The sequence below is a fragment of the Vespa mandarinia genome, chromosome 8 (assembly GCF_050613455.1).
Source record: "Vespa mandarinia isolate Hongniang chromosome 8, ASM5061345v1, whole genome shotgun sequence".
NCBI classification, from domain to species: Eukaryota; Metazoa; Arthropoda; class Insecta; order Hymenoptera; family Vespidae; genus Vespa; species Vespa mandarinia.
In genome coordinates this window covers 9,040,301-9,162,452 of record NC_140817.1, presented here as the reverse complement: position 1 = coordinate 9,162,452, position 122,152 = coordinate 9,040,301, and the positions used below count along the sequence as shown (strand labels likewise).

Below are 122,152 nucleotides of genomic sequence, written 5' to 3'. Positions count from 1 at the left end.
GCATTATTAATGAATGGAAAACTGTAAAAGTTATAAAAATTAATATTTATGTATGACCTTGTACGTCTATGTAAACACGTAAGCTTTTTTATGGAAAATTAGGTTAAAAATTTGAAAACAAGAAGAGTGCAGCGGATACATCGGTTTTGTTTTATTAGCAAAAAATAGTAACAAATTACTTAGCAATTCTAGTTTTTCATGATCTATTCTGTTCTTGTAAGTATTGATGTTTTATTGATAAACAAATGTATCATTTTTATTCGTCATACTAGAATCTTTAATATAGCTTGGCAAAATAAAATACTTGAATTTTTTATTTTAGGAACATGTATACACATAGACAGATAAGATCATAAAAGTATATATTATAAATTAAGATGAATTAAACATATTTTTCATCTATAATTTTCCATTTTATATAGAATTAATTGTTTATAATAAAAGCTGCCAATATGTAATTATATCTGCACAATTTCATTACTCATATCATAGTTATTTCACAAAAAAATTCAATTAAATTATTGGTTATATTTTGATTTAGTAACTTTAAACATTATATATATGCTTAAACATTGTTAATAATATATTGTTAGGCAAACCATTTTAAATTATTCAAAAATCAAACGGACTGTATATCATGAAATAAGTAACATGTCGTATGATTCTTATAAAATCTATTATTTTCTTGATTGTTTCATGATCTAATTTATAATTGTAATTAAAAAAATTAACTTAAATTTACAATTGTCACATTTAGATTTATATATAATAAAATTTACATTATTCACTATAATTGCAAGCAAGACTAAAATGTAAGATATTTGTTATAGTAAAACTCAACGTGTTACAATTTTATCATAACTAATAATTTAAAAATGGAAACTGATATGTTTACAATGGTAACAATAAAATTATGTAATAATATTTGCGAATATTAGCAAAATAGATTGCATGCAATTACATGTATATAATCACACTTCAGTGTCTTTCTATTTAAAGATCTTTAAAGCATGATCTAAGATGTAGCAGTTATATTCTTATTACTTTCTTTATAAATAATATAGTAAGATGCGATAAGGATATTTTTGCAATATCTATAGTTAAAAATTCTCAGTACTTACAAGAATATAGATAAACTATAAAATTTGCGGTAGGCTCGTAACTACATAACTATATGTATAACAAATTACAATTTTTTGCTAATAATTCAAAACCTGTAAGTTTTAATCATGTTATACCGACAATCTGATATCTTTCACTCTGCATCCCACGAAAAATATCAACTTTGAGGAATATCACATATTTCCCACTCCCAAACAAAATTAACATGTATGTGAGAGACCTATCAAAATTACCAGAGCAGATTTGTGTTGCAAATTTGTTTTTAATGACAATAAAATAAGAAACAGTATAATAATAATCGTAATAATAATAATAATAATATTAATTTTATAATTATAAATTGTTGTGTAACACTAATTTGTTGATTTATTTGATAAATTTCTTTTTCACCTCTTACCACCAATTTAATAATTATTTAATAATTATTATAATATTAATCATATTTCTTATTCTTACTCTGCCATCGATATTGATTCTCTCGTTCGCTCTCAATTATGTTTTGCACCTCAGACGAATAAAAATATCGTGTTTTACATTGTCAAGAGGAGAGTCTGTTAGTATTGTATATTACTTATACCGCGATGCAAGGAATAACCCTCCAGTGCCACCAACTTTTTTATCTAATAAAAGGAACACACGCTCTCAAGTCGTATTTGTTTCCTTATTTTTCTTTTGCGATGGAGTCTATTTTCCAATTTAGGTCATACTTTCCCAGCTCTGATGTCCACATCTCTATTCATATGTACGCGCGTGTACCGTCATATGCAGAACCTTTTGCATAAATGAGTGTATGTTACATTAGCTAACATTCGGGAATAGTCCATTATGCCGGTTTGGTTTCCTTGTATCATATCCTTGGTTTATATCCTTACTTCGTGATTACGGATGAACATTTTATTCCACCACTTTCAGCACCTTACCGATGGCAATTGTTTTATCTATAATCATATCCATATTATATAATAATTTGTTATTTCAGAGCGTTTGGAATTAAATAACTAGAATTTAATTAATTCTACACAGATTTTCTACATAAAATCCTACTTTTATTGTGCAAATAATCTCGTTATTATATCGCATAAATCAACAAATAAAATATTTTCTCCACTTACTTTCATCTCTAAGAGTAAACCGTCCCATTTGCGGAAATAATTTGAATCTTTCGAGACATATAACTCCTGCACATTCGATTCTCATAATTGCCACTTGGTCTTGCTTAACGAACCTTGGTCTCGTTTTACTTTTATCGCCAGTCTTCTTATCTACCAAGCAGATCAATGCCTTCACCGTCACTTCTTCTGCAGCACAATGAATGTGCATCACTGCGCTATATCCAGCACAAATAATGCTCTTATGCTCCAAAATAACAACTTGAGCATCAAAAACTTTTCCAGTTTTAATGGGGTTGTTACTGTCGCATAAAACAAATCCGGGACTCACATCTTCTTCTTCGATACCTTTCAGTTTAATTTTAACGTTTTCTCCGGGTCCAACCGACGTTACTTCTTCGTCATCTGACCATAATTGATCAACAGTTACTGCCGTCTAAAATCCATAAAATATGATTCATGTAAAAAAGACAAGAAGAGACATTTTCAAACGTAGTAATAAATAAAGAACATTTCTTACCCTATTCGGCATAACTAATAATGACTGACCCTTTTTGGCTTCCCCAGCTTCAACCTTTCCCATAACAACCGTACCCATATCTTTATATTTATCAACAATTGGCATAATAAACGGTCCATTGCTTTTACGATTTAATGAAGGTAAAGAATCAATAAAAGGTATGAATGGAGGTCCACTATACCAATTACATAGATGTTCAGGTATAGGATCTTTGAGACCAATGCCAAGTTGACCAGATACTGGCATAAATGTAAGATCCTTTGCAGGATTAAACCCTAATTTACGAAGATATGGCAGTATCTTATCTCTAAAATAATAGGTTTTTAAATCGTCTTTAATAATATAACGAGATTATTTTTACTTAATAAATTAACGATGATATACCTGCATTCATTATATCTTCCTTCGTCCCATTCTACCGTTGGGTCATCCATTTTATTTACTAACACTACCAAATGTTTAACCCCTGCAGTTTTAGCCAGCATAGCATGTTCCCGCGTTTGGCCACCTCTATCAAAGCCTGTTTCGAATTCACCTTTTCTCGCAGATATAACTAAAACCGCAAGGTCAGCTTGCGCTGCTCCGCCAATCATATTGGGTACAAAGCTTTTATGTCCAGGAGCATCCAGTATCGTAAAATGCTTTCTTTCTGTTTCAAAATACGCTCTACCCACTTCTACCGTTTTTCCCTTCTCTCTTTCTTCTTGGTTTGTATCCAAAGCCCAACTTAAGTACCATGTTTCTCTGCTTCTTTCCTTTGCTTCTCTTTCATACTTCTCTAAGGTACGCTTATCCACCATTCCTGTAAGTGCCATAATTTGGCCACCAATTGTTGATTTCCCTGCATCTAGAATCAACAATATGCACTTTTATTATATAAGAAGTAACTTATAGAATATCTAATTCCTAATAATAATAATAATAATTCACATTACATACCTACGTGACCTATAAAAACAACATTGACATGTTCTTTTTTGCTTTTAGTATCTTCTGCAACCTTAATAGGTTTTTTTTTAGGTACTTTAACAACCATTTCTTCATCCTCCTCATTGTCAGCCTAAATGGAAAAATAAAGTTATTGATAAAATAATGATAAAAATAATTATTTTTAAACTACAGTCTATGGTATATTAGGATTAGACAGATATTTGTACATTATAGAACAACATCAGGATACATTTATTTTTTACCTCTTCATTTTCAGGAGTTAACAAAGGATCACCATCTACAGCTGCTTCTTCCCAAGAATCTGCAGGTTGATGTTCAGGACTCGTATTTATTGGATCCGTAACATTTGGAGGTGGTGCCCCTCCTCCAGCAGGTGGTTCTTCCACTCTACTGCCAATTGGATCAGGTAGAATCGTAGGAGTAGAATTTCCTGTGTAGAAGAATAATTTTTCATTATATTGTTTTCTTCTAATTAAAACAATTTATATCATCAATCATCACTATTTACGGACACTTGCATTTACACCTTACTAATAGGGATCAGACGTTTGCTCTCTAAAGTCTTGTTCTGCTGCTGCCTAGGTCTGCAGTAAAGAATAAGACAAACAGCCAGTGCAGCAAGCTGATGGGTAGGTATGTTGATAGGAAAGGGAATACTTCTTCCAATGGCCAGCACCACGGTAGATGGAAGTACTGTTTAGAGAACAAATGTCCCTACCCTACTTAATAATAACATTTATTCATTACATAATTATGAAGGAGTCGATATTTATACTTTAGGAACTTGTTAATTATATGAACAATATAAATTATCTATCGTTCCACGATAACAATGAAGAATATAAATGCTATAAGTCTTTTTTGGAAATAGATAGTATGAATTATACAAATCTTTGAAAAATTACCAATAGCACATATAAGAAAGAATGTATAAACTTCGTATAATATGAAAATCTAAAATAAAGTTATATTTTACGTATAAATCGACAATCATCACAATCAAAATATTTAATATACAAATATACATCATACATTCAATTCTAGTGAAATGTAACTAAAAATGAAAATAAATAAACAAATAACAAAAAAAATTAAAACAAATTAAAACCAAATCCAGAGTATACTGTGAACAACATTATATATACTTACAATGTTGTAAAACATTCAAATTTTAAGGTAGAGTGTAAACGTGTAAAAAGTAATGTGGATTTGACTTTATAAGCTTTAAACATGCAAGGTACTACGGAATGATAGAAAGTTACTACAATGATAACAGGGGATATAATAGGGGGGTTAGTCATTAATACGCGGTAAAAGTAGCATCTTAAGTTAACATGAAATTGTTTGCATATGTTCGAAAATAATGTCCTAGATTGATCCAGATAAAATATATTAAATAATAATTAATATTAGACTAACCATGATGTATTTCAGAAGGAATAGAAGTGGTTACAGTATTCAACACAGCAGTGACAGCACAAGGACTGTCGGCCGTGGAGCTATTCTGCGTTGAAGAATTTATGCAGAAGGAAGGCACGAATTCCGCAGCATTCACATTCAAAGTTGAAAATTTGCTTTCGATGGACTTATCCTGAGCGGGCACGATGTCTCCGTTATCCGCCTGCTGTTCCCATGAATCTGGTGCTATACTGTTCGCCATATTTATCAATGTTTCGGCACACCCAAGTAGTGTTATCCAACGTATGACACAAAGCACGCGATACTATTCGTAGGATTCCGATTCAATCGCAAATGCAATCGGGTAAGGTTTAAAAAAATAGTTATTTGTAGTATCCGAACGCACTGTACACGCGTATCGGTACTCCGCGTGCGACCCCCGTGGTCGGTTTCGTTGCTGTACTTCGCCGGAACTACAATAATCAAAATATCAACTTCCCCTTCCACTTGCCTATATCTATATTTTCAAATAAAATATGAATTATTCATATCAGATGTTAGGTAATCTAAAGAAATAAGTTTATATATTATTTCAGAATAACAAACGACGACCTAATTTTAAAACCTGATTTTACAAAAATGTTTCTAGCATGGTAAATCCAATACATGTTGTGATTTACTCTCGCACCATTCACAATGTTGCGCAAGAGTGAAACTTCACTGCATATTAAACATTTTCATTGGAGGAAATTATGTATTCATTCTAACTACGCCAATCAAAAGATTTCAATTTAAGGAGAAATTTAATGGTATGCTTTTGATTTGATGTGACTGATAGTTGGACGATTTGTGATTGGTTATTTAGAATTTTAATTCTTCATTGTCACATGTAAATAAAATCCATTGTCATATGTAAATAAAATCCGAATTAATTTGCAATTAATTGAAATTATTTATGACAAATATAAATATTAAAATTAAATATAATTCCATATCTATTAAGAAAGAGAATATTAAGAAAATTATTTAATAAATTAATTATTAATTCCTGACATTCCAAATCTTTTACATTTGTCAATTTGACTTATAGAAAAGATTTCAGATAATAAGATCTATATAATCAATATTATAATTTATAATCATTCTATAATAATTAATTAAAATACAAATTCAAATATTTCTTAATTTTTTTTTCATCGAGTGAGTTTTATAAATTTACCCGCGATATTTGAATTATAGAATAATTCTATTTTCTCCCTCTCACAGAAGAAATATCAACCATCGATAAAATTAAATTTTGATGAATTTCAGTAAATTTTATTTATTTATTAATTTTATTTTAAATTAATTTCATTACATTTATAAAAAAAAATTCGTAACAATTAATTCTGTTAACTTTGTAAAAAAAATGAATTTAAATTCTAAAAAATAGAAGGTAGCATCAACTTTATTCTGGAATGCATTATAAATGGAAGTTTATTGTTTTATACACGTGAATATTAAAATAAGTCACAACCGCATTTACATTATACAGAAAATCTATGTATGTGTATACTTATACATTTTTTTAATATACTTCATTATTTTCCAAAGTAGGAAGACAATGATTTTTAAATGGTTGTACATTACTTATCTTTTCTTAAAATTAAAACAAAACATCCGAAATATCTCTAGTCAATAGAAGAAAAAGTATTACATATAAATAATCATTATGTTCATAGAAAGAACTTGGAAAATGAATATTTTTAAATTATACAGGATGTTCCATTTAATTTATATATTTGTGTTAATTTATCGTTTTTGATAACATGAAAAATCTAAAAATAATATTTTTATTGAATACTAAATTTGTTAAGTATATATGTTAAATTATAAATATATATATATTAAAAATATACAAAATATAGTTTAAGAAAAAAGATGAGATCCTAAAAAATATCTTAAAAATGATTCTAATAATTAGAATATTTAATTCCTTTAAGACAGATGATCTCTTTTATTTTAAATTACCAACATTAACAAGAAATATTTTAATATTCACATAAAGTGGAACACCTTGTATACATACTATTTCAGATATACATTTTATCTATTTTATAAATATTTAATTATTCTGTGTTTAAAAATTCATAATTATTGTATTTTTTAACTATAAAAAAAGAATTTCATACTATCATTGTTGCTAAAAATACATTATTAATATTTGTTGAACTGTTATAATGATATATATAATAATGGCATTTATATTTCATAAAATAACATTGTCACTTTTGACACCAGTGATCTTAAAGATATGTTTGCTTATTTAAAAATATTTTATTATTAATTTCAATATTTAACAATCTTAATTTATTTTGTGACAAAAAACAAGAATTTCTTCTGTGGCTGTATTAACATGATGAAATCCTATTTTCTATAAAGGTTTCCAATTTTGTACAAAACATTTACCTAAAAAGCTCATAACTTTGTATTATAACATTTGTATACTGTTAAATTTTTTCTTTTTATATACAATGTAAAATTGTAAACTATGTGTATAAAATTCGCATAGAATTGCCAACATTAACGTGCATAATATCTATTTAATATTATCTACATTTAATATTATCTTTTTTTTGTTACAAAAAGAAGTGTATAAAAACTAAGAAATAAAATGTTGAAAGTGCTTCTAAAATATTTTGCTTCTTCAACAGCAAAGAAGCTCTTACCTTATCTATACAAAAGGGTATGTATGTATGCATTAAAACTACATTTGGACCCTGCTTGCTATACTTCTACTTATTTTTTATAAATGTAAGTATTGCTCCCTTGAAGACATTTATGGCAAATATTTAAAGAAAGAGAATTAGTATATCAACATTATTACAGTATCTTCTGTATTATAGCAATGCCTATTTTAATACGTTAATTTTAAACTTGGAATTTTATATGTTATATCTTTCATATATAATTTTCATCATTCGTATTGATGATAACGATTTGTCACGTTTCTTGTAAAACTTTATCATTGCACTCTTGTTCTGGTCTTATAAATTCAAGGTCACTTCCATCATCAGAACTGGATGCATTATCTTCATCAAAATATGGTTTTGTAATTCTTAATTTTTCTTCATATTTCAAAATAGAATCTAAAATATAAATCCAAGATCTTTAAGTAATAAAATGTATTAAATATAGAATAAAAGAATAATTACTAATTTATATTTTTCAAGAAAAATATTGAAATCAAAGCATTAACTTACCATTCAATGGTCTTCTGAATATTTCAATTTCCTTCTCATCATTTTCAAAGAAGCTTGTTCCATCTTTAAGTAAACTAAATGCATAAGCCCTTCTATAGTTTTTTTCTGAATTTTGTGTAGATTGACATATTGCACAAATACAAATGCCACAAACAACAATAGCTAAACATACAGTACCTACAAATATAGATAATTTAATGTTACATTCTTTTAAATTAATATATTACTACATATTTCTTCTCCTAAAAGTTACTAAGGTTTCTCTTAAATATAGGTATATTATATGTAATTATATATCACTTTCCTACCAGCAATTATAATGAAGACCAATCTTGGCAATCCAAAAATACTTTCGTCGCGTCTTAACTTAAAAGTTAAATTTATAAACTTATTTATGTCCGGTACAGAAACTAATCTTGTTTGTTGTATATATCCAGATGCAGTAGCAGTAATATTGTGACTTCCAGGAGGTAATAAAATCCAATATGCTCCTATTGTTCCACTTCTGATTTGATGTACAGAATCATCATAAGATAAAATAGCATTATCAATAGGTTCATTATTTTCATTAATAATGTATCCTTGAACACCTTTCGATACTTCTTTTATCATAGCTAGTAAACTATCTTTATTATCTTGCCATACACTCATTGAATCATCTGTATTACAACAAGCAATATAAACGTCCATTATTAAAGTACTTGTATTCAAATATATGTAATCTAATAAGGAATCTCCTCTTATTCCAGCCATTCCTTTGCCACCATGTATTATAGCATTATTCTTGATGTTTAATTTTGTATCACATTCTGCACTATTATGTAGGCTATACCTTGTATAAGTAGATGCTAAGGCTTTTAGTACTTGGTCATCTTCACTTTCATAAATTTCTTTGCCTATTCTACTGTATTGACTTCCATATGGTATTTCAACATGCCGAGATCCAATATTTAAATTTACTATTAAAAGAGCATTAATCTGTTTGAACCAATCAATAATCATAGCTGCTTCATTGCTTAATTCATGATGTATAGGGAATGATAATTCATTACTAATATATGGGGTACAAGAATCGTTCTTGATTAAATCTGGATATAAATCAGGAACAATAAATATTGATAGCTTGTCTAAATAACTTGTAATAATTTCGTTGTTCTTATAATTATCTAAAAGATAAGAAGCAAATTGTAAAAGTACTTTAGATGTTACTGGTTTTCCATAAGAGATTCCAGCTGAGAAAATTATAGAAGGTCGTCCTGCTCGTTTTTCTTTTGCTTTGGCACTAATTTCTAAAGATAAAATCTGATTGCTTTTTCTCGTTTTACCAATATCATGTAATGTTGATAATTGTGGATATTTTATATTTAAATTGTCCAAAATATGATTTATAACGCTTAACTGTTTACTTAGCTTATTTTGTTTGTACTCTACTTCTCCTGGTTTTATCTTTCTCATTTGAATATTTATATCTGTTATACTTTGTTCATCAACATGAACTTTTAAAGTTTTAGACGCATAATCCGTACAGAAAAATGTTAATACATAATCTCCAGGAATAAGTATTATTTTAAAATAAGCCATATTTCTTGATAACTGATAGGTTTTTGTACCAATCTTAACAACAGCTTCTCTAATCGGTATTCCATGATCATCCGTAATAATTGCTCGAATACCACTTGTAAGATCTTGAATAAGTTGCATTAATGGCTTCAAAGTTCCTCTCCAAATCGTTGATATAGTATCTGCAGCTGGATATTTGCAGCATGATAAATTGATATTAATCTGTAAATAATTAGTATCAAAAGAACTTTTAATTACATAATAATATAATTCGTGGAAATCATCTCTATTTAAATTTGTAAATATAGTAATTTTATCATCAAATAACTTATACTTACAACGGGTATATTATATTCCCTTTGAATATATTCAGCTATATTTATTTCTTTGTTAGTTTTAATACCACAAGCTTCTTTATGCATAGTTTGATCATAATTCTCAGCCAATGTTTTATACACATTTAATTCATCTTTTGCATAACTAAAATTTTTTAACTTAATACATTAAGAATTATACTTATTATTAAATTAAATCATTATATGCTATAATTTTTGTTTAGTACCTGATACTAAAGGAACCACCTCCTAATGCAATAATTACATCATAAGCTTCATTTAATAACATTTTTCTAAATGCATTTGTAATAATATCCATTTCTTTAGTTTTATTAGTATTCTGTGTAAGTAATTTTTCTCCTATTTCATCTTTAACTGTAGGATTACAATCATTTGGAACATTGTCAAATCCTGGATCTACACCAGGTATAAAATGTAAAACTGAATTATTTAATATTCTCTTGATTGGTGGATTGCCAATTTGATTACCCATAAGAATATGGGTTGCTAGACGTAGTAAAATTTCTCTTCCTACTGGTTGTGATGCAAATAAACCTCCAATCAAAGCAATATGAAATTTATTTTCTTCTGGTGCTCCCATCTATGAAATCAATAATTGTATATTATGATAATGACCTTTATTATAATTATAGAATAAATATACTAAGAAACATACTCACATTTTGTGTAATTTTTAAAGAATGAATTGCCATATTAACTAATGAATCTCCAGCTCTAAATTCAGCAACATTTGGTTGATGATTTTCCAATTGACTAAATCTAGCACTTAACTCTGAATTTTTTAAATAGCCATTTTGTAAATTTGCAAATATACCAAAATCATATGCAGATGACCTACATCATAAATACATATATCACAAATAACGTTCAATAAAATTATTGTAAACAAAATATTTCTATTAAGCTACAATGAACTTACCAATCTTGAGGATTATCTCGCATTAGAGTAAAATCTAGAGTTACTTCTGAACCTTCAAGATCATCACTTTCAAGTACAGTTATATTTTGTGTAATAGTTTCATATCCAGGAGCACTTACTGTAATATTGTAATTGCCTGGTACTAAAAGACGCCAGTAATCACCACCTTCTGCAGTATATATATCATGTTTAATTCCATCTACAGATATCTTTGCATGGGATATAGCACCACCGATGGGAGAACGAACTAAACCATGTACACCTTTACGTGACTGCAATTATATAGAAAAATATTAATTAATTCAATTTATTGCAATAATAATAATATCATAATCTTACCATTTCAATAAATTTTAAAAGAGATTCCTTGTTTTGTAACCAAAATTTAGGTAATTCGCTAGCATTTGGAAACTTTGTACATCCCACTTCTAAAGTTAATTCGAAGTCATTACTATGAAGATAATTATAATCTTGCATGCCACCTGATACAGGATACCATGCTGCACCATTAGTAATTCCATCTGGAAATCGCTCCTCTAGTAGACTTTTTATACCAGATATTTTACTTGTTACAGGTGGACAAGGTTCACCAAGATGCATTTGTGGATGAGCTTTTGAATACGTCAGTGCCAACATTTTGAATACATCATTGTCAGGGCTTGGATTTGGAAGATTAGATTCAGGTTCTGGTCCATTATCATATGGATAATTAGCAACTAAAGCACCTCCATGAAGATTTGCAGAGAGTACAAATGGAATACTTGCAATCCAATTCATTACTGCTCTAGTTTCTGGTTCCTGTTCCTTATTATACTAAAATTGATATTTTATATTTATTGTTGATTTACATAAAATAAATAACATATTTAAAAAAAACATGTATGTAAAAGCCATGATATCAATTTGATAAATAATGAAACTTACATCATTGGTTACATAGAGATCAGGAAAATTTCTATTGAGATCCACACCTTTTGCATTAGCTCTTCCTTTTAGACCATATATATCACCTACTTTTGATATCTCATATCCATCAGGATTCATACTTGGTAATATATGTAATCTAATTGTATTAACTATTCGAGTTATTCTTTTATCTCTTCCATAATTTTCACACAAATATTTCAGTAGCAATAATAAAAGTTCTCTTCCAACTACTTCATTTCCATGCATGTTTCCAATATATTTTACTTCAGGTTTACTCAAACTATGTTTTCCAGGATCCTTTGTAATTTCCATAACATAAAGTTGTCGATTTTCGACTGAACGACCAATACTATGAAGACGTGTAATATTTGGATAGTTTTCATTGAGTTCCTTTAAATATTTTTCCATTGCAAAATAATTATGATGTTTAAATTCTGTATGATGTAAAAAGCCATATTCGTCAGTTGTTCTTGTAATTTCTTTTACTTTCTCCAAGTTTCCTGTAGCTGTGTATAAATATAGAACATATATATGCATAACTATAGTACATATAGAATTATATATACACAAATTATGTATATATAAAATTATATATAGACAAATTATAAGCGTTTTTTATTTTAAATTATAATTAGATATTTCTCACAGCATTATCAAGTACCAAATTAATAGAAGAGTCTTAAAATATGAATATACTTTAATATGGTTTAGAGTATCAAATCACTTAAAAAATATTTAGCATCGTATTAAGAAAATTATAAAAAATTGTGTGTATATGATATAAAACACAAGGTATAGAGAATATAATCTGAAAAATGAATATATATATATATATATATATATATATATATATATATATATATATATATATGCATATACATAAACATAACATAATTTAAGGTAGAATTGTTTAAGGTAAAATTGTAAGGAATAGGCGCTGGTATTAATATTGAAAAATTGACTCATTATTTAAGACAAATACAATAGTTTATTTTTACTCTGCACATTGAATCATATGTAGCAATACAAATCAAACTATGACTTTTAAAATACATTCGGCTTTAGATATTTATGAAATTCATATGAAAAAATTGTATGATATATTAACTGTGATGTTACGATCATCTTAAAATATAATATATTAATTACTGAATTTAATTTTATATGCTTGAATAAACAGATTTCTCTTATGAAATAACATAAAATATGTATGCATATATATAAATATGTTTCATTTCTACTACTTCTACCATTCAGTAAAGTTAATCAGTGATAATAAAATAAAAGCAGGATATTATAAATTGTTCACTTGCTACATAACATAACAATATATTTTTATATAAAATATAAGAACAAAGCTTGGAAGTACTATAGATCTATAGATTGAAAAGATTTAACGTATCTAATAATCGTATCTAATAATCGTGCATTATAACAAAAATGAGACATAATATATTTTGCATTATATATATAATAAATTATATAAGTTCAAATATAATCAAAATTTTACACTATATAAATATATATAAACTATATTAAAAATATTTTTACTTTTCTATTCTATTTTTCTATTTGTTTTAACAAATCCTTTTCTCCATACCTTGTGTGCTTATATCTTTTGAATTTTATGATATAAGTAATCATGTTATATATTCTACTAAATGTTTATATTTGTTCTTTTGAATTAATCTTGATTCAATAAAAATCATGAACGAGTATATAAACTTAAATGCGATATAAATTGAAGGCTGTAAAATAAAAAGCATATAAAAATAATAATAAATTGTAAATTTCAATAAAAATTTAACATAATAATTAGCAAATTAATCATAAAATACTTTTATTAAATTTGATAGAAACTATTGTAATGTAATTGTTTAAATTCTAGTATCAAAGATAAAAGTATTTCTGTATGCAACTATTTTAACATAGCTAAAAATTTATGAATAATAAGTATAATGTGGGTCGTTATATAATTTGATTATACAAAATATAAAACTCGTAACACATAAAAAGGTGATTACATTAAAACATATCCAATTGCAAAATATGTAAACAAATAAGAAAAAAATAAAATGAAATAAATTTTTCCTTAAGTTACAAAAATGTTAATACTCATCATCGTCATAAGACAAAATGATTTTATAAAGTGCAGGGAAACGACTAAGAAGTGGTAAGATTTGTGGATAATCTGTTTCACGTTTACCTTGTTCACCAAATGATCGTCGTTTTAATGTAAAGTTAACGACCGTTGGATCATTCTGTCTTACAGTTACATTTACTAGTTCACTTGGTCTATATCTGCAATTAGAAAAAATGAAAAACATAAGTATTAGATTTTCAACTGTTAGTAATGAGATATGTAGAAATTATATGTTTAAAAATTGAATTATATTGTATAATTACAGACATTAGACCTATAATACAATTTCATACAAAAATTATTATTATAATAATTGATATGATCTTAGATAATATTATATTCTTTATCATTTTATCATATTGTAATATGATCTTACCCCCAAGCAGTTGCATAAACAGAATAAGTGCCAGGTAGAAGTAAACGCCAGTATTCTCCACGATTTGTAGTTGTGACATTATGATCGATTCCGTGAACTACAATGCTAGCATCTTCAACAGGTTGGTCTTCTGTATCCCTTACCAGACCTAAAATATAAATCGTGATTTCTAGATTCTTTTATAAATAAAAATTATGCCATTATAAACCTTTTATTCCAATATGAGCTTGTTCCAAATATTTAATAAGAGATTCTTTATTTAACTGCCAATGGCCTGGGATTGATGAAGCAGGAGGATATTTGCAACAACTTAATTCAAATGTTATTTCAAATGCATTAGAACGAGCATAATTATAGTCTTGCATACCCCCAACAACCTCATACCTAATAAAATAAAAAATAGAATAGTGAAAAAACCTCTTAAAAATATTAAGACAGTATAGTCCATTAATGATTACCAATATGCTCCATTTGTAACACCTCCTGGAAATATTTCTGGTGGACATGCATTGCCTGCTGCCATTCGAGGATGATTATCTGCATACGTATGAGCCAAATATTTAAATAACTCATTATCTGGACTTACACTTTCAATGCAACAAGATTTAGGAATACTGTAAATCATATTATATAGAATTAATTACATCTATATGTATCTTGATTAATATTAACTAACAATAGAATTTAAAAAAATAATTAAGTCAATTGTTATGTGTGTGTAATTAAAATTTTATATATATATTATATATTATATATTATATATTATATATTATATATATATAATATATAAAAGCATTTAAAATTATATTATAATAGTTAAATTGTTGTTACCCAGAATCATACGGATAGCTGGCAACTACAGCACCCCCATGTAAATTACCAGATAAAACAAATGGTTCATTAGCAATCCATGTCATCATAGCAATTGTCTCTTCTTGTCGTCCTTGTAATATATTACTACCTGTTCTAATCTTATTATCAAATTGGTCTGGAAAATCTCGATTTAAATCTACGTAATTTGCATTTTCTCTACCTGAAAAATCTTCTTTAGAATCACATTTTCCTTCCTAAAACATAAATAGTTAAAAAATTCAAGATTTATAATGTTACAAAATATGCAATGCCTTTATAATACATTAGTTAAAATACCTGCGATTTTTCAAAACCATCAGGATTTAGAGAAGGCATAAGGAAAATATCCGTTCTATTAACTAGTCGTGTAATTCTTTCATCTTTGCCATAGTTATGCAAAAGATATTGAGAAAGGTATACCAGCAATTCCCTGCCCACAGATTCATCACCGTGCATATTAGCGACATACTTCACCATTGGCTTACCAAGTGTTCTTTCCTGTACATTTTCTGAAATTTCCAGGACTAATAATTCTCTCTCTTCAACCGATTTTCCTATCGAAAAAACACGAGCCAAATTCGGATATGATTTTGCCAAGTTATTGAACAACGCCAGCAGTTCATCATAGTGAGTATAACGTAGATTTACGAAATCTTCGTCTGGTCCATTCGTAAGATTTAATACAAGACCATTGAGCGACACGGCAAAAGTGGCAGTAATAATAAAAAGTACGATACCGCGTAAGTCCATCTCTTGACTTTAAATTTATGCAAAACTATAAAAGTTACTCCACCATTTCAATAAGACATTCTGCACTAAGATTCTGTATATACCACTGATGACGTCCACACGTTGATAATATGGGCGGAGAAAGTCATGGAAAGTCGAAATACTCAAGAGTGGGGGATTGCGGGAATAATCTCAAGTTGCTGTCGTCACGCTTTCCTACTTTTTGAATCGATCGATTCAAGTATCGAGTAAATCGAACGCAAACTTTTACGTCATACTTCAGATGGTATATAATGATAATATCAGTATAAATATTTGTTAATTTATTGATCGTTGTCTACAATTGGAGTTTCAGTGAAATAATTATACAAGGGATCATTCATTATGGAAAATATTAAGAAAGAAGATAAACAGTAAGAGTATTAAATTTACGTTATTAATAATTATTTATAATCATTATATTATTATTAATAATATTGTAAATCATAATTATGAAAGATTTTTCTAAAGAAATTATGTTAGAAAAATGTACACTATATTTTAATACCTTACGATTCAGATTATGCGCGAAAACTTTTGTGTGTAGTCGTCTGTAATATAATCTGCATATAGAATATAATGTCTGCATTTTTCTTTATATCACATTATATATATATTGTAACATATTTATAGGTCGCCGGTATTTAATGCACAATATATAAAACCCTATTTATATATCTCCGGTATTTTACAAGCAGTCAAGAAAAAACATATTTTTATATCTCCGGACGATAATATGTTAATATATTTTTAATCAAATAAGAATCCGAAAATACTAACGTATATAAATGTAACAATTACAGATATGGTTTAATCATACCTAAAAAACAACTCTCTGCACCAAAAGCAATAAATGTATTTGGGGATGAGGATACTTCTGATGAAGATGATGGCACTGATTGGGTTAGGAAAGCTCTTAAAGCAGAAAGTGAAAAAAACAAAATGAAAAAGCAAACTAAGCTTAACATGCAAAAAGCATTAAAAGAAGATCCAACTATCTATCAATATGATGAGGTATATGATAATATAGGAGCAAAAAATCAAGTTAAGACAATAAAAGTTCAAGAAAAGAAACCAAGATATATACAAAATTTCTTAAAAGCTGCAGAACGAAGAAAAAAAGAACAAGAACATAGGATAGAAAGAATGGTACAGAAAGAAAGAGAGGCTGAAGGAACAATGTATGCAGATAAAGAAAGTTTTGTAACATCTGCATATAGAGCAAAATTAGAAGAATTCAAAAAAATGGAGGAGGAAGAAGCTAAAATGAGTAGATTGGAAAGTATTGGTGATGTGACAAAACAACAAGATATGTCTGGATTTTATAGACATTTATATAAACAAACTGTTGAAAATATAGAAGAAGTTGAAAAAATTCCAAAAAATGCAGAAAATAGTAATGTCACTTTAGAAGCAGAAAATGTAATTAATAATGAATTTTCTACAGTAGCAAATGAAAAACATGAAAAAAAATGTAATGTAAAAAAAAGTAAAAAAAGTAGGCAATATAGACAAAGGGTTATTGAAACGTATGAAAGTGATAATGAATTACAAAAAGAAACTGAATCTTGTAACACAAATAAAAGTATAATTAATATAAAAGACAAAAGTATCAGTAGCTCCGATATTAAAGAGCCAGATAAAAAGAAACAAAAATGTGAAATACGAGATATTCAAACTAATACTCTGTCTAATTTAATACTTTCAGATGAAAATAAAGACGATATAAAAGATTCTGAAAAAATATCACAGGATATTGATGATAAAAAATTCAAAAATAAAGAAAATAAAGAGAACCAAGTTGAAAGCGCCCAAAAGAAAGAAAGATCTTCAATTTGGTTAAAGAGAACAGTTGGTCCTATATTTGAAGCAGCTTTACAACGATATTATGCTAGAAAAGCAATACGGAATACTGGAACACAATAAGACATTATTGTTATTTTGATATCTTTATAAGTTCATATATATTTTAAAAAATTTATTGATAAATTTATATTCAATAAATTAATGCTACATAGAACATAAATAAGTTCAAAATAAATCATTTCTACTTAGAAAAATTTCTTATATTCACTTGTATAAAATCTACAATTATGTTTGCTTAATGCATGTTTGTATATTTTTACACTGCCAAATAAAATGTCTTAATAAACGTAACAAATCGTAGATAATAAGTTGATTTCCATATTATATGAAACATTCCAATTCATTTCATTATGTATTATCTTCATCCATATATGCATTTTACAGGAAAAAGTGTGAACCTCACATATACACACACTATAGAAATACTTTTATAAATACAAAATTTAATTTCTTTCATGATTTTCTTCGCATCTGGAAATACTGAATTACACATTTCATCTTAAAGCAGTAAATTAATTATATACCTCATTATTATTAACTAACTGAAATATTTTGAGGTAACATATGACCAGTATCTCCAAGACAATGCATTGTTACTCTTCCATTAGGATATATACACAACCAAGTAATGCTTCCATGATTTAAAGACATACGCATCCAAGCTTCTGGAGGAAATTGTAAAGCTCTAAAAAATAAAAAAATATATATGTACAAACTATAATTTAGAACTCGAATTATAGTGATATATTATGCAACTCGAATCTTTAATTCTGTAAGCCTCTTTCAGTTTAAAATATTTTATTTCAGATACATTTATTTTTTTAGTTTTTAATCCTAGTTGTGCCTGTGAGGTATAGGACATCCCAGACCAACTTTGAGCTCAATTAAAACAATTTGCACATTGCATGATTTATGAATATTTTTTATGACAGAATTGGAAATGCGTTTTCAAATCTACTGATTATTATTACAGAGGCTTCAAAGAATATAGTATTTTTTGGAGTAAAAATTATTCATTCTATATAAATAAGAGCTGTTCAAAGTGCCTGGAGTGTAGTGCACAACTTGAAATTATTTTAAAGTGAAGAAATTATTAAAAACTTCCTTAATTCATGTTTTTCTCAACACTCATGGTGTTTTGAGTTACATAAAAATTGTGATATAAAATTCAATATATATATTTGTTATAATATAATATATTGTATACCAAGAAGGATTCATTAAAACTAATGGATCAAAAGAACAGAATGTAATATAAAAAATGATCATAATATTTACCTGCAAACAAAATATCTAATAACATTTGCATGACAAACAAGAATAGTAACAGTATCTTTTTCTTGCTTAGGGTCTGCTCGATGGAAATATTTTCTAAATGCTGCTTCTATTCTAGGTCCATCTTGGTAAAACTAAAATTTGTCATAAAATTTAATTAATAGTTACATTGCAAATTACTAATTATTAAAAAATTAAAATAATAATATATCACTAATGTAATTTATACACACATATCGTTCTGACATCCAATTGCCTATTGGTGGTTCAGGTGGAATAGGTGCACCTTCAGTTAAAAGGCTATCATCTTCAGTTGGTACATTTGGAAGACTTTTTTCTATTATTTTAGAAGTTTCTTGAGCTCTTGTCATTGTTGATCTAACTATTAGAGAATAAGATACGTCTAATTCTGCTAATCTTTTTCCAGTTGTTTCAGCTTGATGTCGACCTATATAAATATAAATATAAATGTACACTATATTTGTATATATATCTAACTATATTATAAAATAATTATATATGATTTAAGCAGATATTAAAATTGCTTATTTAAGATTAAAATTATATAAATAATTTTTAATAACTAACCAAGTTCAGTAAGAACTTTTTCAGAATCTATTTTTCCCGCAGTATTATATTGTCCATGTCTAATAAGTACCAAATGCCTCATATGTTTGGCTCTTTTTGCTGCAAATTCTTCATTATATTTATTTTCATCTATTTCATTATTTATTTTCAAAGGCTTCACCAAACTTTTTGGATCTCGCCTGTAACATAAAAAAATATGTGTTTCCATCCATTATTATAAACAATAAAAAAAACTTTTTTTTAGATATAAACAATGTAAAAACCCAAAGAACCTGTCCCAGTTATGATCCCATTTTACAGAAGGCGTGAAATTTGTTGTCCAAGAGTTTTGTACACAAGAAGATTCACAATCACCATAGGCATTGTAATAAAATAATGCTGCACCACTTAAAGCACCTAAACCTACAACGGTCCATTTTTGAAATCGTAAAAAGACTGACATTTTTTAAAATAATACAATGAAAATGTTTGAAATTTAATAATTTTGCTAGGGGGAAGCGCACGTATGTACACCAATATATACACTAGTCAATAAATTATTCAAAAGTTCACTATAAATCTAGAGAGTTTTATTGTAATTCGCAAAAATGGTTGCAAAAATATAAACATAAAGCTATTTACAATATCCAATAATAAGCCATCTTTTTTGAAATTCAAGATTAAATAAGTATTCTGATTGGATAACAGTACCATAAGTGTTAGTAACGCGTTAGTAATTTCGGGAGATTTTTCTAAAATCCCTAAGATATACTCTCATATTCAAGTATGAATATTTCTATATTCATGTATGTATATTCTAATTCCATTTAAATTTTCTAAGAGCCAAAGTATTTTATATCTTATATTACTTTTTTAAAATACAAAATTCAATTAGTTTTATTATATATTAGATAAAAATAATTATATATTATACTACATATAAATTGTAACATTTCAAAATTATATACATCATATAATTTATATTTCCAATTTAATATTTTTAGCTTATATCATTTTATTACAATAAATGAATATAAAATTTTTATTTAATAATGAGAATCCATAAGAAGATTACCAGCTTGGTCTTTAAGTCTTATTCTGCCATTAGAATAACGTGTCTCTTGTATACCATCTGGATAAACCAATTTAATTGTACCATCAGGATATTCTCGTCTCTAGGAAAAGAAAATGTTTATAGTTGTTTAATTTTATTTTTAGCGGAATTCGCTAAATTATTAATGTTAAATAGAAGGATTAATTCATTGTAAGCTTTTGTTTTAATTACTTTATGATCTTTTGTATGTATTTCTCGTTGTCCATTGGGTAGAATAACAACTTTTTCTCCATTTGCAAAGGTTTCTGCAATTGTTCCATCTGGCAATTTCCATTTTTCATATCCATCTACTTTAATTATTTGTATCGAACCATCTGGAAATGATATTTCAACCATGCCATTTTGTGAACGCTTTTCCACTTGACCACTGTATAAAATATTAATATAACTTATAACAATAATCCCTTTATTTCTTATAATTGTAAGTTTTTATAAATATGTATTTCAACTTACTTCGGAAATTCTAAAATTTCAAGACCATCGGGCATTGTTGTATGCCATGTCCGTGTTGAAGCATAAAAATATTTTACTTTTCCATCTTTTTGTGTTTCACGAACATCACCATTGTAATATAACATTTTTGTTATACTTTTGTCAGGAAAAATTTTTTTAACATTACCATTGGGATACCACAGTTCAGTACATCCATTAGGATGTTCAATACATTGTACTTGTTCATTAGTTTTAAACTCTTTTGGAGAAATAGTTCTCTTGTATGCATGTAATAATTCTTTAGATGAGATAGAAGTTAATGGTAATTTTTGAGAAATTTTTATTATATCATCATCGTTTTCATAATTTAGAGTAACTTTATCTTTTTCATCCATACACGTATCTTTATCAATTTGTGACTTACTATTTCCATTTTCTTTTTTATTTTGATTCTTTCTACTACCATTTGCTTCACATTTTAATTTATTCAATTCTGATGCTTTTATTACATTTGAAACTTCAATGGAACTTGATGTAGCATTCTTCAATAAATTTTCATACAGATTACGTTTCTTAATAATATTTTGCATACATTGTTCATACTCTTTAGAAATGTTGATATTACTTTTATTACTATTACGATTATGATCTTCATTACTATGACTATCTATTTCATAATCACTTTTTACATATTCATGTTCTAAATTTATGGCATCTAACATTGTTTTCGACATTTTATCATCATCTTCTAATGAAGAATCATTTTTTATGACTTCTTTCATTTCTTCACTAAGCTGTTTATTAATTTGATGTAAAGCTTTTGTATTTGAAAATGTACCTATACTTTTTGTAGTTTTAGGATTATATGTTTTTGTTTTTATTAAGCGTTCTACTTCTTCCTTTAATTTTATATTTTCCATTTTTAATATTCTCATTTGACTTCTATGTCTAGCTTGTGCTGCATTCCATTTACTTTCTTTGCTCCTAAGTTCAATTTGTAATTTTTCTAACTGCTCTTTTAAGTCCTGAATTTGTTGTCTTTCCAGTTTATTTTGATGAGCCTTTTCTTGAGAATCACGTAATCTTGATTCAAGTACGGTTTTTTCACGTATCAATTTTCTTTTTTCCTCTTCTAAGCAATCTATTCTCTTTTTATTGTCTTCTAAAATTAATTTTTTTTCTTTTATTTCTTTCAGAAAACATCGATAATCTTCTTGCAATTTATGACGTTGTGAAGACAAAGCTGCATTTTCTTTGCGAAAAATATCAATTTCTTTTTCTAATTCTAATAAACGATTTTTTAAAAGTTCAGATTTGAAAATTGTTTCTTGCGTTTTTTTTATCTCATGTTGATCTATTTCCTCTTTCATAATCTTATTTGTATATGTATTGGTAAAATCACAAGCTTCATTTGCAACTTCATTTGTCTTGAATGTTCTGGATTTTATTAATTGTACATTTGTATCAGAGGAATCAGATAATTCACTGCAATCACTCCAAGCTCTTTCATCGTTATAATCTTTTTGTGACAGAGATTCAGTACTAGATATGCTGGAATTGTCAGTTAAGCCAATAGTTTTATACTCATTATATTCAGAAAATCTGACATGTAAACCTACATCTATTTCGTTAGAATATACAGAATTTTGAATGTCGCAGTTTATTTCATCGTGTATATGTTCTATATGATTTTGAATGAACATTTGATCAGATTTTTCATTTTTTAATACATTAGATGTATTTTGTTTTTTTAATATTTGATTATTCTCTAGAATTTCATTTGGGTTTTTTATAGGTATGGTTTCCCAGAAAGAATTAACATCAGATTCAGTCTTTTGATTTGATGGTATTGATTGAGTATCAGTCAATTGAAGTCTTCTAGGACTAATTTTATGAACAATATCTTGTTGTATTGGATTATTTATATTATCTTCTGTATCCCGAATTTTTTGCCTTATTTTGAAAGGCGTTGATTGTTGTAGAAATGCAACTACAGTACTTGAGGTTGAACACAAACTAGAATTTTCTGCTTTTTCTTCTAAAAGTTCAAATATTCTTATTTCTTCCATTTCTCTTTGTGTTTTCAAATCAATATCAGAACTATTTATTTCAATAATATTTGAATTTATACTTGATTCGATATTTGCTAATACAGCTTCGTTTTTTTCAGAATAAATTTTTTTTGGAGGAGGAACGTTCTTTAAATTTAACTGTTGTTGTACCACATTAATAGCAGCAATGCACTTCCTTGAAGGCACATTTTTAGATAACTTAGGCTTATTTTTTGTATTATCATTTTTATTATTTTTAGGATTAATTTGTTTCTTAGCAATTTGTTTAATTGATACAGGAATAGCGCAAGATTTTACATTAACTGGAATGTTTTTTGAAGTTTGAATCATTCTGAATCTAGCTAGGCCTTGTCCTTTTTTTAAAAATGGTCTTTTAATTTGATTTTGTATTTTATCATTTGATTCTTTGTTAAATATTGGCTTATACTCTTTCAACTTTTCTTCTAGCAGAGTTTTAAAGTCTTTCTTTGGAGATGGCACTGGAATATCGTCAATAAGAAAACTTCTATTTACAGGTTTATCAGGTGGTAATGGTTCTATTCCTTCTAATAAATGGTCTATTAGATGAATTTTCTTTTTTTGGGATGTTATATATATATTTTCATTATTTGAATTACAATCATTTTTGGCATTATCTTTTTCATTTTCTTCTTGATATTTCGGTTTACTTAAGGTTTGTTTGCCAACATCATTTGAAGATTTTTTTAATTCAGTTAGAGACTTTTCTTCTTGAAAAGATTCATCAATGGTACTTATATTTGAATTAGTAAATAAAGATATATAATCAGACTTATTTATGTTATTATTATCATTTGTAGATTGTTCTTGAATTATTTTTTTCACATCTTTATCAATTTGTTCTTGTTTACAATCATCTGCATGATCAGTTGTATTCGCACTTAAATGTGCATCTTCGTACCAACTATTTTCACACAATATTCTATTATCAAATCCTATTTCCTGAATAGGTAGTCTTAAAACTTCATACATGCGTAATTGTTCCTGAGTCAATTTCTGCCGCTGTTCCTGTTGTTGTCTTGTAAGACGTTCCTGCTGTTCAATCTGCCATTGTCTTAGTTTTTGTAAACGTTCAACCAATGATGTTTCTAAATCCATTATTTAAGTCGCATAATATTTCTTAACAGAACAAAACATATTATGTAGAAACAATCGCGTATAGAAAGTTATATTATTAATTATAATGAAGTAAAAGAACTTATCAAAGTGATACTTAAATATATTAAATAAATATATATATATATATTTATTAAAGATATGAATCCTATATAAATTAAATAGAAATTTATTAAAAAGTTAGTGTTATGACGTAAAATAAATTATAATCAAATATTCAACAAGTGTGACAAGTACGGTTATGTCTTTATTATCACATATCGCGTATTTGATATTAAAAAAATGTTAAATGTTCATAAATGTCCATTCACCTTGTTTTGTAAAAAGGATATAATTAATAAACTTTGTTTAGTATAATACATAAATTAAACATTAATATATGGCATAACGCTACCACACAAATTGTAAAAACTTGCTTAATTTCAAATATTCTATACTTCTTAAAATAACCACAAGAGTTCTCTGAAAGCAATGCAATTAACAGCAACTTCAGATATAATTTTTAAACTACTGAACAATTAATAGTAAGTAGAAAAGTAAATAGAGCTACAGTATTAACACATCAACAAAAAAATGGAGTCAAAATTATATTAAAAACATATATTCATATATGCACATATTCGTTTCTATATTTATGTTTATATTGTAAGAATAATTTATATAAACGAAATATACAGATTATATTTATATAATTACAATATTACAAATTAAATCTAATTTATTATAAATTAATTAAAAGTGCTGGGTAAAAATATACATAAAATAAGTAATTATATTACTGATTTATTGAACTTGGTGATGAATTGGAGAGTTGATGCACATTATTGGAAGGCATGGAATTTGTGGAACTCAAATTTTCTTGTTTGAAGGTCATGGCAGGATTTAAATTAATATTAAGTACAGCAGTTGATGCAGGGTTCTGCATATCTAATTGGCTCTGAGCAATGTCTTGCAAAGCTGCTTGAATTCGTTGAAGTAAAGATTCTCCTTGTCTTACTACTTCTTCAAGTTGCTTACCAGCTTCCTGATTTTCTTGTTCTAAACGACTTAAACTAGCTACTTGAAGTTCCTGTGACGATTCTTCGCTTGGAAGACTTTCTATTAATGTATCAATATCCTTTGCACATCTTGCAATTAAAGTTGCAAATAATGCTGCATAATCTAAAATATATATATATAGTATAAAAATTGATAATTCAAAATAATAAAAAATATAGAATTAATATAATAATATACTTATGTACACCTTCTTGTGGTTGATGTGGTTGTGGAGTACCGATTCGATCAAAACCAGGAAATTTACTTGGTGTAGAATACTGTTGCAATATACCAACACTATTGCAAAAATGTTCTGCTTGCTATAAACATAAATATATAGATGTTAATAAAATTAGAAATATGAATTAGAAATTAGAAATATTATAATATTAAAAATTATAATATTATTGGCTACTAATTAAAAATTAAATATTAAATATGATAAATTACCTGATTTATAGTATCTTGCAATTGTGTTAAACGATCAGCCATAGTGATAAAGTTTATAAATGAAAATTGAAAACCAATTAAATCTTTACTAAAAATAATAGTTCATTCTTGTAACATTATTAAAACACAAATATATTTATAATATTGTATTTTTCAATTATTTGATTAAAATATATATACGCGAATTTTGACATAGAATAATATTGTAACTATAATATACATTAATTAAATCTGTTTAATTTCTTCAATTCTAGATCTATGTAATTTTTGGTATATTATTAAATTTATTTAAATGTTTCTTATATAAACCGTGTAATGTCAACAAAAAGCTCACTCTTTCGACAAACAAATCCCAGATACTTGTAAGAATTATCGTTTTATAGCATCAAGAATTGGCAACGTAACAGAAAATATAATATAACGCCATCTATCAATATTACAACAAATTCAATTATCATTTAGAGATACGTTTTATTTAAATAATGTTAGTTACTTTATTACATTTATTTTATGAACAAAATATATATTAACTATATAATATATATCATCATGGATTTAACTATGGAAATTCATTCTAATCTCGATTCTTTCAATGTAGTCATCGATAATACTAGACGCACAATTGAATATCGATATCGATCTTTTTGAAAAATATCGAATTATTGTTTCGATGTATCGACAACGATACACGCATTCGTACATGGACAACTGTGTACGTATTTCGATATAATATGTAATGCGAATCTATTTGTATTAATGTAAACGTTTTGAAACTACTTCGAATTACTTGGAATCGTTTGAAACTTTATTGGGAAAGTTCATATCGCTTGAACTGAATAATAATGCATATAATGCTGTAGATCAACCGAAAAATGATACTCAGAAATTTTATGCCCCAATGGATTGTGATGTTAATATTGACTGTTACAATTCTCTATTTGAAGTTGAGAATAAATTTTTTGGAAGAAAACTACCAATCATTACGTATGCGCTATATTTTCGTGCTAACTTTTGTGACTCAAAAACAAGTGTATTTTGTTAATATTTCATTTTGTTAAAGGTGATGGAATAACATAGAGTATCCATTCGTACTTCCAGACGATGCCGTTGTACAGATTCAAAATGAACTAAAAGATAATGTCAAATCCGATATACGAATATACAAGCCAACAAATTATGAGGAAATTGTTATAATATATAATAGAGTTCCCAAAACAGCCTCTACGAGTTTTGTGGGTTTGGTTTATGATTTGTGCAAACAAAATAAATATCATGTTTTACATATTAATGTAACAAATAACATGCACACGCTTACACTTTTCAATCAGGTATTTCACATTCAAATAAATAATTTATTTGATTTTTTTTATAAATTAACTTTTAAATTTTCCTTTCAATCGTAGATTCAATTTGTAAATAATATATCAACATGGAACGCAATAAAGCCAGCATTTTATCATGGCCATATGGCCTTTTTAAATTTTGAGAAGTAAGTTACATATTACATTTAAAAGAATATATGACTGATTATTTAAATGACTTTATATTTTACATATTTATTCTGAAAATTTTAATCATATAGAAAGTTTGGTTTTTTCAGATTTGGTGTAAAACAAACTCCTCTTTATATAAATATATTACGGAAACCTTTAGATAGATTTGTATCTTATTATTATTTTTTACGATATGGCGATAATTTTAGACCTCATCTCATAAGAAAAAAACATGGTGATACTAAAGTTAGTGAATAAATAATTTTTATCATTATAGTATATAAAATTATTAGTAGATAATTCATTTGTATTGTCATAGACATTTGATGAATGTGTCAATATTGGTCAACCTGACTGTGATCCTAATAATATGTGGCTTCAAATTCCTTTTTTATGTGGTCATGATCCAGCTTGCTGGTAAGATTTCAATGTGAAAATATATCTGTGTGTTATTTAAAAATTTTATTTTACTATAGGGAAGTTGGAAATAAATGGGCATTAGAAGAAGCTAAGAGAAATTTACAAAGACATTATCTTTTAGTAGGTGTTACTGAAGAATTAGCAGAATTTGTACAAATATTACAGATTGTATTTCCACGATTCTTCAAAGGGGCGTACGAATCGTTTTTATATAGTAAGTTGATAAATGTTTATGCTTTAAGTTTATATATCGATGTTTTATTATTAAACGTGTAAGACATGAAAATATTTTTAGATAACAAATCGCATTTACGACAAACGACGCAAAAAATTGATCCGTTACCGGAAACAGTGGAAAAAATTCAAAAAACAGTTGTTTGGAAAATGGAAAATGAATTATATAATTTTGCTTTAACTCATTTTCATACTGTTAAAAAGCGTCTCATAAGTGCTTCTCTTCAAGATATTAATCAACGATTTATGTATGAAAAAATACGACCTAAATAAAAAGCATTTTTTTATATCGAAAAATATCATTTTTTTGATTATTACATTCGAGATACTTTTATATAATTTACTCATGGTATCAGAATAAAGTTTATTATTGTACTGTTATGACATTAGTCATTGATGATCCTCACTACATGTGTTAAATTGGATTAAAAATTTAATGTTTGATTTATCATTATATCCAAATAAAAGTTTTGATGTTTATTTTAATTTGATAAATTTAGTACTATTTATTTCAATCAAAAATTAATTTATTATAAAAATATGAACAAAGAATAAGAAAGTAACATGAACAAAATTATTTTATATCCATTATTCTATTATCGATTATTCAATATTTTCACAGATTAGTTTTTTGGTTTAAGAGCAAACATATAAACTGGATATAAACCAGAAGGCATATAACGTTGTAATTTTTTTTTTATGCAAATCAATCCAGCTTTCTCAAATATACCTACTAAGTCTTTATATGGTCTTGTTACAGAAGAATCTGTTGTATCAAACTCCAATACATTGGAGCTTGTTACATTGTCTTTTACAACTAACACACCTTTCTTTTTTAAACCTGACCTGCAAAAGTTTATAAAAATTTAAAATATATAAAAACAATATTGATCATTAGTATGATTTCATTAATTTTGGAAATATATTTAAACTTACACACAATTTTTGAGAAATTCTATTAAATCATCATCACGAATATAACCTAGAACCCATTGGCACCAAATAACATCATACTTTTGTGGTTTTGGATAAAAATTTTGTAGCGCTTAAAACATTCATAAAAAGATATATAACGCATGAATTTTAATTATTTTATATATATTTATCATTTAAATATTACCACTACAATGAAAGTCTACTCTTGAAATACAGGTACTTAAATACGTTTTTGCAGTTTCTATAAATTTTGGATTCTGTTCTAATAAATCAACACTTTCAAAATGATTTATTAATAAGTTTTTTGTTACACGACCAATTCCAGCACCGCAATCCAATGCTTTTTGTCTTGATGGTGGATTTATTAACTGAAACCATTAATAATTATTTAAAATAAAGCATTTTTCTATTTTCTTGGAAATTTTAATACATAACTTTAATCATAGTTATAAGAAGTACAACATAGTAAACAAATCATTGGTTAAATTTTATACCTCTATATGATATACCTCAAATAATGAAAATAGAAAATGTGATGAACCATCTATATCCTTTTCTGATAAAAATCCAAAACCACCTAGCATTCCATCAACAGTAGGAGGAATACGATCCCAATATTTTTCAGAAGCTTTATAAAACCTATTATCAAGTAGTTCTGTATCATTTATTTCTTCCATGTTAAAATTTTATACTTTTTTTGGCGATGTTAAATTAATTGAGTAAACGTATAATCAAAAATCAATAAGGTCACTTTATTGCTGAATCAATGATTTATGATCAATATTTTGATATCGTAGTAATTATTCAAATCTCAATCACTTTAACACTTGCTTTCATTCGTTAATATTGTGTTGTGTTCAGAATTATATCATACGCTGACATTTTGCTTTTTCTATGTATGTAGATGTTAAATTTGATATAATAATTTTCAATATTACAATTTTTAAGAAAAAACAATTAAATACATGTTTAATAGTTTTTCATTACTTTTTATGCCAAAATGAACACGTGTACTATTATTTTATATTTTTAAAAATAGGATTAAACAACCAATAAAAATGAAGAATTTTAGTTACTCTGGTCACATCCAATTACATTAGAAACTTGTTATTAGTTACTAGTGTCCTTATCCTGCATTGGTTAAAATATGTTCGTTTAAAGTATTAAATTTTGTGTTTGTTTATGGACGTACAATATTTCATCAATTTTATTTAAATTAAAAGAATAATTTTCTTTCGATTATCGCGTTTGATAATCACTGGTACATAAGTAGTTCAGAAAAGTATAAATGAAAACTACACTTTAGCTAAAGTGTAACAACGATCAATACGCTTATCTATCTTTATACTGTATAATCGTTGCGGATTATACGTGTTTATGGGTTTCTTAGTGGTTGACAGCTGTCAATTGTGCATAGGTTGGTAGTGAGTCACGGCATTGGCATTGGGTTTGACAAAGATAACTTAGTGCGACAGGTAATTAAGTAGAAAGTAATTGTCTTTATTAGATGTACCTTAATGTATCGTCATTTGCACGCGCACTCATACTCACTCGTAGTTAAAAGCAGTTTATGCCTTATGAATTTCCTTTAGATAATCTAGGCAACCACTTGGTTCTTGGCCTCCAATTTTTCCGCTGATCTACAGCAAGTATCGCACAACATCACCTACCCTTTGTTCAGATGTCCAGCTTTTTTTTGTAAGAGCCCTTTTTACCTTGTTTGCATATTCATTGCAAGAACTATCAATATAAAACAGAAGTTATTAGTAATTTTCGGTTTCAGCGACGTCACAGGTATGGCATCAAGCTCCGTTAGCCAGGAGGATTTTGATAATGACTTTGAATTAACATCAAGGAGATCTAGAATACGAACTGCTAGAGCTAGAGTTGGACCACCTAGGACAGGAGATACAGCTTCCATAACTTTTCAAAGTTTGTTATTTTTGCTGTATTCTACTTTTTTGTATTGCTTTATAAAATTTTTATTAAAATTGTAAATATCTTTTTTATTTAAAGAAAGTGCACCAGATTCGGAAGAATCTCAAGGTATATGCAATTCTAGTTCAAACAGCGTACCTCCATCAGAACATGATGGTCAGCAAAATAAGCCCATTATGAGGAAACAAGACAAACGTGTAACTGGCCGGTGAGTTCTATGAATATAATTACTTTTGCAATTTATTCGAGGTAGTCAAAATTGTTTTTGTTTGAGCATCCACTGCTAGCCAATAGATCCATGATAGAATTTTGTATATTTTGCTAACATTTTCTGGATCTGGTTCTAGTGTCTTTAGTGTCGTATCCTGTTTGCATAGGCCAACGCATATAAACAAGGGAAAGCAGCAACGTGATCGACGGAAACTCAGAGAAAAAAGACGAAGCACTGGAGTTGTGCATTTACCATCGACAGAGGTTTGTCACTCTTTGAAACTTGGTTTGTCGTGCCTTGGCCCTGACGTCTGCATACACACCTTTAATCTCATACTTGTTAATATTAATTTATGGAATGTGTACCATGTTTTCTAGTTGTCCCAAATTTAATTTCTATTTATGTTTGGCATGTTTACATCGATTATTGGAAAAATTTTCATGCAGTGTATAATTGCAGGATTAAATATTTAATTCTATATTTTGCAGCAATTCATTTTGTTAATGTGATTATGATAACATAATGTGACTATGGTAACATATTTTTGTAAGCATCAGAAACTTGCTTAAATATTGGGTAAAAATTATTATGAATCTTAATAGTTAGATTTTCATATAGATTTGCACACAAATTGACAGTGCAACACCATTTCTGTTATAGTAGTATTTTTCTACTTGAAATTTCTTTTTTTGCTTTAGTATAATCTTTTTAGTTATTTGCTTCTGCAGAGTACAGGAGGAAGTACAGGAGAAGATGAAGAAGAACTCAGTGGTACTTGTCTTGAAACAAAAAATAATACACATCATAATGAGTTCCTTGATCATGAACTCATTGAAGTGAGTATCTATAATCAAATTTTTGTTAATATTAATGCAATATTATTAGTAATATAACTTGTTAATAATATAACTGTAATATAACCTAATAATATTAGTGCATATGCATAATATTTTTGTTATAATGTTGGTTTGTTTATACTCTAATTATATATGTGTTACAGGAACGGAGTGTTAAAGTGTATACACAAAGACGAAATAAAAGGTACGTTTTATTTTTTTTATTTAGTTAGAGTAGCAATTTTGTAGAGTAGCAATTTGCTTAATTTAAGTAGTTATTTGTAATCAACTGCTACTGCTTTCTAGGCATTACCGTACTTCATACAGGTCATGTTTAATTACACACGGTTGGTAAGTGCACTACTGTACACCAAAACGTACAATTAGGCACAACCTGTACGAATTACGGTAATGCTCCTAGAATTTGATAATAACGCAATTTCATTTCGAGTATCGACAAACAAGCAAGATCGAAAATTCATATTGGGTATTAAAAACATAAGGAATGTATATTCACGCTGTGACCATGTAAATGTATAGACTATAATTTTTATAAATTATGACAATATGTGAAATACATTTACAAATATATATACATATATATATATATATATATATATATATACATATATATATATTATATATATATACACATGTATATATACATATATATACATTTATATATATATATATATACGTATTCAGAAAGGGTCGTGCCTAATATATTGTTTTTAGACATCATCTAATCATTGAGTATTTAAATATGTTATATATCTAAACAAATAATATTTTTGTTTTAGTCATTCAGATTTAGAAGCAGACGATGAAGAGTTTGATTCTCTTAACCAATCTGACAGTGTTAATCAATCTGACCACACAAATCATGAGCCACAAACTTCATTAAATATAACAAACAGACCAAGATTACCTACACCTACAGGAGATAATCCACACGAAGTAAATAATTTTGAGTCTTTATCAAAATAATAAAAAGATAATAATAAGACTTTTACAAATATATATATATATATGTTTTTATGTCATATATAAACATTTTCAGTTAATTGAACGTGCTCAAGAAGAAAATAGAAGGCTTTTATCTCTGTTGGAAGATCGTGATCATAAAATAATGGCATTAGAAGCTCGTCTTTTACAGCAACAACACGAAATGGCAATAGAACGAGAACGTCTTCGCGAAGAAAATGCAGCACTAATTCGAGCGATGGCAGCTTTAGCAAGCAACTAATTTTCTTTTTTTCTTACATATAATATCCCATTCATTGTCGACCTTTGAATTATTCTAGAAATTATGCATAATTAATAAACTAAATATAATTCTAGTTTAAAAAGTAATTAAAAAGAGTGACTTAATGATGTTAACTCTTTCAGAAGAGTGTACTTTGAAATATAATTACGAATTCTATATCGTCAGGGTAAGCCACAAAACTAAAGAAGTAGAATCATATATTGTAAATTTTTCGGCAAGAAACAAAAAGTTGCAGTTTGTTAGTTTCTCTTGTCATAGACATTCTCTATCTTGCTTATATAGCGTATATTATAAATTCTAACGTAGATATCTTGTACAATTTTATTATTGTTCATATTTACAAAATATTTCATTATTTTTTATAGGTTAAGAGTCGAATATATTTCTCTCCTCATTTTTTTAATGATGTTCCTTTATATATCGAATTTTCTCATACGTTCTTAAGGTTAATTACTTGTAGCCTTAAAATGAGTTTAAGTAATGAATGGAAGCAAAAAGAACGTCTTTACATAAAAGAATGACTATAAAGGTGCTTCAATTTTCGTTCAATGTTATTACTTTTTTCTTTAGAATGGTATAAAATTAATAATAATAGATATATTCATGTTTCACATGCTTCGCATCTGACAAAGAAATGTTGGTAAGTATTGTGACGTAACGTTAATTGTAATGCATTATATGAAATCTTTTATACTATAAAAGATACCGGTTACGATCTATTTAGATGTTTATGTAAGTTTTCTACCTATGCGAATGAACGTGATTCAGAATATTTATGGTCGGTCGTTAAATTTTCTAATAAAATTTGCTCTTCGGTTAAGCGTGTAACAATGATTTAATGAAATAAATATTAAAGCGTTATTTATATATACAGCTTTTCTTTATTAATTAAGCAAAATTAAAGAAAGATAGAACACGCTTGATCGCTTGTGATAAAGAAACGCTATATGATATATCAAAGCACTTTATATACGTCAGTTATGAATTTGAGTGAGCGATTGAATGTATATAAAAAGAAAAGCACATAACTGACAATTCTATATCGGCTACAAAGTATTTAAATATATTGCAGTAGGTATCAAAAAGAGGATTAGAGAAATTGTATTTGATTATATTAAATTATCTGAAAAAATTGCGCGATGTATATAGATACAACTATATATATTGAATTAAAAAAAAAATTTGAAGTAAGTTAATTGACATCATTTTTAGTTAGTATATGTTATAGTTATCGATCTTGTTATTTAGTTTGAATTTTGTCATAAGCATAATTGTAAAGCAGGAGACTGAAAATGCCAGTAATTTTTATATGATAAGGATAATGAATTAAAGAAGGTAAAAATATGCGTCGATTCTATTGTATAATTTCAGTATATGCACAATAATCGTTTTATTTGACGCTTTGAGCTAGTGTAATGAATTACTAGCTAAAATATGCAAGCAAGATAAAATATTTGTCTATTCTTTTTAATTCTTTTTAATTCTTTACGTATAGATCAATGTAAAGAAAATTGTACTAAAAACTTTGTTATAAGGAATATCTTTCTAAAATACTGATCTTTAAATTCTATATGATTGTTCCTTTTCGTTACGCTTCGGTTAAGAAGATTAATTAATCTACTATACTTATTTCTTTTTCATAGAATTGCACTAGGCAGTCTTAGTACTTAAGAACTAAAAATTGATTATAAAGCGTATAGTGCATGGATGGAAATGATTTTACAAATAAAAGTAAATCGAACAAATTATTTGAATGGTGGACGAACAAAGCAAAAGATTCGTTAAATCACTATATCCCAAACCTTTAATCTCTTCTTGAAAATCAGTATGTAAGCAGGTACAAGTTGAAAGGATACTGTTTTATCTCTTTGTCATTACTATAAAGACAGTTCTATCAATATGAACTTTCAATTTGCATTTTTATTCATAAAATAACTAAATAAATTTTGATATAATACAATACTTGCACGCATTTACGCATAAATTACATACTATACTTTTTATGGTTTTTACTATCAATCACTACATATAGCTGTACATTATAAAATCGTTGGGATCCGATTTATAAGGATTACTTTATATTAACCATCACGGTGCATACCCTTTCTTAAAGTGTGCGTGCCGCAGATAGTATATATATTTTACTTTAATGACGTATAGTGCAAGCAAATTTTAACATGTGCATTAAGTTGCAGAAAAATACTAGCAATAAAGAGATATATCAACATGCTATTAACTTTTCTCGGACGATTCACGAGAATATGAACGTCTGTTAAAGCGTTATCATCATTACAGCAACGACATTCCTCGTATTTATATCGTATGCCGATATACATTTTTATTGTTAATATCTTCTCACTATTCGATAAACACTACATACATACATCCTCGTGATGCAACAGGTACTATTTTTTTCTTCTATCAATACATCTGCCGACATTTCTTAATATCTCTCTCTCTCTCTCTCTCTCTCTCTCTCTTTATCTGTTTAACTTTTATTTTCACACTCTTTAAAACTGTTTGTCCATTTAATTTAGCCATTCACGTACGCACACAGTTTACAGTTCACGTATTTACATCGTTTCCTCTTACAAAAAAAAACAAAAGATGCCGGCAATTTAGAGACATACGTATGAATCACTAACTTTGTGTTCTTTTCTTCTTACATACAGCTCTCAGTTTTTTATGAAAAGGCGACGTATCCTTGATATGTACCGTTGCGAATATTAAAGACGAAATCGAAGGAACTCTTCCACTTTCGTTATCTTCAATTTTATTGTCTGCGATAGAGTCATCGTTAATAGCAACGAGCTCCATATATATATATATATATATATATATATATATATATATATATATATATATATATATATGATGACATAATGTCATATATATATATACATATATCATTCTGTACAGCTACTTAATCTTATATTTAAGCGAGATTGTAATAATAAATTCTCTTTCTAAAATGAATCTCTTTTCGATTCGATTCTTCCTAATAACGATCAAAGTTGCAGGAACTTATTCGCGTTAAAATTTCGATGTGAATAATGTTATCTTACGATTATATAATATGCAATACCCTATATGAAATATGTCATTACGAAAGCATCTTCTTTTCGTGGTTCGAGTGAACGAAGTTAGTTTGTGTTCCTCGCAAAGCCAAACGATCTCTATTTTCACTTACAAAGATTAATCCTGACTACCACCACGTACCCGTAATAGATTCTTAATACGTATATACCAACGTAACTTATGTTCATTTTCTTCTCGATGGTTTTTCATCAACGAGAAAGAAAAAAGAAATTTCTTCAGTGATATTTGAACGTCATAGATTTCGATAAGGAACTCACTCGTTCTCTCTTTATTTTTCCTTTATTTCTATGCTGCTCTCGTACTATAGATATATACCATCTATCCCAACAAACGACTAGATCACGATGGTTGGACCACAACCAGATTCTTAAATGCTAAGGAGTTTAACGTCTAAGCTTTTCTCTTGGTTATAACGATATACATATTATTTATCAAATATAAACCACATTATATCAATTATCGTATAGACGCACAGATTACAAATGGACAAATGTAAAACTTAAACGTGGCTAATAATCGTCTTACAGCTTGTATGCGATGTTATTTATTTTCTGAATAATGTTCTCTCTCTCTCTCTTTCTCTCTTTCTACCTCCTTTCGTTTTTTTTGTAAAATTCAATGCCCTTTCACAAAAATTTCTAACAAAATTTCATTTGCCAAGACAATATTTTGTTAATAAAATGTTCTTCAACATCATAACTGGCGATTTTCAAGAAGTGTTGTCCGAAATGTTTTTGTGAAATACGATCAAATGATGAATGCGAGTGAAGAAAAGAAAGAAAAACAAAAACAAAAGGAGAAAGTAATAAAAAAAAGCTAAAAGAAAGATTATTTCAATTCGATCAAATTAATAGATATATTAAATAGATATATCTCCTGTACAGCAATAATACCAAGTATCGTCACTATTATACGAAACACTGGATCTATAGATCGCCACTCTTGCGAAAACGATTCTCAACGAAGTACGTTAAAGTAGTCTCTGTGTATTTTTTGTTTTTTTTTGTTTTCTTTTTTGCTTTTTTAGTATGCTTTGATAAAAATACATATATCTTTAAATTCTAAATTTAATGTTGTCAGAAACAGTCTAAAATCAGTATTATCTGTCTATGCCGAACAACAGTCGTGAACACTTTTCACGTAAGTACTTACAAGTTTAACCTTGCATTGAAAGAGCATGTTCTTGATAAAACGAAAGAAAAGAAAAGAAAAGAATAGAAAAGAAAAAACGATCGAACATCCTCTTTTTTTTTCTTGAGATAAATGATAATTCGGAAGTATATATCGTCTGGGTAATCAATTTTTAGGTGAAAATTTTGCAAATATTTCGTAATTAAAAAAGTGCTCTCCCTTCCTTTTGTTTTCTTAATTTGGTATTCGTTCGATCAGAGATATTCTTTTACCCCTTTTTCTTTTTTTTTCACGCTCATACATTTAGTAAGTTAGTTGTTAGATAAGTAAATCGTTTGTAAATCGGCCTTTCCCTATATTTCGAGGGGGGAGTGGGCGATCATCAAGGCACGGTAACAAGGTAAACAAGTTCTCCCGCTAAAAAAGAACAGGAAGAACGATGAATTTGCGCGTTAAGATATGTACCGTTTCTTCCGCCTCGTCTCTTTATCTCTACACACGTTTTCGTCGTTTTGAATCGATGGAACGAGCATTATCGTTGTCCCTGTGTCCAAGAAATATGGATATGAATAATATAATAATAATAATAATAATAATAATAATAATAATAATAATAATAATAATAATAATTAATAATAATAATAATAATAATAATAATAATAATAATAATAATAATAATAATTAATAATAGTAGTAATAGTATAGTAATATATAACAACAAAAACGAGCTTGCAGGTCCGTACGTTTCTTTTTGCGAGGTGTTGCATATATGTGTATGTGTATGTGTAGGAGTGTGTATGTCAGGCGCACGCATGCCTTACGCGTTCTTTCAAACGCTGCAACCGGAAGTAACTTCCTCGCTACTGTTTTGCTGGTGACTCCAACGACACTGATGACAACTCTTGGGTTCCTCCGTTTGTTGCGTTCCAGTGACACCACCAGACGCTCTTAGTCCCTGCTCTAATTCGAGAAGCTGCCCCATAAAATTTAGATTCGGACTGATAATCGGCCGTGCATTTTTCACCAATTTATATGCTTCGACCATTGACAAGCCTTTATGTCGCATTATGTACGCGATGGCGATCGTCGCACTACGTGAAACGCCAGCCTGGCAATGAACCAATACGCTGCTACCGGCTTTTCGTGCTTCCTCTGAAACAAATCAATAAAGTGCGATGCGTTAAGTTATGATACGTTTAATTATCAAAGGAAAATCAGTCTATACAATAATACAAGTCATAGTACAAAATTGATCGATTAGTCTATTGGTATAACGAGCAAAAAACGCGCGCAGAATCCATCGTTTGAAAACTCGTCGAGCAGGTTCGTCGTCATTTGCACTAAGATCATGTTGTAAACACATTGTGTAAGATTTGAACTAAGATCATGTTGTAAACATATTGTACACGGTTAAATGCAAGTTAAACAGGCGATTCCGTTACGCAATAAAGGGGACGACGTTATCGTATCTCACCAATGAGTCACTGCCCGGATCCTTACGAATCGCACTCGCATACTCTGTATTCTCACACACACGCGCGTGCGCGCACGCGACGCGTTTTTATATCGTGCTGGTGGTGCGATAACAAATGGATGTATAATTCACCCCACTACGTGCGGTATTTTTCAACACAAAAGAAAGAGAAGAGGCAGCCAACGACCGCAAGTAACAACAGCAGCACACGAAGTGGTGTCAGATTTCTTGATTTATTTTTTTATTATTAAGTGTTATGAGATCGAAAACACTAAGGATGGTCCCCAATTTTTAGACACGACCACTAGGAGTATGAGTCTTATTATTTTTGTCTTTGTCGTTCTTTTGATTATATGTAATGAGCTTTACGCCACTTTCTTTTCGTAACGATCGTTTCTGATGTGTGTAGTATAGATATAGATACACATACGTATATATATATCTTAGTAAAAAAAATTAACGTTTCTATTCCTAAGAATTTTAACTGAATTTTTTCAACACAGTTAGAGAAATGTTTTTAATATTCTTATCACTTCGAGATAAATAAGCCTTCGTCTTCTTTTTCTTACGTATAAGATAACAGATTGATTTATCGACGTGTTGGTTCGAAACGCGAATCGTCGATAATGAAGATTCATTCGTTCTCGATGTTTCGTACGAAGTTCAAAGAGGGCCCTCTTCTTATCTTCTTAACGAAGGCATGATAAGAATACGACAAAACTTCTTCGAAAGCTTTCGAGCGAAAAAATCATCCGGCGTGATACCGGTTTAGGTTAACAGTAGCAGGGCGAAATAAGGTTTTATAACGTTTTGCTTTTTCTGAGTATGAAAATTTTTATACACACTTGCGAACGTCATGTACATCTGCCATGAGTCAGAGAGAGTGGTCGAATAGAAAGAGAGCAGGGTGCACACAAGAGGGAGAAAAGAAGAAAGAACGAATAGGAGGGACGATGTCAGAAAGCAAACACGTCTAATGGAATAGCAGCAAACTATACGTGTATCGGGGATACCTGTCGTATCGCCATTACCCAGGTAAGTGCCGGATTTTAGGTAATCGAAATCCTCCCTCTCTCCCTCCTTATTTGCCATATCTGATTATACTTCCATAATTTTATTATAGAGATCTTACAAAAGGATTTCACAAGTCATCGTAATTAAGCTTATAACCCATAAAGAATCGAACGATTATGAATAAGAATTAGTAAAAATTATTGGATCGAAATTATTATTGACGACAAACAACAACAACAACAACAACAACAACAACAACAACAACAACAACAACAACAACAACAACAACAACAACAACAACAACAACAACAACAACAACAACAACAACAACAACAACAACAACAACAACAACAACAACAACAACAACAACAACAACAACAACAACAACAACAACAACAACAACAACAACAACAGCAGCAGCAGCAGCAGCAGCAGCAACAAAAACAGCAGCAACAACAACAAAAACAGCAGCAACAATAATAATAAAACGACAACAAAAACAATAAAAATAGCAATACAACAATCAGTTCGTGAAACGGTTTCATTTGAAAAAAGATATGAGCGTATCTCGGCCAGGCCTCGATCGCGTTACGCGACGTACTTCGATATAACGGAAACAGGGTGTAACCAGCCGTTTCCGGTGGACCATTCACCAAGCAGAGAGCTGAAGACGAAAGGCTTCCATTCATGAAACCATGACTCACATGCGTGCACAGCCGTGAACGCCGAGAGACCCGTTCTCTCCCTCGCTCCCTCTCACTCTTTTTCTCTCTATACTTCTCTCTCGCTCACTCTCAGTGCGTGAACGCGTGTGGGCTCTTTATATCGCGCACAGTTGGTATACACACGAAGATGAATACAGGCTGATACAAATTTGATATATCTTTTTGCGCTTTCTTTCTCTACCTCTACATTTATATCTTTCTATGTAGTGAAAATGGCAATATCACTTTTATTATTTTTACCATATCATTTTTAACGAAATAGAAAGAAAGAATTGTTAATTCTTTCGCATCTTAAAATATCAACGTAATATACTTTGAGATTATGCTCGTTAACTCGATACTCTTACGAAACTTTACAAAGTGTAAGACATAAGATAAATGACTTTGTCACAATATAAGTTTTGTTGCGATTAATTCAGACAATTGATCATCGATCGAATTAGTTTTCAAAGGATAAAGTTTTTTTCATTACGAAATTTCACCCATTGGACTTGGATAGGACCCTAAAAACCTTCAAAGGATTGATCTCATCTGAATCAGCCTGTATAAGAGGAGAAACGTCAGGAACAATCACTGCGTGTGCGAGTATGTAGTAAAGACAGGGGTGTAGCCTGGTTCGAAGGTATACATACTCATGCTGGAGCTGCAGGGCTTCTCCCTCCTCGGTGAATGTGCAACTGGTGGAATGTTGTACCTGGAGGCCGATCGAGGGGACCGAAGAACTTTCGGATAGACCCCTCTTTCGTGCGTCCCGTAAAACGGGTGGAACGCGTTTCCGACTTTCATCGAGGGTAGTATATTGCGACCTTTACAAAAACGCTTTGCCTTCTTTTTTCAAAGAGGGGATGAAAAAAACAGCTGACCTATGTTATTTGGAATAACAAAATTTCTATTCTACGTGATGCGATTACGAAATAATCGAAATTAAATCTTGATAATTAGGAATGTTGTTGTTGTTTTATTGATATTGACCTCTGGATTAGTCGTTAAATAATATGACGGAATTTTGATTATTTTATATATAAGTAAACAACATTAGTGTTATTTACTGAGAATTGTGCCACATCAATATAATACTAAATTATGTTATTGCAATCTAAACGTAAGTTTACTATACTATATTCTTGGACTGGTCAATAAGTTTGAATAAAAAATATTAATGCCGTTTGTTGAGATATAAAATATTGTTAATTTTTACATTGCTTACTGGCCATTCCATCATTGTAATTACTCTATACACATGTGTTTAGAGTAAAACAAGTCAGAATGAGGTATAGAAGCATACGAGTATTATCGACAATTTTAGTATTTATGGACACACCTAGTGGGCTGAAAAAATTACTCATCGAGAGAAGCTAAAATCATTCTCTCTCTCTCTCTCTCTCTCTCTCTCTCTCTCTCTCTCTCTTTCTCTCTCTCTCTTTCTCTCTCTCTCTCTCTCTCTCTCTCTCTCTCTCTCTCTCTCTCTCTCTGAATATATTATCAGATTTATCATAAATTTTTCATAAAAGCTTCAGAATTCAATAATTAATGCTATCGATTATAATTAAAGAAAAGTCAACTAACCAATAAAGTCAAAGGCTTCTTCGAAATACTGCTTAAGATTTTGATGACCGGAATCTGACGCAGGTATCTGTCTGTAGGTAATGCCCCTTTCCTCGTGATATCCTGGTAATTGGGAGGTAACGTTCAATACTCTAGTAGCGCCAAGGGCTCGAAGGAGTTGAAGATCAGCAGCATCTCTGCCGTTGCCAAGGTAAAGAAAGGGTAAAACACGAGATGCCGGATGGCTATCGATGTCTGCTGCTTGTGGTGTCGGTGGTCCAGAAAGACTTAGAATCGAGCAACCTGGACCAGGACTTGGACAACCGCTGACGGTTGTGGAAGAATTGCCATTACCACCACCGGACGGTAACAGGGTGTCCTCGCAGAATTCTCGATGCCGCCTGTGGAACTCTTTGTGTCCACCTGAAAATAAAAAACATAATAGCGTTATTATTACGAAGAAGCAATAGAAGCTGCTTTCCTTGATTTTATCGTTTCAAGAACGAAGAAATCGTTTCACACGAGGGAAGGAAAAAGAAGAAAATAAACAAGGCTCTCTTTTTTTTTCTTTTTCTTTCGTCGATATATCAAGAACTAAGGAGTACAATGGTATGATTCATTCGACTAGCTCCGCGAGTGGCAAACGAGATCGTTCTACGAACAATTTCTCAAACTACTAAAATGATAAAGCCGTTCTTGCAGGTTCATGTGTGACACTTCCGTGGTGCTCGTCCGAACAAATTACGATGTACCTACTACGAAAGATTTGGAGAGGACGAAAAAGAGAAGTATAGGAGATGGAAAGAAAATACGCGTGAGAAAAAGGGAGGACCATATACCCTGTGACGTATAAATGGTTAGGGTAAAAATAAGGAAATGTTGCTAGAGATCAGAGAGAGAGAGAGAGAGAGAGAGAGAGAGAGAGAGAGAGAGAGAGGGAGAGAGAGAGAGAGAGAGAGAGAGAGAGAGAGAGAGAGAGAGAGAGAGAGAGAGAGAGAGAGGGAGGGAGGGAGGGAGAGAGAGGGGGGAGGGAGAGGGAGAGAGAGAGGGAGAGAGAGAGGAGAAATGGACAAGAAATGTGGGCTAAAAGTGTCTTCCTCTCCTGACCTGCAGCTCGTAAAAAAAGCCTGGCCTGGCTCGACGATGAGTCACTCTCATGCCCCCTTTTCTCCCTCCTGGCTAGTCGGCCGACGGCCTTCCTCTTTCCTTCCTTCCTTCCTTCCTTCTTTCTTCTCTCTCTCTCTTTCTCTCTCTCCCCCTCTCTCCCTTTACTCTCAACCCCAAACTGTCCCAGACGATGATCGTTTCACTGTTGGCATGGCGAAACTCTCTCTCTCTCTCTCTCTCTCTCTCTCTCTCTCTCTCTCTCTCTCTCTCTCTCTCTCTTTCTCTCTTTCATATCGTCTTTCGTTATGAGATTATATTCTACTTTTCTAAAATTATTTACCAATTTTGTCTTTAATTGCCTTTAGCTTTATAATTCTTCTTATTCTATTTAACTTTTGGTATTTTACATACATTGTCGATTACTCTTGTTCGAGATACCTGAATAGTTTCTAGTAATTTCCTTGGAATAAGTTCCATATTTACATGTTTACGTTTTTCGATCGATATATCTATCGTTTACGAACGAGCCGTTCGCACGAGATCACCCTACATACGTAACGGTCTCTCAAAGTACGTTACGTCTGTCCGTTGGCTGAGAACAGGTTTGCCAGACGGTACACACGTCTAAAGAACAGACGCGCACCAGATTTCAAGAAAGTGTTTCGACAAAGTATATGCAACTCTTGGAAGAGTTCTTTTTATATATCACACGTGATATTGACTCATATTTTACGAAAAAACCTAGCGAAATCGATGCTTTCGAATTATCGTAAAAACTTGAAATTTGCATATACCTAAAATAATTTCTTATTCTTCCGCATTGCGCAGTATCGTGGACTTTAGGCGCAATCTTGGACCGATAGAAACTAATTATCTTCACTCTTTTTCCTATGTATTCGTAGAGATACACCTACTTCCTACATTTCGCGAAACTCCTAGAATTTTCCATTTCACCGTACATACACATAATATTATGTGCGTATATTACTACATTGTTTATCGATTATAGATCTTGGAGAAAAAAAGAAAAAAGAGCAAAAAAAAATACAAAAAATTATGCTCATTATTGGAATTCATCATAATAATTGTTTATAGATTATTCCATGGAACGATAATTAGAAGCTTATTAAAATACGAACTAAACGAGTCATACATTTTTTTCTTTATGTCGGACATTGAACTAATTTAGTATTCGGTAAAAAACGTATACATATATCTATATTATTCACGATCACACAATGATGATCTTCGACCCTTTCCTAGGCTAGTTCTTTCTTTCCCTCTCGCTAGAGAATTATTTATACTTTATAGATATATCTATGTCGATCTACTTAGTGGCCCCGTTCGTGTCCAGGGTCGTAATGTCATGCGGCGGCCCATTGTAAGCAGAGAGAATGCAAATTACATTGTGCGTGTCTCCCACTTCCTCCCTCATCTCTTTTCTCCTTTCCTCTCCTCAATCATTCTGTGAACTTGCTTCGTCACTGTACACCTCGTCTCCTCGAAAATTATACACGATCACTTCTCATCCTATCGTTCGATCCCTTCTTTGTGATAGTCTAATCGAAAAAACGAAAGATTGATAATCGATGAAACGAAAATGTTCGACTATGTGAAGTTTCTCTCTCTCTCTCTCTCTCTCTCTCTCTCTCTCTCTCTCTCTCTCTCTCTCTCTCTCTCTTATTCTCTTATTCTCTTCTTACCGTTTCGAATTTATTTGTATATATTAATATATTTTTCACCTCGAAATATAAAAGAAAGAAAAAGAAGAAACGATAATCGTATTATCTATACATTTGTCTTTTTTCCTAAATCATACATGCCTTTTGATCGTTGTACTCGACGTCTAAAACATCCCATATATTTTTTTTCTTTTTTTTTCTTCTTTTCCTTATCACGATCATTGATGACGGATTCCATATAGTCCGCGAGATGTAAGTCATCGTCCTTCGCTTATTAATTCCCGTATAAAAATGGCGTTAATATTCTTTATACAAGAAACAATAAACATTTCTTATTTACATCAGAAACAAAAAGACGAAGCTAAGTAATATTATTTTTTTTATTGTACACTAGGTATTAAAACTGAAAAGGATACCTTTTTGTTTTGTCGACAATAATAGAAAAACACGTCCTTTTGAAAGAACGATAATAAGACGAATGATTCATTACCTCGAAAATGACTAATGCCTATAACTTAAGATTTTAGAAGTTATCTAAGAAGTAATTTCATCTCAACTTTGTTTGTTAAATTAACAGCAAAATATATAATAGAATTGATCAACTATAAGAGCATTGTCACTATTTATAGTATGAATCTAGCATGAATCTTTACAAAATTAAGTATTATCATTGTTATATCTTTGAATAATTTTAAAATAAAATTCGCATGGCCTGAAATTTCATCCATGAATCGTCTGTAAGTGTTGATCTTGATTGTTCGAAATCAAATTTAATTTGATTGACCAGACATATAAAAAAGAGAGAAAAGATTTTGAAGTTAAACGAGTCTGTTGACGATGGTATTTGTGTTTTCTCTCTTGGCATTTCTCAAATTCGCTCGAAGCGACTCATCGAGTGCGCATTACAACCCAAATACACGACACGACGATATCGTGGTCTGAGTCATCGGTAAAGAAGAGAGGAAGAGAGAGAGAGGAAGAAAGAAAAAAGGAGAGAGAGCGTGATTGTACTCCGTGTGCTGTTTCTGTTGCTGGCTCGTTCAACTACGAAAGCCAGGTTAGCGTTCTCTTCGTTGCTACCAAGTCGACGTTTTCTTCGAGATAGAGAAATATGTTAGTCATACGAACACCAATGATGTCAAAGAATGCGATAACCCTATGATAAAATGTATATGTTTTAAAAGTATGTCACTTTTCAAACGTTTGTTAGTAATCTTTGACATACTTCTTAATTAAAAATACTAATTATTATCGTAGAAATAAATGTTAAATATCTAGCTTCTTTCAACGTGTTCTAAATGAGAGTCAGATTTTATTTAAAAGCGAATGATTAATTTGGAAGAATTTTTCGAGAGACCGATTATTAAAAAATGTTTGTTATACTAAATATGTTAATAACAATTTACGATTTATAAACGTAGTTAGCTGATAAAAAAAAAATAAAAAGAAAAATACGAAGAATAATATATCAAGATTGAAGGAACGATCGACGAATTATTTCGATCAATCTTCCCTTCTATCTTATAAATCGATAATTGCTATTACCAAGATAGGTATTATACATTAACCTTTGTTCTTTCTTATGATGGATTTCTTCGATTCAAATTTGATCGAAGGAGCTCCGACCATATCGATTATACATCACATATAGAAAAATATATAGTATGAATATATACTATGAAGATTACATTTTATAAGATTGATTCCCTTTTTATAGTTTAATTTTGTAAGTAGAAAATTAGAAAATTGTTCTTTCTATTCTTTTCATGATTAGAGAAAAAAACTTACCCCATGGTTCGAGATTTTCTAAAGGTACGAGTCGTAACACGAGACAAGGTGAATCTTTTTTGATTCTCATCTTCGAATTATCATAAATTCTAGGTACAGTCTTGAAAATTGTCTTCTTCAGCTATTTATTTTCTTTTCGCGTTCTGTAAATTTCACTTAACATCATTTGACTTAACATCATTATAAAAAAAAAGTAAAGATCGACGATAAATTGATGAAGTTACATTTGGTAAAAAATAACGATCATGAAACAGACAGATACGAATAATTGTGTAGAGGTAAAAATCGCAATGTGATGATTTGTATCACGCGTTAAAAAGCACGCTGCTCATCCTTTTACTCGTTTATACGATAGTTGGCGGGAGACTGCAGGTCGTATAGACACGAGAGAGTTTACACGACGAGGCTCGCTTGCGTGAATCATCATTCTAACTTCTCATTGGCTAGAGCGTTCAGTGACGTCGAAAGCCGACCGAACACACGAGTTTGGCCGAAGACGGACAGCGGCTTGAACCGAAGCTCGAGGATTCTTTTCTCTTATCGTGCTGCTTCCTACTTTTCTCTCTCCTTCTTCTTCTCCTTCTTTTTCTTCCTTTTCTTCTTCTTCTTCTTCTTACCTTTCTATTTTTTTTCCTTCTCGTACGACCGCAAGTTCCCCGGCGACCTTGTCGAGCGTGCTCGTAACGCAGAAGTACGCAAGAGGACGCGTAAAGTTGATTCTCTTTCTCTTTCTCTCTCTCCCTTTCTAATCTCTTCAAATCTGAAATATCAAGGAGTTTTTGTTTTTTCCTTTTTCCGAAAGAATCAAAGAGTCGATAAGTACAGAGAATTGACTAAGCTTCCGCTGAATCAAGTTCATTGACTCAAGTATTTCAATACTCTATAATTTTATGTCAAAGAATTTTTATAAATTTCTTTGATTACTTTCTGGCGAATTAAATGAGGTCACTCCAAGCTGACACCGATGATTATTTGCAGTCAAGTGTATGTATATTTATAGTCTTTCAAATCCGGCACAGTCACGCAGCTGTGCTCGATATTAAATATGAAGTGAGAATATGTAGCTCATTGATATATGTAAGTACTTATATATTCTCTCTTTTGAAAATTTTTAACTCAAAATATATCCTTATTTTTGTAGTAATGTACATATGTAGCTATAACTTCGCCATATTGAGATCAGTACGATTAGAACTTGCCCAGAGTATCAAGGTTAGAATGGTAATACGATCTTTTCAATGGAAGATTCTAGCGTGAGACATCGTCGATAAATAGCGTACATATGTATTTGTGTCAAATATAGTTTATCCGTGTTCATGCATATAGTGGTCATTTATAGAACTATATTAGTACATCACGATTCTCGAGGATGTCTTGCGTTGAAATTATTTTCATGTTATGATAGAATGCAATGATATAGTGTGTATGTATATATATACATATATATATATATATACATATATATATATATACATATATAATGCTTTTATTTGAATATATATATATATATATATATATATATATATATATATATTTAAATACAGCATAAATCTAACGAAAACGATGTATACATTTTTCCATTTGTTTATCGAAATGTATAGAAAGGATATTCTCTGTTTTGCTTTTTTTTTTTTTAAATGACAAATGGATAAAGTAGTTTATAATTAATATGTTTTTACAACAAACTCTCGGAAAACTTGATCGTTCCAACTAAAAACACGTATGACGATTTCTTTTAATTTCAAAAATTACGTACATACATAGTTGCGGATTGGAAACTCCTTCAAAGCTAATGACTAATGTTTAGAACGAAACGCATATTATCCTTACACCAGAACGTCATCTTTGATAATCATTAAGTGGTAAGGAGAATAAGTATCAAAAGATGACTTCGATGTCGTAGTCGTATTCATATTATTCCTTTAATGGAATCATTTCTGACGTATTTGATATACGTGTAGTGTATATATATGTGTGTGTATATATACTTTTATATATATATATTATATATATTTATATATATTTTATAAATATTTATATATATATTATGTATTATATACATTGTGGATAACAATAAAGATATTTATGGTTAATAAATACAGTAGATTTTATTGAAAAATTTCATAGAACTTCTTGCCAATAATTTTATTAATCGAAATGATCTAATACGATTCTCTCACTCGTTATCTTAAAATTCGTGTGCGTATTTAGTCGCATATAATCGAAATCGCATATAAGTCGAATATATCGCAAATAAATCGAATATAATCGAAAATAAATTTCGATGACCGGAATGTAACCGAGTTAATTTTCGACGCTGATCACGCTAAAATTATGGAATATTACGATCTTTGAATATTTAATAATCGATTAATCGTTGTTGACATTTTTGATATGTGTATTCTTATAGTACTTCATTTATAATCAATATCATAAGTCGCGGTTTATAAGTCGTGATATACGAACCGAGGATATATATATATGTATATATTGTCATTTACGATGATATGCGTTTATTACGTGTTACGCAGTTTACGCACGCGTAAGTTGTTTCTCTCAACTTTTTAAAATATTAAAATATAGTCGTTTGTGAATTCATCGATTGTTTTCTCATATATGGTCAAATGATTGGATGAATCAAGATGTAAATAAGACAGATAGACTTTCTTTCCTATTATTCATGTTCGATAATAATTGTTTATATTGCGAATAAATCGTTCAAAGTATCGGAATAAGGTTCGTTCGATATTTTTGATTTGACATTATTCCAAGTTGTCATAGTCTCGTAAGATTTTTCGAAAATTAATGGAAAATTTGAATCGTGCTTTTTTTTTTGATGCAACATTAGATCGATCGAAGAACATAATTAATGATTTTACATTATAACACATATTTTTGTCGCGTAGAATTTATTTCCAAGGCTTATTTCATTGCAAACAGTATGTGTGTTCGCGACATCGAAGTATAAAAGTTATGTTGATATCGATGCTTAATGCGGTTAAGCATGACTCACAGTTGGAGTACACTAGGTAGTTTGCTATGCGACCCTGAATTATTGGCGCTAGCATTTGTATTACATGATACGCGTGCCTGAGACTGTTTACAAATTTTCTTCCTTGATGTCTCCGTCTTTTTATCTTTCTCTTTTTTTTTTAAACGAAATTTTTTTATAACAATAAATTTGTAAAAAATATCAATACAGAATTACAAACGTCATACTATAAGATTGTTTTGATTTTAGAATTGTTTTCTTACAAAATTTTCTGAATAGAGATTAGAAATCGTTCTCTATAATAATTCTCTATAACGACAATTATCTCATTGTGCTTAGAACATTATTGTACGGCAAAATCATTGTAACACTGAAATTTCTAAATAAAGTACTACGTGGTCGTAAGCGTGTCCTGTTTATATATACATGTATATATATACATGTGTATATATATGTATATATATATAAAATCTAAGACTATCAATAAATCGGTAAAGAACTTTAACGATCAATGATCGATGCATGCTTGGAATTGTAAGTCATGCTATACATACATGTATGTGTTCAGATATAGCATAGTGATATATATATCTAAAATGTTAGAAAATGTTATCGATAGTTTCGCGGTATATACATTGATGGCGTGAGTAAATAAGCGATTGAATATAAATTAAATGGCTGCTATCATTATAAACATTTACGATCGATATTTCGTTTCGCATTATTCTTTTTCTCTTTTTTTTCGAAAGAACGTACTTAATTCTATATTTTGTCAAACGAATCGATGATTTTGTTCAATTCGTCCAAGTTGAGCAATAAACAAATATTTATAAACGAATAAAAAGAAAATTAATTTAATACGTAATCTTTGCATAGCATGTGCCCATGTTAATGTTTATACTAATATAATGAAAGAGGATGCGACACACCCGCATGGCGAAGTGTAGTAACGTGATTTTGCATGAGAGAGAGAGAGGGGGGGGGGAGAGGGAGAGAGAGAGTGAGCATATCATACACAAATACAAAGTTCGACCCAGAGATGTATGTACGCCGTGAAGAATTCCGGCATGAATGAATCACTTCACGAGAATCGCGCGCATGGCATACGTAATATTTGTCTCCTATTCGTTCCACGTGTGGAATTTTTATTAGAAAAGCGCCAGTTAAAAGGATATAACTCTATGTATGTATTTACATACTTATATGACAACGACGACGACGACGATGACGATCAGAAAGAGGAGCACAAGAAGTGGTCTTGATTTGATTCTCATGATACGTCTTCAGGAAACGAGACGTGTTCTCTTCTTGAGGAGGGGAATCGCTAATTAATTTCGTTCAAAATCGATTAGGTTATTAAAATTCATTGGATCCACTAATGAAATATAGGTATATAGAAACTAAGGAACTTCTCTCTCTTTCTCTTTCTCTATTTACAAATAAGAAATGATCCTCTTCATGTTATTCACATTTATCATAATATGATATTGTGATTGCTTATTTAGAGGAAGAGGGAGAGAGAAGGAGAGAAAGATAAATAGAAGGAAAAAGAGAGAGAGGGAGATACAAAGAATAATTGCGTGAAATGAAAGAATACATTTTTCGAAATCTTGCATAAGAGAACTTTCAATGGCAAAAGGTATGACTCATGTGCGGCGACTGACCACAGCCAGAGAGTATCATCCATTGTCTCTTATCGAAACAATACTCGATTTGTCGAATGCTTTGTACGCATCAAATCGTTGGGACTGAATTCTTAGTCGGTGACGATAGGTAAATAGGAATCATGGCGTCGTCCTGGATTTTTCAAATCGTTGCAAAATCGAAAATCTTTCATATTTTTTCTTTTCTCGATTTACTGCATTCTCTCGATTAAATCCATTTCTAATTTTTTATTTATTTGTTTGTTTGTTGAAAGGGTTTGAAGAGATTTATCAAGTAAGAAGGGGATATATCGTTGACGTCAATAATCTCGTACACGCCGATGACGTAAATCAATGGTTTTGATTCCCAAGAATAGTCTCTCTCTCTTTTTTATCGAATCGTCTTATCGATAGTGGAAATTGTGTTCCCCAGCTATTGTCGGAGAAAAGAACGACACAGCCTGGGTAGACATTTTCATTAGTTCGGTAGGAGCCTCGCGTCGACGTTTTTGACGCATTACAAAAGCTTCGATGATGTTCGGATAAAGAATCGGAGGGGTGAAAATAACGAGGGATAACGAGCGAGGGGAGGGTCAGAAAGAAAGAAAGAAAGAAAAAGAGAAAAAGAGAGAGAGAGAGAACAGCTATGAGCTGGCAACGAGCATTGACAGTGAGTCAGTTGGTGAGACATTTCACCAATTTGTAAATGATAACACCTCGCTCCCCCTTTCGAATTTTTAAGGGAAAAAATTTTCCCTTCTTTTTCACCCTTCTTTTTTGTTTCTTTCGTTGATCGATTTCAGCTTTCGGCAAAGTACAGAATTAACATATTACTTGTAAATAATTGATCAGCCATATATAAAGTGAAGATGTAAAAATCGGTCGATTATAACGTACTTATTTACGTTGAAGTAATACGTCAGAAGCTTAAAAAAATTAATAATATGGAGTTCTTGCAATCCGAGTAACAACATAATGTTAACTTTTATAATGCACAAGGATTTATAGTAAAAAGATTATTGAGTTTATCAATAGATATATGACCTATATGTATACTTGTGTTACGTTAGATTTTAATGTTCTAAATTCGTTCCTTTTATCTCTACCTTCTTTTTCTTACCTCAGAAGATCTGGCTTTTTTACTATTCAGTGATCAGGATATCTATACGTTTATCGTATTCTTTATCGTGCTACTTATCTTTCAGGTGCCATTTTTGATATACGTTGTTTAGTCATTCCGATCGAAAAAGAAAAAGAACGGAAGCAGAACGCGATAAGAATAGGTCGAGTACATTGATAAGCAACTTCGATAAGAGACAACTGTGCCCGATAAAGAGTCTCTCTTCTCGATTCTCCGGAAAAATTTTCGTGAATTTCCAAGAACTCCCAGATGCACAGCAAAGATCTTTTATCGTGGGATTTGTTCTTTTTATTTTTTTTTATTTTTATCTCTATTTTTTGCTTTCTTTTTTTTTAAGTAAGTGCGTATCTAATTTCGAAATGCAATGCACGTCACGTTTTCATTTTGATTCATTTGTTCTTTTTCTTTTTCCTTTTCTTATCAGCGAATAAAATCGTGACGTCTATTGAAAAGATCATTATATATATACTATCACTATATATTTTTTCTTTTTGATATTTTTAATTATCTCTTATCGAAGAATATCCATTCCTGAATGATTATCAATCTTTTGAAATTTTACGACAACCAGAAGCGATTCAAAATGAACAATAAGATGACGGGAGGAATGAGATCGTAAGCGGTGAACGATGCAACGTAATGAACGAGCAACGCAATTTCTTGATGATTTATTTTGGCGAGGCCATTGCGCGCAGTTGGTCTATACTGTCTCTGCTCGAGCCACGAATAACTCGGAGAATCATAGCGACGCTTGCTCGACGACGTCGAGGTTATTCTGACTCATCTTGGATTCTCGTAGAGATCGTAAGAAAACTGTAGATCTCGACTCCTCAGCTCAGCACAACTCTACTCATTTGTTCTTTTTCTTTTTCTCAAGGAAATTCCAATGTTTTCGAAGGACGTTACGGACGTGGTCTTACCTGTCTTGTACTTGTACCATCTTCTCCAACAATCATAATAAAATACTTGCGAATGATTACCTTAGAAGAGTCTGCTTTTTTTTGTAAAATGAAATAGTAAACTAGAGGGATTGAAAGTGCGTTGAATAATCAGTCCAAGAAATCGAACGAATGTGTGAATAATTTTGTTTAGATCGAATAAAGATCTATTAATGTAAGTACTTGCTGTATATTAATGTATAATATATATATATATATTATACATATATATAATATATATAATATATATAATATATATAATATATATATAATATATAATATATAATATATAATATATAATATATAATATATATATATTATATATATATAATTTATAATATAATATATATATATATATACACATTAAAAATTGTATAAAATTAATAATTTTTATAGCGACGATAGAGAAATAACAACAAATTTTTATCGACTTCTTTTTTTATAAATGCATGTATTTTTTAGATATTATTATCTTCTATTCATTGAAATTGAACCGATCCAAAAAAAGAATTAAGTTTATCTAAATCTAGAAAAAGTTATAAAATTTTATTTAATGTTCAGATACTTTCGTTACTCGGTACAGATATTTTCAAGTGGATAAACGAAAGATCGCGATCGTTAGAAGCAGCTTCAGGATGCATATATGTTTATCGAGCTCGATGTAACTGGAAATCGCATCGTTACGCATGATAAGTGACAAAATATGTTTCCAGAGAAAATATTCTCACCTTATGTTTAAAATACGCGATTATTTGTACGTCAAGCGAGAGAAAAGTTATGACTTTAGTTTACGACAAGGAAAATATATCTTCGAGTAATCATCTTGTGTCAAAAGATTGCCGACACTGTAGTAATGAGAGATAAGTTTGTATATAGCTATATACATTTATATACACATATATTATGCATCGTATCTAACCGATTTAACATATACTAAACGTTATTGCGTTTTTTGTTCTTTATCGTATAAAGTTCAATTAGTTTTCCCAATTTTCTGAAAAGATCCTTAAAAAATCATCGATTTTTATTATCGATGGATCGCTCTTCGAGTAATTTCTTTCTTTTTTTTCTGTATATAGAATATTCTTCGAAATAGTTTGAATAAAAGATACAGAAATAAAGATAAGAATATATACGATCTGTTGCTTAACTTTTCTTTTATTTTGTTTTTACGATTTTCTTATCGTCATTCAATCCATTAATGTTTTTAATAGATTTACGTTATGTTTCTATTATATACATATATACTATATTTTAAGTTAACATTAATCGATAATTCAAAAGGAATTTCATTTATTTTAAAAATCTATCGACGACTTTGAGAAATGAATTTCGAAGAAACAAAGGCTTACGCACCGCCATAAACATTTGCTTCTACTTGCCTAACTCCTCGTTTACATTCGGTCATTTTCTTCGCACATCCTTTCCGCGGAAATTTTATCAGACTAATTGCATACCACGTAACTATGCAAAATTTTTTATTCCACAGCGATTAAATCATTCGTAATTATGATCGATCATTAAGCTATAAGAAATTATATTTTTAATAACAGTTGTCCAATCATCATTGGTGTTTTTTCGTCCGTATCCTTTTGCATGAATTTCATTTAGAAATTTCGTCTTCTATAGGTACGGATTTTTCTGGATACTTCGCTTGTTTTACGAAAAAAAAATAAATAAATCCACTCATCAGTCCGAAAAAAGTTCATTCGAAATAAGTACATATCTATGATAGAATCGATAAATTTTATGAAGTCAATGGAATCGATAACACGTGGCGAAATTAAATAGGCGATTAAATGATTATTAAGAATAGAAAAGATAAACGAAGTTCGAAGTTCGAATTTCGAATGATTTTCCGACTCTATAGACTACTGAATGCTGATGCAGAAATCGTGCAACGTCGTCGTCGTCGTCGTCGTTGTGTTGTCGTCGTCGAAGCATAACCTTCTTTGCCGGTAAGCCGACTGCGTTCCCTTCGATATACACACACACACCTAATATACATAGCCGGAACGTGCAGGACTCTATAGTTGCGTGTAAGAACAGAACGAGAGGCAAGGTAAGATATGGCAAGGTGAGGTGAGATGAGGTGAGGTGAGGTGAAGCGAGGCGAAGGTGTGAAGGCCGTGCGAGGAAAGCAAGCTACGATCCTTTTCCCTCCTTCTTATAACCTCTCCACAAGTTCCCTTGCTCCTTCTTCGTTTGTACAGGTCTGCTCCAATGGGCGGCATTCCAACGGCATCTCGTAGTTCTTTCTTCGTTCTTCGATATCCTGGACTTTCGATCGACTGACTCTTCCTAAACATAACTGATCTCCCTCTCTTTCTGTCTGTCTGTCTGTTTGTCTGTCTGTCTGTCTGTCTGTCTGTCTGTCTATCTGTCTGTCTCTCTCTCTCTCTCTCTCTCTCTCTCTCTCTCTCTCTCTCTCTCTCTCTCTCTCTCTCTCTCTCTCTTTCTCTCTCTTATTCATTGAACTTTCCATTGTAAAGTATCGACCTGTTTCTCTGATCTATGTATACCTATATATATACTTGTACACACAAGTTGGAACCAGGAATGCTAATGTCTTTACTTGCACCTGAACCAATGATTAACTGACGTGAGCTTTACTCTTGTATCTCTATTTTATATTCCACTTTATAATACTTGTATTACTCCCTTTTTCTTGATTTTCTTCTTATAAATATGACAAGGCTTCTACGTGGACCTTCTTTTCTTTTAATTGAAAGATTGCGAAAGAAAATTATTCGTTCATCATTCCCTTTAAGAATATTCATCTCAAAGTTGCTGTTATTATTTTTCTTTTCCACGTGAAAAGAATTATCAGTTGTTTGATGATTCATCCTTCCATCATTAATAAAAATCGAAAGAAGCATCGAGAGTGTGATACGATTAATACTTTTCCTCTCATGTTTTCTTTCTTCTCTTCCTTCTTCTTCTTCTTATTATTATTTTTCTCGATCCCGAAAAAAAGACGGTACCATAGTTAAATATCCATATTCTATTCATTAATTTAGCGAGAAGATAATCGTAGACGACAAAGAAGGGAGACATGGAGAAGCTATCTCGATAGCGTAGCTGACGAACCTTGTCTGGTCCCCATTCAGTCGATGACCTCACTTTTCTCATAGATATCGAGGCTGCCTTTTGCTTCTAGCACTGATATACGCTGATACACGCCGATGCTAACTTCTAAGTCAAAGAAGAAAGAGAATACGCGAGAAATCGCGTTAGCCTTCGTATCTTTTCATTTAAATAAGACAAAGAGACGCGTTTGAATTTTTTTCTCTATAAATTCCTTCTGTCACGAATTTCTCGAAAGAATTTATGACGAATTTATACGAATAAAAGTCTCTTTTGCTTTTCGATTCATCAGTATTTTTCAAACTCAACTTTGATGTAATATAATATATATAGTATCATCAAAATTCGTTTTTTTCGAATTCTTGTATAAAAACTTAATCATTTTAAATATAATGATGGATATCTACTCTACTCGGCAGAAAAAGTTTCCGTTCTGCTCTGATTATTCTACTTTCGCTCGATACCAATCAAAATGTCCACCGTAATGCACGTCAGAAAATAGTTATTTATTACGATTTAGGAAGAAGACGTGTATTATATATAATAATATATGTTGCCGAGTATTATATATCGTTAAGAAAAACTTTTGTTATGCTTGATTGAGATTGATGAATCTTGACATTTTTTCAATCGTTTCTTATCGATCTTCTCGTTGAATTCGACGATTATTTGGATCCAGAAACAAGTGAATAGAAGTGAACGACACGACAACGACGACGACAACAACAACGACAGCGATGACGGACTCGAGGAGGCCGCGGTGAGTCAGAGAGAAAGTAAGCAATCGAGGCATTTGTGATTCGACGCTTTGACGACCCAGAAGAACTAACTTGGGAAGGAAGGCGAGATTAGAAACGACACGAGAGTCTACGAGCTCGCAGTTTCTTCGTATTGTTTCAGTCTCGTGCTTAATTTCTTTTTATTTTCAATAATAACAATAATAATATATAATAATAATAATAACAATATATTATTATTATTATTATGTAATATCAATGCGTACGAACTATATTTGTCTCATATATATATAGGTATATATTTATAAATAGGTATATATATATATATATACCTACTTATAAATATATATATATATATACATATATATATATACCTACTTATAAATATATATATATATACATATATATATATACATATTACATATATATATACATATACATATATATATATACATATATATATATTATTATAAATATATATATATACCTATAAATGTCTATATATGGGACAAATATAATAATAACAATATGTCTATATATGGGACAAATATCATTCGAACGCATTTCGAACGCGTTCAGTCCTATGTATTTCCCCTTCTTCTCATTTACTTTTATTACCAGCGTTAAATACATGCTGTGAGATAATTGCTCCTCTATAGCAATAATTTTTCTATGAGTCACATTATAATTATCCATTGTCAAGAAATCATCACATTTTTGAGGAATTGTGTTCCTCTTTTCTCTCTCTCTCTCTCTCTCTCTTTCTCTCTCTCTCTCTCTCTTTCTCTCTCTCTCTCTCTCTCTTTCTCTCTCTCTCTCTCTCTCTCTTTCTCTCTCTCTCTCTCTCTCTCTCTTTCTCTCTCTCTCTCTCTCTCTCTCTCTCTCTCTTTCTTTCTCTCTCTCTCTCTCTCTCTCTCTCTTCTCTTTTAATCTTTTTCTTCGTCATGTGTTCACTTCACCCGTTTTCGTTCTTTTTATCATTTTTTCGATAAATATTAACTTAATTGTAATTAAGATATCGTTCTGTGTGAATCACGTAGAATAGAAGTTTCGATGAGAATTTCAAGAATTTCTAATGATTATTATATACACCTACATATATTATGTGCATATGTATTGTTAAGTTAACATAGACATTTTGTTTGACATCGATTTTTCCTTCTATACTTTAATCGTGTTTTTCCATATTTACAATGATGCATGTATGTCGATAAAGATAATCTGTTCGATCGTCAAAAACCAACGAGAGTCGATGATGATGGGAACATGTAATCGATCGATCAATCGATCTACTTTTGCAGCAACTTGTTTTTTTTTCTTTTTTTTTTTGATCGAATCGAGTTTGCAAATATTTGAACATTACGAAGAAGAGAGAGAAGAGTATGCGGTCAATATCGACGCATAATGCTAACAGATAATTGTGACTCAAGCAATGAAAAGTGCGTGCGTGACTCACGTAGCAATAATCGAACGAGTAACTTAACAATATTGATCAGATTTTTCAAAGAATTGTAATCCACTTTACGTCATGGTTCACGAATTGGAATCACATATCCGCGTCATCTGTTTTATCACGCGTTCCTTTAAATTTTTTTCTGACAAAAAATTACGAGATCAAACAATGCGATTGGTTGATCGTGTTCTTCGAGATTTGTGTTATTTAACAAGCTTAATACTATTGACGACACTCAATTTTGCAAAATTTTATTGATTATCATTATTCTTAATATTAAAAAAATTACGAATATATTTCTTAATAAGAGTATAATATTAACATATAACAATAAAATCTTCATTTATCTTTTATCTAAAAAATCTATTCGATACTTAAATTATTAAGGAAGAGAGAAGGAGAAAAAACATAATTTTGCAAAAAAATAAATAACATTAATTGATGCAAAAGGTAGGATGATAAATACAACCCTAACTTATTGTCGTGTAATGGCTATGTTTAATAGGCGTGAAAATGGTTCAATGATTAACAGTCTTTCTTTATGTTTGAGAAAGATTGACATAGGATGACGAAGATATTTATTTGAACGATTAAAATAACGATCGAATCTTTCCTCATTAATTTTATATTTTTTACGAAACAGATAAACGTTTTTAAAATTCAATCGAATTCGATCAAATTCAATCGAATCGATTGTCTGTTTGTTAATATGAAAGAATTCTTAATTCGAAAATAATATAGGTATGTATGTAGAGAATAGAATTGTCTAAATGAGAAGAAAAATTTTCGTTAGCCTGACTGAATGCTCATGAGATATACTATTTCATAAAAAAAGGGACCGCCGAAGCAAATTGAAAATCGGAAAATCGTAGAAGCGTGAAGAGCTCGTCATAGTCGCGGGGTTGATGTGCCAAAAAAGCTGCGTTGAGAGAGGGAGAGAAAGAGAGAGAAAAAGACTGACAGAGAGAGAGAGAGAGAGAGAGAGAGAGAGAGAGAGAGAGAGAGAGAGAAAAGGGACTTAATGAATTAGTCATCGCTTTTTGAGAGGCTGAGAGTAGTAAAAGGGAGAGGGGTAGGTGGTCGAGTTTAGGGGGTGGCGTTGTCGCATTTTGCCTTTGTGAGCTTTTCTCTGGCCCTAAGAGGCCAAAGGAGAACCGAAAAAGGGGATAGCAACGGATACCCCCACTTTTCTGTCCGAATAAGGGTGGTGAATGTGGTTTGCGTCGTAGAGCGCATCTGGATCAGCTGTCGATGACGACGATTATTATATATGAGTCACCCGCTAGTGCTCGGTTTAAAGTGTATCAATGACTAACGTGTCCGGCACAAGCTGCCGAGTCTACCCCCACATCCCTCTCTCTCTCTCTCTCTTTCTCTCTCTCTCTCGCGGTACAAAAGTACAGAGTTCCCTTTGATTCTCACATAGCACCTTCTCTCTGCTTCTCTCCGCTGGCCTCTCTTGCAGACATCAGCGTTACTACTCGGCCTTCAACCCTCATTTCGCCCCTCAAAAATGGTCCTAATTCAAGGGCTTATTCACCGATGGCAACGATGAATGCGTATGACGTGTATGCGCTTCATTTTCTATTCTTTTTTCGCTTGAACTCAATGTAATTCTTTCTCTCTCCTCCCTTTTTCTTTCTCTATCTCTCTTTTTCTCTCTCGCTTTCTTTTCGATAAATGTTCTATGCAACATACGTTCGCGAGAGTCTTTCTATTGGCTCTTCTCGTCATCCGGACTATGAGCTGTCATTACGAGTGCGGATCATCTGGTATAAAGCCCTTCTAGATTAGGCTGTTAAGGTGCATCCAAATCAATCAGACCGAACCGATCGCGAACGCTAAACGTTTACCAATGAGATTCGTTACTATGTCAACATAAGTATGTGATTGCATTAAGATATTATATTTTCTCTTGAACGGACCGATGAAAAAACAACACGTACAAGAATGTTCGAGGTTATAGAATGATCATAAAAAAGTTGCTGGACAAATTTAATGAACGGTGATACATATGTACATATATATGTATGTACATGTGCGTATGCGTCGGCGTGTTTGTTGAATGAAAAGTTTCAGTCTAGTGATAACCGTCGGTCAGTAAGCTCGTCGACGTAATGCAATTTGCATGAATTACATTATTCGTTCTTGGGATGTAACGTGGCTCCCTATCTATCTATGTACATGTACAGTATATATATATATATATATATATATATATATATATATATATACATTACGTATTATACATAAATGTATACGTTTGTATACGTACACATACACATAACATGTATATTTATGGACAGTACAAGTCACGCAGAAGTCGCGAGATGTACACGTAACGATGCTTTGTTCTCCGACGAGAGAACAGGGAAGAGAATCGTGAGAATTAAGAGGCTGCGATGCTTGAAAATAACACGTGTCTCATTGTTTGATGCGCTCATTATACGTGTATCTTCTTCTCTCTTAATTAATTCTTCGTAGGTCGTTACTTCCATTTTTTTAATTGCTACTGTCAATACCAACGTTGATCAATTGTTGAAATCGACAGATTCCTATTAGATATTTTCTCTTTCTCTCTCTCTCTCTTTTCCGCTCTTTTTCTCTCTTTATTTGCCCAAGACTATTTTCAATTTTTTTTCTGCAATATTATTTTGTTAAACTTTCAACTACGAACTACGATGAGAAATCTATTTTATGACTCACAATTTGTATATACATAATATAAATAGACATGTAGATGTTGTTTTCTCAATTGATACGATAAGCAATAGTTTGGTATGAGTATATCAACAAAATAGTATGATACGATTACAATATCGATAAAAACGAGCATTTTTATCAGAAGTAATATATAGTGAATGACAAAAATATTCGGAGACTTTATTTGAATGAATTGGTGTTTATTTCAATTGTTCATGAATAAAAAAAATTTTTTTTTCCTCATTTTCTGTTATGTGTCATTTATTGCAATTAACAAAAATATACAATTTAATGTATTTATGTTTAGCCATTACAATTTTATACACAATATAAATGAAATATTGTTCAATTTTCACGTTACGAAAATATTCGGACACTCATTATATTTTCTAGGTAATACGTCTAAGATACCAATACCTCGCGAAAAACCAATGTTTATAAACATGCAACTTGGAATTCCTTTGGTATTGTGCTATAATCTTTTATATTATGTATATTACATAATAAAATATCTTTAATATTAGACAACTCGTGATTTTCCATCCAGGCAAAATCCTATTGTCAAATTAATGCTTTGTTAAGTTTAAGTAAAAGTACTGTTGTGGACATTATAAGAAGATTTCAACAAGATCGTATTGAATCTATATTGCAAATTGGTCGGGGAAAGATCTTAAATATTAGAGAATCCAGACAAGTTATACGAAAGATATAAAAAATCCACATTTGACTGTTCCAAAATTAACAGTTGAAGTTTCTAAAGAAACTGGAAAAATAGCGCATCCCCAAACAATTCGTCGGACATTAAAAAAAATATAATGGTCAAGTAGCTAGGAAAAATTATTTATTAACGAAGCGAATAGACAAAAACGTGTGATATTTGCAAAAGAATTTAGTAGCAAAAAACATGGTGGAATGATATTATCTTTTGCAACGAAAGTAAATTTAATATTTTTGGGTCTAATGGACACTATGGCATGGAGCTATGGTGTAGCGTAAACATAATGTAGTTAAATCCAAAAAATTTACACGCAACGTTTAAGAACGGTGAAGATAATATCCTTGTCTACGGCTATATTTCAACCAGTGGTGTTGTCAATTTGATTTTTGTTGAAGATATCATAGACAAAAATAAATACTTAAAGTAATTAAAAGAAAATTTAATACAAAGTGTTACTCACATGGGAACTGAAAAAAATTTTTATTTTATCAGGATAATGATCCAAAAGACAGTTCGGATTGTATAAGAATTTTTATTATATAATTGTCCCAAAGTGTTGCATCCTCCACCTCAATCACCAGACTTAAATTCCATAGAAAATCTGTGGAATGAATTAGATCGACGAGTACTTTTAACTCTCGTACACACAAAAGATGAATGGCAGCAAATAAGTTCCGAATATTTAAGAAAAATTATTTCCAGTATGCCTAAACGATTAAAACATGTCTAAAATCAAAAGGATCAAAGCCACCAAATATTGAAATTTTGCCAAGTAATTTTTAAAATATCTTATTTGATATTGATGGTATTGGTGTCTGAATATTTTTGTAACATAAAAATCGAACAATATTTCATTTACAATGTGTATAAAATTGTAATGGCTAAACATAGATACATTAAATTGTATATTTTTGTTAATCATAATAAGTGATACATAATAGGAAAAAAAGTTCTTTTTTATTCATGAACAATCGAAATATATACCAATTTTTTCAAATATATCATTGTATCCGGATATTATTGTCACTCATTGTAGCTTTACTTATTTTTCTTTTGATATATATATTTCATATTTTGCATTTGAATATATTTAAAAATATTATTAAAAGTTAATAAACTTGTTTTATACTTTTAAGATTTCAAATAGGTTTTATTTTATTATATGACTATTTTTATACATACTCTCAAAGTAAAACAGCTTCGTTTGTTAACTGCGAATAGATCCTCAAAATTATTTAGAAAAAAAGAAGAAAAAAATAACGTATGCAATTTCATTTAAGAAGCAAATTTCTTTCGACTAATTCATAAGGATGTGTGAGTATTGTATTGTATAAAATATATTAAAGAAAAATTTATTTGTACCTGAAACTAGTTTTGATTAATTTATTTTCTCAATGTTGGACCATATAAAAGAAAAAAAAGGAAAGAAACATCTCATTTATAAAAAAATATCTCTCAATTTAAGAAACGATGATAATAATTATCAAATAGTATTAATAAAATTCGTTGGCATTATGTAATAAATAAATATGAAAAAATGAATACGATAAATCTGTGATATGAAAATGTACGTTTGTTTGATTTTTTTGTTGCGATGATCACATTTTAAAAAGAACAGTGACATGAAATAGGATCGAAATCAAAAGCATCCGTGGGTGTTCGTAAACGATTCTGATATTGAAGTGGTAGTTCGCGTCATTGAGTACTTTGGCATCGACTAGGACGGTCGCTTCGTTGGCCCCGCCACATTACTACTCTTTTATCCGACGTGTATACTAAAACGGATGAGTCACCGTGTATGTTAACCCCACAGTGTGTTTACACTGGCTAACATACGAACGGCCGTATGTCAAAATCACGGTTGCATAACGCATTTCGTCCTCTTTCTCTCTCTTTCTCTCTCTCTCTCTCTTTCTTTTTCTCTCTCTCTTTCTCTCTCTCTCTCTCTCTTTCTCTCTCTTTCTGTATTTATCCTTCGGTATCCATCTATCTTTATCTTACTCACTCTCTTTTTCTTCCTTTTTCTATCGGAAATTTAGTCGTGACTCAGAGAATTAGAAACGCAAATTACGATAGTTGGCTGTCGCTTTGACCTTAACGTTAGTTAGTAAGGATGGATGCACATTTTAAAGCATTCAGGACACAAATGAATCTTTCTAAAAATAATGACGGTTTAAAATAATACGCCTGTAACAAAAATAGGAGTCTCTGATGTTATGTTATTATTATTTCAATGTTTATTTGTATGAAGGTTTTTCTGATGCGAAAACATCTTACAACTTTGCGTCAAAATGAATCTATAACAAGGAAATTTTGCGAAGGCTCCTTATTTTTTCTATGTGATTTATTTATAACCAAATTGCTATGTAAATTTTTATTTTTATCTTTCTTATTTTACCTTATCTTTCTTTATTTTTATATTTCTATTTAATATTTTATTATTTTTTGTTTCTTTTTTTTTCTTTTAACGCAACATCAAAGAAAAAAAAATAAAGGGACGAGAGTCAGAATATTTTGTAAATAAATCTTCTATATAATTTTGAAATCACATATTCATATATCTGTATTTTTTTAAGTTTGTACACTTTAATTTAATTAACCAATATAGATATATTTAACAGCATTAACTTTGTTAGTTTATATTCAAAGATATTAATATATGATAAGTACAAGTTGTATTAAGTATAAATATAATTATATAATTTTTATATAGATATTATATTATATTATATTATATTATAAAAGAAAAAAATTGGAGTTAGAAAGGGTTAAAACATAGAAATATAGAAAATCCTATAATAGAACGTGAAGATTCGAATAATCCATAGTACGAAAGACAAAAAAGAAAGTAGATGACTGGCACGTAGGATGTGAGGTTCGCGCGAGCTATCGTTTATTACTATTTTCCTTGTGTTTGACTCGATTATTTGCGCGTAAATTCCTTTTGACGTTTGAACGATAATTCGAACGATATCTTGAACGATGTCATCGAAGAAAGAAGTAGAAACGTGTAAAAGAAACGTGTTATGCGAAGATCTCTTGCATAACACCATCAATACGATTCGCGACTCGAATCGTTTGTTTTCTTCTTCTTTTATCTGTTTTTGTTGTTACTACTACGTACTGCTGTTACTGTTGCTACTGCTGTTGCTAGAAATACTATTACTTGTTACTCGGAGATATCTCGCATTTTCGAGGTGGCAGCAAGTCTGGCGCTTAGCTCATCGGTGAATTTAGCATTTCTCTCTCTCTCTCTCTCTCTCTCTCTTTCTTTTTATCTCTTATTTCATCTATCTTTCTCGTGATTCTTGCGAAAACCAAACTCTAACACCGAAAGTCACGATTTCTTATTTTGTTTAAAGAGAGAGAGAAAGAGAGAGAGAAAGAGAAAGAGAAAGAGAAAGAGAAAGAGAAAGAAAAAGAGAAAGAGAAAGAGAGAGAGGAAGAAAGAGAGAAAGAGCGAGAGGGAGAGAGAGAGAGAGGGAGAGAGGGAGAGAGTACCTGCGAAAAAAATAATCATTGATGATACTACTATGAAAGAATTTTATTTTCATTTCGTTTACGGAATAAAAATATGTATATTAATTTTGCTATGGTCCAAATAGTAATTGTTATAATAATGATGTAACTCTTCTTCAAAATAAACTAGTTTCGAACACAATTTTTTCCCCTACTTTTCATGATGACAATTATGTATATGTATTTTCTCTTTCGATCGATTTTTCATTGGAAAATTTGCGTTTGTGATTTATATTATGAGCGTTTATTCATATTGTGATTAGAAATTAATGATACGGAACAAAGAGCTTTTTTGGATAGTAGTTGCAAAAAAAGACTATTTCGAATATATATTTTCATTTTTTTTCTCTCTCTCTCTCTCTCTCCCTCTCTCCCCCCATTCTCTCTCTCTCTCTGTCGAAACAAGAAGAGAGACGTTGCGTACTTCTTTCTCGCTCTCTCTTTTTTTCTTTCGTTGTTTTTTCGCACGGAAGTTTACGGTATAAGTCGAGCCGAAGATCGTTTATTATTCTTGCTGTCGCGGCTTTTCGCATCGAAGATCGGCTTAGCTCATCGGTGAATTTAGCATGACTTCTGCTCCCGTCATCGGTCGAAAAAGTGTGTATCCTTCGTGATGCGTGCGCGCGTACACGAGTTCGAACAGTCGATAACCTCTTAAGAATCATCCATTCGTTGTTTGCTTTCTTTTTTACCCGCAAGATTTAACCTTTGGGGATGATGTACGATCTTTTCTTTTCTCTCTCGTCTCATGTGCGAGATACGTGCTAAATAAATATTATGTATATGTATATGACAACTGTATTCTCTAACAAAATATATTGGTGTGTGTGTATATATATATACATACACTTCATGGTCATAAAATAGAATGTTCAAAGAACATTTTCTTTTCATTTAGTTGTTTAATGTTGCAAGACGTATTTTACATTACAATCAGATATATAATAAATATTAATATAAATAACGCGTAAGAATGTTATGAGGAAAATATAGAAATATCTCCGTTTAAAATGGCCTAAAACATTGAATTTTAAACAAATCATCATCAACATCTATTTTTTATAACTTTGTGTCAGATTAAAAGATATATGAGTATTCATTGTAATATGTTTTACATTAGACTTTATTTTTATTAGGGATATACTTTTTTAAAAAAATGTCAGAGAAAACGTAATCATACAAATATTTAAAATAAAATCTGCAGGTCAATCATTGACGACCTTCATGATATTAAACGCGTTAAAACATAATAAAGAATACGGAACAGGAAGTTGGAGATTTATTGGTGAGTTCGCCGAAAACGCGGTCGAAGTATAACGATGATGATGGAGAAACCAAAAAGAGAAAGAGAAAGACATTGGAAACGGTCATCGGCTTCTTCGTTGGCTCCGTTCTCTTGATGTTCGTGAGCATGCGCGTCACAAAATTCGTTCTTTGGCAAACGAAAGGAAAATCGGAAATGAGATCGCGCGCATCGCGTAGCTTGGATATGTATGTATATGTATATCTGTATGTATTCTCTTCACTTGTGGTAGTAACAAGAGCGTGTAGTGCGCAAATTCTGGCCGACTATTCGCGACGTCATCTTCGACGTGAGTCATTCCCTATGAATAGATCCCCACCTTTTGCCTCGACTGTTGCGCGCATATACGTCGCCACGATGACTTTAAGCACCTCTCGCCTTTTTTTGTTTCATCTCCCTTCTCTCTATCTTCATTTCTCTCTCTCTCTCTCTCTCTCTCTCTCTCTCTCTCTCTCTCTCTCTCTCTCTCTATCTTCATTTCTCTCTCTCTCTCTTTATTCTTCGCTGAACTTCGCATATCAGTCAATCATATGACAAGAATTTTCGATCGTCGTGAAATTAATATTCATTTTAGATATATTATATTTTTGTTGCTTTATTATTAATATTTGAAAATAAATTTAAACAATAAGTGAGATAAATAATAATTGGATAATACATAGATTTTGATTAATGATTCACGGTGTATATCTACGAAATAAATGATTCAATGATTTCCAGTATATCTACAGAGTTGGACATATTAATGATTCACGAAGCTATTTATAATGAGATTCGTCAATGATCGAAATTTAAGGATTGATTAAATATTTTGCAGATATGTAAATCATTAGCGAATTATTATTCCTTAGACATTTTATAAAGTGTCGAATCATTTTACTCCCAGATTATTCTGTGAAAAAGATAAAAATGAATTTATTTACGTATAGATTAGCTCTGATAAACGTAAGAATGTACAATTCGTTTCAGTTTCCTTGGCGATATGAACGGATTTTAGTAAAACGACGTCAGCGACAAACGTTGCCATTCTAATATTCTCTTTTCCATGGAAGTATATGTACGTAATAATTCCCACACACAGCTCTGCTATTCTATTTCCTCAAATATCAGGAGTCACAAGTTTTCATCGCTCCTCTCTGTCATAGACTTTTTTATCATAGAAGTGTAAACAGATGCCGTTGGCAATTAACGTTGGATCCATGCTACGAAGTTTATTACTTTCGTTGTTATTATCTCACACACTGTCTTACTTCGAATGGAAACATTTGGCGCCTCTTATCTAATATTAATGTCAAATACTATTGATCGGCTATTATATGCAAAAAATAATGCTTTTTATCGGTTATGTTCATAATTAAAATCATAATTGAAATACTAAAAATTAAAAAATGTAGGTAATATTAAAATTAAGCAAAAACTAACTAAACAATGAACAATATGTACTATGATAACGAGTTACACAATTTTATATTTTAATAATTATATAAGTTGTATATATGTGCAAATACGAATATAGTTGTAAACAATCATGTGTTAAGCATAATAATTGTCGTTGTACAATTTTCAATATTTATATATTTCACATTTACGCGTTTAATGAATTTGGATTGATATGATTGTTACTAGTTATGATTAAAATCTATTTTTTTCTCTCTATCTCTATATATTATCGAAAGATTATAAAAGAACAATAAGAACAACAATAATAATAATAAAAAACATACAATATTTCTTAGAAACAATAAACAATTATCAACCTTTTTTAAATCATCAATATCACGTTAATGCGTTGTAAAAATAGATAATTAGACGGTATAATTAGCAAAGAACGTTTAATAAGGAGCAAGATCGATAATAGGAAGGAACCGGTCGTCGATAAGTTTCTCGACTAACGAGATATCCCGTGTCGTGTCGCGCTCTAATTACTTAACATCGAATTAACTGTGTCATCCTAACTGTGTTACAACGAAAGGAAAATAGGATATTCAGGAGAAAATAAATAACGGTTTCGAAATCAATTATTTTCAAGAAAATATTATCACGAAGAAAGAACAAGGGAGGGAATAATAGAAAAGAAAAGAGAGAGAGAAAGAAAAGGATGCGTTTAGTTTAGTACGATACATTCTCGAAATATACTGTGTATGCTAATCGACTATTGGTAGTTAAGAGGATTATGACCTAGTGGTGATACGCAGCTCGTAGGTGACTATCGCGCGCTGTCGTCTTCCCCCCATTCTACTTCTACTTCTCTTGCTCTTCTTCCTACTCCCACGTTTCCTTCAACATTTTCCATTCAGCTTCGTGCTTACGTTTACGCAATATCGAGCGAGTTGAATTTCATTTAAAAGTCCACACTCCGAAATCACCGACTGGAATAGTCTACTCTTCTATTAAATTATTCTTTTTTATTTTTATTTTTTTTCTCACACAATTAAAAAACTTAATATATTTAACTGGTGTTCTCCTCCTAGTTTTATCGTAACGGAAATACTTTTATGTATGCAAATGTTTTTTATACATATATCCTAATATATGAACTTCTCGGTTAATATGTAATTAAATAATTGAAACGGTTGTGAATGCGCGCATTGCCTCGACGAAATTGTCTCAAAACAAAAGTTTTATCTTGGCAGCATTCTCAATACGAACGAAGATGGCGCATGAAAAGGAAGATGAAAAAAGAACGTGAGAAAATTTGCACACGTTAGAAAATACGGGGGCGGGCAGGAATATCATGCCACTGGCATCATCGTTATTTCGGAAAGTTCGAAAATGGAGCGTGGAAATTTTCATGTAAATAACGAACATTCGGCTACTATTTGTTTGCTCATTCGATCTTTCTCGGTAAACTTCGAGAAGGACAAAACAATTATTGTTTGTAGTTTTCCCTATCTGTTTTCTAGAAAGATTTTCAGTTAAAATTATCCGTCGACGATGTACATATATATGCTCGTATAAAATCGAGATAAAGACCAAGGTCAATGCGAGCACGAAGCTCGTAATCACGGAACATTCCTCCCTAAGAATCTATTATCTCTACACGATGTGCGAGAGTCATCGTTCCTAAGTATTCTCCGCTTACATTCGATTTGAAAATCGTAAGCTAATATAGTCATTATTGTCCAATGATCTATAATTGCAAATGTTGAAAATATTTGAAAGACTTGAAAATCTTGTTTGGTACATAATAGTTATTAATGATAATGAAATAGAATAACTCGAGTACGTCTCGATAAGAGAGAAGTTGGATACTTACCGAGAAGTAAGGCGGGTTCGCGATTGTCTTCAACGAGAGCAGCTAATACCAAAAATAAAGGATGTTGAACGGGAAGGTATTCAAGCTCGGCGGTGCAATCGTCGTAAACGATGACTTCTCTATACTGTTTTCTTCTAAGGATTTCTTTGCCTTCTCTAGCAGTGGCGAGGTCAGCCAGAGTAGCTTTGCCCAATTGCAAACGTCGTCTATTGAATCGATCGGAACAGTTTACGTTGATAGCTCCTCTGATGTGATTCACGTTGTAGAGTATGAATGGCCGACAATCGAGGAGTACAGGACCGCTCGTTGAATGTTCTAAGATTCTTTGAGCTAATTCGGTCGGTGTTATCGTACGCGTTCTTTGGAGAACCAATTGTTTTTGGAGACTGTTGCTCTCGGAGCAAGGACTTGCGGGAAGGCTAACCGTCTCCAGCTTGCAACGTTTCGAAGCTGAGAGCGGATGAAGTTGATGTTGATGGTAGTGATGATAATGATGATGATGATAGTGGTGATGATGATAGTGACGATGTACGTCGCTCGTTATAGTTTCGTTATCGATGCTACCGGTGCCACTGCTACTGCTACCACTGCTAATGCTATTGCAGTTTATACCGCTGCTACTGGTGCTGCTGGTGCTGCTAATGCTACTGGCAATGTCGGTTATTCCGCTAACGTCGGTGATGCAACTGTCGACGCTGCTGGTAGTTGAGGGACTAGGCGATACGGGCGACGTCGGCGACGAGAGGAAGCATGAAGACGTCGCCGGCGGACCTGGCTCGCTCAAACTACGATTCAGAACGAGTTTGAGGTTGTCCCGCGGCCGTCCGGCTGAGACCGGCTCGCAACACACTAAAGTCGACATCGATATTGTTGCCTTTTTTCCCTCTTTTTCTTCTTCTTCTTTTTCACCACCTTTTATTCCTCGTTTCTTCTGTTCTCGTTGTTGATACCGACGATCAAGAGGAAGTTCGAGTTGTTTTTGACGTTGCCGATGATGTTGTCGACCAATTTCTGGTACAGTTACATCGAGACTTCTTCCCGAAGACAATACTGAAATACCAATGGAGTTTATCGTTAGATTGTTCGAATGAATGTATTATTATTAATCTTATTTATGCCGGGGCAAGAACAACTGTTATTCGAGGTAGATCGGACATATCTTTCGCTTTTTGAAGAACAGGTGTAAGTTTATATTTTTTGAAAGCACAAGTTGACGGGAGGTTTGCGTGAGTGTCCGTAACAACGTGATAGAAAACAAAGATAAGTTTCTTGTCAAAATGTTGCGATCTACCTTCAAGTCGATATGAATTGGCAAAAAGTAAATATTTTTCTTTTTTCAAATATTATTTACCTACGCATGAGCTCTTTTCTCTCTTTCTCTCTATGTAGAAAAAATTCAAACACACGTTCATTTGAAATACACGTACATACATATATATGCAAATATCTCAACGGCTATTGAGTCGAGCTTCCACACAGCTAATCATTTATATGGTTTCCTCGTTCGTTTTCTAGTAGTAACGTAATCGCGTATACTAGGGAGGATATTCGACGCATAGATATTGACTACTATACAGAGTGGACGATGGATTAGTCACTTAGAGTGTCTCTCGTAGAAGTTTTGTTCCGTCGAATATTAAAATGCTTCACGTATCGATGTACGTAGATATGTAACTACATATATATATACATGATGTTAAGATGTATTACAGCTTCTCTCTATTGTTCTGAACAATCGAAGTGAATAATAATACTCGATAAAAATTATAACAAAATCGTTAACATTTGAGGACCATATTGTTGACTTGAATCTTTCTGAAAAATGTTTTAACTTAGATAGAAAAGAACGGACTTGTAATAATACTATTTCGTTTAGAGTGATTAAATATCATCTTTCGAATAATGAATAATATCCTGAAAACAACATTTTCAGTATGTATGCCATCGTTTGTTCTCGCATGGGTCATGGTATTATCTGGGAAAAAAATTTATAACGATCCTCAGTAGCATGCACTGACCTTTAATCTCATTCTCGAGAGTGACAGTTTGATTATTAACATATTTAAAGTTTTCTCAAATAAGAATGACGACGAATCTCTTTCTCGAGATAATTAATATCCGTAATAATTCATTATAAAATTATTAATAACTTATAGTCTTCTATATTCTTTGAAGTCGTATGTCTGATCTCACTCAGCACAGTAATAATTCGGTTTAGTAATAAGTAGCTTCAATTTTTATCTTTTTAACTAAAATAAAATTATTATTTTTAAATATATAAAAGGAGCGTTAAAAAGAAGTAATAATATTCGTATAAATAAATATATTTTTTTTACTCAAACGTCCATTGTATTGTTCAATAGTAAATAATTTCAAATAGTATGTTATTTATATATTTGAAGCAACTACGACTACACAAAAGGTTAATTATAATTAACGCTAAGAAATAACGATAATTTTAATCAATGATGAAGATGTCTGATTAAGATGAAAGAAAGATAAACGAACGATCGAAAGGATTGTTATGAATGGATCAACCGTGAATCACAAATTTCGATATATATAATATATATAGCGTACGCCATACGGTTAAAGATAAACGTAAGTAATACGCCTGGATAAAAAATTTTTATAGGCCTTATCTTTATTTCCTCTTTGCAATAAAAGCATCGGAATAGTAGACATCGTGGATGCTTCTTTTATATTTATTTTAAGCTTTCTCCGTCGAAAGCGAACGATAACTGTCAGAATTTCAATGTCTTTTTATAGTTTCCCCATTCATCTCATTTGTTTTTCCAGTATAGTTTTATTGTTACAACGGTTGAGTATCATACATACTCAAAATTAGAATATAAAAGAATTAATAAATTACGATTTTATTAAATATTTTTTCGAAATTATCTGATTGTGATTATTTTTGAAAAAATGCATAAAATTTAAAAGAATATCATAAAGTAAAATATAATTTAAAACCAATTTAAAGTTGACCATAATCAAATATTTTTAATCAAAATAAATTATCCATTGGAACTATTTAAGTTTTACATTTACATCGGTTGTTTTGAAATATTCAATAAAATGTTGTCTTTCGGTATGAATCGGAAAAAAACTTGTTAGTTATCTACAGGTAATAAATAGAAGATACGGTAAGAGCTCGATACCACGGCGGTTAGACGATTCTAATGCGCTTGGCTCGCATCTACGAGTTGCTTTCACTCTCGCTAAGACGACGGTGCCAGCCGATTATTATGCAATGCAAGCCACCGCCATTATTATAGGTCGTTTATGAACGACATCTTCCAAGGTTAATAAAGTCAATCGTTCTCTCTGATACCAGTTAATCGCGTCTCTTTCGAAAATGATTATATATGTCTCTCTGTGTGTGTATATATACACACATATGTAAATTTGACATTTTTACTTGTACACACAAAGCTTATCATTAATAAAAATATAATACCTAAAAGTTAACTTAAAGTTAAGTATATTACATTACTACGTATGCAGAGGATTGTGTTGAATGTGGAAATCAAAGTTTTTATGAAGACGATGTTAGACGCCATCAGCATCTATCATTCTAAAAATTACATTTAATCGTTATGACTATAGCTCAAGCATAGAACACAATTCTAATTTGGAAGTTGGAATACGACCAACGTCTTCGATGTTACGAAAGAACCACCGTATGCCACGATGTCCTGATTTAGAAATTACGTGATGTACTGTGAGATTTGTTCGAAGCTTTCGTTATATCTTAACCACAAAGAAAAACTGTAAAGATTCGAATCAATTAAACTTAAAAATTAAAAGTTATCAAATTATCTAAAGCTTTTTCACGAAGAAGATGAATTAAAATCAAAATAGTAAGTAGTTTTGGATTCATAAAATTTCATTTGAGTTACAACGTCAAAGGAACGTTTTATCAGGATTTACCGTTTTATCGAACAACAAATAAATTAATATTGATAAATGATAATAGTTAATGCATAGATGATAAAAGTTTTCGAGGCAGGGGGAGGAAAGAGAGGGAGAGAGAGAAAGAGAGAGGGAGAGAGGGAGAGAGAGAGAGAGAGAGAGAGAGAATGGAGAAAGTATCAAAAAGTAGCATTCGTGCTTTTCGACTTTTATTTGATCGATCTGTTTTCCCATTTTTTCAGGATTACAGATGATTTCCATGGCCATATTCGAGCGCGCTCGTCAATAATAGCAATACATTTCTTGGGGGTTAAGAACCTGTTCCTTCAATAGTTTCGCGCGGAAATGTTAAAGGAATCTTTTCGTGGGGACTCAATGACCTCGTGGTGACCGGAGGAAACGTTTGCTTTTGTGTCAATGCCGTGCCAACGGACTTGATACTATTCGTTCAAACTATGACGACGACGACGAATACGATGATGACGACGAATACGACGACGACGACGAGGATGGAGGATGGAGGATCGGGGATCGCGTAGTGACTCAGTTAACTAATATTAGAAGGTAAGGAGGCTGCTCCCTGGCCCGGTCTGTCTCTATTTCACCATCTTTCTCTAAAGTGCTGCATACTCTTTCTCTCTCTTTCACACACACACACACACACACACACACACCGCGCGCGCGCGTACACACACTTATTCTGAATATAAGTAAACTTTCTTTCTCTTTTCAACTGAGAAGTTTCGATGCTAGCGCCACCGAGACATGCGGTTTCTCTTCGACTCGGCCGACTACGGGAGTCTTCGGCTGGTACGTTCTTTTCGAATGAGTAAACACAGTGGAATTCGACGCTTCAAGCGGACCTCGGCGCACAAGCTGACCGGGCTCAGCCTGCAGACAGGTGTAGCGCCAGCACCTGCTGTTGTTGTTGCTGCTGCTACTACTGCTGCTGCTGCCAGAACCTTCGTCGACGCAAGGAGACGATATTCTCACCTTTTTAACACCCTTATAAAATTTCTCGAAGAATTCGTGATGATCTTATCATTTAAACGATTAATAATTTATTTAACGTTCATTATAACAACGAAGAAACGAAATATTTATTGTGTTAACATCTTCAATGTGAAAGATTGAAATTTCTTATAAATCGAAAAATTGAGATAAGTACTGTTTTGAAATGTAATATTTCGAGAAAGTTTGTCTCGAAATTTCGATGCATTTAATCAATCGATCTGTCGATCGATTTGTAGATCGATCGTTCGATCGAATGAAAATTTCGATTCTTAAAACGTAATATTCTTTAGTTTCTTCACGATCGTGTAACAAGTATTCAGGTGTAACTATCCTGAAACGAGTCTTATTTTTCTTTTATATATTATGTCGATGTATACATTGTATTTACATTTCCCGATTATAAAGGGGAAGTGCGAACTTCAAGAGAATGAATATAATTTACCGGCATTTCTGGAATTCCTAGATTTAGTAGGCTCAATCGTGATAAAAATAAAGTTTCAAAAGTAACACCATATTTGTTGCAAATAAATTCGATGAGTAATATGTAGAAATCGTTCGATACTTTATAATAGAAATATCTGAGGAATATTTAAAATTTAGGTAACGATCGAATAATCGGGTGATAATAAAAATTCGCGGGCTTTCCTTCAGTAAACGCGGCAATTTTTAAATTGATCGAATCGTTGTTCCTGACCTATAAAAAGATGAGGGAGATGGAAAGAAAGTTGAAATATTAGCGAAAAAAGGAATGAAGGAAGAGAGAAATAAATAAAGAAAGAAAGTGAAAGACCGAGTGAGAGAGAAGGTGGCTAGAAAGGGTCAGAAACCGTCGCAGTTCGTCGGAGCCACCTACCTTTTCCCGATTCGTTGAACCGGTTCGCCTTTACGACGAGACGGGTAACCGCCTTGCAAGGGGTCGCTGACGCAGAGCCTTCGTTAAGCTCGATTCACGAGGTTGCACTTTGGCGTTTCGATAAGAGAGCTTTTTGCCTGTACGCGTAATCCACGTGCGATCAGCGAAGCACACCGTATGAGAGAGAGAGAGAGAGAGAGAGAGAGAGAGAGAGAGAGAGAAAAAGAGAGAGAGATAAGGAGAAAGAAAAAGATGGAGAGATAAGAAACGAAAGGTAAGAACGAGAAGGACAGAAAAGAAAAAGAAGTAAGAACGATCGATAAGAATAATAAGGAAAAGGAAGATCGAGGAGAAGTAGGAAATGGATAATAAGAGAGAGGGGGGGGAAGGAAAGGAAAGTAAAAGACCAGAAAAAAGAATTCTTCGTGTTTAAAAAAGAAATGAGGAAGGCGGTAGGAAATCGTTTAGGAATGATTCGGCAGGCGGATCCGCCGGCCCCTGTGCCGATCTTTTCGCGGTAGCATGTTTTTTCGAGCGTAACGGGGAGTCAGGCTCTTCCTCTCTCCCTGTTTTAGGACGACGCGTGCTCCGAAAGTAAATACGTTTAAGAGGAAACGTTCTGTTGCCGAGCCTTCACGGTTGATTGAAAGAGTGAAAGAAAGAAAGAAAGCAAGAATGAAAAAAAGAAAGATAACGCGTCACTCGACCGGTAGATCCGATCGGTACGGCCGACGAGCTAAGACTGAGGGCCGCCCTCCCTTCTCATCGTGGTTCGCGCTTACCGTCGCGCCGCTGCGGCGGAACGTATAGTCGCGGGACTCTGTTGAGAGGAGAGGAGGACGATGAGGAGGAATACTCGCGGACTCAAGTCACCGGCAAACGCGAACGCTCTTTTTCCAAGGAGCGTACCTAGCCATCTAAAATATGATTTTCAACGATCAAATATCCATTGAAAATGAATTATAAAAATCTGACCAATTTAATATATTTTTCAATCTAGCTTCCTAATTTGAAAAAATTACTTTTATTACAATCCATGTAAACAAATATGTATATTCAGCAGCGTCCCTTTTCAAACATTTTAAAAGACAGATTTCGAGAGTAACAATGTTTCAACCTCTTTGCGTGTTTTTATTTTGAAAGATGACCCCGTTTTAGCGGTAATTTCAAATGATCTTATTTTCTTCTCGAATGAACAAGCTGCGGTAATAGTTACCTTAAACGTCTATTTCGGATTATAACGATAGATATTGCGAAGGAGTAATCGTGAGTTCGTAAAGGAATTACAATTACAAAGTTAAGATGTGGATATCGTTATTAACCTATGAGATTATTGAACGAAATAAAATTTGCAGATAGGTGGTACGTTTCATCTTTATATATTTACTTCTCGGCTAAGCTGACCATGTGTATTTATTTCATTGGATAGAGCTCTTCGTCGTTGAGAGAGCGTTGATTTAACGTCACGTCATTGAGAGTATAGTGACTCAAAGTGGAACAATACTATATGCTCTACGATGATCCTATCATATCATGATGTAATCTCGTCTTCTTTCTAATACGCGCAGTTCATCTTATCGCTATGATATTAAATTCAAGCGCGGATCGTTGAAAAAAGAAAATAAAAAATGGAAAAAGAAAACGATTTAATCGAAGGCAAGCAAAAGTTTTGATAGAAAATTTTTATCTTAAAAATTGTTGAAACAGAACCATCTTGAGAATAGCTACAGCACTGTCGATAGTTGCGCTCGCGCGATCTCAGGCCGCTGCATAAACGTACAAATACAAATATACACACACACACATCATACAACACATATTCATATATATTTGCGATCTCGTAAGTGTTTGTACACATACATACGACGAAACCGAGCGATGAGTCACCTCGAGTCGCTCGTTACACGTCGCATATACTTCGCTGTCGCAGGGTTTCCCTTCTTTATTTTTTTTTTTTTTTAATTTGTTTTTTGTCTTATTATAATTTTTAGGGTCATCGATGACAAATTTCATGAAAATAAGAAGAATGCTATCGTGAAAAAGTATTATAGCATATAGTATTTTACTCATGAACGGACAATAATCGATAAATCAAACGTTTGAAAACTTTGTCGACGGTGATTGAAGGTAAAAATAGGTAAAAACTTTTCTTCTGTCGTTATCAAAATCAAGAGGAATAGATAGATACAGTGTCTTATACGGCACTTCGTTTTCTTAAAGTAGAAAGTACGATGTGCTCGGCCGATAAGAGAAAACTTTCTTCCGAGCTATCTTAGAACGTAATCGTTGACATTAAACATTAACGCCGAGAAACCTTTATTCGAAAGCACAATTTAATGAATTTCTTTCTTCTTTTTCTTATTTTTCTTTCTTTTTTCCTTTTATAATAATTTCTTTGAAAAGATTTAATGAGATTTCTTTTAACACGGTACGTCAAAAAAAAAATCGTTTTTAAAAGAAGAAGATGAAGAGGAAGCTAGGTCACTGTTATTTTTTCAGCTGTTCGTAAATACGTCAACGCATACGTATTCTCTCGATTCGTTGATAATCTCTATTCGAAGACAAAAAAACGACCATGCAAAGTTCTTCGCCTGAGCTCCGAAGTATGTACATATATACACATGTACTTCATTTACATAATTCAAAAGGACTCCTTTTAAGAAGCAGTCAGATGGTAAATATACTCGTATGGATATGAATTCAATTAGTTATTTGATTGTCAACTTTTCGCCAAGCATCTGTCTGTACAATTGATAAGAGACGACGACGATCGAAGAGACGTTTTCTTTAGGAATATTTCAAAAAGAATTATAAAAAATGAAAATATTTTATAAAATTTGTATCGTTTTCGAATATCAAGATTATTAGATATATTTGCACTTCCGGTTAAATTTTCCAGAGAATTTCATCGTTTCGACGACGACAATGACGACGACAACGATGATGATAATAATGATGATAATTATATGATAAAAAATCAAGGGGGGGAGGTGGAGTTTTATGTGTGCGTGAGCGAGCACGAGTTTTCGTGCGTGGTCATCTACTCTGTGGCCAAAGATAGACTCTGACATCATACACGCGAGCATCGCTCGGCCCGAAGGAGCGATAAACAGAGGAGTGCGAGCGCGCAACATACGGCTCTGTCTTTCTGTGTGTGTGTGTGTCAGTACACGAAAGGTTTATACCGCCTGTTAGAACTGTCTCAATTGACATCTTGCAATGCACCAACCGACATAGCTGATCTTAACGGTTTAGCGAGAAGCACGTTAGTATAGCAAAGTATCGAACTGTTTGAAACTTGAAGAAAATTACGTATCGTATAGTATTCAAAGAGTTAGAGAAATTATTTTGAGATAGTGCAAGTAGATACTTGGAAAAAAGTATAAGATAAGAGAAAAACTTGTTTATGATAAAAGAGAAATGATTTTGAAAAATGAAAATAAAAGAAAGTCATATAAGAAAAAAAAAGAGAATCATATCGATATTTTTTGAGAGAAGAAAAATTCAAACCTTTCGATAGTTTTACTTGCTTAATAATAGATACCAATATTATCAAATTCGTACATTTTGAAAAACATTTTCATCGTTTATGTTAAATTAGCTTCGCGTTTTTCGCGATGTAGGAAAATTTCACTTTGAGCGGTACAGTTTCGTCGTAGAATCGAAAATCTTTAGCGTCAAATATAAAGACGCGATTAATCTTCTTTATACTTTTCTTCAAAAAATACAAATGCGATATTTGACAAGTATCATAAAGATTTACAGAGATTCGAAATGTCAAGTCTTTATAGAAGCTTCTTACGTACATTGTATAGGAGTCGATGATAACGTAGCACGAACTCTCAAGCGCATGCGCATAAACACGTTTCATCGTAGCTTCGATCCAACGTCGCGAGGTTAGTCGATAAGAAAACTTATCGTAGGTATATCTACATAGAATGACGCGTGACTACGTAAAAAAATAAGCTACGAATGTTGTCTATTATGTATAAAGATATATCGTTGATCAAAGAGTTCTTTTTTCCTTCTTTTTTCTTTCTTTTTCATTTTTTTTTATCTTTTTCTCTTTTTATTTAATTATCACACTACGAACATAACGAAAAAAACAAAATTTCAAATGTGTTAAAGTACATAAACGATCTTTCTCATTTAACGCAAGAATAATTCGATTAGTTCTTATTAGACTTTGAACGTTAAGTATTCAATGATAATTTGCTTACTGTTTGCATACATTTATATTTAAAATCAAGATCAGCATTGAATTCTTCCATCGATTACGTATTCCATGCAAACTCGTGTCACACACAGATCGATGGAAACATTTTCAAAATTGACTGTTACATCTTTCTTTTCTATGTAAAGAAATAGGTAATTCCCGCCTTTACGAATTAATTTATACAGATGTTACGTAATATATATACATATATATATATATTTTTTTTTCTCTGTTTTCTGAGAAAAATTCATTTTTATTTCATTGAACACTGATTCAATTAATTTATTATGTTATTAATTTCTTTTCGATGTTTGTTGAAAATAAACGAAGAAAAGAATGTTAAGAACTTACCTCCAAATCGAAATTTCTTAAATCTCGGTAAAGTGGCAGTAGTACAAGCACGTGTAAGGGCTGGCATCTCGTTCTGGTCTTCTCGGTCCACCAAAGTTGTTATCGTTTTCGCCCTAACGTTAGAGTCTGTAGGCGATGTGTCCACTTTAATGACGGCTGCTCGTTTCACGGCTCTTTCCTCGATGCCACTCACCTCTATGGATAATGAACACATCCTTTGTTGACGTTCTTGATCTTCCAACGTGTATGTAATATATATCGATGACAATATGAGATTTTTAGAGATTTCTTAGTATACATGTGCGTGTGTGCGTGTACATATGTATATACGTACACATGTGTCATTAATCCAGTACATCAATTGCAAAATTTAACGTGACATCGGTCTGCATATGTTGTAAATCGTTTCAACACTCAATGAGTAATTCTGATTTAGTAGTAGGAAATAGGGGGAAGTCGATGAGTCCTCGTCGAAGGGTGGGGAAAGTCACACGTGTGTTCCAATTGGATCGTTAATTATGAAAAGTCTCGATTTTATATTTCTTTGTTGAAATATTTTGCTTTTCTTTTGTGCATTTTTTTTTTTTTTTTTTTTTTTTTTAATAACACTAAAGCGCAATTCTTCGTAATATTTTGGTCAAGTTGAGTCAGCGATTTGTTTAAATTTTGCAACGAGAAGTATGAGTAAGAAAAAACTGACACGTTTAGTTCATTGTGTATATATGCATACACATGTGTGTGTGTGTATGTGTGTATATGCATATATAATTAAAAAAAAATTTGATCTGAATTTAAGGAAGAATGAGAATAAAAAAATAAAAAATAAAAAAGAGAAGGTAAAAGAAGGTGATGAAAGAGACTTACTCGTCGATGATGAGGGCCTCTTGACGGATGGTCTTGCGAGGAGCAATCCTGTCGATGGTTTACCACTCCGATGGTTCACAGTTGACTGGCCGCTCGCATTGCGACCGCTGAGCGATATCTTGGCGCTCATCCTCCGCCGAGATTCTCGATTCCTAAGATCCTGAGTCACGTACCGGGAAGTTGAAGACTTGTCGGAGGTCGCACGTTCTCGCGCACGGCCATGCCAACACTCGTTCAATGTTTTTCTTTCTTTCTGTCTCTTTTTTCTTTCTGTCTCTTTTTTCTTTCTCTCTCTCTCTCTCCCTCTTTCCCTCTTTCTCTCTTTCTCTCTTTCTTTCTCTCTCTTTCTCTCTCTCTCTCTTTCCCTCTTTCTCTCTTTCTCTCTTTCTTTCTCTCTCTTTCTCTCTCTTTCTCTCTCTTTCTCTCTCTCTCTCTCTCTCTCTCTCTCTCTCTCTCTCTCTCTCTCTCTCTCTTTCACTCTTTTTCAACGACCGCTAGCTAACGACCGTCTTCTTCTCGAGGTCTGATTTCGATGGCCACAATCAGCATATTTTAATGCTTGATGGATAAGAATTTCTCGTTTCCTGACTGCTGATTTTTATTTTTCTTTCTCTTTCTCTTATTTTCCTCTTATCTTTCATGCGTCTGAAAAAATTGTAACTGTTGACCAGAAATATCAATTTTTTTTAATTTCTACGAAACTGACAATCTTACCGTTAATTTTAAATAATTGGATGAAAAAAAGGAAATGTTTCCATTTATTCTACATTATTATTGAAATTACCAAAAAAAGAACTTTCATTCTTGTGTGGAAATTTTTAATCTCTCAAATGATCCCGCTGTCGATTATGAATGTCACGCATGGAAAAAATTCGATCGAATTCTTCAAACATTTTCTATATACAAAGCTAAACATATGTATGTTATATATCGAAATATACGAAATGATGAAAAATTTGTTAACCAATGAATACTAGTCTTGGCTGTCTATCGAGGTTGACTTACTCTTAGCCGTCTTTAAAAACGAATAGGGGTATGATTCTGTAGAGAAAATTAGTAACTGTCTATGTGCGTGTGCGTCTGATTCATGATTCCTTTGTTCATTCTCGTTTTCTTGTTATATAGGTCCACATCGTCAACAACGATGATGACGAGCATTATTTTTTCGCAGTTAACGAACAAGTCGAAGGTCGTCAGAAAAATACATTGCCCATACATTTTTACGGTGCTTATGCGCCGTAAAAATCATGAAACTGATTCCCAAAATAGAGACTTTCCTTTTTTCGTAAGCACGTTTCTGTGAGCACTTTAAAAGTATTTTCGAATCTTTTCGGTACATTCGTAGAGCACGATCACAACCAATGCGTTTGACTCATGAACGCATTTATCACATCGATACAGAAACCTTCGAGAGGGAACAGGAACTTGCGAGCAACGACCGCCAAGGCAAGCAAGCCACGTACGTATTTCTCTTTCTTTGTTCTAACGAGACAATCGTTGATCCTTGCTATGATGTCCTTCCGGAAATTTAAGATAAATCATGCTGCGGTTTGAAAGTAATCTATTGTATTTTATTAATATTATGTATGTGACGAAGTTCTCTATAATTTTTGGAAATATTTTCGCAGTTTAACTATTCAAAAATATCCGTAATTTATGTTGTATGAAATTTATTAAATCTCTTAAAAAAATGTCACAGAAATCAGTAAGAAACCAGTTGAAAGAGAAAGATGAATAGATTAAAGCTATATCATAAGCGAGGATAAGAGAGGAAGAGAGAAAGAAAAGAAAAGAGAAAGAGAGAGAGGAAGAAACTTGCTTCTCTGCACTGTCTCTTTCTATCCTTCGTTCCTTCTGCATGGCGTGTATATTTAAATAGAATTCAGCCTCAAGGAGAAAACGCAAGGCTGCGGCAAGGACTCCGACTGTTTTATGCTTCCACGTAGGATCACTGCTACTATCACTATGTCTACCAGCACAAATGAAAGACAGTGTTCGACGTTAGCCGTTTCTCTCTCTCTCTTTCTCTCTCTCTCTTTCTCTCTCTCTCTCTTTCTCTCTCTTTCTCTCTTTCTCTCTTTCTTTCTCTCTCTCTCTCTTTCTCTTTCTCTCTCTCTCTAACGCTCGTAGTTACCGCACGCTGACTTAGTTTAAACGTGTTTATAAAGCGATTGCCCATCCAATACCTGTTTCTAGCTGACACGTGAAATTGGAACAATCTTTTCTTGTAATTTCTACATGATCGTACAAAATCTTTGAAAATTTCAATGAAACGTATTTTTTACGAGCCGTCGTCACATAGTAATCGAATACGTTCGGCTAACACATCATAAAGAATGCAATCGACAGATGGTTTTGTATAATGAGTTTGCTCGTTTTTAAGATTCAAGCTTGGTCGATACTTTGTCTTGTCTTGAACTCGAATCGAATTTGGTAAACGCATTAAAGTGAAATAAATGAGATGTATCTGTCTTGAGGAATTTTAATTAGGGGGAACATTTATGTTGGTGTTGATTACATCGATTAACTAAAAAAAAAATGGTGCGAAGGATGTGAATATTGAAAGACGTCGATCATTTACTAATTTCTGACTCATGTTAATATATGATTCATAACAAAGTAATGTTAGGGATCGTCTAGAAATGTTTAAAGAATCATTGACCTTTCACAAAAATCTCAAATGTGTTATAGTGATGGCATAATTTCCATTTTGTAATTCAGTTTATATGGTACGTTTATAAAAAAAAAATATATATATATATTAAAAAAAAAAAAAAAAATATATATATATAGAAAAAAAAAAGAAAGAATGGAAACAAAAGAAAGAAAAAAAAGATCACATTGCAGTAGGGAGTAGAAATGCGAGCGTGCGTGTCCCAACGATTAGGGGTGGCATACGGTGCGTATTAGCAACATAATCAAATCACATGGACCCTCGGAGTTTGCCTATGCAGGAGCGAAAATTTCCGAGAGAGCGTCTATCTCTCAGGAAGGGTGCAACTCCGCAAACGGATAACGTTGCTGAGAATATTATGAAGGAAGAAGAGAATCCGTTTTTCTTTCGTGCATCACCGTTTCTCCCTTCTCGTTCTTTACAGCCCTATATTGCCCTTCTATATATGGGAGTTGTTTCATCTGTTTACTTTTTATTATCTCAACGCCACCAGAAAGCATTCAATGTCGTTCAGGGGTGCCGATAATAAATTTACGATACCAAAATTCAAGTTGTCTAAATAGAAAGAAAAACGGAAAAGTTTTCTTAGAGAATTTACGTTTACGCATTTATCAAATGCATCGATAATCTTTATGAGATCGAAATTTTTCAATCGAATATTACTTCCCGAGAAATCTATATAGATATATACTTGTAATACTCTTCAAGACCCAAAATATAATACAATGATAAAAAAATAATCAATAATACATGATCTACATAAAATCTGGTAACACTTTAAATATTAATTATCATTTAATGATGGACTATGTAAATTGACTTTATGTAAAATATATAATGAACGTATAATAGAGAATAAGAGTACAATAAACGAAAAAGTTATTTTTACGTTCTTAACGAGGTCAGCTATGATCAATCGATCGGTTGGCTCGGAATAGTAGTAAATTGTTGCTTCGGAGAAAGTCGAGACTATCATTTATAACAACATCGACAAAACTAAAGCACTCTTAGGTATATCCACAACATTATAAACCGTTATGGTTATAATGGTAGATTATTGATATGTAGTTTAGATTTCAAACGTATTCACCTGCTTCTAAGAAATATAAAGAAATTTTAACATAGATATAAAACTGTCGCAACGATTTAACACTAAAAGTTTTTAAATTAAAAAACAACTCGTTTTATCTTATCTTTACTTGTTTAATTTTACGTCTAGTCAAAGTACAACTTACGAGAAATTCAGAAGTAGATCGAAGCTATTCGGAGAGAGCAACCTTTGCTCGCGGCTTGCTCCGTAAGTACTGTTTATACGACACGGCACTGTTCGACGGGTTGCTCCGACTACGGCGTCGTTCTTCCTCGCACCCTCTTTCTTTTCCTACGGCGTATCGTAACGTTGTACCACTACTTCTACCATCACCGCATAATGTCCTAGGCAACTCGTCTTTTTCCAATACGCATGCGCTCATAGCTTCGCGGTTGTACGTTCGTTTGTTCAGTACACGTCACTCACGCAACTATTCCTCCTCTTTTCTTCTTTTATCCTCGTCCTCTTTTTACGTAGGTTTATATACATGATCGTATAGAATCGATCCGGTCACCTGCCTTTCTTCCATCCAAACCTTAAACCCTAAGACGTTTATTTTCTTTCCTTTGTATGAGAATAACAAGTCAAAGATATTGGAAAAGTTTCTTTACAAAGATTCAAAAAAATATTCTATATCATTCATTCAACGATAAAAAAATAATTTTATTAGCTCAATTTTCAAACATAATCAATTAATTTAAGTAAAATGAAATTCAACGAATTTTATGATAAACTACGCTTAATCAAGCATAGATAAGATCTAGCCTTGCTTCTTTTCATTTTCAAAAATGACACATTTGGCCGTTTAATATCAAATTCTGGTTTATATCTATCAGATGCGAAACGATCGAAGGTGCTTCCGTGTCTGACGAAGTGCTTTTATTCTTGAGAATGACTTCATCGCTCTTTGACGTACGTACTTATATCGTATTTAAATTATATCGATCGATATAATACGTCATAGACCGACCTAGAATCGACTATTCGTGACATGGTTAGAGGTGCTTTAGGTTCGATTCGCGCTAAACTTATCGTTTGCGAGTAAATCTAACATTAATTATATATCTACGTATTGTATATATGTATATATAATATATGTTCGTATAATTGCTGATGTTATCATCATTCCTGTTATCTAAACATGCTAAAAATGAATATAAATATTTATTTGTTCAGAATTTTAAGTTAAATTTATTTTTTTTATTATAAAACTAAATAACCTTATCCTTATTTTATTTTGAGTTATACGCGGTACATCGTTCTTTCACTCACAGCTTCTGATAGAGCATAAGGGATGAGGAGAAAGATGCGAAAGCGCAGTATCGTGAAACCCTCCCTTCTTCCCCAAAAATAGGTCGATACTGCATGCGCGCTCATTCGCTGTTGAGGCGTGCGTTGCGATGGACCTCTTCTGATGATGCTGTGAAGAAATCTTTTATATGAAATGTGTGAATATGACGGAAATGAAATTATTGCGATTAAAAAGAACTTTCTCGAATGTTTTGTTCTTCTAAAAGAATTATCGATCTTTTGGTGTAGTGATGTAATCGTTTCATCGTTTGCTTACCGATGAAATTTGTGTTTTTGACAAGAGTAACGAAAAAAAATTATAACTCGAACGATTGTGAAATTTATTGATAAATTTATGTGAAAGAAAAAAATACACAATGGGAACAAAGTTTGCAGCGTGTGTGTATTCATTCATTTATAAATGTCTTCAAGTTATTTTTTTCGAATGATTATACTGAAAAATATATATTTCTTTATAGATACTTTAAAATTAACCAATTTAAATGAATATTATCAAAGGCTTCTTCACGGTAGTCAACCGCTTCCATCTGGTACTGACATGGCCAATACCGTAAAGCACTTGTCGCAAACTTTGTTATGTACGTAATCAACTATTTAATTTTACGATCATTGAAAACTTATTGATTTTTATATTTCGATTATTTCTAGCTGTATTGAAAGAAGCCAGAGAAGCACCATTGGAAATGATCAAGTCGCAAAAATTTGACTCCGAACGCATGGCTCTTTATCCTAATTTGGATTACAAACAATTGTATAATGCTTTGACTCAGCTGATGGATGTTATTCCTTTGATCCATATAGGTTTACAAGGTACGTTAATTTTCTTATATTATGAGAAATACAATCATTGTATACCAATATTTTCATTCTTATTATTTAGCCTTTGGACAAGCTTTATTACAATGTCTAGCTTGCCTTTTACCATTTCTTGAACATGATTTGATCGATAATATGCCATATTTAGCGGCAAGTTCTATCTCTGTTTTACCGATGGAACTTCATCAAGATATCGTTAATTATTTATGTTTTTATATTCTACCATTTACAATAAGTAAGTATTTTCAATCGATGATATTGTGAAATATATTAAAAACGGTTTCTTTTTCTATTTTATTTCTTTTTTTTTATTTTTCTTTACATATTTTAGCAAGAAAAACCGAAGATGGTAATGAAAATTCTTCCAGTCAATCCATTGCGGCAGTGATAATGATGATTTTTCAATACTCTAATAATCCAGGTGCTTTTTTATTATCATAATTGTTCAAGTCGTGAATGATGCAATTAAAAAAGAAAATATAATAAATTTGTCGTATGTTCCAGCACATCACTGTCAATTACTGGAATGTTTAATGACGTTGAAGCCAGGAGTAGTTAAGGATATATTGTGCGTGATCGCTTATGGCACCGCACCAGCAAGAGCATCCGCTGCGAAATTATTATTTTACTATTGGCCTTCGTTCAATCCAAATTTATTTGATCGTCGAGCGGTTTTAGTTAAATTCGCAAGTAAGTTTTATTAAGATTTTCCTATGACATCGATTGTATGTTGTAATTAATTGTTACATATCGTTACAGATGATCTTTCTCCTTTTGTATGTCAGAGAGATTCTTGTCCAAACGCAGGCAATGCCGAAGCAGGAAAGGTTTGTTATGACCATAGAATTTCGATTACTTTCGCTACCGAATCACCACCACCACTTTATCTTTGTATCGAATGTGCTAACGAGATTCATCGTGAACATCCAAATCAAATGTTTTACGATATCTTACATCCGATGCAACAGGTGTCAATGGTTTGTGAAAACAAGGTATATATATATATATTTTCCTTCTCTATAATTTATATATATACACACACATACACACACATTTATATATATATATATATATATATATATATATATATATATATATTTACATATATTAAGATAAACGATATTTGAAAAGAAATTTTTGAATGTTTAAGAATTGTAGAGCATCGGACAAGTCGGCAATCAGCGTTTGCTTTTCAACGGAATGTGCAAGTTATAATGGAAATCATCCAATTCGTTATTGTCAGCAATGTCACAATATTCGGCACAATAATCGTCGTGGTGGTGATCACATTTATCACATGGCTCTGCCACATATCTCACAACTCGACGCTCAAACCCGAACTTATTTGGTTCAAGCTATCGTCAGGTGAGCAAATGCACGAATTATGAAATATCTTAAACAATTATGTATCGCTTATCGTTTAGAAATGACGAATACAAGAAAAATAAAATGTTATTGAAAAAAGAAATGATCGTTTTGCACGAACGTCATAACGCGATAAGGACCATCGTGATTAAAGTCGCAAATGGCAATCACGAATTCTGCTAAAACAAAAAAAGCGATCGCATAACATTAATCATATCTTTATTTTGTTCTATTTTTTCTTCTTTTTTCATTTTTTTTTAATTATTTTTTAAATATCGTTTCAATCGAATCCCATTGATGAAGCACATTATATGTATTTATATACTTATTATTTACTTACATAAATCACAATAATATTCTAATGGGATGAATAATCAATATTATTCTATTGATGATTCATTCTAAAAAAAAACAAGAAAAAGAAATTATTAAATGAAGGATGTCACTTCATTATGTGATATTTTGTATCATACTTATTGTCCCAAAGTGTTTTAATATCGCGATTGATTGATACCTACATATTAATATTTATGGTGCACGCGTATGCAGATATGAACACATAAAAAGAATAAAGATTACTTCTTATCTTGTAAGATGCATTTGAAAAATTGTTAATTTTAATGGTAACTGAATTTTAATAAGTGATTTACAAATGAGCCATAAGAAATCATGGTAATGAAAAGACATAAGCATACTTTCGAATTATCCAATCGCATCGTTGAGGACAAATATGAAAATCGTTAAGGCACAAGGTCATTATACGTTAACGAGTTCTATGATTGAAATTCTCGATGCATACTAATGAACAACCGCAGGTTCATTGTTGCTTTACGTGTTTGTTCGTGCTGGTCCAACCTGCTTGGTAAGACATGATACTGAATTATTATCTTTAATGGACTATTACGATAACAAAATCAATGATTATTAGAAAGTTCCATCGAAATTTGTAATATCAAAATCCATCAAATGTGATCAAAGAAAGCTCTGTATGTTTGCCTTGGATATGTACGATGCGGATGAAGCGATGCCCGTGCAGAAAATTGTCTTCATTATAATCTGACAAAAGGAGATTAGAATAGCACACATAGAATTTGATTTAAGATATATATTATGACGAGCATAGTTCCATCCAGCAGCTTTTAAACACGACACCTTCTCTCTTTATTTCTCTCTCTCTCTCTTCTCCTTCTTTTTTTTGTTACACGTTTCTCCACAAGATAGGTAATTTAAAAGCGTTCGCCCACAGTAGAACATAGGAAACTGCACCTTAGAAGTTGCGCTATGCCTTACCGAAGATGCCGTCTTGTAAAACATCCTGGATATCGCACAACAGTACCTGGTATTCTTCGGCAATATAAACAATAAAATAAAGATAGTACTACTGTCAAAAGGAAAAGGAAACATATGAATCAAATAATCATTAAAGTACACTGGTATGCTGCATGATAGCTTGTGATATTTCTCTAAGTCTCGTTAGATTTATCTACGCACGATCGCCACTTCATGATCGATCACCAAATTTTTATTGATCCTTTTATTTTTATTTATTAAATATACTAACATAATATGAATGTTAATTCTCGTAGCTGGAATTTCAAAGATGACATTACTGAATGAAAAGTGTCCATTTCTCTTTACAAATCGCAGAAATCCACTATACTCCTCTGTTTAGAATCATTTTATTTACCTTTCCACATCTATTAATTAATTTATCGTGATCCAAAGGCACGGCTGTCAGTTTAAGTTGTGGTCGACATAAGTCAATATATATTTTTCATTAATATTTATCAATCGATATTAACATTTCTGTTGAAATATGCTTCGACGTGAATGATCGACATTATCTTACTGAAGATTTCGCGATATGTCCTTTCATAGCTACGAGAGTATATTCCAAGTGAATATCTATAGAAAATAAAATGCTTTTTATTATCAACAATGATCGATATTCGAGTTATGAAAGGACTCGCTTCAATATTGAACGTGGAAGCAAAGTTTCTTCGATGTTCGATCATATTTCACCTAACGTCATTCAGAGTTAAGAAAAAATCATTACTGATATTGTTATTGAGAATGTATAATATGTATGAAATAAAAATAATTGAAAAAGAATCAAAGAAAGTAAAAATTTTGAAGGACGTAGGTAAGTACACAGAGAATGTCGATCGATTTGATGGCAGGAAAGATTGAATAAAAAAGAAAGAAAAAAAGAAAATTGCGCGAGAAAGTAATCGACGACAACCGGACGTGACGGAGGATTGCGATCGATAGATCTTTGACAGAATTTCTCTTTTTTATTTGCAGCCTGCTCAAGGAAGCTGAACCGCTAAGTATGGATAGTAACCGCGACATCTCAGAAATAAGTACTAATAAGGGCAGCACAGGATTCCCAGGAAGCAGTGGCGGTGGTGGTGGCAGTAGCGGCATTAGCGGAGGTGGTTCTGGAGGTGGTAGCGGTGGCGGTCTTGGAAGTAGTAACTTCTCTGGAGCTGGTGGATCGGGTCAATGCGATCCTACAACACTCGAGGAGAGACAACTTTTAGGAAGATATGGCGTTTGGCTACTCGTGGGACTTTGTACCCCGAACCAGGATACTCCGATCGAAATACTCGGGCGTTTATTGTCAATGCTATTTCATTGGTTTCATGTCACTGCCTACTCTTTCGATGGTACTAAAAAAAGCCTTATGCACCTTATCTTTTCTGTTGGTAATTTAACACTTCGCATATACACTATTTGAAGTAGAACGTAGATGAACGTAGGTAGAAAATGGCCGCGATCGTAGGCACATTCGACGCACCGAAATCGCTCTCAAACATTAACATTAATACATAACTCTTATACGTCGCTATTTATCATCGTATTCACGGATTTTACTGATGACAATCTTTGATCAGCGTTCTTTATCCGTGCTTATGCTATTTATTTATGAAATTAATTGTCGTACGTATTCTCTTCGATGGTATTTCATTGAACGCACTTAATCAATGGATCCTTGTGGACTTTGGCTTTTACTACACGAATCTCTTACGTATATATATACGTACCATGTATCTATGTATCCCGTTCAAGTACGGTCGAAATATTCGATTTATATTCGATGTTTCCTCGATTGTTTGTGGCACGCTGTTATGACTCGTTGTTATATAAGTAGGCGTCGGATGCCGAAAATAAATATACCAAACCGTATAATTAACTTATCGATGCTCATTTATCTATGCAGAATATTTTTATTTCTTTCTTGTTTTTAAACCTATATCTTTTTAAATATTTCTCTCTCTTTCTCTCTCTCTCTCTCTCTCTCTCTCTCTCTCTCTCTCTCTCTTCTGCTTTTATTTATTTATTTTATGACATAACTCGATACTGTATCCTATGAAGAAACAATTGATCAAAAAATATTTATTATAATATCAACAAGTAAAATTTATTGGATATCTAAAGTATTAATAAAAAAACGTTAATATTCAAATATTAATCAATAGATGAAAATAAATCAAAACTTTTTCGAGATCGGCGCCTATATATCGCATCATGTTGGCGTTGAATAAGATATTGCCTTTGCATATGCATGTATGTATATACACACATAGAGATGAGTATTGATGTATTTAAAAAAATACAGATTTGTCGTACATATTTGTTCGCATATAAATTATCATACTGTTGTTGTATTACACGAATACAAAAAAAATGTTTTTGTTAGATAGATATGATAAATATTAAAAAAGCGAGTGCGTCTGCGTCGCGGCTATTAATACTTTGTTTTCGATGTATAGAATTTGAAAAGGAGGTAGTAATATTAATAATACCGCTTAATATGTTTTCGTGTGTACAAGCTTTCTTCGACTCACTGAATTCTATGCATGGAAACTAAACGTATAGAAAAGTAGTGAATCTTATTCACGTGTAAATACCAATATTCAAACTTTTCATTGATCGATCGATTCATAGCTGATCTCATTTATATAATCAAACAAGATCAAAGTGTTCGCTATATTACAATATTAAAAAAAAAAGAATATCAAATTATTCTTACATATTATTAATCGAATAATTAATAATACCTAACTATTTATTCTCATTGTTCATTTGTGGTTGCTAGCTTTACGTATCTTTGTCATTTGTATAACAATAACGAATGTAACATTTACTGAACATACACAATGTGCTTTCCAGTGTGTACATATATCCTGATTGTATGTTCCTATTTAATAAAATTGTATTTTACAATTTATAATAACATTTTTTATTGATTCATAGGCCAAGCTGAAAGTGCGCTTGAAAAACTAAAGACCGAGTATGTCTGTGGTTGGCTATCTAAAGTTATGAAAACCCATTACGATGTCTTCATTTCCTGCCTTTTACCACATCCAGCTGATTACGTTAGAGTCGGAGGTCATTGGTAAGAACCATTTCAAACATTTTTCTAAAGTGCCTGTAAGTATACGAAATCATAATCGATATTTTAATATAATGAAACTTAACTGAGATAAATTATTCATTATTTAACTAGGGAGACTTTGGCCTCGAGAACGTCACATTTGAAAGACGGTTTAAATCGGCTTTTTTGCTTAGTTCCTTACGAGGTAATCACGACCGACGTATGGGATTACGTAATGCCACATTGGATGGAAGCTATGGTTAACGACGTACCGGAACATGAACTTCACGAATTAAAGATGATTCTTTGGTATATATATTATCTATAATTACATTTGTCTTCATCGATACATAGCTATTATGAATTTTAACATCTTCCTATTACGTTTGAATTGCAGTAAAATTTTGGATCCGGACATGAGTCCATTAGGTTTTGATGCAAAAAAGATGTATAATTTCGTAGCGAAAAGATTTATCAATACCAGCCCAAAAGTGCAAGAACAAGCACTTAATTGGCTTCAGACTTTGACGATGTTAGAAATTATGATTCCGCTGTGTCAATTGTTCTCGATGTTCAGTGATGGAGTCGCGGTAATGGGTAAAATGAACACGATAGAATCCGAAGAAAAACCTAATAAAGCTATGAAAACTACTGAAGGTGATAATACGATATGTAAGTAGTAAATATAATTAGAAAGTTTGAATCTAACTCTTGTTCATGGAATTGAAATACTTCTTTTTGTAAGTTCAGTCGTAGAAAATGAATCAGGCAAATCAACGCCCCTTTCTGATGATGCTATTCCTACCCCAAGACATATGGAATTTAATACCAACGCAGAATTAAACTTATCTTGTTGCATTCTTATGCTCGATATTCTATTAAAGCAGGTAATCTAAAACGAAATACATAAAACGAGAGAACGTCTAAAAGTATCGATTGATTAATCAGATTTTTTTTTTGTTCTGTTAAAAGATGGAACTACAAGACGTTGATAAACACACTGGTATCAACTCCTCGGTCTGTAAAAGCGCGTGTCATCTTATGAAATCAATAGTAGCATCGAACTGGAACAATTGTCATATCTGTAATTCTAAAAACGAATGCAGTTATTGCGAATCAAGGGTAATATGGCACCAACTGTGTTTACAATTGGTCACTTACATGGCTCCAGAAAATCCGGCTTATCCACCAGACGTACGTTGATTATTATTGAAACGATTGAAGAGCTTGCTATCTGAGAGAAATTATGCTTTTAGACGGTAGTCGATGAAACAGTAGAAGATCACGGCCGTAAGGGTTCACCCGAATCTACTAGGAAAAGCGATTCGAAGCCAGATGTTGTCATTAATATGCCAGTTCCAGAATTACACTCCGTTGGCGGTGTCCTCGTTCATATGCCTCACGTACGTTCTTTTCTATATGTTATAATTATACGCCAAGAAACAAACAAAAAAGAGATGTACGCTCTACTGAATACACTGAATCATTGTGTACAACACCTATGTGTGCTAACAATGTAGCATGCTGCTCGTCTAAACTCTATGTTCTTTCTCTCTCTTTCTCTTCTTCAACTTCTACTACGAAATGGCTTGTATGACCATAAAACACGGTAGGCTAATCTATGTCGTGCAATAACGGGTATTTTGATCGTTTATATCAGTTCTTCGAACAGATCATGACAGCCACAGTAGAAACAGTTTCGGAGCAGTTGGATCTTGCGGCTATCATGCCAGCTGAAAAGGTCATGTCTGCCGTAGCACGAGCTGTTACCCTTTCGGATACTGATGTTGGTAAGTTTAATTTTTTTTGTTGTTGAGATTTTTTCCTTATTTAAACCAACTATTTAACACATAGGATTCTTTGATAAAAATAATTTTAGCTACGGCAACGGTTAGCGTAGCGAAACCACATCTCATAGGAGAAAACGATCAACCTTTGAACTGTAGTCCGGAAAATGAGCTCGACGATTTTTGGCAAACCTCTGTTGGAAAATTTCGATTTTCCATCGATGAATTACCCGAACAATTGCAATATATACACAAACTTCTTAAGGTTCTAATCAAATTATAAATATATACTTCACAAACATTACGAGTCAGTAATTATTATTATCATTAATGATTCTAGGAGATTCAGACTATCGACAAAGCCGACATTTTGTATTACATGTTGCAATGTTTAAATGTTATGTGTTTGTATGGGGATGCATTTAATACGGCGGTTAAGGATCATCAAGGCTTTTTCATTTGGTGTCAAGAAAATTTATTGATAAGAAAGTAAGTTTTTGTGATTTTAATTAACGCGTCGATCTGTAAAAAGGTTTTTAAGAAAGATTAATAAATATTTAAATATAAATATTTAGTTTGTGGGAACTCTTGAATGCTGAATATTCTCACATAGCTGAAGTAACTGTACCTTTGTTGTTGCATTGTGTGACACTACCATGTGGAACCGATACATTTTGTCGCTTGATCAAAGAAGAATTTCACAATTCCGATTGGCGTATTAGATTTTTAGCAGGTAAATAGGAAAGAACTACTTCATATTTTTATTATATCAAATTGAATAATAATATCACTTGTATTTAGTGGAAAGAATAACACTGATCGCTAGATTTATGGATTCGACGCCATTACGAAACGTTTTAAGTCTACAAGCTGCATTAGCAATTGCTTTTTGTTATTTAATCACCAGTATGGACGATAGCAATGTCTATGTTGCACAAAGAGCTACTCTTTATCTTGGTACAATCCATGATACTGCCGTACGTGTAAGTGATATCTTTTAATTTTTATTGATACTTTTGCAAATGTATTATACAAGATGAATATCCCATGCTTTCAGTCTTTAATTCTTTGTTTGGAAACTCAATTCGACTTAGTAATCGAAGATCGACCAATGGTGTTACAATCGCTATATCAACTTCACAATTGCTTAAGTGATCGCCGTATTTTAACTTGGGAATTTTTTCTCAATCGTTTTGACGCAGTATTTCTTGAAGCTCAAATCAATTTAGAGAAATCTGGAGACATAGTTTATCTACGTGGTCTGTACTTTATTTTATTCGAGGAACTTTTTTCAAAACAGAGTAGTGATATAATGATCGATATATTCTTCGTGTAGATCTCAGAAATACCGATTTAAATAGCGAGGTCTTCATAAAGAAATTACACAGAGCTCACGAAGCGCTTTCTCAATCCGATGGAAGTGGAACGAGTTCCGTAAAAACTCTGAGCGCGAATTTTGGAACAAAGTGGCCATATAAACGAACTATGTCAGCACCTGCATCGATGATCCCCAGACAGGATACTAAACAAGGTATTTATAACTTGACTGAAGATGATGTTTGACTACAATACAATATCTGTTAAGGTCAAGTTTAGTGAACAAATCATTTTAAATGATCTTTTCCTATTATACTTTAAATCAATTATTTTATTTATATGATAGAACAATTACTGCGATTACTACGATTATTAGATTATATTATAGTTAACGGAGGAGTAAACAATTGTAAAGTGAAAACCATATAAAGAATGAATAATTTTTTAGTGGACAGTCAATATCATTTCTACGTATTCAAACCTTTTAGACTTAGTATCCATGAGATTAGCTAATTAAAATAATCATGATGCACGTTGCATCATCATGAATTCCAATGTATTAGCATCATTATTCCCTGTTTCCCGCTTGCAGAAAAGGAAAAGGTCTATAGTCGACAATATTCCGCACCTATTTTGAAGCGCAAGAGCTCCAGATTCGGACTGGGTCAGTTGCTGGGGCCCACCCCACCTAATAACAGTATTTCAGGTAGTGTAGTTGCAATCGCATCGCTTTTAGATATGAACAATATATGTATGCATAAATGTTCCCCCTTTATGTACGCGATCAACGTATATCAGGACTTTAAAACATAATTTTTATATGCGGATCGTCTGGTAAGTCTAATAATGTTCCATTAAAATCGGAGTATAAGATAAGCAAATTCTTGTTTTTCTGATTAAACTCATTTTAATAACCCCTTTAGATAATTAACATTTTTCTTTTATCTCTTTCATTTAAATTTTAACTTACATCGTACTCTATGTAAAATATTTTTATCTGAAAAAAAATTAATCATAAGTATTTTAAGAATAATGCATCCATACGCACTTGGCACGATTCCCTTTTTTCATTTACCTATTTAGTGAATGATTGCAGTGGCTTATAGTTTTTTAACATGCGCATGTTCGTTCACTGTGCTTCCTAGATAATTTAACATAAGATATAGAAATTATATAGCGTTCAATAGATCGTATAAAATAGTCTAAATTTGTCTAAAATTGATTTTAATAAGTAAAAAATGATATCAAAAAGTGTAATACCTATCATTCACTCGGTAACATATACTAGCATGCGAAATAATAAAGCGATTTTCTTTCAAATAATCTGATTATTTACTTTTGTTTTAGTATTGTTAATAAAAAGAGATTTAATGTAATTTAATATTTGCAGATGGCCATGTACATTCATTGAATATGGTCGACGAAGGTGGTACTTTACCAAGTTATACGCATAAAATTGTTGATTTTGAAGAAGCTGATAAAGAAACCATTCACCTATTAGTTTTTCTTTTAATGCAGTTTCTTTCTAGGCAAGATCAAGTAAGTTAATATTGATACAATTTAAATGAATTTATATATTATAAAATTTAATTCGTAAACAATTTGAATAGGCATACCCGACAGATGAAAAACCATTATCGAAGACGCAGGGAATAGTTTTACGACATTTGTATCTTTTGTTGGGATATAATCAAACAGAACGAACATTTCACATTTCTCCACAACGATTAAGGTAACATCTTTATATTTCTTATTTCGATAAAATATCTTATTTATATAAAAAATTATTTATATAAAAAAGTATATATATAAAAAAAAATAATTTCTCATTTATAAATAGACTTTCTCCAGTATTCAATGTCTTCGTGGCTAATTTACCACAATTATTAGACCAGAATCATGTAATGGGTTGGGTAATGACACCACCAGTTTTGGCTATATTACAACATTGTCCTTGTCCACCACAAGGTGTTCCTCCGACGGATCATCAACAACCTACATATAGTCTTTGGTATTTAGAACCACATATTAGACGATCTTGGTTGATGTCTCTTCTTGTAATATTATATAAGGTAAAAATTGAAATACTCTGATCTAATGAATAATTTAATAAATTAAATAAAATTACAAATAAAAGCACAATACTATTTGGTATTTTTTAGTGTCAATACAGTCAACAACCGTGGTGTAATCAATTACAAGCTTTGATAAAAATAGTGTTGAATACACTCGATGCACAGCATCATCAATGTAAGAGAATACCAGCTACAGTGGTAATGGGTGGGCCCCCTTCTAGATCACGTGGTAAAAATATAAATACAAATTTATATTTACAATTGAATAGAGATTAATGTGATCAAAATTATTGTAGATGTTTCGCAACCATCTCTTGGAGTAGATCATGATTTGACGGCTAGTGCAATGGGTGAATTTGATAGTGAAAGTCCACCGATGCGTACACCATTGATATCGGTACATCAACGTAGTCCAGGTGCAATTCACAGTCAATCTCTCGCAATGGAAACTCATTGGGAAGAGAGTGGCCCACCTTGTCGCTATACGAACAAACATTCAAGGTCTATTTAATAAAACATTATATTGAGCATTTTAGGTGATACAATACTTTTAACAAAAAATAGAAAGCATTTTTTTCTCTTTTTTGGAATGTCACACATAGCTGTTATGTATGAATTTTGCACTTTCATGCATTATTCTGTACATGCACTTTTAGAAAACTTTTAGAAAACTTTACTAATTCTTGAAATAATTATGCTATATGATAATTTATATAACTACGTCTTTCGATTATATTTAACAATTAGAACAAATCCAAGCAGACCAAGGCAAATACATGCCTGTGAACAACAACGATCAATGTGATTCTCTTATGAACTTATCTTTATCGTTGCCTTCTAAATAGATTTATTATAACTACAATTTTATTACATTCGTCTCCAAAATTAAATTTTCAAAAATTTTCGTTTCGGCCATTTTTTAAACAACGTTATCCCGAAGAATAATGAATTCACACCTGCTGTTACACCTGCCTGTGCTTATGTCAGTAGCTGCTTGTTACAATTTTCGCTATTGTGAATGCCTGTACAAAGCTGTTCGATCAATGCGGATGATACGGAGTCCGAGCTGGCTGCAATACCAGAGAGTCCAAAATCTGACAGCACCTTGCATGGTAGTAGCGGAGGATCTCTTGGTGAACTGGAGGAAAGTACAGCCGTTGTCACTCGAAGTGCCTCTATACATGGTGCCAGAACATCTACAACCGGTGATATAATCGGAAAAATCGAAGTTAATCATTCGAATCGATTGAAATCCGGAATGCCAGCAGCAAGACCAACTTGGTTTTTAGGAAACGAGGATGATACGCCTCAAGTAAGTTAATTAGTGAGACTTATTGTATACAATGGTATTTTCGGAGGATTACGGACTAAATATTATCGTTACAACAGGCTAATAAATTTGGAACTCAGAAAAAATGGAGCGTTCACGAAGGTGTCAAAATGATGGTAACAAGTACTTTTCTAGGTGGACAACATGAGTCCTCTAAACAACCATCAATGTCAAAAGTAGCGATAACAGAAGATAAAGGTCAATTACACTTTAACGGAGATAATACATCTGCGAGGCCATTTGGATTGTCTAGTGCTTTTGCTGTAGCTACAAGTATATCTCATATTCAAAGGTATACAAAATGATCATTTAATTAATCATAAATTTCAGATTTTACGATGTTGAATATGAATAATTGATTTTTATTATCTCAGATACGAACCGCCAACAGAAAAAGCACTTTCTTCTGTACCAAAAATGACAGATTCACCAAACTCCAAACAATTAGGTCGACAAAAACACGTGGAACAGCCAACAACTATAGTATCGCCAGTTTCTCCATGTCAAGCTATTACAGTTACTAGCAGTGATCAATCTAGCTCACCTGCGATGAGTTCTATATCCTCTCAAATTACAAGTACAGAGAATGGACAACATGCTAGTTGGTTGGGAAGCCCACAATTTCCGATGACAACACCGACGATTGAGCGATTATTACCAATTGGTACAACAACTCGATTAACAGGTTATTAAATTTTAATATCCTTTATGAAAAAAATATCAAGAAAAACATGAAAGATAACTTTGATTTCTTACTTCAGCTTCAAGAGCTCCCCAGCGTGTATTGCGATGCGAGGATGCATATGGATCTCCGGAATCACCCCTTTCTAAAATGGATGTCTTGACAGTCAGTAAGTCTATTTACTATAATAAATAAAATAAAAATATTTATTATTTTTAATAATATTATACAATTTTGGTAAGGTTCATCATTTGAACAAGACAGTGAAACTTGTATGTCTAGTGATGTTACCAGTCCACGAAGTATTTCTCAACTTGAATTTCCCATGCCTGAAAGACTTTTACCTGTTGGTCCACAGAGAGACATATCCCGCATTGCCGAACGTGTTCGACAAGCACTTGGTGTACCTGATATCGATGGTATTTTAGATATCTTAATAAACCTATATAGTACTAATTTTACATGCTGTCTGCTTATATTATTTTTATGTAGATACTAATAGAAAAAATAACGATGTCAAGGACGAAGCAATTTCTTCCTTAAAGCAAGACAGCATTACATCAGAAAACATGGTATGTCTAAAACACAATGGTATAACAAACAATAATAATAATGATTGGTTTAATGATAATTATCAAGTAATAAGTATTATTAAATAGGTCTTTATTACAATATTATTGTAACAATAAATTATTTTTTTGTTTTTTAGTCTACCTCACTTATGCCAACATCAAATGAAATACATTCGAGTAGATCAGCAAGTCCAAGAAAATTAATCAAGCAAGTAGCTTTAGAATCACCTCCTCCAGCAGTCGAGGGAACAGATTTTAATTCACGAATATTCGAACACGAAAAAAAAACTAAATCAAAAGATCAAATACGCATACAAAGAGATAAGGGTCGGAAAGTAGGAACGACAGCTCCAGATGTAGCGTTTACAAGACATATGAATTCATGGTAACTATTAAATATTTATATAATACTTTTTAAAATATTGCAAAAAAAAAATTAATTATTTATATTTGCTATAGGTCTGGACCACAAATACAATCAAATTTAGATTATGTATCTCAACAAGCATATCATGCAAATTTTAATTTAAAACAAAGTTTATTTCGCATTGGTGATGACTGTGTATATGATAGGTATATTTATTAAGATACATAATAAAGTCGATCTGTAGTTTGTAAATTATAATATTTCATTCTGATTGTTTCTATCCTCCATTTAAAATATACAGATGCTCTGATTGTGGAACTATAAAAGAAGAATACTCTGATGAAGAACTTGGTCTTTGTATCATTATTTTAGGAACATTCATACATCGTGAACCATCTTTAGCAGCACCTCTTCTACCAGAAATTCTTAGCGTAGTAACAAAGTGAGTATATATTATTTACACAATTAAATATTTATGAGATATAAGCAAAGATAAATGAAAAACTTTTAGGGTGGCATTACATGCAATGTATCCGTGGCAAAGCGAAACTAACATGCATCTACCTGGTGGTGCGATTAGTGTGGCTCATCAATTTCTAAGATGTGTACTTCATCAACTAGCGCCTAATGGAATATTCATGCAAATGTTCCAAACACATCTTAATGGTACAACATATAAATCTATAATCTTTATATAATATCACAAATATTATATCCATTTACAGAATCTACACGTATGCAGTTCTTCAAAAGTGTTGCACAAGCTTTAGTCGATTTTAATGAATTGAATCCAATAGCACCTTTACAGTTATTGTTAGAGGTAATAAAAATATATTTATATTTTTAAAAAATTTGTTTTTAATAAAAAAATAACTTGCTATCTAATTATAAATAAAAATTCTAGACTCTAAATGCAAAAAAGTCTCTACCAGTGGAACGTTTACCAGTAATACTTCACAACATAGCTTGTTATTTGGATTGCTTACCATTGGAAGCAGGTTTAGGTCCTGGGGCAGCAACATGGAGTGGATTATTAGCACAATTCGATGGATTATTTCGTAGGCTTGTATTAATGCTCTCATCTATTGAGGACTCTTTACCATTATTACGAATTATGATTTCTGTATTAAAAGTTCCAGGCATACAACAATCAAAAGTAAGATTGTATCAAGCAGCCTATATTTGAGTCTGAAGAAAATTTTTTTATGTCTTATTTAATTTTAGGGATTGTTGGATCCATTTTCAAAAGTATTAAGCTATGCTATACAGAATTCTACATTGAAGTACAGTTATTTGATAGATTTGTGCTATCTTTGTCATAGAGGATTTACCCGCGATAGAGATAAACATTTCTTAGGCAGAACTATAGTGTTTGAATTAATTCAAGTTATAAAATTTAAAACAACGATACCAGATTCTAATTTATTACTATTACTTCACTTTGTACTTCAGGTAACGATATATTCATAATAGTATTTAATGTTTCATATTTCTGTAAATACGTGGAAACTTTTTTATACAGGACGTAGGAGGTGCTTTACCTAATACTGTTGCTATGGAACAGATTCAAAATGATGTTTCTTCAATTTATAACACTAATGCGTCGGATTCGTTAAGAAGTCAATTATTCGAAGTTCTTGACTTTTTAGCAGATTTTCATACCCTCAGTAAGATCAAGGTAATATAATTTTTATTTTATAGGTATAAAAATTTTTTTACGATCATTTAATGAATCTATCGTCTATTTTAGAGTTACAATAAAGGATTACAAGTTGGTTTAAATGAAGATACGTTAGGTGGAATGCTGAAATGCGGTTTAGCTCAATATGTTGCAATAGAAATTACCAAAGGAAATAATAGAGAAAACAGAGCTGTAGGACGATATTTATCATGGCTTTCTAGTGCACCATCTATGATACAGCAAGGGTGATTTTAATTAATTAATTTTTATAATTGCAAAGTTTTATAATATCAATTATTCCATAATAAAATTTGTTTAGGGCTCGTGAGTATGTGGATTGTATTGGACATATCAGATTATTATCATGGTTGTTATTAGGCTCTCTTACGCATTCAGCAATGTTCGCTGGTAATAGTAACACTCACAGTCATGGATCTCCAATTTCATTTGTACAACCAATACCACAGGAAATGTCTTGTCATGTAGCAGATCATATACAAGTAATTTTTTCAGCATTTCCTGAACAATCCAAAGCATCTGTGCTTCATATGTCATCTTTATTTCATGCATTTATTCTTTGTCAGGTATGTTATAAGATTGTAATATACGTTTCTAAAATCATTCGTAGTCTAAGTTACTAAAATATTATAGTTATGGACAATGTATCTGGAAGAGCTATCGAAAAATAATCCATCAAACAGTGAGAGTCAGAATGTTACTATGAATACCCTCTTAGAATTTTGGGGAAAAATTACACCACGTATTCTTCAACTGGTCTCTTGTTCAAAAAATGTAAGTGTTATTAATATTTGTCGAATCATTATTAAGGTAATATAATTGTCAATTATAATGTTTAGCTTGCAGAAATGGTAAATCTACATTTTCTGAGTCTTTTGGAAGCTCTTTTAGAATGTGGTTCCATTGTATTAAGTAAACTATTACCTCTTTGGAGTCCCATTTTATTTTCTCATCATACACAGGTAGTAGAATAATCTAACAAAAAATATATGATTATATAATATTTATAATATATGACATAAAATAATATACATATAATATATGTAAATATAATTTTTATATTTATATATATATAAACAAAAAATTATTAAAACATATATTTTAAATATATTTTAGTTACCAGGGCATTTACAAGTACGATTACAAAACTGTCATGATTTTCCACCAACTAGAATGTCTGAACATTTTGTTTCAATTAGACGAGAATCAAACGCGATACTTTTACGATGGTTACACCGACTACAGTTTAAGATGGGTCAAATAGAAATGCAATCTTCAACAGCAACACAATTTTACTCTATCTAAAAAATTGATATATAACAAATAAAATAAAATTAAATAATGATAATATATAACGGCCAAAGATAATAATGTTATCATTATGAAAATTATTATAATAATATATAAATTGTTATAAAAGTGTTTTATATGTATATTAATTATTACCTTTTTCGAATATGAAAGTACTTCATATTTTGTTAAATGTACGTAAGGTTTTTTTGTGTGATTTTAAAATCAATGTTTATTATCACATAATTATAATTATGTGTGTTATTATGTGATACTTATTTTTTCATTATCAATAATTAAAAATAAAAATTAGAATTAGAAATTGTTTTAACACATTACAAAATGATTTAAAATAATCACAACATTTCGTATTATAGATTACAAAGTTATATTTAGTAATTGTTAATAAATTTAATTATACTGTTTTCTAAATACAAGGTATCATCTAAATAACATTTCCAAATAGATAGAGAATTTAATTTAAAAAAAAAAATCTATTTCTTAATTTTAATTTGTTCTATAATAAATACGGAATAGTATAGAATATTATATGATGAAAATTCTCATTATTTAAAAGTATTAATAGATCTATAGTGTTTTACATAATTATTATACATAGAAATTTGACCATTTAGCACCGTTTAATTGTACTGTTACTATTGGCTATTAGCCTCAAGATCCATATCAGACCAAACAGCTTCAGTTTCACTTTCATCAGGTGCTTCATCAATATCGGTATCTGGTAAACCATCTCCAACATCATAAGTCGTATCTGCTTGTTCTTCTCCTACAGTCATATAATATGTTGAATCTAATTTACTTGAAGTGTTATCAAGTCTATGCATTCCTTCCAATGCTCTTCTATTACTTGGATCCAAACTGTCGTAATTAAACAATATTTAATCTTACTTTAATATGTCATGTCATGTTAAAATAAATAAAAACTTTATATTATATTATTTCCTAATTAGCTTATAGTACACTACTTTCTTTAATTTAAATTGTTAATTTTATTAAAATACTCACTTTAAAGCAATAGCATATTGATCTAAAGCTTTCTCTTCATTATGTACCCTTGCCCAGAGATCACCTAACATTTGATGCAGCTTACAAGTAGGTTGTATTTCAACTTGTCTTTCAAGTAATTCGATTGCAGCTTCTAAGTTCATTTCTTGTTCATATATTTCAGCTAACAAGTATACAGTTGGTAAATAAACTTCATCTTGCGATAATGCTTTTTCCAAAAGATTTTTAGCTTTTCCAACTGATACAGGATCTTTCATTAGTACAGAAGCATATAGCTATAAACATAATCTTTGTATTATAAATCAGCTTTTGTCTTTATATAAGCTTTTCATTATTATATTTTAAGAAACTAAAAATCTATAACAGAATTTTTAGGTACAACATAAAATGCATATTTTAATACTTACTGTCAATACTCTAGGAGTATGACCAAGCTGTTTACAAGAACCACTTGCAATATTTAAGGCTTCTCTTAATCTATGCATACCGACTAGACAATCAATCAAGCCTTTGTGTGGTTCATAACGATATGGTTTTAATTGTACAGCATGTCTAAAGAAAAATAATGCATCTTGATATTTTTTTTGTTCGATAAGAATATTTCCTCTTAAGATTGTTGCTTCAATATCATTTGGATTTAAATTTAATGCTTGCGCTGTTAATGTGTTAGCTCTATTATATTTTTTTGATGCATATAAAGAATAAGCCATGGCTACATATATTTCACCTATATTTTCACTATTTGTAGTTATCACAGAAATCAGCCTTTCTAACTCTTTTATGTGATGTGTTTTATATAAAACAGCAGCATAAATGTCAACACTGCAAAATACAAAAATGTAAAATATATAATGGTTTAGTGATATTATTTACTTTATATAAAGACATTCTCTTTATCTTACCCTGTCATTACATCTGGTTCAATAAGCCTAGCTCTTCGTAAACATAATAGAGCATTTTTATCGTCACCTGCATAATAATAACATTCACCCATAGTTGTTAATAAATTAAAATTGTCTCTTAGTAAATTAATAGTATCTAAAGATCTCAGAGTCACAACAGCATGAGTATATTCTCTATTATGAATTTGAGCATGTGCTTTAATCCAAGTATTTAACCAATCTAAATTAGATAAATTTGCTGCACATCCAACTATAAGAGAATTAACTTCTATTCCTTTTATTCCCAAAGATAATAGTCCTTCAGCAGCTTCCAAGGCTAAAGGACATTCTCTTAATACTTCTTTATACGTGGTAATAGCAGATCGTTCCATTCCTTGTTCATGAAACATTTTTGCTAATGCCATATTAATCTGCAAAACAAAAGAAAAATTATAATTGATCAACAAAACTAATATAAATTAATAATTTATAAACACTCGTAAATAATATAATTATACCTTGGCAGTTCTTTGTTTACCAGGAATACTTTGAAGAACTTGAAGCGCTTCCTGTGAATTTTTTAACTTAATTAAACATAAGTGAATTTGAAATTTTATGTCTATATCCGATGGTAAATCTTTTTGACCATCTTGTAATGGTTTGTTAGCACATTTAGACTTCAAAAGGCACTTCCGAAATTGTAATGCTTTTTTGTATAATGCTTCTGCTTTTCTATATTTTCCTAAATAAAAGTGAGCATCTGCATAATACACGTAAACATGAAACTTCCCGTGCACTGGCAAAAGTTCAGTATTATGTTCACTAAGGGATAAAACTAAATTTGCCTAGAAAAGAAAATCATAAAATGACGAGTATCTGTTTTATGTTAAATATATTATATACAAATTCATGTATTAGTTTTCTTCATTTTTACCATATAATATTTTAATAATTATAATAAAAGAAAAATAGTTAATATAAATAAGAAAAAATAATTTATATTAAATTAAAGGTAAAAAGCAATTATATTAAAGAAATAAACAAATTTATACAGAACTTTAAATGAATATAAGATATATTCTTACATAAATAACAAATTATGATTCCAACTTACAAGAGAAATAACATTGGAATATAACGACTGATTGTATAAAAGTTTGATTTGTTCGTACAATCCTGACATCGTATCCTTTTCTTCATAAATCTTGTGTACACAATTATTTTTAAAATATTACCTCAAGTGTTTAATTAATTATCAATTTAATTCAATTTAATTTTAATCATAACGATTGCATATTTATTTCGATAAAGAAGAGAAATTATTAGTATCTATTGAAGATACATTTAGACATATTCCTTCGAAATAAACACATGTTAGTATGTACTTATTCTAAAATATTGACAAGCATACTCAAAGACGCTCAGAGGATAAAATTGGATAAAATCGTATTAAATGTTAGTAACTGTAAAAGTGATAATATATATAGATTTAATGAACGTAGCATGAGTATAATAAATCCATATAGATTTCGATATCTTATATTACTGAATAAACTCTCCTAGATTTTTCCCCATAACGAAGAGTTCAAAATTGAAGAGACTGAAAACTTGACAAAAGTAGTATATAACTACTGTATATGACTCCAATGCCCTATCCAATCATGTATCAATAACATAACACCCCTTCTTTTCTCGTTTCTTTTTCAAATATATTACTATTTATGTAGAATTATTTATTAGAATAAAAGTAAAAGGCAAAACCAAAATCAATAAACCTTATTAACAGATTAACGATTTGTCGTTTATAGATTATAGTGATTTTTGAGTTTCAAATAGGTTATCAAAAAGAAGCGGCGATTCAAATAGTTGTAACACTTCAAAATCTACTAAAAATATGATATTCAAATATATATATATTTATATATATTAATTTTAAAGGAAAATTTATAATGCGTAATAAATGAATATTTAACAGATGCATTAATACATTCATTAAGATATTCACAGTTTTTAAATTTAGGCCAATTTTAAATGAAAGGATTATTAATTGTATTAAATAATTTTATATTTAACAAATTACTATGTTAATATTAAAAAATAATTAAATACACAGATAATATAATTTTCTCCAAAAACTTATATGTATTTTTGAAATGTGAATTCTAGCTTTAGATTTTTTCGCCATTATCTTATGATAAAAATTCGACATCGTAATCTATAAAACGTAATACGCATGCGCATGGAAAATCAGCAGTATCCAAAGTTATATAGAAAAGAGGTGAGCAATAGTGAGGTGCAAGTAAGAATCGAGTGGAGTCGACTATTCGCGAGCAGTTGTATTGGTTGTACTTGTGCTTACATTAGTTCGATGTGGGCTGGGAGTAGTACGTAGTGTATCTGTATCTTTTCATAGGTTACCATTTATGGTAATCTAAATTGCAAGAAAGTATCTTTTTATTTTGTGATGTTTTAGAACTAGATTGAAAACAACATCTATTAAGTAAGCACTGAACAGTAAATTTTATTTTTTTTTATATAAATGATAGTTTGACAACTTGTTATAGTTCTTTAAACGATTTTATTTTAAACTATAACTATTATAAACCGACGATATCTCGATATAAGAATAAAAAGTGAATAACACAATTGTTAAGAAACAGACACGTCTTATATTTACACAGGAAATTATAACTATAAGTAGAAAGATTATAAATCAATGTTATCGAATTCGACGTATAGGAATATACGGAATATCTCCCTTCTTCCTTTTATTTCTCTTTTATGCTGGTAAAAGTAATTTTTCTTTTGTTTTTTACAGTGCAGATTTATTATTCTTAATATTTGTTATTCTTATATTCTATCTCATGGTTAATGATTAGAAGAATGCTTATTTAATTTAAATAATTTATTCTATATAAAAATCCATTTTTCTTTATTTATATTTATGAAAATTCAATTTTCTATTATTTATAAGAGAAATGATTTCTTTTTTTATGACATCTTATTATATTTAAAAAAATTTTAATTATCTAATATATATATATATTATAAATTATCATATATCTCATAAAATATTTTATCATATTTTGACCAAACCAATTACAGAGAACTTATACTGAGTCATACAGGAGACACTGACTCAATGGGTTAATAATAGAACTTATGCTTCTCAGAAGTAACAAGTCAGTTTATTTAAATTAAAATTGGTCATGGCTAAGTTTAAACATTTTGTAATGAAAAGTGTGTCAAACTTGATTGTTTTTATTATTTTTACTTGTCTTTTTATTTTGTATTTTATTTTTTCCTTTATATGACATAAAGTATATCATATAAATATATTAATGTATATTAATGTTATTAATGTTATGTATATTAATATTAATAATTTTTGTAAAAGTTCTTAACTCTTAGAAGTTTTATCAATAATTTTATTGTTCTTTTTAAATAATTTATATCACTTATAGGAATGTTTGGAAATTTAAGATGGATCATAGCAATAGTAATAGCGATATTGACTTTAATAGTCACAGCAAATTATACACCTTCAGAAAGACTGACAGGAATGAATCCTTGTATCAGTAAACAAACATGTCATGAATGTATACAGACTCCACATTGTGCTTGGTGCGCAGCTCCTGTAAGTAATATAAATATAGATATTTAAATCAATATTAAAAATTAGATTGTAATGCAATATACTTTTTCAGAGATTTTCTGAAAAGAGATGTTTCCTTCCTAACATAAATACTAAAATACTTGTAACATGTCCAGAGAAATATACATGGAATCCGGACAATGTTTTTAGTATGGTGAGACATCGTAATTTAACTAAAGGAGGTTATTCAGTCGGTAGTAATGCTGGCATAGAAAGTCATGGTTCTTTCGAACACACTTCTTCCACAAATTATTCTAGCACAAGTTCTACACATTTTCATCAGGAAAGTTCGAGTAGTGGTAGTAGTAGTAGTAAAAGACAAGATGCTGTGCAAATGTGGCCCCAAGAAGTGAATTTAAAACTTAGAATAAGTAAGATATAATTACTATTTTTTATTCTATTGTATTATTGAATATACAGTGTATCTACAGTTAAGTAATAATAATTTTAGATGAGGCCTATAGGATGTCATTTGCATATTCTCAAGCTGAAGATTATCCAGTTGATCTATATTATCTTATGGATTTAAGTAAATCGATGGAAGATGATAAGAAAAAGTTATCTGACTTAGGTCAGTTACTCGTAGAAAGTATGAGTAAAATTACAAGCAATTTCCGTTTGGGTTTTGGTAGTTTCGTTGATAAAGTAGTAATGCCCTATGTAAACACAATGCCAAAATTGTGAGTTTCCTTTAGATATAAGTAGAATGTTACATAAGCTATGGTGATAGTTAAAGATAAGCATTATATGAATTTGCTTTTTCTTTGAATTTTAGCCTTGTAGAACCATGTGATGGATGTGCAGCACCATATGGATACAAAAACATCATGAGACTTTCACAAGATACAAGACATTTTGCTGTAAGAAAAAAGATTTAGTTAGAATTTTCAACCTCAAGTTAAAGCTTGTAATACATAATTGATTATGTTTTTCACTTGCAGGGTTTAGTTAGAAATGCCTCTGTTTCGGGTAATTTAGATGCTCCTGAAGGAGGATTTGATGCAATTATGCAAGCTATTGTTTGTAGAAATCAAATTGGTTGGCGAGAAAAAGCTCGTAGACTGTTGGTATTTTCAACAGATGCTGGGTTTCATTATGCTGGTGATGGCAAATTAGGTGGCATTGTGAAACCAAATGATGGAATGTGCCATCTAGATTATAATGGTCTTTACACTCATTCTTCACTTCAAGATTATCCAAGCATATCGCAAATTAATTTAAAAGTTAAACAAAATGCTATTAACATTATATGGGCAGTTACTGAAGAACAAATCAATGTATATAAAAAGTTAACGAAACACGTAGAGGGATCATTTGCAGGAAAACTATCAGATGATTCGAGTAATGTTGTGGAATTGATTCGGGAACAATATAATGCTATTTCTAGTTCAGTAGAAATGAAAGATACTGCTAGTAGTGCTGTGAAAGTAAAATATTTTTCAAGTTGTTTAGGCTCAGGACCAGCTATCGAAACTTCAAAATGTGATGGATTGAAAGTTGGTACAAAAGTAGAATTTATTGCTGAAATTGAAGTCACTAGTTGCCCCACTAACCGGTCTGAATGGAAACAGAAATTTGATATTTATCCAGTAAGTACTACACAAAATTCTATAATAAGTAAATTGTGGTAGTTTAATGTACATATATATAATATGTATAAGTACAACATTATAAATGTTGATAGGTTGGTATCAATGAAACATTAACAATTAATTTAGAAATGTTATGTGATTGTGAATGTGAACGAGATGGTCCTATGTATGAACCAAAATCTCCTGAATGTAATGGTGTTGGTACATTGAATTGCGGAGTCTGTGATTGTTATGATGGATTCTTTGGAAAACGTTGTGAATGTAGTCCACATCAAGAAATGAGTGGATTTGATAAGCATTTTCAATCTTGTAGACCAGATAATACGTCTCTAGTAGATTGTTCAGGAAGAGGTACTTGTGCGTGTGGTCAATGTGAATGTGAAGAAAGAGAGAATCCTGAAGAAGTAAGTAAAGAAAGATACAATAACCAACATTATAGGAGCAAATATATCTTAAGAAACTATTTAAATATGTAATACAAATTTTCTATTTTTTTTATCTATAGATAATATCAGGTCGTTTTTGTGAGTGTGACAATTTCTCGTGCGATCGTGATCAAGGATTTCTTTGTTCAAATCATGGAACTTGTGAATGTGGACAGTGTGTTTGTAATGCTGGTTGGTCTGGACCATCTTGTAGTTGTAGATCTTCAAATGATTCCTGCATAGCACCAGGAACTAATAATGGTATACTTTGTTCAGGACATGTAAGTAAAATGAATTATTTTATTCCAACAAAACTTAATCATCTCTGAATTTAATATTCTTATCTTATTATATTATCTCTACTTATTAAGGGTGATTGTATTTGTGGTGAATGTATTTGTCATGAAGAAGGTAACACAAGATACTCTGGTAAATATTGTAACAAATGCCCAACATGTCCAAGTAGATGTGAGGAACTTAAAAGTTGTGTACAATGTCAAATGTATGGAACTGGAAATTATAGCAATCCAGAAGAATGTGCTAAAAATTGCAGAGAATTTGTACCCGAAGCTGTAGAAAATGTTATAGGTGATGTTGATAATGATGAAGTTATGTGTTATGGAACAGATGAAGATGACTGCAAGTATAATTTCGTTTATTATTATAATGAAACGAATTGTTTGAAAGTACGTGCACAGGCAGAGAGAGAATGTCCACCTCGAGTGAATATGCTTGGAATAGTATTAGGAGTTATAGCTGCAATAGTTCTAATAGGTTTAGCTTTATTGTTATTATGGAAATTATTAACAACAATACATGATAGAAGAGAATTTGCAAGATTTGAAAAAGAAAGAATGCTGGCCAAATGGGATACAGTAAGTACTTGTAATTAAATAATACAAATTAATACAAATTAAGAAATTATATATACATTGTTTATATACAATAATTATATATATAATTTATATACAATAATATATTTATATAATGAAACTGATATAATTTATTCCGTTCTGTTGTTTACAGGGTGAAAATCCTATTTATAAACAAGCAACATCTACTTTCAAAAATCCGACATATGCTGGAAAATAAAATTGTTTAGATTCCATGACATGGCGATGAATTACAAGTGTTCATAATATTATTTTGTTAGCATTTATATATAGAAGAATATTATTATGCAATATTCGAACCTGCCTTAACATTATATTAGTTTATTTCATAATAAGTTAAAACATATAATTAATTTAATATTCAATTACATTAAAATAGTCATTAATTTTACATATAATATTGCCATAATACATACGTTATGAGTGTGTACAAATTTTATATATGACTTTGTGCGTGAAAGAGAGTGCGTGTAACTATATGCTATTGCATACATAAATGACTTAAAGTTTGTATAAAATAGAAAATCTATATATATATATATATGTGTGTTTGTGTATATATATATATGTATATACATATATATATGTATATGTATATACATATATATATATGTATATATATATGTGTATATATATATATACACGCGTAGATTGATAATTATATATATGCAAATATTGAAACTCAAGTCGCTTTATAATATTAATTTTAATAATGACTTATACATCAAAGTGCCTTTTATGGTACGTTTTGAAAATTAGTAAAATTGATCTTTTATGATAATAAGGATACTTATAAAAGAAACTGATGCTATTATGTATAATTTGTATATTTAACAATTTAGAATCTCTTTATCAACATGGAAGAACATCTAGATTTACTTCTGATGTCCAGTGTCTTGACAGAGAATTAAACAATGCCTTGTACTGATTATATACTTGATGTTTTGTATGTATATGTTAAGTTTTATCATGGAAACAATACAGATATCTTTGTATTGAGAAATTAATGTAAAACTATATGAAATAATAAAAGACTATAACAAACAGAAATATTCTTATAAACATAAAATATGTACTAATATAGTTCTAAAAAGAGTAACTGCATCACTTGAAGAAATTGTAAGAATAATCGTTAACAAGGGAAGAATTTGTACATTCAAAAAGTCATAAAACTTTGTGGATATATAGAAAATTTCCTCCAAAGTAAAATGCTATTTGTTGTTTTTTAACTTTACTCTATAAGGAGATAAAAAACGTTCTTAATAAATAATACCATAAAAAGACTTGAAGTATTAAAAGAAATTATATTTTTATTCTGGAAACTATACTTTTATTCTGAATGACTACAATAAGAAATATATCGGCCATTTCGATTTAAACATATCTTTTTTTATTTCTTCTATTATCAAAAGTAACCGTGATGACTATGCTTCGAGTTTTAAATGAATCGCCCATATGTACTTTTCGAACATTAAAACTTTTCTATTTCAATTCTTTTCATTTATGTGATAAGAGTATTTTATAAATACGACCATTTTTTTATCGTATACCGAACAAGAAAAAGAATATAGTTTTTTTCAGCGACTATATTTGTCTTTCCTACTACTCTTTTATTTTTTAGTATGATGCGTTCCCGTTGATTGCTTCATCACTATGATTGTTCGCATCGATAGCTTTTGCTAAGCATATATATTGATGGCCTGATTGCGATGTGACTGATCTGTGTGACGCTACTGAAGCGTCAGTAGATCCTCTGTTAGTGCGCATCTATTCCTGATACCTTAATGTTTCTTTACAATATTAATATTTTATCGGAAACTGTTAAATGCTAATAAAAGATTAGTATTTTCAATGCTATTTATTATATAAATTACATTAGATTGTAGTCGTCGTCCATTCGTATTGCTGTTTATTCGTGCATCCTCCATTGTGCGGTCTTCGTGTTGTTGTGATGTATTACGCATTGGATAAATAGATTATTAAATACAGAAATTATAGATATTATTGAACATTAATTCCTAAAAGGTTATGAGATCATTTGTGAATAGTAAGTAAAGAGTAAAATTGTAATTCAGTGCGTAAAAATGGATACATCTTAGAATGGTTTATACCAGAAACGATAGCACTTAAAAAGAATTTGAATTTATCATTTTTTCTTTTGTGTGACATTTTTCCGGGAAAGGTAACAAGTTTAAAAAGTGTGTCAAATTTCCATCAAAATAAATTATGATATATGAAAAGTTCATACGAAAGTTAATGAAAAACGATTACGTAAGGGATAAGAATGAAACATTGACAGTTAATGAAGAGGCTATTGTTTACAAATATGACTTTAATAATTAATTATTATTACTTCTTAAACTATAATGCTTATTACTACTTTCCTACTACTAGCCGATTTTTTCCCTCTTTTCCTCGATCTGGTAACACTAGGCAAGATCATATATCTAGATTTTCTGATACATTAAACAAACTAAAAGTTATGGACGTAAAGATACTGCAAAATATGGTAATCATTCTCTTATTATTAATCATACTACAATCTTATGAATCCTTTAGATTAACCATTAAATCTCAAGAAGAATTACCGATGGCGGAGAAGCTCAAGATAAAGTTACTAGAAAAATATTAAATGAGACAATGACGAACTACGGACAAAAATTTCGAATTAATGTTAATTTCAAAACATCTAAAGAATAATATTGAAAGGAAAAGCGAAAAAGATTAACTCGAGGAAAGTCCGTTGATCTATAATCTAAATGTTATTACTGTGGAAAGCAATTGTCGGACATTAAAATGTCGAGTGGAGAATTAAAATACTTTGTTATCTTTATAGATCAATACTTAGATGCTGATTGAGGTGCTAGCTTAGACATTTTGATAGAGGTAGCGGTTTTGGATGTATACTAAAATACACGTATACACGTGCATATGAAATGTATATTAAGCAATTAAAGATCCATATATACATATACATAGGTATTTAGATAGCATGGTTGAAAATAAAAGAATTGCTACAGGAATACGGAAACTTATGAAAGTATGCAGATCTGGAAAGAAGTTTCTTGAAAAAAAGCGGGTCTGATTGGTTATTTCTGATAGATTCAATACAATCGTAAAGATAAGTATGCATATTACCCAGAATAGTGGTCACATAATCAACAAAACCATATAGTAACCCTTGATGGTAAGCGACAAAGAAGGGTGTCCGCTTGCCTTTGTTTTGTACCACGGAACTTGTTTCTAGCTTTACATTATATGTATTACATATATATTTTGTTACATATGTATATATACTCAAATATCTGTATATATACATATGCGTACATGATTTTATATGTATAATCGAAGAGTTCTCTAGTTTAGATATATGATAAAACCTCACGTTTGACTGTTCAATGGTTATACACATATATTTAAATACACGTGAAAATATGTAATAGAAATACACAGGTACCTATGATTAAAAATTACACGAATTGAGATCCGGATTTGTGAAATACTACATGTGAAATAGATCTATAATTTCCAGATATGCTGGTAGTAGTATAAACTGTTTCGCAAAGAAACAAAGATTTGTAGCCATGTCTAGCTTGGAGGCAGAATATATCGCTTTATCTGAGGGTACAAAAGAAACAATATTCTTAAGAAATTTTCTAATGAAAGTTATTGCAAAAATAGATACTATTATTATATATAACAATAATTAAAGCGTAATGTAAATGACAAAAAATTCAGTTCACCATAACAGAACAAAACACATTGCTATAAAATATCATTTTATCTATGATTATTCATAGAAGAGAAATCAATGTTGACTATCTTTCAATAACAGATATGCCAGCTGACATTCACACCAAGAAATTTAGTACATCAAAGTTTTTTTCAGAATATCAATCAGAATAGAATAGATTTGTTAAAATCTTAAAAATTGTAATTTTTATGGGTGGCGAGCTATGTAAAATATTTTATGGGGTACTAAACAATTAGTATTTTCAGCATTAGATGACACTAAGCTGTAGTTATTGTTTATTCATATGATATTGTATTACACATGGAATAAATAGATAGATTGTTGTATACAGAAATCATTAGAGATTATTGGACATTAGTTTCTAATATTTCTGATTAAATTGCCACTTTTTTTTTTGGCTTATTTTAATCTTTAAAGAGATGAAAAATGCTCTTAATAAGTAAAGTCTTGCAGTATTTGTGAAATTTAGGAAAATATATTTGATGTTCAAAATGATCACAAGAAGAAAAATTTAGTGTTTTGAATTTATCTGAATCTGCAAGTAAAAATTTCAATCTTCATTACATCACTATTTCGAATCAAATATATCTTTTATAGAAGTTTTCTTCTATCAAAAGTAATCGTTATGGCCTCGTTTCGAGTTTTAAATGATTTATCCGGTATGTATTTCTTAAACATTAAACTTTGTTATTTCAGTTCTCTTAATCTTTAGTGTTTGTTCCATTAAGTACTTTTCATCTATAAAAATAAAATAGATACAATTTGAATTATCGTGGCGTTTAATGGCATTATAATTTTATTTATTACATTTATTATTATATAAAAGGAATTTTAATAAGATACAAAAAACAGGTACAATTGAAATATTTTATCATTGATGTAACTTTTTAACTTTTTTCATTTTGTATTTATACTTCTGTCTTCGTATTGACTTCCTTTCGCAAACATATACTTTCATCAGTTTTGTCATTACAATTGTGTAGCATATTATAACATATTTTACATTTTATTATAAGCAAATGTGTACATACTATTTTCTTTATAGTTTACATCTAATCTATTTAGTTTTTTTTATCGTAAGTAATTTTTTTATTGTAATCTATAATATTAATAAAAGTCTTAAATTGTATTTTAATAGAGACAAATAGTAAGAAACAATAACAATCTGTTAATAATATTTTTTGATATTCATATATATATGTACCTGAAATATGTATATATCTGATCTTCAATTTAATCGATACTTTAAAAAAAGTATTTTAGGTCTATTTATTGATCAGCAAACATTATACAAAAATTATAATAAATATTTGTATGTAAAGCTATCCAGAGATCCGGTACAACACAACTACTTGTTCTTTTCATAAATACATAGTTTTTTATAAAATATCAGACTAAATACAGAGAAAAATATGTTTAAACGCTGATGCATGTTCCCTTGTTTGCTTAAATAATTTTTTTTCTGTACTAACAAGTCAAAATTCGCTAAGCCGTATGTATCATAAGTAAAAAGAATAGTTATCATAAAGTGATAATTATTCTATAAAAGTTAATTATCAATGATGACATAATGAAATATTTTATAATATACCTTTTACTCACAATAGCAAATGAAAAGTTACATAAAACGGCACCGTATGAATGTTAAATTTGTGATGAAAGAACGAATATTGGGGTCGTTCAAAGAGATATGCTTTATGTGCACATGATAAAAGGGGGAAATCGTACAGCAAAGGAATGTCATTTAAAAAAACGAATATTGAGCGTACGAAATAATTAATATTTTGAATGGACTGGAATTCGAGTTCGGATTCTCGCACGTTACGTGCAGTGCCTCATTTCCAACTAACTGTATGGTGCCTAAGAATCCAGAATCTTCACACTTTCATAGCTTTTCTAAAATGCTATGAAAATTGCCTACAATCAAAATTATCCAAATAGAAATCTTTTATAAACGTGTGATTAAAGAGATAATATCGCTTTTCTTTTATTTTCTCAGTTATGATATATGCACATGCACTACTTTAACCTTGGAAATAACCTATCATATACAATATAATAAACCTGCTCTCATAGCTATAATATTTTTTTTAATTCTTACCATATTAATTATAATTAATTCTTACTATATCCAATTGTTCGGTTGGGTGTGTCTAAAATCTTATCAATGACATAACTGTCATCGATATTTAATATCGACATAGCTAATATATACATATATATACATATATATACATATATATAGTATACATCTCAATTAATTATAAAGATAATCATCTACATGAGATATAAAAATTGTACATTATCTATTATTGATTTTCATTTTATTTATGTATATCTTTTTATCAATATATATCTTATATCAAATTGTTTGAGTAAATATTTATTTTCACGTCAATCGTTTCCACGATGTACGTGCAATATTTTTTTTAATGTTTATTTAAGCGGGAAAACCAGATGATGTAATTTGGTAGGACATAAATGGAGAAATCTCGTTTATGGTATAAAAATATAAATTTCTCATGTTTACACAAAAATAATAATAATGATAAAAAGATCAATTAAAATTTATTCATTTTCGTTGTTAGTACATGTTATAATTTAAAATGTAATATAATATAGAGGATGTATTGGGTTGGCAACTAAGTGATTGTGGATTTTAAATAAGAAGGAAAATTCTTAATTTTTGTTTAAAAATATAACTTTATTCAATTAGATACTGTCCGTTCTTGTCGATGACCTTTTTCCATCGTTCTGGCAGTGTCAAAATTCCACGCTCGTAAAATTTCTGATCTTTGCTATTAAAAAACTGAATTAAATGTGATCTGACATCATCAGCGTTATTAAAAATTTTACCATTTAAGGAGTTATGGTGGATGGTGGATGTGATAAAACATCCCAATATAGTGGATGTGATAAAACATTCCAACCAAGTTCTAATAATTTTAGGCGACTGATCAAAGACGTGTGGGGCTTTGATCAAAGACGTGGGGAATCGTTTCCACCATTATCATGGTGGAAAACGACACCCTTACGATTTGACAATACCGGCCACTTTTCTTGAATTGCATCGCTCAGTTTGGCGATTTGTTGAACGTACATGTTTGAATTGATCGTTTAGTTTTGTGGCATAAGTTCAAAGTACAAAATTCTTTTATAATCCCACCAGACTGACAGCATAATCTTTTTTTGGTGAATCTCTACTTTTGATGTCGTTTGGACTGGTTCATCTTTCATCATCCACGATCTCTTCCGATTAACGTTGTTATAAACTATCCACTTTGCGTCGCCAGTAATTAGGTTTTTCAGAAATGGATCAGTTTCGTTGCGTTTCAGAAGCGAATCGCGAATGCTAATGCGTTGCGTCAAATGAATTTCCTTAAGCTGGTGAGGAATCCATAAATCGAGTTTCTTGACATAACCAAGCATTTTTTATTTTTTTTCAATGCATGTATGCGATACATTGAGCTTCTCCGCAATATCACGTGTTGTACTATGACGATCTGAATCGATAATGGCCTTGATATGGATCTCATCGACTTCAACTGAACGGCCAGATCGTTGAGCATTTTTCAGTGAAAAATCACCAGAACGAAATCTGGCAAATCAATTTTGACACTGCCTTTCTTTCAAGGCTTCATTTCCATATACGGCACATAACTTCTTTTGTGCTTGCGATGCGTTCTTGTCTTTTCGGAAGTAATGCAATAAAATATGTCTGAAATGCACGTCTTGTTCTTCCATTTTTAAATAGGGATAGAAACAAAACTAAAGCACTAATCGATATAATTTTTTTACTAAATTAAAGGTAGAAGTCCAAATAATAAGAAAAAAATATAGGTTAGAAGCAATGACTACGTTAACAAAACAAAAGAAAGTGTAAAGTCCATCTATCGACAAAATCCGCAATCACTTAGTTGCCAACCCAATAATATAATATGAGGAAGTATTTATTGAAAATGCATATACAATGCATATATACATATGCACATATACATATATTTACATGCATAGATGTAATAGATACATACATTTGTATTTGTAAACAATTGTTTATAAATTTGATAAGTTTGGATTATTCTCATATATTTCAAAAGATTATTTTTTTTCGATTCATGAATATTTCTGACACGCAGTTTTATTTTTTCCTACATATTCATGTGTTATAAGTAGACTGTGGATGTTTATGCAGTTATAATATTTCGAAATATACAAAATATAATACAAAGTTCCAGATATATAGAAAATATAATAATAATGTGCAAAATATTATATGATAATTTGCAACATATATGCGAAATAAAAATATGTACATATCTACAAAATATTAATCATTTATTTTTTTATTTATTATTGGATTGTCCGAAAAGTTCGTGCCGATTTGTCCTTACGCCATCTACCAAAATCGACACGAACTTTCCGGACAATATAATTATAATATACTATAGTATTTTTTTACATTATTCGTTATGAATTGATGCCTCTTGAATGTTGTCTGATAAAATTAATTTATATGCTGGAAAGGAATGTTCTATATCACATGACATCATAAAGATATATTTAAATTTGTATTAATGATATGCTGGAATCTCTTGTGATTCTTCAACATGTTCACCATTTAAAATCTTAGTAATTTTTGATAATTTATTAAAATTTACATTTCATTGCAACAGAACTTCAATTTTATGTGTAATCTTTTGTCCACAGTTCGGGTATATTTTTTACATTTTTTATAACTGTAGTTACTATCAATAGAAATAAAAATATGGTTTCCAATTTTTTCATGGCTTCTGGTAACATTTAAAAATGACTCTAAAAAATGATAGATATTACTGAAAATACGTACATCGTAATGCTACTTACGCTAATGTAATTGATCAAGTTTTCTTTTTATTGGACGATTCTATCTTTTATTCCTTCTAAATATTTATATTTTAAATATAAATTATCCCTTCTGCACTGCATAAAAAAATTGTTGCTTTCAATCCCCATTTTGTTATTAATGGACAATGGCTTATTTTGTAATTTATTTCTATAACTTTTCACATGTAATGGTGCTCTTAAAAATGGTTTTTCAACAGTAGATATAAATTCATTAACAGCAGGTTATCTATTCTGTTAGATCCATGTACTAAACAAGTTACGAACAACAAATTTCGATAAAATATTTTTAAATGCTTTTCGACTTTCACTATATACGTCTCTGCATCTGACAAATAATAATAATGGGTTGTTCGGAAAGTAATTTTGTTTTTTTTTTGTGAAAATGAAAGACAATTTTTGTATAATGAACAAATATTTTATTAATATTATATATAACAATATATTTTATTATAATTATTAAATAACATTATATTTTATTAAATATATATTGGC

At 30.9% G+C, this 122,152-nt stretch overlaps 13 protein-coding genes and 1 long non-coding RNA gene across 28 annotated transcripts; 6 read left to right on the top strand and 8 right to left on the bottom strand.

Annotated features, from left to right (window-relative positions):
* Positions 1-1,826: 1,826 nt before the first annotated feature.
* eRF3 (eukaryotic translation release factor 3) lies at positions 1,827-5,584 on the bottom strand. Its single transcript, XM_035887247.2, has 7 exons — positions 5,122-5,584; positions 3,945-4,132; positions 3,691-3,811; positions 3,136-3,598; positions 2,752-3,058; positions 2,235-2,667; positions 1,827-2,060 (listed from the first exon to the last, which is right to left on the bottom strand). The coding sequence occupies exons 1-7, from the start codon at positions 5,360-5,362 to the stop codon at positions 2,017-2,019; spliced, it is 1,797 nt and encodes a 598-aa protein (XP_035743140.1). The 5' UTR covers positions 5,363-5,584; the 3' UTR covers positions 1,827-2,016.
* Positions 5,585-7,479: 1,895 nt separating this feature from the next.
* svr (Carboxypeptidase D svr) lies at positions 7,480-16,225 on the bottom strand. Its single transcript, XM_035887241.2, has 15 exons — positions 15,773-16,225; positions 15,455-15,690; positions 15,082-15,237; positions 14,832-15,007; positions 14,624-14,771; positions 14,311-14,405; positions 12,102-12,610; positions 11,517-11,990; positions 11,178-11,449; positions 10,918-11,092; positions 10,465-10,838; positions 10,241-10,382; positions 8,651-10,124; positions 8,343-8,519; positions 7,480-8,228 (listed from the first exon to the last, which is right to left on the bottom strand). The coding sequence occupies exons 1-15, from the start codon at positions 16,223-16,225 to the stop codon at positions 8,083-8,085; spliced, it is 5,007 nt and encodes a 1,668-aa protein (XP_035743134.2). The 3' UTR covers positions 7,480-8,082.
* Positions 16,226-16,356: 131 nt separating this feature from the next.
* On the top strand, positions 16,357-18,303 carry LOC118451089 (nuclear speckle splicing regulatory protein 1). The gene is made up of 3 exons (XM_085658509.1): positions 16,357-16,490; positions 16,560-16,617; positions 17,047-18,303. The coding sequence occupies exons 2-3, from the start codon at positions 16,589-16,591 to the stop codon at positions 18,167-18,169; spliced, it is 1,152 nt and encodes a 383-aa protein (XP_085514635.1). The 5' UTR covers positions 16,357-16,490; positions 16,560-16,588; the 3' UTR covers positions 18,170-18,303.
* Positions 18,304-18,358: 55 nt separating this feature from the next.
* LOC118451090 (serine/threonine-protein phosphatase PGAM5, mitochondrial-like) lies at positions 18,359-20,497 on the bottom strand. Of its 4 annotated transcripts, none has more exons than XM_035887253.2 (6): positions 20,236-20,497; positions 19,973-20,151; positions 19,618-19,832; positions 19,388-19,518; positions 18,634-18,794; positions 18,359-18,580 (listed from the first exon to the last, which is right to left on the bottom strand). In XM_035887253.2, exons 1-5 carry the CDS (start codon positions 20,412-20,414, stop codon positions 18,644-18,646), a joined length of 855 nt encoding a protein of 284 aa, XP_035743146.1. In that variant the 5' UTR covers positions 20,415-20,497; the 3' UTR covers positions 18,359-18,580; positions 18,634-18,643. The 4 variants fall into 4 exon arrangements, with proteins under 4 accessions (XP_035743146.1, XP_035743143.1, XP_035743145.1 ...); XM_035887250.2 differs by having other exon boundaries at positions 18,359-18,589; positions 18,653-18,794; XM_035887252.2 differs by having other exon boundaries at positions 18,653-18,794.
* A 436-nt stretch (positions 20,498-20,933) lies between these two features.
* On the bottom strand, positions 20,934-25,159 carry Sas-4 (spindle assembly abnormal 4). The gene is made up of 4 exons (XM_035881963.2): positions 25,015-25,159; positions 21,519-24,706; positions 21,237-21,432; positions 20,934-21,126 (listed from the first exon to the last, which is right to left on the bottom strand). Exons 2-4 carry the CDS (start codon positions 24,683-24,685, stop codon positions 20,998-21,000), a joined length of 3,492 nt encoding a protein of 1,163 aa, XP_035737856.2. The 5' UTR covers positions 24,686-24,706; positions 25,015-25,159; the 3' UTR covers positions 20,934-20,997.
* Positions 25,160-25,335: 176 nt separating this feature from the next.
* Positions 25,336-26,697, bottom strand: MED21 (mediator complex subunit 21). 2 transcript variants are annotated; one of them, XM_035885685.2, is made up of 4 exons: positions 26,526-26,697; positions 26,192-26,279; positions 25,950-26,061; positions 25,336-25,864 (listed from the first exon to the last, which is right to left on the bottom strand). In XM_035885685.2, the coding sequence occupies exons 2-4, from the start codon at positions 26,231-26,233 to the stop codon at positions 25,479-25,481; spliced, it is 540 nt and encodes a 179-aa protein (XP_035741578.1). In that variant the 5' UTR covers positions 26,234-26,279; positions 26,526-26,697; the 3' UTR covers positions 25,336-25,478. The 2 variants fall into 2 exon arrangements, with proteins under 2 accessions (XP_035741578.1, XP_085514836.1); XM_085658710.1 differs by having other exon boundaries at positions 25,337-25,864; positions 26,192-26,697.
* Positions 26,698-26,873: 176 nt separating this feature from the next.
* On the top strand, positions 26,874-28,721 carry LOC118450137 (heparin sulfate O-sulfotransferase). Its single transcript, XM_035885597.2, has 7 exons — positions 26,874-27,175; positions 27,290-27,519; positions 27,595-27,680; positions 27,792-27,930; positions 28,004-28,101; positions 28,161-28,318; positions 28,400-28,721. The coding sequence occupies exons 1-7, from the start codon at positions 27,064-27,066 to the stop codon at positions 28,609-28,611; spliced, it is 1,035 nt and encodes a 344-aa protein (XP_035741490.1). The 5' UTR covers positions 26,874-27,063; the 3' UTR covers positions 28,612-28,721.
* Positions 28,692-30,302, bottom strand: Ntmt (N-terminal methyltransferase). Of its 2 annotated transcripts, none has more exons than XM_035885670.2 (4): positions 29,784-30,302; positions 29,459-29,642; positions 29,275-29,383; positions 28,692-29,184 (listed from the first exon to the last, which is right to left on the bottom strand). In XM_035885670.2, the coding sequence occupies exons 1-4, from the start codon at positions 29,949-29,951 to the stop codon at positions 28,962-28,964; spliced, it is 684 nt and encodes a 227-aa protein (XP_035741563.1). In that variant the 5' UTR covers positions 29,952-30,302; the 3' UTR covers positions 28,692-28,961. The 2 variants fall into 2 exon arrangements, with proteins under 2 accessions (XP_035741563.1, XP_035741552.1); XM_035885659.2 differs by having other exon boundaries at positions 28,693-29,184; positions 29,769-30,302.
* A 315-nt stretch (positions 30,303-30,617) lies between these two features.
* On the top strand, positions 30,618-35,289 carry LOC118450149 (uncharacterized). Of its 4 annotated transcripts, none has more exons than XM_035885624.2 (10): positions 30,714-30,749; positions 30,867-30,972; positions 31,058-31,206; positions 31,291-31,420; positions 31,590-31,686; positions 32,152-32,259; positions 32,424-32,464; positions 32,566-32,610; positions 33,060-33,216; positions 33,320-35,289. In XM_035885624.2, the coding sequence occupies exons 2-10, from the start codon at positions 30,956-30,958 to the stop codon at positions 33,503-33,505; spliced, it is 930 nt and encodes a 309-aa protein (XP_035741517.1). In that variant the 5' UTR covers positions 30,714-30,749; positions 30,867-30,955; the 3' UTR covers positions 33,506-35,289. The 4 variants fall into 4 exon arrangements, with proteins under 4 accessions (XP_035741525.1, XP_035741517.1, XP_035741494.1 ...); XM_035885601.2 differs by having other exon boundaries at positions 31,560-31,686; XM_035885632.2 differs by lacking the exon at positions 30,867-30,972 and having other exon boundaries at positions 30,618-30,749; positions 31,560-31,686.
* Positions 35,290-36,772: 1,483 nt separating this feature from the next.
* Positions 36,773-82,058, bottom strand: LOC118450120 (uncharacterized). Of its 4 annotated transcripts, XR_004840581.2 has the most exons (6): positions 81,795-82,025; positions 80,931-81,164; positions 70,582-71,631; positions 42,536-42,937; positions 38,500-38,908; positions 36,773-38,300 (listed from the first exon to the last, which is right to left on the bottom strand). XR_004840581.2 is itself a non-coding variant. In XM_035885593.2 (5 exons), the coding sequence occupies exons 1-5, from the start codon at positions 81,922-81,924 to the stop codon at positions 38,586-38,588; spliced, it is 2,139 nt and encodes a 712-aa protein (XP_035741486.2). In that variant the 5' UTR covers positions 81,925-82,024; the 3' UTR covers positions 36,773-38,585. The 4 variants fall into 4 exon arrangements, 3 of the variants coding, with proteins under 3 accessions (XP_035741486.2, XP_035741488.2, XP_035741489.2); XM_035885593.2 differs by having other exon boundaries at positions 36,773-38,908; positions 81,795-82,024; XM_035885595.2 differs by having other exon boundaries at positions 36,773-38,908; positions 80,931-81,125; positions 81,795-82,022.
* Positions 71,457-77,231, top strand: LOC118450180 (uncharacterized). 2 transcript variants are annotated; one of them, XR_014982472.1, is made up of 3 exons: positions 71,457-71,595; positions 74,739-75,060; positions 75,238-77,231. It is a non-coding gene; the product is annotated as an uncharacterized LOC118450180 (long non-coding RNA). The 2 variants fall into 2 exon arrangements; XR_014982473.1 differs by lacking the exon at positions 71,457-71,595 and adding an exon at positions 71,627-71,763.
* Positions 82,059-86,956: 4,898 nt separating the features above from the next.
* Positions 86,957-104,798, top strand: unc79 (UNC-79 domain-containing protein). The gene is made up of 47 exons (XM_085658647.1): positions 86,957-87,247; positions 87,328-87,447; positions 87,518-87,679; positions 87,750-87,920; positions 88,017-88,106; positions 88,190-88,375; positions 88,445-88,677; positions 88,836-89,050; positions 91,355-91,758; positions 93,311-93,452; positions 93,564-93,740; positions 93,829-94,103; positions 94,182-94,318; positions 94,404-94,625; positions 94,688-94,834; positions 95,092-95,221; positions 95,311-95,483; positions 95,559-95,707; positions 95,794-95,951; positions 96,020-96,201; positions 96,276-96,477; positions 96,555-96,749; positions 97,128-97,241; positions 97,926-98,074; positions 98,146-98,267; positions 98,376-98,607; positions 98,698-98,839; positions 98,907-99,111; positions 99,643-99,922; positions 100,000-100,232; positions 100,315-100,625; positions 100,702-100,791; positions 100,865-101,041; positions 101,115-101,194; positions 101,332-101,579; positions 101,654-101,767; positions 101,863-102,003; positions 102,073-102,227; positions 102,287-102,381; positions 102,466-102,717; positions 102,786-103,013; positions 103,084-103,239; positions 103,312-103,487; positions 103,562-103,826; positions 103,894-104,034; positions 104,100-104,222; positions 104,377-104,798. Exons 1-47 carry the CDS (start codon positions 87,226-87,228, stop codon positions 104,563-104,565), a joined length of 8,310 nt encoding a protein of 2,769 aa, XP_085514773.1. The 5' UTR covers positions 86,957-87,225; the 3' UTR covers positions 104,566-104,798.
* A 258-nt stretch (positions 104,799-105,056) lies between these two features.
* On the bottom strand, positions 105,057-108,197 carry APC7 (anaphase-promoting complex subunit 7). The gene is made up of 6 exons (XM_035879328.2): positions 107,572-108,197; positions 106,976-107,302; positions 106,479-106,888; positions 105,984-106,398; positions 105,577-105,851; positions 105,057-105,429 (listed from the first exon to the last, which is right to left on the bottom strand). Exons 1-6 carry the CDS (start codon positions 107,638-107,640, stop codon positions 105,207-105,209), a joined length of 1,719 nt encoding a protein of 572 aa, XP_035735221.1. The 5' UTR covers positions 107,641-108,197; the 3' UTR covers positions 105,057-105,206.
* A 542-nt stretch (positions 108,198-108,739) lies between these two features.
* Positions 108,740-113,556, top strand: mys (position-specific antigen beta subunit myospheroid). 3 transcript variants are annotated; one of them, XM_035881861.2, is made up of 10 exons: positions 108,740-108,957; positions 109,922-110,094; positions 110,165-110,483; positions 110,564-110,792; positions 110,888-110,972; positions 111,054-111,701; positions 111,797-112,108; positions 112,210-112,410; positions 112,501-113,004; positions 113,156-113,556. In XM_035881861.2, the coding sequence occupies exons 2-10, from the start codon at positions 109,924-109,926 to the stop codon at positions 113,219-113,221; spliced, it is 2,535 nt and encodes an 844-aa protein (XP_035737754.1). In that variant the 5' UTR covers positions 108,740-108,957; positions 109,922-109,923; the 3' UTR covers positions 113,222-113,556. The 3 variants fall into 3 exon arrangements, with proteins under 3 accessions (XP_035737754.1, XP_035737759.1, XP_035737745.1); XM_035881866.2 differs by lacking the exon at positions 108,740-108,957 and adding an exon at positions 109,016-109,244; XM_035881852.2 differs by lacking the exon at positions 108,740-108,957 and adding an exon at positions 109,551-109,697.
* Positions 113,557-122,152: the final 8,596 nt, after the last annotated feature.

What these genes read in the sequence shown, in the direction of transcription:
- eRF3 (XM_035887247.2), bottom strand. Translation starts at nt 5,362, where the DNA reads ATGGCGAACAGTATAGCACCAGATTCATGGGAACAGCAGGCGGATAAC. An exon ending in TAACTCCTGAAAATGAAGAG is followed by an intron (nt 3,812 to 3,944) that starts GTAAAAAATAAA and finishes TTTTCCATTTAG; the next exon opens with GCTGACAATGAGGAGGATGA. An exon ending in TATTAGTTATGCCGAATAGG is followed by an intron (nt 2,668 to 2,751) that starts GTAAGAAATGTT and finishes TATGGATTTTAG; the next exon opens with ACGGCAGTAACTGTTGATCA.
- svr (XM_035887241.2), bottom strand. Translation starts at nt 16,225, where the DNA reads ATGGACTTACGCGGTATCGTACTTTTTATTATTACTGCCACTTTTGCC. An exon ending in GTTTATGCAACTGCTTGGGG is followed by an intron (nt 14,406 to 14,623) that starts GTAAGATCATAT and finishes TTCTAATTGCAG; the next exon opens with ATATAGACCAAGTGAACTAG. An exon ending in GGTGGTTCCTTTAGTATCAG is followed by an intron (nt 10,383 to 10,464) that starts GTACTAAACAAA and finishes AAAAAATTTTAG; the next exon opens with TTATGCAAAAGATGAATTAA.
- LOC118451089 (XM_085658509.1), top strand. Translation starts at nt 16,589, where the DNA reads ATGGAAAATATTAAGAAAGAAGATAAACA. An exon ending in ATTAAGAAAGAAGATAAACA is followed by an intron (nt 16,618 to 17,046) that starts GTAAGAGTATTA and finishes TAACAATTACAG; the next exon opens with ATATGGTTTAATCATACCTA.
- LOC118451090 (XM_035887250.2), bottom strand. Translation starts at nt 20,414, where the DNA reads ATGTCAGTCTTTTTACGATTTCAAAAATGGACCGTTGTAGGTTTAGGT. An exon ending in AAAAGTTCTTACTGAACTTG is followed by an intron (nt 19,833 to 19,972) that starts GTTAGTTATTAA and finishes ATATTTATATAG; the next exon opens with GTCGACATCAAGCTGAAACA. An exon ending in TGTTACCTCAAAATATTTCA is followed by an intron (nt 18,590 to 18,652) that starts GTTAGTTAATAA and finishes TGTGTAATTCAG; the next exon opens with TATTTCCAGATGCGAAGAAA.
- Sas-4 (XM_035881963.2), bottom strand. Translation starts at nt 24,685, where the DNA reads ATGGATTTAGAAACATCATTGGTTGAACGTTTACAAAAACTAAGACAA. An exon ending in GAAATTTTAGAATTTCCGAA is followed by an intron (nt 21,433 to 21,518) that starts GTAAGTTGAAAT and finishes TATTTTATACAG; the next exon opens with TGGTCAAGTGGAAAAGCGTT. An exon ending in TACATACAAAAGATCATAAA is followed by an intron (nt 21,127 to 21,236) that starts GTAATTAAAACA and finishes TTCTTTTCCTAG; the next exon opens with AGACGAGAATATCCTGATGG.
- MED21 (XM_035885685.2), bottom strand. Translation starts at nt 26,233, where the DNA reads ATGGCTGATCGTTTAACACAATTGCAAGATACTATAAATCAG. An exon ending in TGCAAGATACTATAAATCAG is followed by an intron (nt 26,062 to 26,191) that starts GTAATTTATCAT and finishes TTATGTTTATAG; the next exon opens with CAAGCAGAACATTTTTGCAA. An exon ending in ACCACATCAACCACAAGAAG is followed by an intron (nt 25,865 to 25,949) that starts GTGTACATAAGT and finishes TATATATTTTAG; the next exon opens with ATTATGCAGCATTATTTGCA.
- LOC118450137 (XM_035885597.2), top strand. Translation starts at nt 27,064, where the DNA reads ATGATACTCAGAAATTTTATGCCCCAATGGATTGTGATGTTAATATTG. An exon ending in GCCTTTTTAAATTTTGAGAA is followed by an intron (nt 27,681 to 27,791) that starts GTAAGTTACATA and finishes TGGTTTTTTCAG; the next exon opens with ATTTGGTGTAAAACAAACTC. An exon ending in GGTCATGATCCAGCTTGCTG is followed by an intron (nt 28,102 to 28,160) that starts GTAAGATTTCAA and finishes ATTTTACTATAG; the next exon opens with GGAAGTTGGAAATAAATGGG.
- Ntmt (XM_035885659.2), bottom strand. Translation starts at nt 29,951, where the DNA reads ATGGAAGAAATAAATGATACAGAACTACTTGATAATAGGTTTTATAAA. An exon ending in TTGAGGTATATCATATAGAG is followed by an intron (nt 29,643 to 29,768) that starts GTATAAAATTTA and finishes TAATGGTTTCAG; the next exon opens with TTAATAAATCCACCATCAAG. An exon ending in AGTAGACTTTCATTGTAGTG is followed by an intron (nt 29,384 to 29,458) that starts GTAATATTTAAA and finishes GAATGTTTTAAG; the next exon opens with CGCTACAAAATTTTTATCCA.
- LOC118450149 (XM_035885601.2), top strand. An exon ending in TGCATTTACCATCGACAGAG is followed by an intron (nt 31,687 to 32,151) that starts GTTTGTCACTCT and finishes TTGCTTCTGCAG; the next exon opens with AGTACAGGAGGAAGTACAGG. An exon ending in TGTTTAATTACACACGGTTG is followed by an intron (nt 32,611 to 33,059) that starts GTAAGTGCACTA and finishes TTTTTGTTTTAG; the next exon opens with TCATTCAGATTTAGAAGCAG.
- LOC118450120 (XM_035885593.2), bottom strand. Translation starts at nt 81,924, where the DNA reads ATGAGCGCCAAGATATCGCTCAGCGGTCGCAATGCGAGCGGCCAGTCA. An exon ending in GAGGCCCTCATCATCGACGA is followed by an intron (nt 81,165 to 81,794) that starts GTAAGTCTCTTT and finishes ACACGTTGGAAG; the next exon opens with ATCAAGAACGTCAACAAAGG. An exon ending in CGAACCCGCCTTACTTCTCG is followed by an intron (nt 42,938 to 70,581) that starts GTAAGTATCCAA and finishes TTTTATTTTCAG; the next exon opens with GTGGACACAAAGAGTTCCAC.
- unc79 (XM_085658647.1), top strand. Translation starts at nt 87,226, where the DNA reads ATGGGAACAAAGTTTGCAGCGT. An exon ending in TCCTCGTTCATATGCCTCAC is followed by an intron (nt 94,835 to 95,091) that starts GTACGTTCTTTT and finishes CGTTTATATCAG; the next exon opens with TTCTTCGAACAGATCATGAC. An exon ending in ACGAGGATGATACGCCTCAA is followed by an intron (nt 99,923 to 99,999) that starts GTAAGTTAATTA and finishes TCGTTACAACAG; the next exon opens with GCTAATAAATTTGGAACTCA.
- APC7 (XM_035879328.2), bottom strand. Translation starts at nt 107,640, where the DNA reads ATGTCAGGATTGTACGAACAAATCAAACTTTTATACAATCAGTCGTTA. An exon ending in ATACTCCTAGAGTATTGACA is followed by an intron (nt 105,852 to 105,983) that starts GTAAGTATTAAA and finishes TTATGTTTATAG; the next exon opens with CTATATGCTTCTGTACTAAT. An exon ending in CAATATGCTATTGCTTTAAA is followed by an intron (nt 105,430 to 105,576) that starts GTGAGTATTTTA and finishes TAATTACGACAG; the next exon opens with TTTGGATCCAAGTAATAGAA.
- mys (XM_035881852.2), top strand. Translation starts at nt 109,667, where the DNA reads ATGGCTAAGTTTAAACATTTTGTAATGAAAA. An exon ending in AAGATACAAGACATTTTGCT is followed by an intron (nt 110,973 to 111,053) that starts GTAAGAAAAAAG and finishes TTTCACTTGCAG; the next exon opens with GGTTTAGTTAGAAATGCCTC. An exon ending in TGCTGGCCAAATGGGATACA is followed by an intron (nt 113,005 to 113,155) that starts GTAAGTACTTGT and finishes TGTTGTTTACAG; the next exon opens with GGTGAAAATCCTATTTATAA.